The sequence below is a fragment of the Rana temporaria genome, chromosome 5 (genome assembly GCF_905171775.1).
Source record: "Rana temporaria chromosome 5, aRanTem1.1, whole genome shotgun sequence".
NCBI lineage: Eukaryota > Metazoa > Chordata > Amphibia > Anura > Ranidae > Rana > Rana temporaria.
This window is the reverse complement of record NC_053493.1, coordinates 297,174,680-297,318,858: the sequence shown is the minus strand read 5'-3', so window position 1 is coordinate 297,318,858 and position 144,179 is coordinate 297,174,680. Positions and strand designations below refer to the sequence as shown.

At 42.5% G+C, this 144,179-nt stretch overlaps 1 protein-coding gene across 1 annotated transcript; it reads left to right on the top strand.

The window, feature by feature from the left end:
* The first annotated feature begins 54,238 nt into the window (after positions 1-54,238).
* EMILIN2 (elastin microfibril interfacer 2) lies at positions 54,239-143,576 on the top strand. The gene is made up of 9 exons (XM_040354030.1): positions 54,239-54,693; positions 65,354-65,476; positions 109,637-109,809; positions 112,852-114,732; positions 116,304-116,690; positions 121,778-121,807; positions 124,895-124,930; positions 126,501-126,626; positions 142,923-143,576. Exons 1-9 carry the CDS (start codon positions 54,560-54,562, stop codon positions 143,258-143,260), a joined length of 3,228 nt encoding a protein of 1,075 aa, XP_040209964.1. The 5' UTR covers positions 54,239-54,559; the 3' UTR covers positions 143,261-143,576.
* The last annotated feature ends 603 nt before the right edge of the window (positions 143,577-144,179 follow it).

Here is a 144,179-nt window from a genome sequence, read left to right as displayed (position 1 = left end):
GCTGATGGGGACATTGGTGTGCTGATGGGGACATTGGTGTGCTGATGGGGACATTGGTGGCTGATGGGGACATTGGTGTGCTGATGGGGACATTGGTGTGCTGATGGGGACATTGGTGTGCTGATGGGGACATTGGTGTGCTGATGGGGACATTGGTGGCTGATGGGGACATTGAAGGCTGATGGGGACATTGATGTGCTGATGGGGACATTGATGTGCTGATGAGAGGAGGTAAATGTGCTGCACAATGCTGATGGGGACATTGGTGTGCTGATGGGGACATTGGTGTGCTGATGGGGACATTGATGGCTGATGGGGACATTGCTATACTGATGGGGACATTGATGGCTGATGGGGACATTGATGGCTGATGGGGACATTGCTATGCTGATGGGGACATTGCTATGCTGATGGGGACATTGATGGCTGATGGGGACAATGATGGCTGATGGGGACATTGGTGTGCTGATGGGGACATTGGTGTGCTGATGGGGACATTGGTGTGCTGATGGGGACATTGATGGCTGATGGGGACATTGCTATGCTGATGGGGACATTGCCTCAATCCTGTGAGATGTCAACGGTTAGGATTGTAATATACATGGCATGGACTCACCTGTGTATTACACCAGAAGGATGGAGAGGTGATGGGGAATGACATCTCACAGGATTGTAATATACATGGCATGGACTCACCTGTGTATTACACCAGAAGGTTGAAGAGGTGATGGGGAATGACATCTCACAGCGTCTCCTCCTATAGAGATTAGGAACTCTGCAATTTATCATTGCTCGTTTCAGACAGCCATGCAGACTTGCCCTGTTATTTTTCTTTTATGTTTATTTTCTCGGTTTTGTCTTGAAAAGTAGGAAGATGTTCATTGTATGATTATTGTTGCAAGCTTGCACATGGACTGCTCAGACTGATGAATAACATCCATTATTCTATCTATTTTCTGTGGTGTCTGTCCCTTGTCATGCTTTGTGCCCATTTTATCTTCTCTTTTTTTAGTTTCTGACATCATCAGCTGGTTTATGTAATTTTAGCAGCAAAATCAAATATTAGGTTTCGTCTAAGAGAGGGTTTGTAAAATATATATATTTTCATGTTCAGTATTGGGGGGGGGGGAGCACCGGCGCCTAATAGAGTACCGGCACCTCTTTTGGCCCACTTAAAGCACTGTATATATATATATATATATATATATATATATATATATATATAAAAAACAGTATACACTTAACACTATATTTTATTACAATGCAATTAAAATATCAGCCTGCTCAGTTCCGGTTTGTGGCGTGGTGTCAGCGGCTTCTTGCTACGCGTTATGTCACAATCACATGGCTTAATCTGGAGATGAAGTAGGGAGAAGTGCAGGCCACTATGTAAGAGTGACCATACACATTGACTTAAAGAAACACAACCTGTAATTTTAAAGTGTTATGTGAGTGATATTTTAATTGATTTTCAATAAAATACAGTGGGTAACGGAAAGCCATATGATTATGTAAATTATTTTACAGAGTAACGACTGGTGGCTCATGGCAAGTGCCTCACGATGTTGACCAGGCTGCGGAAGCTGTGTGACAAATGGAATGGTGTAGTGTCATACCGAGGACTCGTCGCCAACACCACTAGATCCGAATCGGGCAGTAGGATGTGTGAATGAGCTGACAGAGTACATGAAGTAGGGTATTGGCTGAGTTATGGGTATGTACGAGTGAATTAGTAGCTTATGGCAGATGCCTCTGGATAGAGACCGAACTGTAGTAAGCTGTGTAATAGAACCGAGACGACGAACCGTTGTGCCGCTTGCGCAACTGGATTAGACTGCAGGGATGCCTACTAGGTGTCGGGCTCCACTGCCGCTGGAGGTGGGGAGAGCATCCTGAAGAGCTTGGCTTTCTTGGCTGTGGCGGGGTGGAGAAAGCCCCTACGCCACGGCTCTGCTGTGAGCTTGGGGATGGTCCAGCCCCTGAGGGACTGCACGCTGTCACCCACAAAGGGTGACAGAGGGGCAGAAGTGCGGTCTTCGCTGTCGACCTGCGTCATGGCTCCAGCTATAAGATAAGGTGAAGGGGAAAGAGCTGATGAACCACTATAGAACCCCAAGATACCTGCCAAATGCAACTAGAAGGAAATGACCAATTGCAATCTCCCTTTAGCAGCCATGAGGCAAGGAGAGGGGGATGTGTGTGTAAGAGGAGTTGTAAAAGGTAGGGTAGTAAGCAGAGTTGTATACAGAAAAAAAAAAAAGATAAGAAGGAAAAAGAGGACAGAAAAAGGGAACAACAGGTGTACCGTGTTTCCCCGAAAATAAGACCGGGTCTTATATTAATTTTAGTCTCAAAAAACACACTAGGGCTTATTTTCAGGGTAGGGCTTATTTATTTACGGTATGTACACTAAACAACATTTACCTGTATTCAAATACAGTCATCTCCATTTCCCTTTGAACCATTGGTCCTAATCTCTCATTTACAGCAATTTATTCATTTATCCCTCTCTATTTTCTAAAAAACCTGTTAAAATCTAAAAATTCTGTGTCCTCTGTCTTCCCCTCAGGTCACCCCCCATTGTCATGTCAGGAGTCAGTTTTTAAAATCATTATTACTGGTACTGTATGTAGTTTTATACTGGTATACTGTTAAAAGTACCTGTTTAACACCGGTACCGTATTCTTCCCTGAGATCTCTGATCTCTGAGGTGATGGAGAAGTTCGGCTGTGGTGACGTCAGCCCGCTCCGTGCACTAAAGAGGGAGGGGGCGCAGACGTCAGCGGGAGGAGAGGAGGAAAAAGAAGAGCCGTGATTGCCGCCTGTGCGCTGAAGACATCTGGTCGGAGGAGGTGGGAGGAGAGGAGGAAAGAGAATAGCCGAGATCCCCGGCTGACGCTCGCACAAGAGGAAGCAGCAGCAGACATCAGCCGGGAGGAGAGAAGAGGACCTCCGGCGGGGCAGCGGTGGGTGCAAACATGTTTGTTTTAAACATAGCAGCAAACTGAGACAATAGCCAGCATTTAAAACATTTTTTTTACGGAGATTTACTAGGTCTTATTTTCGGGGTAGGGCTTATATTGCAGCCCCCCCGATAGTCCAGATAGGGCTTATTTTCGGGGTAGGGCGTACTTTCAGGGGAAACACGGTAGTGAAGAAGCCAGTTTGCGTATGAACACTGTTGAGTGGAAATTTTGAAAACTCAGAGTGCTTGGCAACCGAGGTGAGCCAGGAGGTGACTAGCCAGGTCACCGATAGCTCGGGTGCCCGTCTGTGCTGAGCACAGACCTGTGAAACCAGAGCTCCGGGGGGGTACTGGGGCGAGAAGCTGAAGTCTGGTATGGCCTAAGTAGGAATGTTGCATTCTGTAGTTCGGGACGTGTGCTCGGCTTGCCAATGCTTGCACTTTCAGCAAACTCAACGTTTGGCAGCCTTGTCCGCATAAGGGAAGGGTCACCCTTTCAAAAAAACAGTTTAATGCAAAGAAACATGTTGCAGTAACTAACGCCCAATGAGCAGCCAAAATGAACGTTTAGTGAAAAAAGTGCTGCAGGGTTATGTGCAGTGTTGCCAACCTCCAGTATTTTTCCTGGCAGCCAGTAAAAAATGGGCACTTTTCTCCTGCCAGTAAATGCCAGTAAGAGGAAAAAGGTTGCCAGTAAAAAATATGGCTGTGATGCTCGGCTCGGAACTGTGCATTGGAGGCGGTGTCTGAGCGTGTCGTGTGATGTCATGGTGCAAGGGAGCCGAGCGGAGTGGCCAGAGCCTCGTGTGGGGGTCTGCAGGATGGAAGTAAGGCAAGAGACCATCTGGCACGGAGAGAGACTGTCACTGTGACTCAGGAGGGGATGTGTCATGTAGGTGAGGTGTCGGCATCAACTGTGCTGTTGCACACTGCTGTCAGTATCACTGTGAGAGTCAATTTCATGAGTGCTTCGCCCATTCTAATGTATTGCCCTCCTAAGTCCTGTCCCTTAGCTACTTACTATATCGGAAAAAAAATAAGAAATATGCTCTTTGCCTTAATATCTACCTTAAATCATATTGCTAATTGCATATTGTACTTATTTGTAGCATAAATACTGGAATTTGCACTTAAAACTAATTTTGTAACTTTTGGAACTGACAGGCACCCTAGGTTGATAACTTAGTTGACCGGATTGAGTGCCACTGAAGACATGCTTGCAACGATTCTTGCAAGAAAGTAGCTTTATCTGTATGAATGAAGCTGATATGAAACGGTGTGCCGCAGATGCGACTCGATTCAAATTGGACTGTTAAGTGTGTGATATGAATGTATGCAATAACCGATACGCATCATTGTGCTGCCGACGCGACCGGACTTGAAACGGGCTGTGGTAGAGTGAAAGCTGAATACACACTATACAATCTCCTGTCGACCACCTCCCCCAGATTCACCAAACTATGTCTCACAAGGACAACCTCAAGGCTTAAATTTGTATGCAATCCAGGCAGCCCCTGCACTACATGGCTCCAGTGAACCTAAAGGAAATCGGACAACAAAGTTGCAGTGTGTATGGGGTCTTGCGGTTGCTACATCACGCCTCCAAACCAAACACATACCCATCACCCAGCCCCCAAGACTAAATAAATGCATACAAGGCACTAGGTGGGCTAATTACCACCTCAATGAGCCACAGAACCTGTGAAATCAATACCTGGTCAGCTCCAACCCCATGCAATGTGAAACCTGCAACCAGGGACGCTTGTGCCGAGTGATGTCGGACAATGAGGAAACACAGACCAGAATACCCATAATCATATCTCTTTATTCCTGATGGCAATAAAACCACATCGGGGGCGATTTTAGAGACATTTGTGCGGGTTTCAATTAAAATCGCACCCCGAAATCACCAAAAGTAGTACAGAAACTACTTTTGGGAATCGGATGCTGCCATTTCCGGCAATTGCCGCCGATTTAGCATGCGATTTGACATGTGAAATCGCACGCCAAATCGCTCCAATGTGAACTAGGGTTCTCCAATATGCTAGAACCAGTAGGAGGCAACAGAGAGCTGCCAGAATGAATGAGTCATCCAGCCCTAAACTCTAGTAATCCTGAGCCGGATTCCATGGCTCAGGTTTAGCCCTTGGCCAGACTAGAATTTACCTTCACTACCGCTAGTAGCACACTAGAGGGTGCTAGAAGTTATTCCTGCAATTTTATCTGGATATAGGCCTTATGGTGACAGAACATGATCAAAAAACCTGTCTTCATATGCTCACCATATGTGGTTTTCTGCATAGATTTTAACGCTGAATCTTTTTGGCTCTAAAGTTAAAACTTTTTTTACAGTGCAGCCAAACACTGTTGTCAAAACAAAAAAATAAAAGTGAATCTCCCCAGCTGAGTTACATACAGTAGTAAAAACCTGACACGTGTTCTAACCATTGCCCACTATATCCTATTTTAATATTGGCAAGAACCCTGCCACACTCACCTTTACGAATTACTGGCAGATAAAGCACTAACTGAGAAATAGTTTGTTACTATTAGCATTGGGCTGCAGTGGCGTCTCCTGGGTTTTCTTAAGATTTCACAGCAAGGGCTTACCACAAGAAAACCCCACATGAAAGCAGCTATGTAATTCCAGAGTCAGACACTTGTAGTGTTTCTATTGGTAATTGCTTGCCACAAACCATAGTAGTGATCTGGTGGTATTGGGCTTCGCAATGACTCACCATCTTGTATGCGTAAGCGGATGGCCTGAAACTAATAGATGCCCTACAAGAGGACTTCTGACGGTGTTTTATCCTGTATGTAAAAAGCCCAGCTGCAAATTGTCCACATATCTTACTTTATATTCATGAACTGCTCAGATCTTTCGCCATATTTTGTCTATGTAGTCCCACACTTTTATCCTATAGAAAAACATCTTTAGCATTTGACAGAATGAAGTGCTCCAGGATGCTAGCAATAAACTGACATAACAGCTGCTCACCATCCAAGCCAACTACTTGTGCATATACTAACAATGTAAATATTATTTTTCTGGTCAAGATCTGTTAGTTCATTTAATCATCTACTTTATATACTTAGCCAACTTAATAGTATTAATTCCTACTAGTACATTTTAAAAATGGTATTTCTTTGTATGACATTTTCATATTCAAATTATTTTGTACTAATATAAAACTACAGGTTAGCTGTCTCCAGTCAACACCTTGATATTTTGCCATTTTCCCTACACATCAACACTGCAACCAGTCTCTGGAAAAACAGCTTAAGGGCCCTTTCACACGGGACGGATCCGTGATGATCCGCCCCGTGAACCTCCGCTTGCTCAGCGGGAATCGCTCCGCTCTGCTGATTTTCCTCTTCAGATTTACCAAAACCATGTAATATGAGGTCAAACCTTAAGAGTTTCAGGTCCAGATTCTCTGAAAAATGCCTATCTTTAGGCAGGCGTAGCGTATCTGAGATACACTACACCGCCGTAACTTAGAGCGGCAGGTCCCGTATTCTGAAACATCTTCCGCTCTAAGTTACGGCGGCGTAGTGTATCTGAAACGGCGTAAGCCCGCCTAATTCAAAATAGGCTGGTAGGGGGCGTGTTGTATGTAAATGTTTTGTGACCCCACGTAAATGACACTTTTATCGAACGGCGCATGCTGAGTATCACGTTGATTTTTCAAATTAAATTGCGCCCGCTCAATGCCTAGACTACGTGAACGTAACTTACGTCCAGCCCCATTCACGGACGACTTACGCAAACGATGTAAAACGTGAAAAATTTCACGCTGTTCCGACGTCCATACCTAACATTCATAGGCGTGCGCACAGGGTGTGCCAGGTGTGCCCAGGCACACCCTAATCACTCTGTGCAGCACAGATTCCCCCTACTGCCTAGGTCCCCCCTCCTTCCCCTTGCAGCACTTCCGGCTTCCCTACTCTCCTCTCCCTCTGGCTGTTGCTGCAGGAATGTTTTAGGATGTGTGGGGAAGGGGCCAATAAATATGTAACTTACCGGCCCCTTCCCTTTCATCGTGAGTGATCAGTAGTACGTGTTTTAGCTTTGGGGTGCACACCCTAATGCAATAGGCTGCGCACACCTATGCTAACATTGGTACGCCTCATGTACGCCTCATAGAGCAGGGGTAACTTTACGGCCAAAAAAGCCTTTACGGAAACGACGTAAAAAAATGCGCCAGGCGCACATACGTTTGAGAATCGGCGTAACTAGCTCATTCGACGCGTAAATCAACGGAAGCGCCACCTAGCGGCCAGCGTAAATATGCAACTTAGATACGACAGCGTAAGAGACTTACGCCAGTCGGATCTAAGACAAATCTATGCGTAACTGATTCTAAGAATCAGGCGCATAGATACGACTCCTCACACTCAGAGTTACGACAGCGTATCTGGAGATACGCCGGTGTAACTCCTACGAGAATCTGGCCCTCAATTTGTATGCAATCAGGCAGGCCCTGGCACTTCATGGTTTTGGTAAATCTGAAGACAAAAATCTGCAGAAGATCTAATCGTGTATATAGGACCTTAGGAAACTAGCAACATTTTACAAAAAAATACTAATGCTAAAAGAATATTACTTTCAAATTATTATATGTTAATGAAAAAGATATAGCTATGTTAGCAAAGTAAAGTAACTGTGTTTTAGGGTCATTTGCTTATTAGGGTCCAAGACTATACAACAAAAATGCACAGGACTTAGCAAGAGGAGGTGTGATTTTGCACTAATTTATATCAAGTACATTAACCATTTAAAGTGGTTGTAAACCCTATTTAAAAAAAAAAAAACCTGCAAGACAAATGCATAATGAGCTAGTATGCATAGCATACTAGCTCCTTATTAATTACTTACCTTACATTGTACACCCCTTTGGCCAGCGACATCTCTCCCAGGGGTTACTTCCGGGTATCGTGGCTCTGGCACTGTGACGATGACGTAACTCCTGCGCACGCCGGTAACAGCACAATGACTGAAGCAACGGCATATACACATGACGGCACGATGACATCAGCACATGCAGGGCACAGGGGATATCTGCAAAACTGTGCAGGTTTAGGAGATATCCTAGGTAGCTACAGGTAAGGCTTATTATAGGCATACCTGTAGCATAAAGTGGTTGTTAAGGGTTTACAACCACTTTAAGGACTGTCAGAGCTGTTAAAAAAAAAAAGGCAGATGGCAAAGTTTAGCACAACATTGCTCAGCTCTGAGATTCAGCCTAGGTTCACACGAAGTGCTGGAATGAAATCGTGCGAGATCGGCTGAACTCGCACAATTTCATTCTCGCATGTCAGTCTCGACTTTGGGGGCAATTTCAGCAATATTTGTGCAGGTTTCTGCACCGATGTCAATGGAAATCGCACCCCCAAATTGCCAAAAGTAGTACAGAAAGTACTTTTGGGAATCAGTGCGGAGTCGCAATTTCCGCCGATTTGGATGCGATTTGACATGTCAAATTGCATGCCAAATCGCATCAATGTGAACCAGGGCAAAAAGAAACAATCTATCATGTGGTTCTTTTAGATCAAATGGATGAAATTTGGTCTGCAAATTAAGTCAGTTTAACAACTTAACCATTTCCCGCCCGGTCAATAGTCAGATGACGTCCGGGAAGTGGTTGTGAAATCCTGACTGGACGTCTATTGACTTCCTGCAGGATTTCATGCCGTCGCGCGCCCATCGGTGATGCGGGGTGTCAGTCTGACACCCTGCATCTCCGATCTCGGTAAAGAGCCTCCGGAGGAGGCTCTTTACCACGTGATCAGCCGTGTCCAACCACGGCTGATCACAATGTAAACAGGAAGAGTCGTTGATATATATATATATATATATATATATATATATATATATACTATTTTAGAATTATATATATATTTTTTTTTTGGCAGAAACACTAGAGAATAAATGGCGATTGTTGCATTTTTTTATGTCACATTGTATTTGCACAGCGTTTTTTCATACACAATGTTTTTTGGAAAAAAATACACTTTAATGAATTTTAATGCAAATAACCCAATTCTTTGGTAAAATATAAAGGATGGTGTTATGCCGAGTAAATAGATACCTAACATGTCAACTTTAAAATTGCATGTGCACATGGAATGGCGTCAAACTACGATACTTAAGACTCTTTTTAGGCGACACTTTCAATTTTTTTATTTTACTCTGTTAAGAGTTACAGAGGAGGTCTAGCACTAGAATTATTGCTCTCACTCTAACATTGGTGGCGATACCTCACATGTGTGGTGCGAGCACCATTTTACATATGTGTGCGCATGAGCATGAAGGGATGGGGGCGCTTTACTTTTTATTTTTTACACTGTCCCTTTAATTTTTTTATATTAGATCACTTTTGTTCCTATTACAAGTAATGTAAACATCCCTTATAATAGAAATAAGGGATGACAGGTTCTCTTTATGGAGAGATCTGGTGTCTATAAGACCCCAAATCTCTCCTCTACCTTTAAAAGCAAAAGATCAGAATTTATTTTTAAATCTTTTGCGTTAAAAAAAAATAGGTTTACTTCTGGAAGTGATGTCATGAGGTCACTCCAGTCCTCCTAAATCATAGAGGTGATCAGAGCTGATCTGGTCTCTGTTCACCTCTATGGACTGCCACATGAACCGTTTGATCGTTTCCCGGGTTCACCGATAAGATCGGTAAGCCAGATAAACACTGGCAAATGGTGGGGGGCTGCTTCTAATGGTGGGGGGCTGCATCTTTTCTGAGGGCAAAAGTACAGTAGGGAAAGGATACTAAGCACCCAGAGGCGATTCAGTTTGCATGTGTTGCGTTATATAAGTTTCTCACTCACTCAGCAATTGGAAGAGTCACCACTATTATATATGTTGGACTGCAAACATGTACTCATGTGGGTGGACAGCTCAGTGCAGTGAACAAGGTGTGTGCCTGCCAGTATGGTAGCAGGATACAAAGCAGGTGCCGCCAGGTGTCCAGCTAAAAATGGAGAGTGAGTGAAACACTGGCTGCAAGTGTTCTCTGTAGCTGCTGCCCTGCAATGCTAAGCTGGTTAACAGCTATATCAGCAAGAGGAAGGAGCTGCAGTTCAGGCAAGCAACACTGCACTTTGGGAACCATAGTCCACAGGAAAGAGACTCTACTGTAATTAAGCTTTTGAACTGCATTTTCCAATGGGAGATTGCCAGGAGGAGGACACACAACATTACTCTTACAGAAGGACTCCCTACTTGTATTGCTGCACACTGTGTACAGCTCATCTCTAAGCAACGGAACCACCATAATGTTTGATTTTCACTTGAATGCTGTTCCTGCCTGGTCCCTGGTAGTGATGAGCATGCCCATGAGTAAGGTACCCCCATTTGCAGGGCAAATATGGGGATTTACTATCTGCTGATACAAAGACCAAACCCTTTAGGAATTGACCATATAACCATCTAGCAGCCTTGCAGGCTTGACTGGGACTCATCGCATGTACACTAACGGTACAACTGGGGCCCCAACACCAGCTGGCTGAAGAGTTAGGACTAAAAACTGTCCCCTTACACTTGCTACAGAGAGACCTTCACCTATTGCTTATGCTAAGAGGTACCTCTCAAGGGACATTGCACCCTATCCTAGCCATTCTCCTAGAGTGCACCCTAGACTAGTTATAGTCTTATTATTCACATTGCAGTTAATGCTTATATGCACTGTTTATTGCTGACTTCGCTGATTTATGAGTTGATCCCAGTCTAGTGGTACAGGACTCTGTTCTACGTTACCTTGACATAGTGATTATACTGTCTAGTGGACCCTGTCTGAACCTGCTTCTGTGTGTTCATAAAGGTTTAGTTCATTCTGCACTGCCACTGCTGCCTATTAAATTAAGCATTAGAGTCATTTAGAGCTAGGGGATATGTAAACATAAACAAAGTAATAGGCAGCAGTAGTGGCACAGAGTGACATTGGCCTTCATTTTGAATGAATGACTCTGTTTTCGTATGCATTTCAACTTTATATGGACAGCGCATCGAGGCACGTGTGTAAGACTGCGCTGTGTTTTATAAGCATTTTAATAAATAAATAAATAAATATGCATGTATGTCCATATGAGTTGAGTTGCACTACAAACCATTTTTTATGCCAGTAACATTCTGCGTAAATATCAATGCCTGCATTCATAAGTCCTTAGGAAGCCACACACATCACAATCTGACTTTGCAATTTCCTTTGATTTGCCAACATCTATGTAGTGTGAAGGTCTACCCAAACATTCCTGTTTTATTACCAATAAGGTCGAGGGATATGCAAATAGCGGACCTCCAGCTGTTGCAGAACTACAAGTCCCATGAGGCATAGCAAGACTCTGACAGCCACAAGCATGACACCCAGGGGCAGAGGCATGATGGGACTTGTAGTGGAGGTCCGCTTATTGCATATCTCTGATTAGACTATCACACCTCATAGCTGTTGGTAAATCTAAAGGAAGGTATAATTAGTGTATAATGTGCGTAGCAAGCTTTAAAATCTGGTAAGGTCTAATAAAACATGTTTTGCAAGACTATGGGTTTTCTTTAATGGACAATGTTCTGGGGTTTGACCACAATAAAGTAGTCTTGGTTAGTAACAGATGGATAATAAACATCTTGAAAATCGACTTGGTTTGTGGTATCTGAGATTTCAGCTTTGGGCCACCCAGATAGGACCATTAGGTCATATGCAATAGTATGCATTTTTAGAAGAAACATTATATTAAATGTTTCTCAATTATGATATATGCTCAGCTAGTACAGTATGGTACTTACAGAGATTCTTTCACTATAAGGAAACCTAATGCTCCTGACAAGTAGGGATGAACTTAAAAGAGAAGTGTGGGATATGATATTAAAGCAGAGTTCCACCCAAACGTGGAGCTTCCGCTTTAAGGACTCCTAACCCATCTGTAATTTTTTTGGGGGGAGTGGGTACCTTGTTTTGACAGGTACCCAGCTCCCACTTCCGCTCTTCCGCCTAGGAGACTCCTCCTCTCCCCCTCCCTCCCTACAAGCTTCTGGGACATGTCACAGGTCCCAGAAGATTTCTCCGCCATTCAGGGACGCGCAACCGGCGGTGTAGAGAACCGAGGCTTCGGGGGACCACATCGCTGGACTGTGGAACAGGTGAGTGTGTGTTTATTAAAAGTGTGCAACTACACTTTTTGTAGCTGCTGACTTTTAATAAACAGAAAAAAGAGTGGAACTCTGCTTTAAACAAACATTTATACTAACCTAGGTGGATGCAGCATTTGTCCGATGCTGCAGCTGTCTCATGCTGCCTCTACACTAAGAACTAAGCAAAGACCACTGATTGCTCAGTCCTCTGTCTTCAGTAAGCAGAGAGCCAGTGACTGTCAGTCACCGGTTCTCTGCTCTGCCCCTCTAGTGCTCACAGGAGCACTGGGCAATGGAGGGGGCAGCAGCGGCTGGCTCTGGCTCTCAGTGGCACATTGAGAGGCTAGACCAGCTGCCGGACCAGGCATTTGGGTGAATCCTGACAATAAAGTCAGAATCTCTCCAGAGTCTGGACTGCAGTGTTGCCAACCATCAGTATTTTTACTGGCAGCCAGTAAAAAAATTGCATTTTTCTACTGCCAGTAATTGCCAGTGACAGGAAAAGGTTGCCAGTACAAAATATGGCTGTGACACTAACTGTGAATGCGCAGATTTGGTTCAGAGCCGGCCAAGACCATTCGAGTGCCTGCTACAGTGCATACGGTTGGCACCAGTGGGGAGTGGGTCAGGCAGAGGTGGTGCCTGAGTGTGTTGTGTGATGTAATGGTGCAGTGCAAGGTAGCCAAGTGGTGCCTGCCCATTCTCATTGCACGTTGTACTTGTTTGTAACCTAAATACTGAAATTTGCACTTAAAACTGTAATTTTGTAACTTTTGGAATAGGCTAGTAAAAACTTGACTGTGCCAGTAAACTTTGGGTGTTGTGTCAGTAAATTTCAATCTGGTAGGTTGGCAACACTGCTGGATGAGCTGAGTGATGAAAGCGGACTCTGATCCCCAGAAGTAGAGTCAAAAAAGCTTTGGCCCTACATTTCTTCTTTTAAGGTTCGGGAAGGGCTCCTCCTCTTCATCGGGTGCTCCCACGTAGAGCTGCTAGCCTATCAAACACAAGCCAACGGAATATGGGCTGAGCTGGGCGGGCCTCTCCGTGTATGTGGCTCCACCCCCTTTGCATCAGCTATCAAACACCAGCCAATGATTGGAATGCTTAAAAAAGAGTTCAACGCCACATACACGGAGTGGCCGCCCAGCCCCTATTCCATTGGCTGGTGTTTGATAGCTGGTAGAAAGGGGCGAAACCACATACACGGAGCGTCTCGCCCAGCCCCTGTCCCGTTGGCTTGTGTTCGATAGGCTAACTGTTCGGTCGCGCACATCCCCGACATCAGCGCCAAGTTTTGACAGCTGGTCTCTGCAAGCAGTGACATTACATGACAGTTTCATGCACTGAGCGGCTCTTACATGCCTTGCTGACTGCTCAATGTGAAACTCCCCCTCTCCTAGATCTGTGCCACCTGTCAGTGCCAATCAATACCCACCAGTGTCACCTGTCAATGCCCACCAGTGCCACCTGTCAGTGCCAACCAATGCCACCTATCAGTGCCAACCTATGCCACCTATCAGTGACCACCAGTGCTGCCAATGAATGCCAATGAGTACCCATCAGTGCTGCCTATCAGTGCCAACCGATGCAGTGCCAACCGATGCCATCAATCGGTGCTGTCTATCATTCAACATCAGTGCCTGACCTCACAAATGCTCTTCTTGAAGAATGGTCAATCGTTCCCATAGACACTCTCCTAAATCCTGTGGACAGCCTTCACAGAAGAGTTGAAGCTGTTATAGCTGCAAAGGGTGGGCCAACTCAATATTTAACCCTATGGACAAAGGCTGGGATGCCATTAAAGTTCATGTGCATGTAAAGGCGGGTGTCCAAATACTTCTGGTAATTTAGTGTAAAAATATATATATATATATATATATATATATATATATATACATACATACACGTGTTGGAGCTTTGGGGTGCACATCCTAATGCAATAGGCTGGGCACGCCTATGAATTATTTTCAATGAGGACCCAAGACAGCGGCTGGAGTCGCTGGGCTTGTGTATATCCCTGTTACGATAATTTTCAGGTAAGAAAAAGGGGGCTCTGGGGGCAGTTGCAACACACTTGAGCTAGTGCATAATATAAGTGAAGCTACAAGAAAATTTCATAATAAATAATTATTACCATTACATTTCTATTATGCAATCATGATTATATATAAAATGTAAACGAAGTATGACAGCATGCAGATTTAGAGCATTATGTCATATCCTATTACAATAAAACAAGTTAAAACAGCACGTTATGTTTTCTCCTGAAACGGTCATGGAAGGTTTTTAGAAATAATCAGTTATCAAGAAGCATGTTTAAGTAATTATTACATCCATCAATGCTGTTAATTGTTAAATATGTGAATTTCTGAATACATAGAAATCATATGTAGCCAGTGTTGCCAACTGTCAGTATTTTTACTGGCAGCCAGTAAAAAACAGGCAATTTTCTCCTGCCAGTAAATGCCAATAAATGTAAAAGGTTGCCAGTAAAATATATGGCTTTGACGCTAGGCTTGGTCCAGAGCCGGCTGAGATCATGCGGGTGCCTGCTACAGTGTGACTGGGCAGCTCCGGCGGAGGTGGTGCCTAAGCATGTCGTGTGATGTCATGGTGCAATGGAGCCAAGCAGAGTGGCCAGAGCCTTGTGTGTGGGTCTGTGGTATGGGAAAAAGGCAGGCTGGGACCGGGACCGTCAGTGCTATTTAGAATGGAGTGGACTGGAGGGACCGCTTGGCTTGGATAGAAACTGTCACTGCGACTCAGGAGGGGACGTGTTGTGTCAGTGAGGTCTCATCATCATCTGTGCTGCTGCACACTGCTGTCATTGTCACGGTGAGAGTCAATTTTATGTGTGTGTGCCGCCCATTCAAATTTCTTGCCCACCTGAGTTGTGTCCCTGAGCTACTTACTATATTAAAAAAAATATATATAAGAAATATGTTTTTTGCCTTATCTACCCACATAGGTGTGCGCACAGGGTGTGCTGGGTGTGCCTGGGCACACCCTAATCACCCTATGTACATTAACATTATCCAGGAGTGGGACCAGGTGGGTGGTTTTGGGTGCCAGTGGCCAGTGTAAATGTCCCATTATATTAAAGGCTAGGTTCAACCATAGGAACACACTACACTCGTATTTAGAGTGTAGCATAATATGCTCTCAATCATCTGTCTCCCACCACCAGAGCCTCCTCCATGTGGCAGCAGGTGGTGTTCATGTGTGTTTGAGCTTTGGGGTGCACACCCAAATGCAATAGGCTGCGCACACCTATGTATCTACCTTAAATCATATTGCTAATTGCATATTGTATTTGTAGCCTAAATACTCTAATTTGCACATAAAACTGTAATTTTGTAACTTTTGGAAATGCCAGTAAAAACTTGGCTGTGCCAGTAAATTTTGGGTGTTGTGTCTGTACATTTGAATCTGGTAGGTTGGCAACACTGTGGGCCAGATTCTTGTAGATCCTGCGGCGGCGGCGCGTAAGCCATTTACACTACGCCGCCACAACTTACAGGAGCAAGTGCCGTATTCCCCAAACACTTGCTCCGTAATTTGCGGCGGCGTAGTGTAATTGGCCCGGCGTATCCCCGCGTAATTCAAAGGGGGCGGCTTGTATTTAAATTAAGCGCGCCCCCGAGCCGATCGAACTGCGCATGCGCCGGGCTTAAAATAGCCCAGTGCGCATGCTCCAGTTCTCGACGGAAAACGTCAATGACGCCGACGTGGGCGTCATTGACGTAAAGTTGTATTCGCGGACGACTTAGGAAAACGACGTAACCGACGGAACAAGCAGACGCGGACCCGACGCCATACTTAACATGGCATACGGCGGACTGGCGTAAGGTTACCCCTCATATAGCAGGGGTAACCTTACGGAAACGACGGCTACGTGCCGCTTATTCGTTCGGGAATCGGCGTATCAGGCTCATTTGCATAAACAAATGAGACCTAAACGCCACCTAGCGGTCGGCGTTGTATTGCATTTAGGATCCGACGGTGTAAGTGATTTACACCAGTCGGATCCTAGCCTAATTCCGGCGTATCTTGTTTTGTGAATACAAAATAATGATACGCCGGCAGGAAATTCGAATTACGCCGGTGTATCAGTACATACACCGGCGTAACTCTTCTGAGAATCTGGCCCTGTATGTGGCTGACTGACCCAGTTATTAATTAGAACAGAAAATGTGAATAAAAACATCACTTCTATATTGCCTGACATATCAGTATGAAATATTGCGCAAATTAATGTTTAAAATCAGAGCTCCATGGTAGGAGAGATGGTAAGCTAGGGTTACATGGGTGGGTTTTGGTTGTTAGGTTGCATCATTTATCACTATGATGCCCAACATGTGTCACACCCTTTTTTGCATGTGGTCAAATACACTTGGTGTACAGAACTTCCCCAGAAAAGGTGAACAATTCCCAGAGGAAAGGTTACTCGCAAATATGTCCCTTATTCCAAAACCGAACAAAGACCACACACTGCCCCAAAATTATAGACCAATTTCAGTCATTAACAATGATCTTAACATTTTTAGTAGACTCCTAGCAAACAGACTAACCACAATTATCCCCTCTCTAATTTCCCCATATCAATCCGGATTTATCCACAGCAGACAAATCACTGATAACATTAGATTAGTCACAAACATTATCCAAGATGCAAATATACACTCCCAACCACTCTTAATGCTAAGCCTTGATATCAACAAGGCGTTTGATTGTGTTTCCTGGAATTTCTTAGACATAGTCTTGAATAAATATGGTTTCCAGGGTAAATGTATACATGCCTTCCATGCTCTATATCACAACCCAGTTACCAGAATAAGATTACCGGGCTGCAACTCTGAATTCTTCAAAGTTGGTAGGGGTACATGGCAGGGATGCCCTATGTCCCCATTTTTATTCGCACTGGCGATAGAACCATTAGCAACAGCAATTCTTGGACACACAGACATCAAGGGCTATACTACTAAAAATAGCACATATAAATTAAGCAGGTATGCAGACGACATGCTATTATTCCTCACTCAACTGAATATAGCTCTTCCCAACCTCTTGCAAACCCTCAATATGTTCACATCTCTATCAGGTTTGTCAGTTAATGTATCCAAATCAATAGGTATGCCAATAAACATTCCTCCTGCCCAATTGGACTCCCTATGTTTGACTTTCAATCTCACTTGGTCACTGGAATCTCTCCCATACTTTATTCTTCTTACCCCCAACATCAAAGATCTAGTTTCCAAAAATGATATCCCGTTAATGCAGAAACTGAGATCAACACTTAAAATGTGGAAGCCCTTCAACATTTCATTCCTGGGTAGAATGACAGCAATAAAAATGACAATATTACCAAAAATTCTTTACCTATTTAGGATACTCCCAATCAGAATCAATAAAATAATTACAAAATATAAATATTACAAAATTTCAGTCAGATGTTCATAAATGTATTTGGTCAGACTCGCACCCACGCCTCTTGAGGTCTGTATTATTTAAATCACATAGTTACGGTGGTTTAGGCCTCCCAGATTTTTGGCTATACTATCTAGCCGCCAGATGGTTCCAAATGGCACAATGGCACACCCCCAACCCCAATCTCCCATGGGTGGTATTTGAGAGAGACTCCATGCTACCATACTCCTATTTCAGGTATCTAAATTCCTAATCAATCTATAGAATCCCTCAACCATATAGTGTCGCAATCATACCAATTATGGAAATTACACAATAAAAAACACTTCTTTAACACATACTTTTAAACCACAAACACGAATCCGCCTTCCTTTTTTGAGAACCTCTGTTTGAAATCTCCTAGAAAACACGAGTTCATATCAGAAGTATACACCAACCTTATCAATAATACAGACTCTCTCAAGCTCCCTTACATGCAGAAATGGGAACAAGAAGTAACCTTTTCTTATGACTCTGATAACTGGGACGAATGCATCAATAACCTGCACAAATGCACTAGATCAATCACAATTAAGGAGACTGCACTGAAACTATTCACAAGATGGTACTACACCCCAGCTAAACTCCATGTAATCTTCCCCACTACTTCCCAACTATGCTTTAGAAATTGCAACTCCATCGGTTCATTCTCACACATTTTCTGGAACTGTAATAAGATCGCATATATATGGAATCAATTAGAGAAATTCGCCTCTAAAATCTCAAACTACAATATTAAGCTAACTATTCAAAATTGCCATTTGTTCTCCCCTATTATAGGCCTTCCCATACAGAACATGAGATTGATACACACAATTTGATTTCTGTCGCAGTCCATTGGCTGATTGCCTTCCACTGGAAATCCCCCACAGTTCCAATAGAACACTTGAAAACAAGAATTAGTAATATAAACCATATGGAAAAAATCTACCACACAGTACAAAATTCGATCCTTTTTTTACAATAAAAAATGGGACCCATGGTTTGAGCATTCTACATCATTTTTCAACCCTGACTAAAATACTTTACACCACATGTTTGTTTATTTTTATAGTATGTATTGTTTAATAACTACTTTTTGATTCTGTACTGGAATATCTATAGTCTACATCTTTGTAATTTTAGTTTAACGCAAAGATTGTATAGACAGCACATATCTGTAAATTGACTTACTAGACATTTTTTGTGCTTTTATAAGTATGTCAATTTGTTTTTGTACCCAATAAAAAAGTTTGTAAACAAAAAAAAGAAGTCTTCACTAAGATACAAGTAACATTTTAGGCATCCCATGCAACACGAATGTATGTTTTAGTGAGATACTCCCAAAGGATTAATTCTAAAGGGATGCTGACCCTGTGACTTTCCTCAGAACACTCCAAAAGCTGATTAATAATGAAAAAGTCACTCTGCACATTGACATATTCAAACAGATTTTTCTTTAGAGCAGAAACAGATAGGAATCTGCAAAAAAAAATTGTTAAAATCCTTGCATTCTACATTGATCACCCAGAGGGGAATTGCTTTTTTTGTCAAAAAAAGTGAAGTTACTTTCCTGATGCCAACATGGCAGCATACTAGTGATAGAGCTCCACCTCTTGTCCACTCCCTTAAGATCAGTGAATAGCATAAAAAAAGGTGTGGTTAGCTGCCCTTCCCCATTCTTTTTTTCCCTCCCACCTCTACGCATGATGAAGTAAGCCGTGTTATGTCCCCACCTCTGCCTCCGTGCAGCATACGGCTGGGTTCAGCCTCTCCCAGTTTAAAGTCCCAGTGCTCAGGCTAGTAAATGTGCTGAATAGCCTGTGTGCCCTGCAGTGTTTTCTCACTAGGAACGACATCTGCCAATTACTAAGTGACTGTGGGCAGAGGTGTGGAGGGGGGAGCCAGCTATTGCCTTTATTTTGTTTGTTTTGGCCACTTGCGCTATGCAGGGTTGTTTTCCCTTTTGTTTCCATTTGTCTTACCCTTTAATCTTGTCTTCCTTTTTCTTTTTTTTCTCAGATCCTGGGCAGTGGCTCAGTGTTCGCGCCATCCTGGAATGTAGAGCACGTTTGTTTGGCTGGTCCATCAGCCCTATAGGGCCAGCACAGCCGCCCTGTGCTCATTTTCTTACTAGGGAACCCTGTGATGACATCATCAGACCAGGCCGAGCATGCTCGATGATCATCAACTTCAAGAACTACTAACTAGATGTCTACCATTGCCTGCATCTGTCTGACCCTTTTGACAATAAAGATGACATCAAGATAAGTTGGAGTTCCAGTGTGCGACCAATTTCTTGTTTTATTCATCTTCCATGGTGGTGAGCCGGGGTCTGTACCTGTGATCTACCTTGCACTTGATTTTGCCTGGAACGTTGTGCTTCTCCTTGTTCTTTGTTACAATGGATGCCAGCAAGACAGGCTGGGGGGGCACCCTGCAAAGGACAGTTAGTCCAGGGCAGAGGGAGATTCCCGGGAAAGGCATAATGTCAAATGTGCTAGAGATTTGAGCAGCTTTTCTGTCTCGCAAGGCTTTGCAGCACAAGATCCAGGAAAAAACGGTCACTATGAAGATGGACAACAAGGCAGCAGTCGCTTATAAATGACGCCAGGCAGGATCCCGCAGAGCATCCTACTGAAGGAAGTGGAGCCAATGTCCTGGGCAAAAAATCACATTCAGGCCCAAAGGGCAGTCTATCTCCCAGGGGCTCTATACCCCCAATTGGTTCACATGTGGGATGCACCCGAAATGGATCTCTTTGCTTCTCCCAGCAAATTAAAAACTCCCAAGATTCCTGTCCAGGTTTCTGCATTCATATGCCCTAGACTAATAATGAGGTTCATTTAGAGGCTGTTGAAGGAGAACATGAGGGTCATGCCGGTTCTTCCATTCTGGCCATGGAGGCCCTGGTTTCTACTGGTAATCCACCTCTGCATACAGCAACCAGTTCCCCTCCCAGTATTCCCATACCTTCTAGTTCAGGAAGATTTCCTACATTCAAGCATATGCAAACTGGAGCTACGAGCATGGCTGTTGGGAGGGGGAAGCTGGAGGACCTAGGGTGCTCTTTTAGGGTAATCTCTTCTCTTTTAAGATCCAGAAAACCTTCCACAATCCAAGCGTGCGCAAAAGTTTAGGACAAGTTTTCAAATTTCCTGCCTGGTAAGGGGATGGATCTTTCTGCGCCTCCACTTTCAGCTGTCCTGGATTTTCTGCAAGCAGGCCTTAACCTGAGTTTCCTGAAAGTACAAGTTTCCCCCGTCTCAGCAGTAACAAAAATTAAAGGGGAAGGAAGGACCCGGAAGGTCCATTGGTAGTACGGTTGTCTTTTCACTGCGATAACTTCAGGCAGAAGAGTTTCTGAACTTCAGGCCCAGGGGGCCTCAGAGAGGCATATTACCTTTTTCCAGATCAAGTGGAACTATGACCAGTAGTACATTTACTTCCAAATGTAGCCACTTAATTTCACCAGACACCTGGGGCTTTACCTAACTTCCCAAAAGAGGACTCGGGCAGACTTCATGAGCTGGATGTTTCCAGAACATTAAGGTAATACCAGTCAGCCACCGCTCCCTTCAGACACTCAGATAAGCACTTTCCAGCAGGGAAACATAAAGGAAAGGAGGCTACCTCAAGGATCTTGGTCAAGCTGGATCGCCAAGCTTTTTTGCAGAGCGTACGGAGCAAGAGGGTGTGAGCTTTCCTCAACGGTGACTGCACACTCTACCAGGGCTGTAGAAGCCTTGTGGGAATTGATGGAGACCATCTGCAGAGGGGCATCATGGTCTTCCCAAGATGCTTTCCTAAGACATTATAGTGTCGATCCGATTGCCGTATCATCTGTAGACTTTGAGAGGAGGACAATCCAATCTTCTCTTGCATTGTAAATACAACTGATATTGTTTAAGTCAGTACCCACCCTGTCGGCTAGTTATTTATCACTAGTATGCTGCCATGTTGGCATCAGGAAAACTGAAAATTGTATCAAATATTTACCGTAATTTTCCTTTGCTGATGCCAAACCATGGCAGCATACGGACCCTTGTATGTTTTGGTATGTGGCTTGTTACAAAGAATGGGGGGCGGCTAGCCATGTCTTTTTTTTTATGCTATTCATTGGTCCTGAGGGAGTGGACAAGAGGTGGAGCTCTATCACTAGAATGCTGCCATGGTTTGGTGTCAGAAAAAAAAAAGGATGGTAAGTATTTGATACATTTTTCTGTTTTTTTAATCCATTTATTAGGATTGTCAGAGCCCACTAATGGCAATAATGCAGTATTTTCACCGACTGAGGTGTTTCAAGAAATAATCTACATTGTTGCCATTAGATGGCTTCAATCCTAGAAAAAAACATATTAACCACTTCAATACAGGGCATTTTCACCCCCTTCCTGCCCAGGCCAATTTTCAGCGCTGTAACATTTTGAATGCGCAGTCATGCAACAATGTACCCAAATTAAATTTAATATAATTTTTTTCCCCACAAATAGAGCTTTATTTTGGTGGTATTTGATTACCTCTGCGGTTTTTATTTTTTGCACTATAAACAAAAAAAGAGCAAAAAGTTTGAAAAAAACCCCACAAAGGGCCAGATTCAGATAGCCCGGCGTAATTTTGTGTGGGCGTAGCGTATCTCAGATACGCTACGCCGCCGTAACCTGAGGCAGGTTCTGTATTCAGAAAAAACTTGCAGCTAAAGTTACGGCGGCGTAGCGTATGTGGTCCGACGTAAGCCCGCGTTGTTCAAATTATTCAGGCAGTGGGCGTGTTGTATGTTGATGAACGGTGACCCCACGTAAATGAAGTTTTTTACTAACGACGCATGCGCCGTCCATGGACGTATCCCAGTGCGCATGCTCCAAATTACGCCGCAAAGCCTCATTGGTTTCGACGTGAACGTAACTTACGCGAACGACTTGCGCAAACAACGTAAACGACGCAAAATTCGACGTCCATACTTAACATTGGCTACGTATCATATAGCAGGGGTAACCTTACGCCGGAAAAAGCCTTAGGTAAACGATGTTAAAAAATGCGCCAGGCGGACGTACGTTTCTGAATTCGGCGTAACTACCTAATTTGCATATTCAACGCGGAAATCTACGGAAGCGCCACCTAGCGTCCAGCGTAAATATGCAGCCTAAGATACGACGGTGTAAGAGACTTACGCCGGCCGTATCTTAGTAAAATTCTGGCGTATCTTGCTTTCTGAATACAGAAACATAGAACTTACGTGGCGTATCAATAGATATGCCAACGTAAAGGCTATCTGAATCTGGCCCAATATTTTTTACTTTTTGCTATATTATTATATCCAAATTTTTGAAAAAAACAAACACATTCTTCCTCAGTTTAGGCTGATATATATCCTTCTACATATTTTTGGTAAAAAAAATTGCACTAAGCGTATATTGATTGGTTTGAGCCAAAGTTATAGCGCTTACAAAATAGGGGATAGATTTATGGTATTTTATAATTATTTTTATTTTTTTACTAGTAATGGTTGCGATCTGCGATTTTTATCGGGACTGTGACATTGTGGTGGACAGATCGGCCACTTTTGACACTATTTTGGGACCATTAACATTTATACAGCGATCAGTACTATAAATATGCACTGATTACTGTATAAATGTCACTGGCAGGGAACACTAGGGGCAATCAAGGGATTAACTGTGTTACCTAGGGAGTTATTCTAACTGTGGAGGGATGAGCCTGACTAGGGGAGGATACCGACCGGTGTTCCTATATACTAGGAACACACAATCTTTCTCCTCTCCCCTGACAGGACGTGGATCTGTGTGTTTATACACACAGATCCACGTTCCTGCTCTGTCACGAGCGATCGCGGGTGCCCGGCGCACGCCCCCTATACTGCTGCAAAGCCGAGGACGTCATATGTCGCCCCCCAGGATGGGAGATCCCATCTGCAGACGTCATATGACAATGGGCGGTATTGAAGTGGTTAAGCAAATTACGGTGAAGATTCATTGTTTCTGTGCAAATGAGACAGTCACACAGATTATTTTTTTTTACATAAACCCCTGTCTTCGTCCAACACACTTACTGCACAGCAATTCATTAGGTTAATGTACTGTAAGACAATTCATTGTGAATGCCATCACACCCCAACCAGGCCCGGATTTACACCCTTTGTCGCCCCAAGGCCGGGTTTATCAATGCCGCCCCTGCCTGCGCAGCACAGGGGGGGCATTATCCGCCGGGGGACTTTTTCGGCAGGACACTGGGAAGCAGGGGGATGCTGCTGCCAAAAATGACATTGATCATTGGGGGGGTGCTGCTGCCGAAAATTACATTGAAAACCATCTCACCTCCTCTTCTCTCTGTTTTCTCTCCTCTCACCATCCGTGACATGACAGGGGGGAAATGAAAGTGTCCTCTCAGCTGCAGTGCCGCCCCTGCACCCACTGCCGCCCCGAGGCCTGGAATTGTTGGCCTTGTCTGGAATCCGGCCCTGACCCCAACGCTATTAATTATTATTATAAATATTTTATTTAAAAAAAAATTAATGTTGCATACCACAATGCACAAATGGCTGCGCTGCCTAGATGTGTTGGGCCCCGTACACACGATAGAATCCATCCGCTGAAAAATCTCAGCGGATCGGTTTCAGCGGATGGATTCTATGGTGTGTACATTCCTGCGGATATTTATCCGCGTAAATTTCCCAATTCCAGCAGATAAAAATTTGTAGACATGTCTACAAATCTATCCGCTTGAATTGGCTCCTGCGGATCGATCCGGTGGTCTGTACAGACTCACCGGATCGATCCGTCCGAAGGGATCCCCCGCATGCGTCGTAATGATTCGACGCATGCGTGGAATTCCTTTTATGACAGCGTCGCGCACGTCGCCGCGTCATCATCGCGGCGACGGCGCGACACATCATCGCGAGGGGATTTCGGCGCGGATTTCGATCCGATGGTGAGTACACTCCATCGGATCCAAATCCGTGGAAATCCTCGAGAGGATTTATCCGCGGATACGGTCCGGTGGACCGTATCTGTGGATAAATCCTCTCGTGTGTACTAGGCCTTGGAGTGGCATTCAAAATGAATAGCGCCACAATCCACTGTGTGTAACTCATTGCAGTAATGTATGTAAAACACAGGTTCTACTGTGCTTTATAGCAACATAATTGTGTGAAAGGGCACTCCTCATCCTAATCATGTATAAATTCTAATAATACCAATTATAATATTAATAATAATAGTCAGGGCCATAACTATGTATTAGAGGGCCCATATTCTCAATTTCAGGAAATGTCTCTAGAGAAAACTAACTATTTTCATTGTCATTGTACAGAGTAGTGGTTGTGAACTTACAAGGTATTGGGGGTCTAAACTGTGGCTGCACAAAATATTTAGTATATGTAATACTACAGAACAGTGTTAATTTCGTTAATGAAAATATTTTTGTTATAATTTTCATCAGCGGCATGTTTCTAGTGACAAAAACTAAACAAAAATTACCCCAAATTTTTATCAATTGATGAAACTATGATGAAAATCAATTCCAATTTTCGTCAACAAACTAAAATGGAACAAAAATGTGAATGAAGGACATTTACCCACGTGAACTTCCGGTTTTCTTTGGCCTGTAAAGCCTGTGAGTGTTTCCCCTCCTAACAAGCAAGGTAGCGATCGTAGCATGCTTAGTGGTGTGCCGTGCTTAGCACTATGCAGCATTACAGGCCTCCTCTGACCACCGTCCAGAGCACTGTGCAGCATTTACAGGCCTCCTGACCATCAAAACCATGTTTTGGTTCTTTGGTGCACTAGTATTTTGGAGACACCTCCCCAGTAGTGTATTTAGGTTTTGTACTGCCCTAGGCCTGACTAAACTCATGCGCACCCCCCCCAATTTAAATATGATCCACCCCTTCCTGTCAAGGCCACACCCATTTGTGTTTGAAAATTTCAAGTGGAAACACTAGTTCTATGGGCCAGTCTGCCCCATAAGACTGGTGCTACACTTATGCCCTGAACGCACGATCGGTTCGTCTGATGAAAACAGGCCCGACGGACCGTTTTCATCAGACGAACCGATCATGTGTGGGCCCCATCAGTTTTTTCCCATCTGTGAAAAAAAATAGAACCTGTTTTCAATTTTTCGTATGGTTAAAAAAAATGATAGAAAAAAATGATCGTCTGTGGGGAAATGCATCAGTCAAAAATCCACGCATGCTCAGAATCAAGTCGACGCATGCTCGGAAGCATTGAACTTCATTTGTCTCTGCACGTCGTTGTGTTTTACGTCACCGCGTTGGACACGATCGTTTTTTTACGTGGGGTCATGCCTTATTGGCATAAAACCAATTTGAATTAGGCGTGCTTATGCCGGCACCTTTACGCTACGCCTGCCTAATGAGATACGCTACGCCTGCCTAACGTTAGGCACGTCTACGTGAATCTGGCTAATTATAATTATTGATAAAAGTTTTTTAATCTGCAGTGGTTTTAGTTTTTTGCTAGTAGGAGAAATAGTTTTGTCATAGCGTATACATGAACCAGTATGCATTACCTGAGAAGCATGACATTGTGATAAGTCAAACTGAATTTCCTTTATATTCCTCTGAAGTATTAAAAGTGAATCCTGCTTCCTTTAGTTACACAAACATCCCAGAATTAGACATAAAAAGAAGACGTGCGATAGGGGTTGTTGTGAGAGCAGAAATAGGGGAGATCAGATCATGTTAATAAGAGTAATGAAACTACTACTTAAGTGGCAGGCCGTCATCTTCTGCCAAAGGAATCATAGACAAGTGTTAGCTTTGAAATTTAGGTTCAAAGAACCATTGCCTTTGATTGTAACTGTTTACTAAACCTTGTTTAAACATAACAGCAGATGCAGATTTATACTTCCAGCACTTAAATATTATGCCACGGGAATAGCTGAAAAGCAACCCATCATAGGGGAACTATCTAGGCTGCCACTGAAAATGCTAGTCGTCAGGCTATCAAGCTAATCTAGTGGTTTAAATACTTTCTGTATCACCAAGATCGAATAACATTTGCAGGTCAGAGTTTCTGGGCCATATTCTGAGTAAGGATACGATAGAGTATCTCAGAATACTCCATTGTATCTCTCTTTTTTGGCCCGTGTATCTATGCGACTGATTCTTAGAATCATTTTCGCATAGATACACTTAAGATCCGCCATGTGTAAGTCACTTACACTGGCGGATCTTAAATGTAATTACTCCGCCCGCCGCTAGATGGCGTTTACGTTCAGGTCTCATTTGTTTATGCAAATGAGCCTGATACGCCGATTCCCGAACGAATTTGTGTCGCGTAACCGTCGCTAACGTCGTTTGCGTAAGCGTAAACTTACCCCTGCTATATGAGGGGTAAGTTTAAGCAAGTCCCACGTAGGCCATGTTAAGTATGGCGTCGGGTCCGTCAATGATGCACACGTCGGCGTCATTGACGTTTTACGCCGAGAACTGGAGCATGCGCACTGGGCTATTTTAAGCCCGGCGCATGCGCAGTTCGTTTGAATCGGGGGTGCGCTTAATTTAAATAGAAGCCGCCCCCTTGGAGATACGCGTGGCTACGCCGGGCCATTTACACTCCGCCGCCCCAAACTACGGAGCAAGTGTTTGGGGAATACAGCACTTGCTCCTGTAGGTTGGGGCGGCGGAGTGTAAATGGCTTACGCGCCGCCCGCGGGAAATCTAGGAGAACATGGCTCTATGTCCTTTCTTTGTCTTAAAATGTATTTAAAGCTAAAAGTTTTCTTTGTCCCATTGATGAGATTTTTCTTCACTTCCTGCCCTGGAGGCTCAACAAGAAGTGATTGGAAATCCTCTCCTAAACAGCTGTCACCACGACAAGTGTCCCCATCGGGAAATTTCCCTCACCTCTTGTTCCAATGACAACTGTCACATTTTGTACTGCTTTTGTGTTATGACAATGGTGAGTCTTCCAAATGAAACAAATGATCAGTGACGTGTCCCGGAAAGCCACGCCCCCTAACAGTCAGAATCACTCCCTAGGTCACACTTAAAGCGGGGTTCCAACCACAATTAGCATTTTTTAAATGTATGTCCTTTTATCATGCGTTTTTATAATATAAATCTGGTCACTTACTATTTTACAATCCGCCGCCGCTCCACATAGTTATTCAAAAAAGATAGTTTATAAACTATGTCCACACCGTTGTCATTTTGCTTGTGGGCATTGTGAAGCCCACAAGCACTTACATCCTGAAAGTCTTGTATGGGGAGTGATAATTGGGTAGCGCACTGCATCCTGGGAAATGATGACACACATTTCCCAGGCGTATTAGAGGGAGATGATGTCAGAATCCTAGGTGATTCCAAAGGCAGATTTCGTGGAACTGCATAGCAACAGGCATTTCCAGATGAGTAAAAAAAAAAAAAATTATAATTTTTTTTTTTTTTTAGGTCTAATTAGCACAATAATGAAACAAAACATTTGGGATGGAAACTCCACTTTAACCCCTTCAGCACCCCCTACAGGTTAACCCCTTCACTGCCAGTGTAATTTTTACAGTTATCAGTGCATTTTTATAGCACTGATTACTGTAAAAATGACAATGGTCCGATATGTCCGCCATAATGTCGCAGTCATGATAAAAATTTCTGATCGCCGCCATTACTAGTAAAAAAAAATATATTAATAAAAATGCCATAAAACTTTTTTGCGCAAACCAATCAATAAACGCTTATTGCGTTTTTTTTTACCAAAAATATGTAGAAGAATACGTATCGGCCTAAACTGAGGGAAAAAAATTATATATTTTTGGGGATATTTATTATAGTCACTCTATTTTTGTTAATAGCGCAAAAAAATCAAACCGCAGAGGTGATCAAATACCACCAAAAGACAGCTTTATATATGGGGGAAAAAAATTTGTTTGGGAGCCACATCGCACGACCACGCAATTGTCAGTTAAAGCGACACAGTGCCCAATCGCAAAAAGTAGCCTGGTCTTTGGCCAGCCAAATGGTCCGAGGGTGAGGTGGTTAATGTTCTTTTTTTTTTAATTATTATTATTTATTTGAGAATTTTTTTTCTCAGGTGGTATGGGCAGCTAAATATACATTTCCTGTTAAAGATTCATCTTTAGCCCTGGTTCACACTGGGTACGATTTGGAACGATTTGAGATGCGATTTGACATGTCAAATCGCATCTCAAATCGGCGGCAATTGTCGGCAATGGCACTGTCCTAATCAGTGCGACGCCGCATCTGCGATTTCAAAAAGTAGTTCCTGTACTACTTTTTGCGATTTCGGGCCGCGATTTACATTAAATTGCGGCAAAATCGCGGCAAATCGCGGTAAAATCGCGCATTTTACCGCGATTTTTAATTCGCAGCAGTGTGAACCTAGGCTGATAGCCAATTAAGCAAGAGATTTTGGGGTAATAAATTACCAAATACACATGCAATGTAATAATTCTGTACTGGAATGTACAGATATTTTTTATTTTTTTTTGCATAATCCATTAATCTATTTTAAATCCTTTTGAAGACAGTTTTGAGAAAATTAACACTGTTTGAGAAATATTTGTTACAAGTACTGTAATGACTTATGTTTTTACTCTAAAAAATAATGTTTAATCTGTTAGTCATATATAATTAGTGATAGTAATTAAGTGATTAAATTGTTATGATCATTACATCAGTCGTTCTTGCCTGGGGACAGAATGTTCCGGTCTTAACTGGACAAGGACGTTTCCTGAACAAACGAAAACTTAGACATTTCCTTGATAGCAGAAGTGATTTTGTAATGGAGGTGGTCTCCAGAAGAATTCTGGGAAATAGAGACTGCATTGTCAACCAGCACAACTGGGAATACACTAAAAATTTCATATTCTAACAGCTGGGGATTTACAAGGACGTGAGTAAGCTACTGTGAAATCCAAGATGGTTAAATATGGTCATTATAACAAGGCTCTTCATAGTCCTTGCTTTTACTGGTTAGATTGTAATTTTTTCTCACAGTTATTAAATAAAAAACCTGATAAGGCTAGTGTTGACAAAACTACTGTATTTATCGGCGTATAACGCTCACTTTTTTCCCCTTAAAATCAGGGGGAAATCGTGGGTGCGCGTTTTACGCCGATCCCCGCTGTCTCTGAGCGCCGCCGACAAAGACCGAGCCGAGTGTACTGCGCACTCGGCTAGGCACGGCCACGCTTGGCTCCGCCCGCAGCCACGCGAGAGGAGCCGAACACCCCTGAAATCCGACTCTGCACAGCTCGACCGAGGCGCCAAACTCAAACACACAACGCTGCAACCCCCGGCAGACGGACGCGACGGACACCAACAAGGCTGGACGGACCGGCAGATGGATGCGACGGACACTGACAAGGCTGGACGGACCCCGCGCAAGGCCGCAGACGGACGCCGGACAAGACCGCCGATGGACGCCGGGCAAGACAGCAGACGGACACCGAAAAGGCTGGATGGACCCCGCGCAAGGCCGCAGACGGACGACGGACATGGACGCCGACAGCAGACGGACACCGACAAGGCTGTGCATCCAAAATGTAAGTTTTTTCCTAAACTTCCCTTCTAAGCTTGGGGTGCGCGTTATACCCCGATAAATACGGTATTTATTTATTACCTTTAAAACCTAACAATTAATATTTCTTATTTTCTCCCATTTAATCTGTAAAACATACACTGATCAGCCATAAAGTTATCACCACCCACCATAGCCTGTCGAGATAAAGACTCCATTAGCCCTCTGAAGGTATGTTGTAGTATCTGGCGTACAACGCTGCAACCCCCGGCAGACGGACGCGACGGACACCGACAATGCTGGACGGACCGGCAGATGGATGCGACGGACACTGACAAGGCTGGACGGACCCCGCGCAAGGCCACAGACGGACGCCGGACAAGACCACCGATGGACGCCGGGCAAGACAGCAGACCGACAAAGCTTGGGGTGCGCGTTATACCCTGATAAATACGGTATTTATTTATTACCTTTAAAACCTAACAATTAATATTTCTTATTTTCTCCCATTTAATCTGTAAAACATACACTGATCAGCCATAAAGTTATCACCACCCACCATAGCCTGTCGAGATAAGGACTCCATTAGCCCTCTGAAGGTACGTTGTAGTATCTGGCACCAAGCCATCAGTAGCAGACCCAAATCCATCAGACTTGTTTCTCCAGCACATCTCACAGATGTTCAAATGGATTGAAAATTTTGAGGCAAAGTAAACACCTCAAACTCTTTGTGTTGCTCAAACTATTCTTGTATTCATCAGACGAGGTCAACTTCTTCCATTGCTTCATGGTCAACTTCTGATGCTAACGTGCCCATTGTAGGCACTTTTGGCTGAGGAAACGGGTCAACATGGGCACCCTGACCCATACACAACAAACTGTGCTGCATTGTGTGTTCTGACACCTTTCTATCAGAACTTTAACTTTTTCAGCAATTTGAGCTACAGTAGCTTTTCTATTGGATCCGACTTCAATGGCCAGCCTTCGCTCCTATGTGCATCAATGGACCTTGGCTGCCCATGACCCGTTCAATGGTTTTCCTTCCTCAGACCACTTCATAGGTCCTGACGACTGCAGACCAGAAACATTCCACAAGAGCTGCAGTTTTGGAGGTACTCTGTCTAGTCATCTAGCCATTACAATGTGGCCTGTGACAAAGTCTCTTGTAGGCAGGTGTAGTCTACTTTCTTCACTGCAGGTGGTACTGTCCACAGCCAGACTGTAATTTGGGAGGAAGTCAGGAGAAACATGGTTCCTGTATAGTTTCCTGGGTCGGGGAATCAAACCCTCTGGATGCTGCTGCCTCATGTGACCCTCGTGACCATCTTGCTTCTGGCAATGCCTTTTTAAGGCCCTGGCTTTCAGGTTTATCACACATTTTGCGAGGTGGTAGAGTAGGGACAGGTACCCCGCCTGTGAGGGACACACACCTGGTCTGTGAGGGAGGTGTAGTTCCTGAAGAGGAGGGAAAGCTTAGGGTCACATCTCTTCTGGACACCTTCCCGATTGGGTGTGAGACGGCCAGACCACATTCTGCTCCCTCTATACAAATGCTGTCAGTACAGCTGGAATCTGCCTCCTCACATTGTTGGAAACTGTGAGTGCACTCGGCTGGGTAACCTGCCCACCGGGTTTGTTGTGAACTGTTGCTGCATTGTTTAGTTTTAATTTGCACCGAACTGTGTGATTCACTGCCTCTGCACACATTGCACCTCCATGCTCAAATCCTTATGCTTGTCCATTTTTTTTCCTCTTTGAACACATTAACTTCAGGGACAACATGTTCACTTGCTGCCTAATATACCTCACCCGCTTTCAGATACCATTGTAATGAGATAATAAATGTTATTCACTTTACCTGTCAGTGGTCATAATATTACGGCTGATCGGTATACAATGGGCTAGATTCAGCAAGGATTTACGCCGGCGTATCTATAGATACGCCACGTAAATTCAAAGCTGTGCCGGCGTACCTTCTTTCTGTATTCAGAAAGCAAGATACGCCGAAATTAGGCTAAGATCCGACTGGCGTAAGTCTCTTACGCCATCGTATCTTAGGGTGCATATTTACGCTGGCCGCTAGGTGGCGCTTCCGTCGTTTTCGGCGTAGAATATGCAAATGACCTAGATACGCCGATTCACAAACGTACGTGCGCCCGGCGGAATTTTTTACGTCGTTTACATTAGGCTTTTTTGGCGTAAGGTTGCTCCTGCTATTATGAGGCGTACGCAATGTTAAGTATGGACGTCGTTCCCGCGTCAAATTTTTAAATTTTTACGTCGTTTGCGTAAGTCGTTCGCGAATAGGGCTGTACGTAAGTTATGTTCACGTCTAAAGCAATGACGATTTGCGGCGGAATTTCGAGCATGCGCACATGCGCCGTTCGTAAAAAACGTAAAATACGCGGGGTCAACAATAATTTAAATAAAACACGCCCACATCATCCCCATTTGAATTAGGCGGGCTTGCGCCGGCCCACATACGTTACGCCGCCGTAACTTAGGGCGCAAGTTCTTTATGAATACGGAACCCTAATTTACGGCAGCGTAACGTATCGGAGATACGTTACGCCAGCACTAAATTACGCAGGGCTATCTGAATCTAGGCCAATGTGTATAATTCAAAGATGTTTGTTATATCTGTTTAATTGGTGCAAAAAACACTTGTTACGGAAAGAATAACCAAGTAAAATGTAATGAAAAAAACACTTTGAAAGAGGAAACTAATGCAGCCATCACTTCTAAGGACTAGTAAACTGAAATGTATAAAGTTTTTGTTATTGTGTTTAGATTTAGCTGGCAGCCTCCACATTTCCTACATGACAGGTTTCCCTTATGGCCCTTGAACACCTAAACATGCTTTTATAATGGGAATCTGTACTGTAGAAATCTATAGGCCGCCATTGACGTCCTCTCTATATGAAAACGCTAGTTTTGTTGCCATTTGCTTTATGTTTTTCATTAATCTGAAACTGCGAAATGTTTGTTTGTATCATTTGTTGAATATTGCATTCAACATTTTGTTTCCCTATTGAAAAATGGTGAGGAAGAAATAAAGCAAACCAAGTAAGCTAAATAACTCCGTCATTATCCTGCTAAATTGTCCTTTTCAGGTTTAGGTTGGGTTCTAAATCATTGTATGGCTTACTGACAGGGAAATAAACATGTCTGTAGATTCCATAGTATGAACAGACAGATATTATAGGAAAAAGACCTCCACCAGAGAAGAAGAGCCAGACCTACACCAGAGAAGCAGCTTATAAGAAATGTCCGAGTCAATGTCACCCCTTGTGTGAGTGAAATAACTCTCAATCCTTGCATTCCCACGCCTCTTTCAATGCATACCATGATGTTCAACAACAGCTGTCTTAAAGTAAAAGGAATAGTGTACACTGACAGTTCCCACATCAAACCTGACATACGACAATGTGCAGCCTGTCTTCAATATGTCAAACCAGTACTGTGTGGGTGTATATACAGTATATATAGATAGATCTATCTATATATACAGTGCCTTTAAAAAGTATTCATACCCCCTGAAATTTTCCATTTTGTCAGGTTACAACCAAAAACTTAAATGTATTTTATTGGAATATTATGTGATAGACCAACACAAAGTGGTGCATAATTGTGAAGTGGAAGGAAAATGATAAATGTTTTTTAATTTTTCGTATGAATAAATATCTGAAAAGTGTGGTGTGCATTTGTATTCAGCCCCCTTGACTCTGATACCCCCAACTAAAATCTAGTGTAACCAATTGCCTTCAGAAGTCCCCTAATTAGTAAATAGAGTCCACCTGTATGTAATTTAATCTCAGTATAAACACAGCTGTTCTGTGAAGCCCTCTGAGGTTTGTTAGAGAACGTTAGTGAACAAACAGCATCATGAAGGCTAAGGAACACACCAATCAGGTCAGAAATAACATTTTAGGGAAGTTTAAAGCAGGGTTAGGTTATAAAAAAATATTCCACGCTTTGAACATCTCACAGAGCACTGTTCAACCCATCATCCAAAAGTGGAAAGAGTATGGCACAACTGCAAACCTACCAAGACATCGCCATTCACCTAAACTGAAAGGGCAGGCAAGGAGAGCATTAATTAGAGAAGCAGCCAAGAGGCCCATGGTAACTCTGGAGGAGCTGCAGAGATCCACAGCTTAGGTGGGAGAATCTATCCACATGACAATTATTAGTCGTGCACTCCACAAATCTGACCTTTATGGAAGAGTGGCAAAAAGAAAGCCATTGTTGAAAGAAAGCCACAAGAGGTCCTGTTTGCAAGAAGTCATGTGGGAGACACAGCAAACACATGGGAGAAGGTGCTCTGGTCAGATGAGACCAAAATGTAACTTTTTGGCCTAAAAGCAAAACACTATGGGGCAGATCCACAGACAGAGTACGCCGGCGTACTTTCAAATTAACCGCGTCGTATCTTTAGTTTGAATCCTCAAACCAAGATACGACGGCATCTGGGTTAGATCCGACAGGTGTACGTCCTCGTACGCCTTCGGATCTAAGATGCAATACTTTGGCGTCCGCTGGGTGGCGTTCACGTCGTTTTCCGCTTTGGGTATGCAAATTAGCTATTTCCGACGATCCACGAATGTACAATCGGCCGGCTCATTTTTTTACGGCGTCTCTAGTCGGCTTATTCCGGCGTATAGTTAAAGCTGGTATTTTGCGGCGTATAGTTAGACTTGCCATGTTAAGTATGGCCGTCGTTCCCGCGTCAACATTTTTTTTTTCATAAGTCGTCCGTGAATAAGGATGGACGTAATTCAAGTCTAAGTTAAAAAAAATTACGTCGTTGCGACGTCATTTAGCGCAATGCATGGCGGGAAATTTAGAAACGGAGCATGCGCAGTTCATTTGGCGAGGGGACGCGCTTCATTTAAATGAAACACGCCCCCTAATCGCCGATTTGAATTCTACCGCCAGAGATACACTACGCCGCCGTAACTTACGGCGCAAAATCTTTAAGGATTCGAAATTACGCCAGGTAAGGTACGGAGGCGTAGCGTATCTCTGATCTATTTCTATGTGGATCTGGCCCTATGTGTGGGGGGAAAACTAACAGTGCACATCACCCTGAACACACCATCCTCACCGTGAAACATGGTGGTGGCAGCATCATGTTGTGGGGATGCTTTTCTTCAGCAGGGACAGGGAAGCTGGTCAGAGTTGATGGGAAGATGGATGGTGCCAAATACAGGGCAATTTTGGAAGAAAACCTGTTAAGAGTCTGCAAAAGACTTGAGACTGGGGCGTAGGTTCATCTTCCAGCAGGACAGTGACCGTAAACATACAGCCAGAGCTACAATGGAATTGTTTAGATCAAAGTATATTCATGTGTTAGAATGGCTCAATCAAAGTCCAGACCTAAATTCAATTGAAAATCTGTGGCAAGACTTGAAAAGTGCTGTTCATAGATGCTCTCCATACAATATGACAGAACTATTTTGCAAATAAGAATGGGAAAAAATTTCACTCTCCAGATGTGAAAAGCTGGTAGAGACATCCCCAAAAAGACTTGCCGCTATAATTGCAGCGAAAGGTGGTTCTACAAAGTATTGACTCAGGGGGGCTGAATACAAATGCACACCACACTTTTCACATATTTATTTGTAAAAAAAAATTAAAACCATTTACCATTTTCCTTCCACTTCACCATTATGTGCCACTTTGTGTTGGTCTATCACATAAAATCCCAATAAAATACATTTACGTTTTTGAATGTAACATAACAAAATGTGGAAAATTTCAAGGGGTAAGAATACCCTTTCAAGGCACTGTATGTAGCTAGTCTCTATCAGCATCTCAGCAATCTTTCTTTCACAGTGACAATGGTCACCAGTACAAATATGCAGGTGACAAAGTATGCCCCCCTCCCCCTCATTTCCAACTTGACAATATCCATTATTTTCAATGAAAGGAATTTTTCTTTTTTCTTTTTTTTACCTTTTGTTTATTTTAGCAATCTGGCTTTTTACTATTTTTTTTATTTAATTTAATTTTTCCTTTTTTTTTTAAGCAATCTGGTTTTTCTCCATTTGTACAGTTTACATTGATATTGGAACTTGCCATGGCAAACCATTAAAAAGAAGAAAAAAGAACAAACGGAGTCTTACAAAATCAAATTTCGCACATAACCCTCTTGCCTACGATTGCTTTCCCTCATGTCTATAAACAGGGTCTCTCTCAATGGGACGTGGTCAGCAGGGGCGGACTGACCATTAGGGCACTCGGGCATGGACCGAGGGCCCCATGCCACTAGGGGGCCCCATAAGGATGTACAGCCTCCGTAAAACCAGGGAAAGTATGTAAAAATATGCATATTTTTACATCTATCCCTGATATGTCCCTTGCCGACATAATTTTTGTGTGAAAATCGTGAGGCTATAGCTGCCCCGCCTCTGTACTGTCTCCTCAGCCAATGGGAACATAGTGTACACGCCCCTTCCCCTCCTGCGGCTTATTTGATTTTAGAGCAGGAAATTGCCGACAGCTGGAGGAGATGAAGGAAGAGACACAGCCTGCAGTGTGGGAAGGGCTGCAGTCTGCCTGAGGCTGGGCTCACACTAGTGCGGTGCGAATTTCAGCTCTCTTATCTCTGCAGAGAGATAAGAGAAGTGTTCAGCAGATCCATTGCGTTTTAGCTGCAGATTAGCTGTGAATTTGGAGACCTGGGAGAGGGGAGGGGGAGGGGGGAAGTGTATTGAGCTGAATGAGAGAAATCCTGAAGAGAAATGAACACATCTGCGAATCAGCTGCGTACCCATAGAAGATAATGGGCCTGAATTCGCACCTGAGCCGCACCGCAATGCCTAAAAAACGCACACGGTTTGGCGGCAATGTGCAGTGCGAATGCATCGCACATATGTGAACCAGCCTTCATTGAAAACAATGTATTTTGAAATGTTCTGCGAATTGGATGCGGTTTAATCCGCACTCAATTCGCATAGGTGTGAATCCGGCCTGAAGGTAAGCTTGCTGAGCAGAACTGAGTTTATTTTTGTCAGTGGCTTACCCTGGTGAGCAGGGGGGAGGGGAGGATGCGTTTTTCCTCTAGCATGGCTCCTCCTGTCTATGAAGCTGATAGATCAATTTTGTGTGTGAGAAGTGCCATGCTCATGGAGGAAGGATGTTGTGAATTTCTCCCCCAATCTCTGCTACCCTGCCTACTCAGCTGCCCACCAATACACAGGCATAGTGCCCTCCTCGCCTGCATTACCACCTAATGTGTCTGTGAGCTGCTGGGGCACTACAAGTCCCAGCATGCCAGGAGATGGGGGCAGCACTGTGTTCAATCAGGCAGATTTTTGGGGGGAAAGTACTACTGTGTGTCTAGGTCTATGTGTAAACTGTGTGTATGTGTATGTATGTATGTATGCATATATATATATATATATATATATATATATATATATATATATACTGTGTGTCTATGTGTGTATATATGTATAATGTGTGTCTATGTGTATACTGTGGCCCGGATTCACGTAGAGCGGCGCATAGTTATGCCGGTGTCGTGTATCGAATATACGCTACGCCGACTTATCGCAGAGTGGCGAGCACAGTATTCTCAAAGCAAATGCTGGCGTAACGTAAATTCGTAAGGCGTAAGCCGGCCTAATTCAAAGTAAAAAACGACAAGGATATGGACAGCCGCACTCCAGTAACGTGCCCTTTATTGGGTACAGGAAAAAATACACTACAGGTATCAGCACACAGTGGGATAAACAGCTGACGCGTTTCGCATTGAGTGTCAATGCTTAATCATAGCATCAGCTGTTTATCCCACTGTGTGCTGATACCTGTAGTGTATTTTTTCCTGTACCCAATAAAGGGCGCGTCTTTTTCAAGTTACTGGAGTGCGGCTGTCCATATCCTTGTAGTTTTTTTGCACATCCAGTGCATTGCCAGCACCCATCTGCTTCTGAGTGGACATCAATTACCCTAGTGAGCTCACCTGGAGCAGCAGCTTTCTTACCTAATTCAAAGTAGGTGGAAGTGGGCGTGATCCATTTAAATGAAGCGTGACCCCATGCAAATGATGGGCCAAACGAACGGCGCATGCGCCGTCCCGTGGACGCATCCCAGTGCGCATGCTCAGAATCACGTCGGAAATACTCCCTACGATACGTCGAATCACTGCCTACGACGTGAACGTAACCTACGCCCAGCCCTATTCACGTACTACTACGTAAACAACGTAAAATACGACGGCTGTTCCCTGGTCCATACCTTAACATGACTTACACCTGCTTTATGAGGCTTAACTTTACGCCGGACGTACGACTTATGTAAACCGTGTATATTAATGCGCTGGGCGCAAGTACGTTCGTGAATAGGCGTATCTCACTCATTTTCATATTCGAATCGTAAATCAATGGGAGCGCCCCTTGCGGCCAGCGTAAATATGCGCCCACGATATGACGGCGTAAGAAACTTACATCGGTCGTAGGAAGCCTATTTTCAGGCATATTTAGTTCTGTGGGCACGGCGCACAGATACGACGGCGCACATTGACACTTACGCGGCCTGTGTGTCTATCAGTGGCAATGAGTCTATAACGGGCACCATTTCCTCTCTCCTCCACCTGTCTATGCATAGAATGAATCTATCTATGGTCACCACTGACACCCCCTATTCAGGTGTCCAGCCCCTTTTTGGGTGCCAGGCACCTGAATTACAGTGGCGGGGGTGTTTTTGGGAAGCACCTGATTAGAGCCACAGGCTCTAATAGGCGCCCAAAAAGGTGAACAGCGGGCGCCAAGCTGTGCGTTCGCTGTTTATTCAGCTGTGTGTTAGGAAAGTGAAGGAATTCGCTTTGCTAACACTAAACCGCCTCTCAGCCAATCAGGTGCTCGGGTCTGTTACAGAGAGGACGGAAGAAGACATCACGGACGTGCAGGACACCGCCGCTGACCCGCTGCGAAACAGGTAAGTGCCGGGCGATGTACACTGGCTGCATTTGATTGGGCACAGTATCGGCAATTGATGTGCACACTGGAAGCATTTGATGGGGCACAGCAGCAATTGATAGGCACAGTGGTGGCAATTGATGGTCACAGTGGCTGTGTTTGATGGGCACAGTGGCTGCAATTAATGTTTTTTTTTTTTTTTTTTTAGTTTGTTTGCGCCCCCATAAATTTTGAGCACCAACCGCCACTGGTGTCTGTGTATATATAACTTTTACCCTTTAAAATCTCCATAGGCGATGTTTAAAAAATTCTACAGGTTGAATGTTTTGAGTTACAGAGGAGGTCTGGGGCTAGAATTATTGGTCTCGCTCTACCAATCGTTTGGTTTGAACACCACTTTCATATGCAGGCGCTACTCACGTATGCATTCGCTTCTGCACGCGAGCTCGGCTTATAACTTTTTTAGCTGGCTCCTAGATTCCAAGCAAATTTGTCAAGCCCTGGTATAATGTGTGTGTGTGTTTTCATTTGTACCTACTGCCGCTAAACAGAAGTCGATCTAACAATCCCGTGCCCGTGAAAGATCCACTTGTTGCCATTCGGAGGCAGCTGAATGGTGAACTGCTAGCTCGGCCTTAGATCAGGCAGTAGGGCAGGTCTGGGTACACACCTGTGCGGTGATATTATGGCACACATCAAGCACGCCCCGCTGCCCTATCTGAGGCCAACTACAGCAGTTCACTATTCCGCTGGCTCTAAGGCCTCGTACACACGACCAGACATGTCCGATGAAAACAGTCCGCGGACCGTTTTCATCGGACATGTCTGCTGGGTGATTTTGGTCTGATGTGTGTACACACCATCAGACCAAATTCCCCGCAGACAGAATACGCGGCGGCGACAATGACGCAGCGACGTGCGCACACCAGGAAGTTCAATGCTTCCACACATGCGTCGAATCACTTCGAAGTATGCGTGGGATTTCGGGCCAGCGGACATGTACGATGAGTCGTACTGACCATCGGACGTGTCCGACGGACAAGTTTTCACCGGACAAGTTTCTTAGCATGCTAAGAAACTTTTGTCCGCTGGAAACCTGTCCGCTAGGCTGGAAAACTGTTCGGTAGGCCCTACACACGGTCGGACATGTCCGCGGAAACTTGTCCAACGGACCAGTTTCAGCGGACATGTTCGGTCGTGTGTACAAGGCCTGAGACTCACTTGCGTAGTTCAGAGGCTGCAACAAGTGGATTTTTTTTTTCTAATTTAAAGGCCATTTCCTGCCAGCTGCCTGCCACACCAAGCACAAAGGTGTGTGTGTGTGCAAGGGGACACTGATAGAAGGTGATACACTGGGGGGGCTCTGCCATAAGGTAGGACTCTGCGGACTGTGATGTATAGGGAGAATGTTGGGACTTTGATGTAAGGGAGGACTCTGATGTGAGTGTGGCGCTCATCCCGACTGCTTTACTCTATATGTTATTTTGTTTGTTACTTTCTCATAATCCCCATAATCTTCTTTTGCCCGGGGGCCCTATGAGTTGTCAGTCCGCCCCTGGTGGTCAGCTACAGCTCCTCTCTAACATCTACCCCTCTGCAAAAATTAGATCAATATCTGTCTCTTTTCTCTACCCTGAACATATGCAGCTCCTATTTTACCTCACTCTCACCATCACAATCTTCCTTTTTGTCCCTCGACCGACTAAACCTGTTCTCGAAATGGTCCATGATGTATGTCACTCAGCCCTCTGCCCCCTATCCACAAAGGAGAACCTTCTCTCTGCTGCATATCTTTCACTTCCTCCATCCTTGACCAACTTATGCTCTGCCCACAATATTAAAATTCCTCCATGTTGTCTTCTCTGACCATATTTTATTTATTATTATACTACAAAATGTATTCATAAATATCTCTACGCTACATGGTCAGCTGTATATTAACAAATGTTTTCTCAAAATGTATATAAATATAATGCTAAGTAACAAAGCTACAGTTACAATTTTAATTATTTATTGTAAAACACACTGTAAGGAAAATACATGACATAAGGATTACCAATCCAAGCAAGCATGAAACTCTGCCTTTTGAAATAAAGCAGTCCCAAACACATGTTGCAGGCAATGGCACACATCTGGGCCCTCTTTTCCTTGATGCAAAAACATAGTGAAAGAGAACAGAGGTTTTAAAATCTACATAACCTTGTAACTGAATTGCACTGGGACCCCAAGCTAGTTACATGGCTGGGTGTGAGCCATTCCAGAACTGGGCCACCTGCCATTACATGTGATATAGTCTGGGTGTTGTTAACATTAGAGGCTGTCTGCCGTCATATCATATTGGAAGACAGTATGGTAGCTGAATGCATGAGTTAGCATGTGGAATAGAATCCTGCTGTATTAACATTACCCATGACTTTACAGAGCATAGTGAACACACATTAGACACACATGGGCTAATTTAATGTGCTTATTGCAGTAAACCATGGCAAACCACCAGAAGTAATCTTTCATTGTTCAGACTGCTCTTAACCCCTTTGCGCCGAGCGTATGCATATATGCGGCCTCAGCTTAAGGGGGTTATACCGGCATGATGCCCGCAGCTGCAGGCATCATCTCTGTATTTTAGAGTGGGCAGTCGGCTTTCCATGGATAACAACCGATGCGGCTAAAAGCCGCTCGGCTGTTATCCCAGAGGAGCGGGAGGGGACATCCCCCCTCCCGCCGCCTTCCGCCGATCTTACCGTGCCTCCCATCCCACCGGGAGACCAGCTCCTTGATCCGGCAGGTAGAGACAGACTGGCAGGAAGGCAGAAATGGCTTTGTTCCAGTCTTCTTTCTGTAAACACGGAAGCAAAGTCACAACGTCACTTCCAGTTTACTCGGCTGCCAATGGCGCAGGTTTTGAAAAAAAAATACAATATTCAGAATCGCCGTTTTTGCCGATCTGAATACTTTGAAGTGCAGAGGAGGAATTGGGGGTCTTCTAGACCAGTGTTTCTCAACTCCAGTCCTCAAGGCGCCCCAACAGGTCATGTTTTCAGGATTTTCCTCCGATGAATTGGCTGTGGTAATTACTAAGGCAGTGAAACTGATCAAATCTGGACCAATCGGGGAGAGAAGACTCAACGAGTGACGGCTCACTTGGACAGTCTTCCACCCATCACGTCCGGCGTCTCGCAGCTCTTCCCGCATCCGCGCCAGACCAGGCCTCATTCGCGGCCGCCGCAATTAGGAAAGACTGACGACAATGTGACTGGCGACAATGGCTAATCTGCGATACTCTGCGGACTCTATTCGGGGTCTGAGACAATTCGCAACAGCATTACCAGCCGTCACCAAAAAGGCCTTAAAAATAGAGCAACTTTTGAGATTCGATCGACGATCGACCATCAAAAATGTAAACTATTTAACCCAGCTCAAGCACATATCATGTGCCTTGATCAACACAAGATCGGCAGTAAAACACCGATTAGAAATCCACGATTTCTTACTACAAAACGATCTAGACTGCCTCTTTATTACAGAAAGCTGGCTCTCAGACGACTGCAACACCATTCTCGGAGAATTGGTGCCAGAAAACTATCGCATTATAACGGAAAATAGAATAGGGCAAAGAGGAGGAGGCCTGGCGGTGATCCACAAGAATCACATTACAATCACTAAGCCGGTCCTTCAAAATCCTCTTCCATTCATGGAAACCCTAACTCTTCAACTTCAAACTTCCCCCCAGGAGACTGTTCACATTCTCCTCTGCTATAGGCCACCTGGGCCAAAATCGCAGCTTCTGCCATCATTAATGGAGTTTATCTCCACTTATACCCTTAACAGCAAACACCTTTTGCTGCTCGGGGACTTTAATCTGTGGGCCAACTCCGCACAGGATCCCATTGCGGACGCCTGCATCGATCACCTGGAGGGATTAGGGCTACAGCAACTTATTTGCGGGCCAACACATGCTTCAGGTCACACACTCGACCTAATTTTTAGACAAAATCTGAAAATAAGCATTTTAGAAAATGAACCATTGCCATGGACAGACCACCATGCAATCAATTTCATAATCTCCAAAATTCCCCCAGTGATAAAAGCACCCAAGCCGGTGACAATACACTGGGCTAGATCTCAGAAGAAGCTCCATTCGGAACTCTTCAAATCCACCTTGGAAAACAGAATCAGAACAATCCATCCACATCAAACAGCCGCAGATACACTGGATGCCATAAACGCAGCCCTGCTACAGTCAGCCGATTTAGTAGCACCGAAACGCAAAGCCTGCATCCGAAAAAGAAAGTCTGGCTGGTTCAACAACCAGCTGTCGCTTCTGAAGCAAGAGCGCAGAAGGGCGGAAGCCGCCTGGAAAAGAAGCCCTGCAGAGGATAACCTCATCATCTACAAGGCAATAACAACACGATATCATAAAGAAATCTTCAAAGCCAAGAAACATCATTTTTCTGTGGCGATTAACAGCGCCCTAAACCGCCCCCGCGAACTCTTCAAGATGGTCACCCAGACCATGAATCCAGGATGTCTTGAAGTCCCCAACTCAGACACCCAAGAGTTCTGTAATGAACTATCGGATTTCTTCATCAACAAAATTGAAAGAATCCGGGAAAGCATCTTGCAAAACAATACCCCCCTCAACCCCACTGTCAATCAACCACAAAACACCCACAGAAACGCTCTACAATCAACGAAGTTCACTCTGGAACCGATCTCCATCGATACCACAAAAAATATCATTGGTGCTTTGCGGAACAGCACATCGCCCAATGATATCATCCCCACCAAACTGCTGAAGGAATGTGCCGACATCCTGGCACCACCCATCACACAGCTTATAAACCAGTCATTTAAGGAAGGCACAGTGCCATCCCTGTTGAAAGAGGGCACAATCCAGCCCATCTTGAAAAAACCTAACCTGGATCCCAAGGACCCAACTCACCGCCGTCCCATAACAGGCCTAAATGTTCTCTCCAAGATAATGGAGAAAGTAGTGGTACAACAGCTGCAACAGCATCTAGATACCCACAATCTACTGGATCCATTACAATCAGGCTTCCGTCCCGGACACGGGACAGAAACGGCCTTACTCAAAATATGGGACGATGCCCTCGAGGCCGCAGACGAAGGAGAATCTTGTCTCCTGGTTCTGCTGGACCTAAGCGCAGCCTTTGACACGGTAGACCACAAACTGTTACTGATGCGACTAGCCAAGGTAGCAGAAGTCCTAGAAGGTGATTTACCATGGTTTTCTTCCTTTCTTGAAAACCGATCACAAACAGTTAAATTGGGTTCTTTCACGTCGGAAAAGCGCACGGTGTCATGAGTCCCCCAAGGATCCCCCCTGTCACCGGTGCTTTTCAACATCTATCTTCGCCCTCTCTTTGATATTATCAGTAGCCAAGAACTACTCTATCACTCTTATGCAGACGATACGCAACTGTATTTTCGCATCTGCAACAAAAAGGATCATCATCCCAGTTTAGAGAAATGTCTCTCTTTGATAGAAAACTGGATGACAAAGAGTTATCTTAAACTCAACAGTTCCAAAACAGAACTCCTTATGTTTCACGCCAGCCGAAAGAGTCAACTGGCAACAACCTGGACACCCCCGCCCATTCTGGGCCAAATCATCACCCCTAGCTCCAAAGTCAAAAGTCTCGGGGTCATCTTCGACACCTTCATGACAATGGACGCACAAATAGGGTCAGTAGTCAGCGGAGCACACCATCTGTTGCGCCTACTACGCAGACTTATTCCATTTATCCCCAAAGAAGACGTAGCAGTCGTGGTGGGAACAATCGTGAATTCCAGACTGGACTATGCCAACGCCCTGTACCTCGGACTCCCAAAGTACCAAATCTCCCGTCTGCAAGTCGTTCAGAATACGGCCGCCAGACTGGTGACTGGGAAAAAAAAATGGGAATCAATCTCACCTTCGTTGAGAACCCTTCACTGGCTGCCAGTAAAAGACAGAATTGCATTTAAAGCACTCTGCCTGACACATAAGTGCATCCATGGGAAGGCTCCGCAATATCTTTGCGACAAGATAGAACCTCACAATTCGAATCGCGTTCTGCGATCCACCGACCAAAATCTGGTCAGGGTACCAAAAACCAAATACAAGTCCAAAGGAGAAAGAAGGTTTGCTTTTCAGGGTCCTAGACTATGGAACGCTTTACCAACCAGCATTCGGTTGGAGGAAAACCACCTGACTTTCAGAAGACAGATCAAAACTCTGCTCTTTTGATGTCATGAGACACGAACAACTAGCGCCCAGAAGCGATTCATTTCGCATGCGCCGCGCTTTATAAGTTTTTCATTCATTCATTCAAATCACCTGTGCAAAATAATGGAAAGCCTGAAAACATGACCTGTTGGGGCGCCTCGAGGACTGGAGTTGAGAAACCCTGTTCTAGACCCCCGGTCCCTCCATAAAGAGTACCTGTCACTACCTATTACTGTCACAAGGGATGTTTACATTTTTTTTTTTAATACAATGTAAAAAAAATATATCAAATTAAAAAATAAATAAGAAAAAAATTATGTTTTAAAGAGCCCCTGCCCCCGGGAGCTTGCACAGCAATGAAAACGAATACGTAAGTCGTGACCGCATATGTAAATGGTATTTAAATCACACATGTGAGGTATTGCTGCGATTGTCAGAGTGAGAGCAATAATTCTCACACTAGACCTCCTCTGTAACTCTAACCTGGTAACCGTTATTTTTTTTTTTTAAACATCACCTATGGAGATTTTTAGGGACTGTAGTTTGTCCACGAATGTGCACAATTTTAAAGCATGACGTGTTTGGTATCTATTTACTCGATGTAACATCATATTTCAAATTATACAAAAAAATCGGGTTAACTTTACTGTATAGTTTTTTTTGAAATTCATGAAAGTGTCCTTTTCCCCAAAAAGTTGCGCTTATAAGACCGCTGCACAAATAACGTGTGGCATACAATATTGCAACAATCGGCATTTTATTCTCTAGATTATCTGCTAATATATATATATATATATATATATATATATATATATATATATATATATATATATATATATATATATATATATATATATATATATAATGTTTGGGGGTTCTAAGTAATTTTCTAGCAAAAAATACAGATTTTAACTTGTAAACACCAAATGTCAGAAATAGGGTTATGCCGTGTACACACGGTCGGAAATTCCAATGGAAAAAGTCAGATGGGAGCTTTCCATCGGATATTCCGACCGTGTGTATGCCCTATCTGACTTTTTCCATCAGACTTTAGCTAGAGAGCAGGTGCTCTATTTTTCCATCGGAAATTCAGACAGAGTTTTGCCCGGTCAAAAGTCTGATCATGTGTACGCGGCATTAATCATGAAAGGGATTTTATAGTAGGCCTTGCACCTAAATGACAAGGTTAGCTTATTAGACGAGGGTTCTCCCTCATTTTAGTTTGCCGCACTAAACTGTCAGAAAACACGTAAGTTGAAAAAAAGTATTTAGATATACTGTACTTACTTTGTCCCTGCTTCCACCCCACTCCCACTTTAAGACAGTTATTTGTACACGTAATAAAAGATCAAATCTAGCTGCAACGAATCAGCTTTTGCAGAGTATACAACTAATATTCTATTGGTATCTTTGAGGACATGCACACCATAGTGTATGCTTAGTTAAATTCAAGTCATAGTAATAATAATAATAATAATGGTATTGGCTTAGTGCCACTATATTAAGAAGAGAACCAGTACGATAAATGTCCCATGTGTAGGAATGGCTTCTAGAGTATTTGAGGTTTTCCTGGAATGGGAGGTGATTCATGTAGGTGGATGTGTCTGCTTTGTTGAAGCCTGTTTGTAAATATTTTTAGAAATCAAGGTTATGTTTCCTTTTACAGTTTATGACACATATTTATGCTGTTACATTGTTTTTGTCTTTCAGATATAAAGTTTATGTTAAACAGGAGTTTTTTTCTTTTTTTTTTTTAAATATACTTTTAGAAAATTTTCAAGAAAAGATACATCAAGGTTCAGAATTGATACATCACCAGGAGAAGGTACCACATAAATGTGGTACATACTGTATAAAGGGTCTGATGTGATGCAGCCAAAAAGAGATTAAAGTGGCAGTAAACTTCTATCTCTGACTTTTACTTATAGGAAAGCCAATGATAAGGCTTACCTATAAGTACTGTAAATATCTTATAAACTAGCACAGTTTAGGAGATATTTACTGAAGTGCATGCTGGTGATGTCACTGGCGCATGTGATCTGAAGGAATTGCATATGGCAGCTCTGGCCACTCCCACCGCGTCTCCGGGTGTTCTCTAAATTTAACCCTTACAACAAACTGCAGAGATGACCTATTCTAGGACAGATTCCCAATTCATATAATGTGTATGATATATAACGAAAACTAAGCACAATAAAAATTAAACAGGGGCTTTTAATGTTGATAGCAGTGTATTGTGAGTGTAAGCTGCATGGTTGTGAACATCAGACAGATAGGAGTATTTCCTAACTAAGAAGAACCCTGAGCATTTCAGCAATGGAGGCCAGTAAACTCCAGATGTACTGTGTGTATGTTTGTGGGGATTTTTTCCTGAAGAAGCATCATGACCCAACCATGGTCAGTGAGTCACAATATATCAATAATACATATCCCTATGCACTGTCACATATTACTTGGTGGAGTTGACCTTTACTAGTAAATCAGTATTAAAGTGGAGTTCCACCCATAAATATAACATTACATCAGTAGTTTTAAAAAAATGTCATTAGTCCTTTAAGAATTTTTTTTTTTTTTAAGATGCCTTCAAAGTGTTGTTGCTAGGCAGAATAGTTAATCTTCCCTCTTCCTGCACCTATGTGCTTAAGCTTCCTAACCTACACTGCACGGACTCTTGGGAATGTAGTGGGTGTAACTTTCCAGGAGTCTGTGCACTCCCCAGTCTCGAAGAATCATGTGACTTGGACAGTACAGGTGTTGAAACCTGATCTGAAACCTATTACACTGCTTGTGCAGCACTGAGCATGTGCGAGATCTGCAAGGCTGAAATCCAGGAAGTCATACTGTCTGGCTTCATGATGCCCACACTTAAGATGGCCCCGGTCAATTTCTATTTTATAAAGTGTCTAAATGCTGTAACAACCTAACAAAACGGACCTTAGTTTACAGACTAACTTTACTAGAATACATTAAGCTTGTGTATTACAGGGGTATTTATATTTAAAAAGTGAAATTGTGGCCGGAACTCCGCTTTAAACTCAAAAACAAAAATGTAATATATTGCAACTTACTATTTCTTAAATTGGTAACTGCCTGAGTTTTCTTCTCCCCCCTTTGTCATCCCCTGGTGATCAGGCCAGTAACACATGTCCTAGGGTGTCTCCATTCGATTGCAGAAGCAACAGAGACACTGTTCGACAGCAGCATTGTTAATCTATGTAGACGGTAGTGTTAGATGCACTAGCAGAATTACATGGGCTAACAAATTGAAGCTGAACTCCAGCTAACACTCTTTTTTTAAAGATTTTTATTTAGCATAAAAAATTATTCACATACAAAATGGCAGGTAAGGGGGGCGTGGTTTCTGCATGGAGCTGTGATAATGTTTCTTTAGTGAGCTCCAACACTGGTACTTTCTCTAACTTGTTATAGCGGCATGCCGAAAACACACACTATGGCCAAGAGAACGGGAAAGACCCTGTCTATGAAAAGTAGCTCTTTGAGCTCTATTAAAACATCCTTGTGCACGGAACCAGATGATTCCCATAAGACAGACAGACCAGGCTGCTCTCTTCATGGTGATGGCACTGGCTCTGTCTCCAAACTCAGGCCTGCACCCAGACACCCGTCTCCGGCTTCATCCATCGACTCCGACAGGGACGAGGCTTCTTCTCACTGCTCTGAAGTTGCAGCCTTAATAAGTGGTCTCCCTACTAAATCTATGCTTCTCAGTTTGGAAAGGGCGGTCAAAAAAAAAAAGTGTCAGCAGGGTGAGCGGACCTCTCACAGATTTTGGTCTGAGTGGAAGGGTCAGAACACCGTCTGGATCGCCACGCGGCAGCCATTTGAGATCTCCAGCAAAGCACACGCAGCCTTATTATCGCTCATCAAATGGCCCTCTATAAGATAAAGGATCAGGAGAATGGCAATCGGAGGAACAACACCCGAATTCGGGTCCACTATTTTGAGGCGAAAAAACTTTAATGAGAGAGGCCACCACTTTGGAATTCAACGGTGTTCACTTATCTTTCTTCCCTGACCTTGTCAGGGAGATGCTGGGGTGTCGCAGGGCCCTGAAACCCCTTATGGAAAAGCTGCGCAATACCGCCATTAATTTCGATGGGGATTTACAGCTTGTCTTAAAGCTAACAGGGATGGCAAGTCGGACATTCTCTGCTTCCTGGAGGATCTGTAGAAGTTCTGCCTGGATCTCAACATCAATCCACTAGAACTCCCGAGCTGGCAGGAAGATATTCCAGCTCTTTCCCCTTCTGCCATGAGGGGACACGGCAAAGGTCTCAAGGAAGCACCGCTTTACCACGCTAAACTCAACTCCACAACTGGAGTAATATCCTTCTTACTTATTGAATAACTGCTGGATTTGCACCTTTACAGTATGGCCTTTTATCTTCTTTAACCAAATGTTTGGTATCTTGGAGCCTGCATATTAATTTCCTTTCCATACCGTTTGGGCTGATGACTTTATATTTGTTTCCCCATGTTTTTTCTACCCCAGGCTTTGTCCTATAGGCCCTACCTTATATGACTGGTCATTTGTCTCGTTTACTGCCCCCATTGTTCATGGGATGTTATTTAATGTTATGCTGTTATGTTACTATCTGCACTTATATTTGATGGCATTTAAGTCTGCACTGTATCCAACTGGGAGCACCTAGATAGTGTCCATCTTTACCATTGATGCATTATCTGGTTCTCGGAGCTACCCCCTCTCCCTTACAGGGTTCCACATGGCTCCAGCCCTCCTTTTAACTGCTCTTAATTGGGTGTCGCGCTTGGGGGGGTGGGTGTCCATGTTGGTGTCCTGTATACGCACTGCAAGGCTTTGCGTGCACGTTTAGGTTGTTTATATACAATCTGTCTTGTTTTCTATAAATTCTTTTGCTTTTTCTCCTTCCCCTTTTCTTAAATTTTTTTTTCAATTTTCACTTTCTCTGTTTCTACTCCCCCCTCTTTTGGCCTGCCTCAATACTAATAGTAGAAGATTTTTGCTATGAGAGAGGTCCCTCTGTGGTCCCAATGGCATTGATTAATTTGATATCCCTTAATGTTAGGGGTCTACACACCCCTGGGAAAAGACACAATCTGTTTAGAGAACTCAAATGATTACAGGGAGACATGGTCTTCTTACAGAAGACCACCTAACTCACACTACTGCAGTAAAACTATTTTCTCCAAATTATCCACTCTGGTACTACAGTCTCTCGAACATAAGTAAAGAGAAAGGTGTAGCCATTGGATTCCGCAGGGGAACTTCTTTCACATATGAATCTGCACAAATTTACTGTATGTCTATGGCAGATATATTTTTCTGAAAAGCAGCCTGGCTAATTTGCCATGCACATTGGCGAATATTTAGCAACCAACCATGTTCATAGGTTGTTTATAGCATCCACTCTTACTAAACTAAAAAAAGTCCATTCATTCCAAAATCAAATGTTGAAAGCAAACAAAATCTTTTGAACAACAAACAAACATGAGAATTTTCCTAAGGCCAGCCATATCTGCAATATTGCTAATAAGTGATTTATATCGGCCTGCTCCAAACATTAGCCACTCCCCTTCCTCCAAAAACGTATTAGCAATATTGCAGATACCAAAGGCGCCGCATCAGAAGTTCATATGAACATTTATCACCTGATTTTAAGCTCTGTCTTTGGGACTTCTAAATTATACAGCAAAGCAACACATTTATTTGATTATTTTAATTATTGATTCCCACTGATTGATGGACCAATATCACTAATGTGGTTTCACACGTGTATCAATAGATTTACATCACTAATACTGTATGTGGTTTAGGTTTGCGCAACTCCTATATATATATATATATATATATATATATATATATATATATATATATATATATATATATATATATATATATATATAATGTGTGTGTGTGTGTGTGTGTGTGTGAATTGAGTATTTAATTCTTGCACATTTTCCATCATCATATATGTATATATGTTTGTGATAAAGTATTTTTCACATACATTTTTTTTACATTATATATTGCAGATATGGCTGGCCTTATATATTATATATAGGGGACAATGATGAAGCCATGTGTTGTGACGTAACGCATGGCCGGAGACTGACGTCGACACACACCGAAAGTGAAGTCAGAAGGCGCACAAACTCTGTTTTTTATCTTTACGCAAATGTTAGGATTGTTTGATGTAAGAGTCCATTCATTTTCAATAAATACTCTAGTTTTTTAATTTACTACGGTATGGGAGGCATCTTTTTCCCCTCAATCTCTGTTTGTACTGGAGCCTTTAGACACTTGATAGCTGGCTGTTATTTGGAATCCAAACGCTTGGTGACCTGGTATGTCAGAGCAAGACGTGAATACCCTAACAAAGATCGTGAGGTGGAATCTTACGAGTGTTGAAGGACCTTATATCGTTTGCTCGATATTTTTACGTTTTGGAGGCGAGAGTTCTGTGAGCACATACTAAGCCGGATGAAAAGAATATATATTTGAAAAAAAAATGTAATATCAAGAACTACATGGATTAGAAATCTATTGGGATTATATTTTATTTTATCACTTTTGTCACGTACAGGGCTGCCATTGGGAATTTTGGGGCCCCTTACACAGCTTCAGGCATGGGCCCCCTGGAGAAGAGAACCTGGGGGAAGGGGGGGTGCTGCCGCCGCAAACTGAGAAGCGAGGGGGTGACGCAAGTTGAGAAGCAGGGGGGAGTGTCGCAAGTTGAAAAGCGGGGGGAGCTGCCGCCGCAAATTAGGGTTGGCTGCTGACGATTTTTTTTTAAAAAAAAAGGGGGATGCTCTCTCGGCCCCTTAGAGGTCAGGGGGCTTTGGGTGCTGATGAAAAAAAATGGGGATGCCGTCCAGGGCCCTGGGGACCAACGGGCCCCATAGAAGTCGGGGGGGGGGGCTTTGGGTGCTAACGAAAAAAAAAATCTTAAAAAAATTATAATCACGTTCACATCACTACTTTGGTAAGTGCAAAATATTTAAATTATATATCCAGTAAAACTATTTGCTATGCCTTAGTTTATGAATGAACAGGAATCTCTGATTCCTGTTCATTATTCTGTGCAGCTGAGACTGCAAAGAAAGGGCTGATGAATCTGCCTTCAGTCCCTTTCTCTGTCTCAAAAGTGAGACATCGGGGGTCTGCTTAGACCCCTGATATTTCACCTAAGCTCCCCAACGGAAGTCCTAAAAAATAAAAAAATAAATAAAAATTATCTGGAATCATTTCTTGTATATGTGATACTTCAATAAAAAATTGAAAGTTGAAAAAAAAAAATATGTAAAAAAATAATTAAATAAATGGTAAAAAATTATAATACAAAAAAATAACACAAAAATAAAAAAAACTACTGACACCAGTGGCAGAACTACCAGGGTCGCACTCATAGGTGTGTGCAGCCTTATGCATTAGGGTGTGCACCCCAAAGCTCAAAAACACGTGTGTGTGTGTGTGTGTGTGTGTGTGCCTGCATGTGTATGTATACACATATATACACAAACAGACACACTCTTATAAATAAATGTAAACAAACATTTAATAATTTATAAAAACATGGATAGTGTCAATATAGCAGTGGATGGTGTCAGTTGGGCTTGGGCAACAGGGGGAATCTGTGCTGCCCTGGCTACTAGGGTTGCCACCTTTTCTTCAAGCCAAACCCGAACACTTGCGGCGCATTATTATTATTTTTTGCAGTAAATGTTGCATATATGCTGAAAGTATGGTCAATAATTCCAATGTGCGAAGGGAGCGGGCCGGGTGAAACCAGAAGTGTTTTCATTAAAAAGTTTCTGCAATGACACAAACACGTGACCTTCAGAATAATAGACTGGGCAGCAACTGCCTCTGTGTTCCACCAGAAACAAAGGTCAATCTTTTGGTTCCCCCTGCTATTAGCAATGGTTCCTTTAGAATGTGCTATCTGTCATTCAGGCTTTTTACTCTATGCTGCCATCTACTGGTGATTTAATAGAAATGCCATGAGTTTTACTTTCCCCATTAGCAGAACTATAATCCTTTTTTATGGGTTACCTGATTTTGACATTCCTTTTATCAGGGATCATCAAACTACGGCCCTCCAGCTGTTGCGGAACTACACATCCCATGAGGCATTGTAAAACTCTGACATTCACAGACATGACTAGGCATGATGGGAATTGTAGTTCTTGAACAACTGGAGGGCCATCGTTTGAAGACCCCTGAACACTATAGGATTATAAAAGACCTGGGAGACATTTAGGTGCCCCAAGGAAAGTAGTAACATAGTGCACAGAGCTCGCCAGTGGGCGTGGCCAAATTGCTCTTGCTGGCTGACATCACCACCCCACCCTTCAGTGATGCCAAACCTGCCCCCAAACAGCCGCCTGCAGCGGCAACAGTTTTGTGTATGACTATCTTGGTTACTTGGGGAGCCACAGCCTGGTCTAAATAATGTGTCCGGGTTTCATGTAGACTAAAACCCGGACACCTGATTCAAAACCCGAACTGTCCGGGTGAATCCTGGACAGGTGGCAACCCTAGTGATTAGGGTGTGCCCAGGCACACCTAGCATACCCCATGCGCACACCTATGGTCGCACTTGCGACTGGGCTCTGGCGTTTCACCGCCGTGAAGGGCGGGAGGTGGCCCACTGCAGGACCGTAATAAAGGGTCCCATGATGGGATCAGTGGGAAGACCTTCATGATTCTTGCTCCGGGGCCCTGAAGGTTCTAGTTATGCCTCTGCCTTGAATTACAGACACAGCCCCACACCAGAGGAAGGATTTTGGCTTTCCCAGAGTTCAGTAATATTTTCTAGTACAAGTAAGAAAAGATTTCCATGACATGTACACTTCTCATTTGGACTTTTCTAGCAACAGGCTCTGGGCCATCAATGACTTTGGCTGCAAAGCGAACCATTAGAGCTGGAACATCGGCCAAAGCCGCTCTAGTCATCTTGTAAACTAACAGAAGCCTCCAGACAAGGTAGGCTGGGATCGTCCTGAGCACATCCCTACATGGACAGACCTGCTCTCATCATAGGGTGACGGCTCAGCACGAAGTCCCAGCAGTCCGGACTAGGACTTTCATCTATGACGTCATGAGGAGCGGAGTGGGAGGAGGAGGTGTGGAAGGGAAGGATGAAGCATTGCTCGGGTCTACAGAGAAAGAAAGGATCTCCGCTAACAGGGAGGATCACATCCATTCCCCATCCATCCCATCACTAGAGAGGAATCTGGCCGGGATCGGAGCTTTCCTCCTCTACACTCATCGTCTTCTGCCCAGGATCGCTGATCGCAGCTTCTGGGGACAAGTTGTGTGCGGAGTGTGAGATGATGGGGCGGTCAGGGGAGCCTGCTGGAGTCAGTCTATGGACGGGGCTCCTTCTTCTTCTCATCACTGGAGGACTGCTTATTGAGGGAACCCCACCACAGCTCACCTACCACCGCCCGGCACAGAGGGGCAAGTAAGTGCACTTAGGTCACCAACCTTTACCCCACACCATTGTTACCAACTCCGTCCACATGGAGCTTTGGAGGGAGAGTCCTATGATCCAAGCCTTCAGCTGCTTCTCATTTTACTATTAGTGATAATAACTTCTCTGTATGAGGGATCCTTCATTGTACCAGCCCAGAGTTTTCATATTCTTACCATCAACTACTATTTACTATTACTATTACTATTACTATTACTATTAGTGATAATAGCTTCTCTGTATGAGGGATCCTTCAGAGTTTTCTTATTCCTACTACTATTTACTATTAGTGATAATAACTTCTCTGTATTAGGGATCCTTCAGAGTTTTCTTATTCTTACCATCAACTACTATTTACTATTACTATTTACTGTTACTATTAGTGATAATAACTTCTCTGTATTAGGGATCCTTCAGAGTTTTCTTATTCTTACCATCAACTACTATTTACTATTACTATTTACTGTTACTATTAGTGATAATAACTTCTCTGTATTAGGGATCCTTCATTGTACCAGCCCAGAGTTTTCCTATTCTTACCATCAACTACTATTTATTATTATTATTATTATTATTATTATTATTATTATTATTATTTACTATTGTTATCAGCTTATTTCCTCTTCTTATGATCGTGTTTCCTATTTCTTTCCTACTGCGATCAACTTATTTACTGTTTTCTTATAGTTTATTTTTTATTTTTATCATCTTATTTCCTATTGTTATCATCTTTTTCCTCTTGTGATCATCTTATTTACTAATGTTTTCTTATTGTTATCATTTCTTTCTTCTTGTGATCATTGGGCCAGATCCACAGCCAGCGGGCGCAACTTAAATATTCCGATTTAAGTTACACCGCAGCAAAATTTCTACCTAAGTGCCCGATCCACAAAGCACTTACCTAGAAATTTGCAGCGGTGTAACTTAAATCCGTCCGGCGCAAGGCGTGCCCAATCTAATGGGGCGAGTCCCATTTAAATTAGGCGCGCTCCCGCGCCAGATGTACTGCGCATGCTCCCGACGCTATTTTCCCGACGTGCTTGGCGTTACGTTACGTTGCGCCGAGTTTTGTGAATCGCGACGGGTAAAAAAGAGATGCGGCGGGAAAAAAAAAATGTAAAAAGAAATTTGACAGCGATGCGGGAAAGACAAGTATACTTTTACATGGTGTACTAACTTTACACTTTGTAAAAGCAGCCCTATCTTTGCGACGGCAAACTAACACTTACGGAGACTTAACGAAGGGAAAAACCTTTGTGGATCTCCGTAAGTGCTAATTTGCATACCCGACGCGGAATTTCGACGAGAAATGCCCCCAGCGGCGGCCGAGGTACTGCATCCTAAGATCCGACAGTGTAAAACTATTACACCTGCCGGATCTTAGGAATATCTATGCGTAACTGATTCTATGAATCAGCCGCATAGATAGAAACAGGGATACGACGGCGTATCAGCAGATACGCCTGCGTATCCCTTTTGTGGATCTGGCCCATTGTCTCCATTGTGATTACTTAAGTTTCCAAAATATTTTACATCTCAGATAAGTTTTATGAAGTCTAATGCCGCGTACACACGATCATTTTTTCGGCATGAAAACGTCTTTTAAAATGATCGTGTGTGGGCTTCACATCGTTTTTCGGCTTCTGAAAAACGTCAAAAATAAAATTCGAACATGCTGCATTTTTTAACGTCGTTTTAAAAAATGTTGTTTTTCGGGTTGTAAAAAATGATCGTGTGTGGGCTAAAACGACGTTTTAAACCCACGCATGCTCAGAAGCAAGTTATGAGACGGGAACGCTCGTTCTGGTAAAACTACCATTCATAATGGAGTAAGCACATTCATCACGCTGTAACAGACAGAAAAGCGTGAATCGTCTTTTACTAACACGGAATCAGCTAAAGCAGCCCAAAGGCGAATAGAACTTCCCTTTTAGAGTGCCGTGGTACGTGTTGTACGTCACTGCACTTTTTTCATCATTTTTAAAAAACGATGGTGTGTGGGCAACGTCGTTTTTTAATGATGAAATGCTGAAAAACTATGTTTTTTTTCATGCCGAAAAATGATCGTGTGTACGCGGCATAAGGATTGGTAAACCTCATGATGGTCATACACGCCTTGATTTTATTATCCAGTCGATGCGTGATGCAATCATATCAATCAAAAATCAAATAGGCATAACTTCCCTTCCGATCGATTTAGACTTGATTTAAAAATTTCGGGCTGAAATCGGACCTAAAACGGTCATCGGGGACGCACCGAACCCCTGCTATGAGCCGCATGTGGCTTAGAGGTGAACCCAGCAGAGAAAACAGATTCGATTTGAGGATGGGAAAATGATCAATCGTTTTGCATTGAGTGGCAGCACTTGGTTACGAATACAATGGTATTTCGATCAATAAGAAAGCGAAAACAGAGATGCTATCAATAACTTACGATTGTACCTTCCAACTATCGATCGAAATCCACTACCCCAAGTGTGGCATATTGATCCAATGGGTTGTTGACTATAGATAATTTATTAGAGACGGGAGAGATTGATTGGAAAGGGAGATCAACCATTTATTGAAACGTGTATGGCCACCATAATCCAGATAATACACTGTACGTAGTGTATTTTTATATATTTTTTTATTAAAAGTGACATTTAGCCCCCTTTCACACCGCTGCAATTTGTCATGCGATAATTTTTTTTCACGTGATTGTCCATTTGTATGTAGTGATTTGACAGTTTCAAATTGCATGACAAGTCGCACCCCACTGTCCGCATTTAAACTGCTCGAATTGCTGCGACTCCGAAAAAGGTTCCTGCACTACTTTTTGCCGATTTTTATTGCGACTCGCATACACTTCTGTTGTATGAAGTTGAAAGCCTCGATGTGGCAGAAGTAGCGTGATTTCAAAGCCGCCCCGGCGTGAACGAGGGCTTACTGGTATTATAATTCATATAATATCTAGTCTAAAATTGTAAGGGCCCGTTTACACCACACGCAGTGCTATTTTTTCCTGCTTCAAAAACGCATGGAAAGTAGGTTATATGGGTTCGAATGGCCTCGTTCACACCGGTTCAGTACGTTTCAGTTACAGGGGGGAAAAAGTACAACATGCTGCTTTTTTCCTGCACAGATCTATACTGGAATGTGGTAAAATGCAGTGGAAAAAAATAAGGGGGGTAAAAAAGAGCATCTGAAAACGCATAAAAAAAATTCACGAGAACGCGTTAAAACTGTGCATACAGAAACGCATCCAGAACGGATTTGGAGGACATGTTTGAGGTGTGAACGGCACTGAATGCTAGTGGAAAGTCAGTTTCCTGCACTCCCCTGAAATTCCGATCCAGTAATGTCAATGAAGGCTGTAGGGAGCCTCTGCCCATCCTGATAGCAAATAGACTGCACTCATCCACACAGCTAATGCAACACATGAATATGTTCCCTTCTAACATGTATAGCGAGAAGTATGTCACCAGCACACCAAGGATCTCCAAAAAAGGGTCCAAACCTTCAAGCGGAGGTTCACCCTAAAACCCAATTTCTAACATTACAACCGGCATACTAAGGACATTTACTGTATGCAGGTCTTCTTTTTTTTTTTTTTTATCCGTACATACCGTTATATTCTGATTTTGTCCAGGGCTTCCGCATTCTGATGACTGCGGGACTGGGCGTTCCTATCCTTGGGGTAAATGATTGACGGCTTGTGAAACAGTTCCCCTGTCGCACAACGCGCGTCACCAGATTTCCGGAAATAGCCGAGCTGCGAGTCGGCACTATACGGTGCCTGCGCCCGCTGTGTAAAGCTGATTGCGCAGGCGCCGTATAGTGCCGACTCGCAGCTCGGCTATTTCAAGAAATCTGGTGACTCGCGTTGTGCGACAGTGGAACTGTTTCACAAGCCGTCAATCATCTAACCGAAGGATAGGAACGCCCAGTCCCGCAGTCATCAGAACCCGGAAGCCCTGGACAAAATGACAATATAACGGTATGTACGGATAAAAAAAAAATGACCTGCATACAGTAAATGTCCTTAGTATGCTTAATATGCTGGATGTAATTATTAGAATTTTTTTTTTTTAGGATGAACCCCCGCTTTCAGCAACATTTGGTCACGTGCCTGATGAAGGGGTCCTGTGAGGCTCAGACATGTCGCTTTTGTGACTACGATGTGATCACCAGATAAAGCTTTAGACCTTTTCTGGAGATCCTTGGTGTGCTGGTAACCTACCTCTTGCTTTGATTGTCTTGGGTCTCCAGCCAATGGTCGCGGCAACACCCACTTTCTGGAACATGTGCGTTGGGAATATTGAGCTTTGACTTGTGACATGTATGGATATTTTTCTATATGTATCTGATGGTATTAATGATTTCATTATTAGATTGGGTTTTGTGGATTTCTGTTTGGCCATTGAGTACAGCTGTTTATTTTATTTGCCACTTTACATTCTTGTGCTGCCTTTGGCAAAGGCTACAGCTCTGTCACTGCTGTCATCCAGATAACTAGGAATTTGGCATGTATTGCCCTTTATAGGCTACAATCTGAGTGCCATACACTGGCTGCTAACATGGCATATTATTGGAGCCGATGTGAATCAATGTTGGTGTGTAAAGGAAACCAGTACTAAGAAAATACTTAGCTGCCGGGCTGTCATGCTGATCCAAAGGCTTCAGTACATTCATTGAGGATGTTCTGTACATTTTTGCCAGCAGCTTTCAGATTCTGGATCAGTGATTTAGACATTACCGAGGCAAGGCAGCCAGGTAACCAGAATGTTTAAAAGGAGAGAATGATTGGCAGTCTAGATATTTTCCCCAGAATTTAAAGCGATATTAAGCACGTTATATTGCAGATCACCAATTCTTCAATGTGGCGGCAGCATCAGTTTCCTTTTCTTATGCCGCGTACACACCATCGGAAATTCCTACAAGAAAACCGTGGATTTTTTTCCGACTAAATTTTGGCTCAAACTTGGGTTGCATACACGCTGTCACACAAAATTATGACCGTCAAGAATGCAGTGACGTACAACGAGCCGAGAAAAATGAAGTTAGATGATTCCGAGCATGTGTCGAATTGATTCTGAGCATGCATGTTTTTTTGCGTGACGGAATTGCATACAAGCGATCTGAATTTCCGACAAGAACTTTTCCTGCCGGAAAATTTGAGAACCAGCTCTCAAATTTTTGCTGTCGGAAGTTCCGACAGAAAAATTCAGATGGGGCCTACTCACGGTCGGAACCAAAAGCTCACATCAAGTTTTTTCTGTCGGAAATTCCGACCGTGCGTACGCGGCATTAGGCTTTTTCCCTTTTTCTACCTAGTGATCTGGGTGGTAAGTCTGTTATTTTTCATCTTCTTTAATATACTAAATTGCCAGTTGGAGGGTTGAGAGACAAACCATTTAATAATGACGGGGTACTTACAATGATCAGCTTTTACTCATTTACGTACAACCTTTATCCCAAAAGAAAAAAAAAGCTGTTGCTGTAAATGCTTAAAAAGTGTCAGCTGGAGTTTGGCTTCACATTGTTAGTTAAGTCCATTTAATTCTGCCAGTACATCCATCATTACCTTCTATTCAGATTGACCATTCGTCTGTCCAAAGGTGTTTCCATTGTTCCTCCATCCAAAGTGGAGACACCCTTTGTGTTACTGGCCAGATTACCAGGTGAGAATTTGGGGAAAAAACCCTAGAAAAAAAAGAAAACTAATGCAGCCGCCACATTTAGATGAAACTCCTTCCACTAGCTGCTCCTTTCCCTCCCTCTCCCTAAACATTAAAGGGGTTGTAAAGGTAATTTTTGTTTTCCCTAAAAAGGTTCCTTTACCTTAGTGCAGTCCTCCTTCACTTACCTCATCCTTCCATTTTGCTTTTAAATGTCCTTTTTTCTTCTGAGAAATACTCACTTCCTGTTCTTCTGTCTGTAACTCAACACAGTAATGCAAAACTTTCTCCCTGGTGTGGAGAAAGCCTCTTGAGGTGGGAGGGGGTGAGCAGGAGTGTGAGGACACTCTCTACCCTGCAGATAGAGAAAAGACCTCTGTGTTAGTAGGCGTCCTGACACTCCTGCTCGCCCCCTCCCCCCTCAAGAGACTTTCTCCACACCAGGGAGAAAGTCTCCCATTACTGTGTTTAGTTACAGACAGAAGAACAGGAAGTGAGGATTTCTAAGAAGAAATAAGGACATTTAAAAGCAAAATTGAAGGATGAGGTAAGTGAAGGAGGACTGCACTAAGGTACAGGAAGCTATTTAGGGTATTTTTTTTTTACCTTTTACAACTCTTAACTTTTAACTCATCACCGCTCTCGATCCAGCACTGTGCCTGTGTGCCGCAATGCTAGTCTCTCTGCCTGGTCTCACAGGAGATTCCAAGAGCAGCGGGAGCCACTGGTTCCTGCTGCTTTTGGTCAGATCCTATTAGAAGGGGTGTGTGGCCAAGCCACGCTGTGTGTGTCCTATGGATGCACATTGTTCAGTTCCAGATTATCTGTCAGCCAATGACCACTGTTCATTGAAGCAAACGGAAGCTGGTTATTTTTTATTTTTTTCCCCCTCATGCTGTCAGCGTGAAGAAAAGGAGAAAGCCATTAACCGGCTTCTGTTAGAGGGACATTAGTACACATCAGTGCTCTCCAGTGCTGCTTATCAGTGCCCATCAGTGTTGCCAATCAATGCATCATTATCAGTGCAACCTCATTAGTGCCTCCTGATCAGTGCCCACCAGTATCTCCTCATCGTGACCTGGGGAAAAGTGTGTGGTCCATTCAGGCTCGATAGGGAGGGGGTATGTGGACAGGGTATCCCCAGCTGCTGCTAGAGCGCTGACAGGGGATAGAGCCCATCTTGGCTTCTGCAAAGGTTTAAGCAAGGAAGGGTAACCCCTGGAAGGTGCACATTTATGGTGTCCTACTGCAATGAATGGAGTGACAACCTCAGCCTGGACTCCAATAAGGCCACACCCCCAGCACATTTTACTCCACCCCCGAGAGCTTAGCCATGCTGAAAGTGCTGCCCATTAGTGGCGCCTCATCAGCGCACATCAGTAAAAGAGAAAAATTACCTGTTTGCAAAATTTTCGGCCTTTTCTTGTTTGTTTAGCCAAAAATAAAAAAAAACAGTGGTGATTAAATACCACCAAAAGAAAGCTCTATTTGTGTGAAAATGTCATATGGGTACAGTGTTGCATGACCGCGCAATTATCATTCAATGTTTGACAGCTCTGATAATTGGCCTGGGCTGGAAGGGGGGTTTAAGTGCCCAGTAAGCAAGTGGTTGAGTAAAAAAATTAAAAATATGAGCCTTTTAATATGGAGGATTGGTAAACTACAATATGTTACATTTTTGTTTCTGGGTTTATTACGGCTTTAAGACATTTTGCATAGCAAGGGGAGATTAATGAATGGGAACCCGTGATCAGTTCGATTATTATTAGGAACTTAAAGTGGAGTTCCAGTCTATTGTTTGTAAAAGCTCAAGGTTTTTTATTTTCAAGCATTCTATGCATGAAGGTAAAAAACCTTCTCTGTGCAGCAGCCCCTCCCACAGCTCCCCCAATACTTCCAACGATGTGCATGAGTGCATCGGCTTCCCGGGACTCTGCCTTCTTATTGGCTGAGGCAGCAGCAGGGTAGATTTGATTTAAATTATAATTTTTAAAGAGCAACTGTCATCTCTGTCCTGCAGTAGCTCCTCCTCTGACCCGCTGTTGACTTCCCGACAGTCCCATTTACTTTAATGGGACGGCTGGTGATGCGGCAGTGACACAACAAAGCTAGGGACGTGGCGGAAGCAGGTGAGTGGATGCCCGCTAACAGGCACTGCCATGATGGCTCTGAAAGTACAGGGGCTCTTTAAATGTAAGGACTTATTATTGCTGGTAGTTAGAATCTTTAATATCTGCAAACAAAATGAAGGTTTCCTGTTTGGAAGAATAAGCTGTCAGGTTAGTAAAACAGCGATATCATCAATCGTACAGTTGGCAATGTACATAGATTTGCAAAACAATGGGATAAAGGAATATTCCTGAACTTTGTTTTATCTCATGGCTATTGTGAGATTGTGAATGTAGTGCATGTTATCTCAGCTTGCATAGTTTGGATTTATTAAATGCGTTTACCAAAATTGTAACTATTGCAGAATATACAGCCTCATGCTCCATAACTAAGCTTAATTTCATGCTGAATAAACAAAATTATTATTGCATCTTTTACTCCAAATGCATTTTGTTAAAATAAATTTGCTAAAAATAAATTGATTAAAATAAAATCAGATTTAAATAAAAAAAATGGATTTCCCCCTTTTTTTTTCACCCTGGGCAGCAGTGGAAACCATTGGCTACTGCTGCTGTCAATCACAGACAGTGAGGAGAGATGGGGGCAGAGCCAAGCCACTTCTCTGTGTCTTGAATGGACACTCAGAGCAGCGGCTCGGGAGAGAGCCTGCTTGAGTGCCACCATAGCAAGCTGCTTGCTCTGGGGGCACTCAGCAGGAGGGAGGGGCCAGGAGAAGAGGAGGATCGGGGACTGTTCTGTGCAAAATCTCTGCACAGAGCAGATGAGTATAACTTGTTTGTTATTTAAAAAAGAAAAAAAATTGCCTCTAACTATAAAAAAAGAAATAAAAAAAAAATCACTCTGGCCCATATTCTCGAAAAATATCCGCCTGCTGCGCTTAGGGCACTTACACTCCGCTGTCCCAACTTACTGGAGCAGGTGTTGTATTCCCCAAACACTTGCTCCATAAGTTGGGACAGCGGAGTGTAAGTGTCCCGGTGTAGCCTGGCGGATCTCCAAGGGGGCGTCTTCTATTCAAATGAAGCGCGCCCCTGATGCGAAAGAACTGGGCATGCGCCGGGCTGCAAAAAGCCCAGTGCGCATGCTCCAGTTCTCGGCGGAAAACGTCAATGACGCCGACGTGTGCGTCATTGACGTAAAGTCGTATTCAAGAACGACTTACGTAAACGACGTACTCGACGAAAAAACACGACGGGGACCCGACGCCATCCGTAACATGGCCTACGCGAGACTTGCGGAAATGTAATCCTCCATATAGCAGGACTAAATTTCCGCTTGCGCAAACGACGTTAGCGACGGTTACGCGACGCGAACTCGTTCGGGAATCGGCGTAGAAGGATCATTTGCATATGCAAATGACTCCTTCACGTAAATGCCATCTAGCGGCGGCCGGCGTCATTGCATTTAAGATCCGCCAGTGTAAGTGACTTACAGATGGCGGATCTTAAGTGTATCTATGCAAAAATGATTCTGAGAATCAGGAGCATAGATACACTGGCCAAAAAAGGGAGTTACGATGGAGTATCTGACTTACTCCATCGTAACTTCACTGAGAATATGGCCCTCTATGTTTAAACCTACTCCTTCACCCCCCTAAATCCTATTCTAACTACCCTGTACCCAGGGGCGGACTTACAACTCATTGGGGCCCCCAGGCAATAGGAGATTATGGGGCCCCTGGGCAATAGGAGATTATGCCCCCCCCCCCTGGGCAATATGAGATTATGGGGCCCCCAGGCAATAGATTATGGGGCCACACAGTGTATATACACACACACACACACACACACACACACACACATACAGTATACACACACAGTATACACACACAGACACACAATATACACACACAGTATACATACTGAAGAGGTAGGGCAGCTATAATCTTGGAATCTTTAAAAGAACACAGATTTTTACATACTGTCCCTGGTTGTACTGAGGCTGGCAACCCTGATGGGCCCCCCTTGTGGCATGGGGCCCTCGGGCAGTGCCCGAGGGCCCCATGCAGTGCCCGAATGGTCAGTCCCCTGCCTGTACCTATTCTGAGAGCGCTCCGGTGTGGTCATGTGTCCAGCTCTCAGTGGCAGCTTCGGGGGGAAGAGGAGAACTTGACAAAGAATGCCGCATAGCAAGCCTATGGGTGACATCACCACCCAGGCATTTTTATCCGTTATCGGAAATCTCTCTTCTACACTGAAGCCGGCTGCTGGGGAGATTATGTGACTGGCCAGAGCACCCTCAGAATAGGTAGGTATAAGCATTTTTCTTTCACAGGGTAGATAGAATAGGATTTAGAAATGGGATGGGGGAACGGGGAGCAGGTTTAGACATGGTTAGCAATAGCCTGGAATTCCACTTTATAGGAAAGATCCAGGCATCATAAAACACACAAATCTTAAGGTGTCTGTTTTGTAATAGATGTGATCTTTCTGATTTCATTTATGAATTGTCAGTATATTCCTCCTAATGATGTATGTATAGGTTTACTACTTACCATCCCAGCTGAGTAACTCTATCATGTATCAATCGTCCTCTCCAACTTTTGTTTTAGCATTTGCTACTTGAACCAACTCCATAATCACTGTACAAGTTGCGGAATCTCTGGGATTTTCTAGCTGTTTGCCTATTGTGTTCTTTTGTTTTACGGTGAAGTTAGAAGTTCTTTTAGTATATTAAGTAAAAGGGAAACAAAAGATGTGCTGTCATTTTACTGTAAATTCTAACCATTGTGTTAGAGAGTAAAGCGGATTAATGGACAATGCCAGCTCATCTTACCTATCACATTGAGTGCTAATGAATAGTCCTGTGTATTGTCCTGTATAGTGATTGATCTGTCACTTATTGTGATTCTCTTCCTTTAGGAACTGGTGTGCGTACATCGTCAACAAGAATGTCAGCTGCACGGTCATGGAAGGGACCGAGAGTTTTATCCAGCCTCAGTACAAATGTGCCTGGAATCAGGTTCACTGTCAGCCAACATTAACGTAAGTCATCTGGAAGTCGCTGTATAGAGAATATAAGGCATTTTGATCACTGATAGTTTGGAAAATAGTGCTATAGTATAATTATTATGTCGCAGGAGATGCCACATAGTGCTGAAGTGAAGTGTGTGGTTTGAATATTGTCATAATTATGTAATGTACTGTACCAGAGAAAGTTATTTACTTTAATTCAACTTTATTCTAGTTTTTAATGCACAGAACGGTACAGCGTACACAATCCTATGCAATCACTTTCCACAGACTCGTTGCCAATGCAAAGAGCCAGCCATTGAGATGAAGTAAAAGGTGCGCCTGTACCCGGTTATGTGCATAAAGCATGTGAACAGACGTATGATTGGAAGGCAGCTAGTGTGTGTTTGGAGCATATATCCAAGTGGGTGCTTTGCACAACCCAAACTGCTTAAAACCACATCATCTTATTCATCAAAATGAGTAGCCATACACGGCCACTTTGGGTCTTGGAAAAGTGATGGTTCAGACTCTGCATGCTGTATGGATCCTGTACAGTCATGTGCACAGGCGGACACAAATCTACTTTAAAGGGGTTGTAAATGTTCGTATTTTCTTTTCTTAATAGGTTTCTTTAAGCTAGTGCATTGTTGGTTCACTTACCTTTTTCTTCGATTTCCCTTCTAAATGTTTTTTTCCTTTGTCTGAATTTCTCACTTCCTGTACCTCCTCAGTAAGCTTGCCCCCATCATCCGAGCTGTTCTGGCTGGGGGTTAGTCAGCGTGCTCGCCCCCTCTCTTGGGACTACATCACAGCGTCCCCCCGCAGGGATGTAGTCCCAAGAGAGGGGGCGAGCACGCTGACTAACCCCCAGCCAGAATAAATAATCAAGCCTATTTTAAAGGGATACTTCCAACGAGTTGGAATATTACCTTGTGCTGTACTGAAACCCCTGGAGGTGCTTATTATCACCCCATAGGAGATCAGATATAGCCTGATTATTACACGGGGTGCTCAATATTGGGGGGACATCACTTGATCAGTTATCTATTCAAGAGAAACTGGTATCAAAATATATTCTCCATCTAGAAAATATTAATTTCAGGTACTTACCATAATGCTTGTCGACGGAGACAGCAGTGAAGGTGTGGTATAAATCAGTGTCGTCTTGTGTATTAGGGATGAACTCAGTGTTTGGTCCAAATGTAAGTTCTGACTGAACACAGGCTGTTTAGAAATAGGTCTGAGTGGAGCGAGTTATGCCACATCTTCATATTTGGCAATGAGGTCACCATTATCCCAGCAGTTAATAGCTGGTAAGGAAGTAGCGGCTATTCGGACCTGTTGTGTCCTTACCAACCATTCGACCCATTCACTTACATGGCTGGGAATCCCCAGACAAGTAACAAATGGGCAGAGAATGGAGGGTTGGATCATTGTCAATATGGCCATTCTTTAAAAAAAAAAAAAAAGAAGAAAACGCACAGACTACTCCCTTAGGAAGTTTTCGGGGGACCTTTTGGGGTTCATGTACGAATTTTTCTTTTTAATAAAGCTGCAAGAGCAAGGTGTCATTTGCCGGTCATTGAAAACTCTTTTCTTCCTTTTGTATATGTCATTGCCAAGAAAACGTTTGAATTTGTACATTTTCACCAGGGAAGTCTCTCCCCCCCCCCCCATGCTATTTTTTTTTTTTACACCTCCCTGCCTATTAGGCAAGAAAATAGTATTTTTTAATTTGACAGATTCTGCTCCCATGGGTTTCAGTAGGGTTTGGGTTCAGCATCCAAACATCTTTACCAAACCCTACTGGAACCGAACCCAGGGCAGTTTAGCTTATCACTCTTGTGGACCAATGAGCTGACCATACACTCAGGATGAACAAAATCAGATTCCTCTGACACAGATGGTATTCTGACAGTGGTGTCAGCTGTCAGAATACCCAAATAGGGCCTGCATCTGATTGGATGTGAGCGATTCGGCCAACCATTCTCCACCCAACATCTTTGACTAAAATTGATTTAAAAGCCCCATACACACTAGGAGAACGTCGGGAGACATTTGTCGGTACAAAAAATACCGGCCGACATTCTACCTGTGTGTATGTCGGTCTGTCCAACAGAAGCTGGCCGACTTCTGTCAGACGTGCATGCTGGAAAACCAGCAGCCAACCAACTCGACCAAGCCAACTGACTCCCGATCAGTGCTCTCATCCAATGGCAGAGAGCGCTGATCGAAATGTTCTGGTGGGGTCGCCCCCATCAGAACACAACAGCTCAGCAGGGGAGAGCGCTGGACTAACCTTGTATGATTAGTACAGCGGCTCTAGACCGGAGCTGGCTTTAGCCAAAATTTGATCCGTATTTGGCCAGTTGACTTGTACATGCACTCATTATCACTCCAAGCTGGCCATGCCTGTTGCAATCTAATGTACAGTATCCTTTATAATCTATAAAGGCTCCTTCAGGTCAACCAAAACCATATAGTTGGAAGCCTGCCTAAACAAACCAATATATTTTATCCAGTCATTTACACTATTGTACTACATAGTTGTTGGATGCTCTAAGGCTGGCCATAGATTGTTCAACTCTCGGCCCGTTCAGCAGGAACCAGCCGAGACTTGAACCATGTATGGGCAGACTGAATGTGCCAAGTTGATCAATTTACTTGGGTACAACCAGTCTACCAGATTTATATGCGATAATCACGGTATTCTTCTGGCAGGGACAGCCCCCCGCCGGGAGAATTCAATAGCTCGGTGGAAGGTATTCCCCCTATCAACACTGTCTATGGTTGCAGGAAAGAAATTCACTATGGCCGACCTAATTTAGTTTGTACAATCAGATCAGTGTATGGCTTTAAGAAGAAAAGAAAATGTATAATCATCACAATTCTCAGAGTCTCTGCTGATTATATCGGCCTAATTATAATCGGCCTTATTTTGGCAGTAGACGGTTTGAGATCCCTCATCTGTGGGAACAATCATGGTCTCCTCCCTAGGTGTGACTGATCTATGTGCAGATGCAGAGAACTCGAAATAAGAAATTTGTTACCCCCTCTCCATAAAAAAAGAGGACATTTTTTGATGGGTATTGCAGACATTTTCTACAATGTTGGTAAATCGCTATGTGAGATAATGAATGCTGCTGACACTTCAAAGACTCATTATTGGCTGTTGTCCTCTCATACATGATCATTTATAACAAGTGATGTTTTAGTTTGGAGTACAGCCTGGGGCTGTGTATGACTGAACTCTAGTGATGACACATCTCCACATGTGGAGATCACTGAAAAGATGTACTTTGAATAAATTAACAGTTCTCTGGGGACTTCTGTCAGACGTGCATGCTGGAAAACCAGCAGCCAACCAACTCGACCAAGCCAACTGACTCCCGATCAGTGCTCTCATCCAATGGCAGAGAGCGCTGATCGAAATGTTCTGGTGGGGTCGCCCCCATCAGAACACAACAGCTCAGCAGGGGAGAGCGCTGGACTAACCTTGTATGATTAGTACAGCGGCTCTAGACCGGAGCTGGCTTTAGCCAAAATTTGATCCGTATTTGGCCAGTTGACTTGTACATGCACTCATTATCACTCCAAGCTGGCCATGCCTGTTGCAATCTAATGTACAGTATCCTTTATAATCTATAAAGGCTCCTTCAGGTCAACCAAAACCATATAGTTGGAAGCCTGCCTAAACAAACCAATATATTTTATCCAGTCATTTACACTATTGTACTACATAGTTGTTGGATGCTCTAAGGCTGGCCATAGATTGTTCAACTCTCGGCCCGTTCAGCAGGAACCAGCCGAGACTTGAACCATGTATGGGCAGACTGAATGTGCCAAGTTGATCAATTTACTTGGGTACAACCAGTCTACCAGATTTATATGCGATAATCACGGTATTCTTCTGGCAGGGACAGCCCCCCGCCGGGAGAATTCAATAGCTCGGTGGAAGGTATTCCCCCTATCAACACTGTCTATGGTTGCAGGAAAGAAATTCACTATGGCCGACCTAATTTAGTTTGTACAATCAGATCAGTGTATGGCTTTAAGAAGAAAAGAAAATGTATAATCATCACAATTCTCAGAGTCTCTGCTGATTATATCGGCCTAATTATAATCGGCCTTATTTTGGCAGTAGACGGTTTGAGATCCCTCATCTGTGGGAACAATCATGGTCTCCTCCCTAGGTGTGACTGATCTATGTGCAGATGCAGAGAACTCGAAATAAGAAATTTGTTACCCCCTCTCCATAAAAAAAGAGGACATTTTTTGATGGGTATTGCAGACATTTTCTACAATGTTGGTAAATCGCTATGTGAGATAATGAATGCTGCTGACACTTCAAAGACTCATTATTGGCTGTTGTCCTCTCATACATGATCATTTATAACAAGTGATGTTTTAGTTTGGAGTACAGCCTGGGGCTGTGTATGACTGAACTCTAGTGATGACACATCTCCACATGTGGAGATCACTGAAAAGATGTACTTTGAATAAATTAACAGTTCTCTGGGGACTTTTGTCATTTTCACATAATAGTTGATTCCAATGCAAACCAATTGCTGACTAAAAAGAGTAGAGGGGTTAAAAAGTGAATTGAAATCTGCTGTGAACATTGGCATGGACAGCCAACATGAGGCTGATCTGGGCCAACAAAAAATGTTTGAAAGTTGACTCTAGCGTACATGTAAAAGGGTTCTGTTTTTCAGTCCACTCCAGTCACTGTCACGTACTGCCTGGGAACTGCCAACAAGTATCTCATCTTTAGCCTTAAGGGGACTTGATTGCAGGTTAGTCAGACGACCTTTTTGTCCCTGGTGTGATAAACGTTGTATGTCTCGTGACATTCTAATGTGGAGGAAAGTTTCAGGAGGTCAAAAGTAACCAGTAACTGTTGAGTTACATCCAAACAGGTACTTCTAAATGCCGTCTTGCCTGTTAAAATGTATCTTCTCAAACCATTATGGTGAAATGCTAGCAGGGTCAGAGAAGGTTCTTTAGGAAACTCAATGGCCCCAATTAAACACACAAATACATTTCTTCAGAAGTTGTGGATCTTTTATAGATCGGGTTGGTTGTTGTCATGACGGCAAGTGGTAGAGGCAAGTCGGTAAGCTTCTGTGCTCTGATTTATGAAATATGTTTAGTCAGGCAATTTTAGTCAGAAATGGTGTTCAGAAAGCGCTCAGTATTGTGTTTTGACCAGCATTGTAACTATTTGCAGATGACATTGTTCTAAATCTACTGGTAAATAAAATGGTATTTAAATTGCATGCTTATATGAATATGGAGACCACATGGCACATGCTAAAATCCTCCAAGATGTCTTTTTTAAAAGATCATGTTACATAGTAGGTGAGGTTGAAAAAAGACTATCAAGTCCAACCTATGTGTGTGATTATATGTCAGTATTACATTGTATTTCCCTGTATGTTGTGGTCTTATAGGTGCTTATCTAAACGTTTTTTTTAAACTATCGATAAACTAGACCACTGCCTGTGGCATGGACTTCCACATCCTTGCCACTCTTATGCTGGGTACTGACTAGCAAACATGTACGATGAAACTGGTCCGTCGGACCGTTTTCACCGTACATGTCTGCCCGGGGATTTCTGTATGGTGGCTGTACTCACCATCATACAGAAATCCGAGCGTAAACAATACGCGGGGCGTGTCCGCACCGTCGCCGCGACGATGACGCGGCGATGTGGGCGGGCCTGCCAGTTAAATGCTTCCACGCATGCGTCAAAGTCATTCGACGCATGCGAGGGATGGCGGGTGCTCGGACATGTACGGTAGGTCTGTACAGACGACCGAACATGTCCGAGGGGACAGGATTCCAGCGGGCTCTTTTAAAACAAGCCCGGAAATATTTGCCCGCTGGGAAAAGGCCCGGCGGGCAAATGTTTGCTGGAATCCTGCCCGCTCGGGCCTACACACGACCGAACATGTCTGCTGAAACTGGTCCGCGGACCAGTTTCAGCAGACATGTTCGGTCGTCTGTATGGGGCCTTACAGTAAAAAAACCTCTACGTAGTTTAAGGTTAAACTTATTTTCTTCTCATTTTAATGAGTGGCCACGTGTCTTGTTAAACTCCCTTCTGCAAATTTTTTTTATCTCTATTGTGGGGTCATCAGTACGGTACTTGTAAATTGAAATCGTATCCCCTCTCAACCGTCAGTCCTTCAGAGGGAATACACTTAGTGCTCGCAACCTTTCCTCATAACTAATATCCCCCAGACCCTTTATCAGCTTTGTTGCCCCTTCTTTGGACTCGCTCCATTTCCAGTACATCCTTCCTGAGGACTGTGCCCAGAACTGGACAACATACTTTAGGTGCAGCCGGACCAGAGTCTTGTAGAGCAGGAGAATTTTTATTTTTATCTATGGAGTTAATCCCCTTTTAAATGCATGCCAATATTCTGTTGGCTTTGTTAGCAGCAGCTTGGCATTGCATGACATTGCTGAGCCTATTATCTACTAGGACCCCCAGGTCCTTTTCTATTCTAGATTCTCCCAGAGGTTCTCCCCCCCCCCCCCCACCAGTGTGTAGATTGCATTCATATTTGTGCCACTCATATGCATTATTTAAAAAATGTTCTACATTAAACCTCATTTGCCATGTAGTTGTCCACCCCATTAATTTGTTCAGATCTTTTTGGAAGGTTTCCACATCCTGCGGAGAAATTATTGCCCTGCTTAACTTGGTATCGTCTGCAGATACAGAGATTGCACTGTTTACCCCATCCTCCAGGTTGTTTATTAACAAATTAAATAGGATTGGTCCCAGCACAGAACCCCACTACCCACCCCTGACATTCCGAGTACTCCCCATTTATCACCACCCTCTGAACTCGCCCTTGTAGCCAGTTTTCAATCCATGTCCACACCTTAAGGTCCATGCCAATGGACCTTATTTTGTACAGTAAACGTTTATGGGGAACTGTGTCGATTGCTTTTTGCAAATTCCAGATACACCACGTCTACGGGCCTTCCTTTGTCTAGATGGCAACTTACCTCCCCATGTAAAAGCAAGCTTATGCGTTTCAGCCCAAAAGGACCTTCATAATGGCATAAATGCGTACGTGATGCTTGCCTTATTTATCGTTTGATCTTTCAATAAAGAACATTGGAGTATTTTGATCTTGTGCTGGAACTTTTTCATGACTATTTTGGACTTTAATTCTAAAGAAGAGAGGAGTCGCCACAAAAGTAAAAATTGCTGCTGTAAGTTAAACCCATGCAAATGAGGGCCCGAGCGCCAGACAGGTACGTATCACGAACTGCGCATGCGCCGTGACGTGGACGCATGCACAGCACACCCCCTTGCGCCTGCTCACAACCACGCCGGCACAACTGCCTAAGCTACGCCGGATCACTGCGTACGCCGTGAACATAACGTACGCCCAGCCAGACACACGTCCAACGCACAATACGCCGGCTTGTGTTCCCTGGTGCAGACCTGGGCATTTCTGTTACTGGGTTGCACCTCCTTTATGGGGAATATCTTTACGACGGACGTACAACTTGCGCGCATCTCGCGTAGCATGCGCCGGGCATGCGCACGTTCGTAAATCGCCGTATTTCCCTCATTTGCATGTTTGAATGGCTATGCATGTTCGAATGGCTAATCAATGGGAGCGGCACCATGCACCCAGCCTAAATGTGCGCCCACCCTATGCCGGCGTAAGCAAGTTACGTCGGCGGGGTGTAGCCTGTTTTTAGGCGCATGTCTGTTCGTGGGTCTGGCGCACAGATACGACGGCGCACACTTGCACTTACATCGGCGGAACTTGTTATACGTCGGCGTAAGTGCTTTGTAAATCTGGGCCAATGTGTTCTCCTGGCGGGGAATGGGCTCCACAGGAGGTATTTCCACATCAACCCATGGTTGCAGGAAAAAAAATAGTTCTGTCTGTTTTGCATCCAGTGTACAGGCAATTGGCCTGACCCTCTGCTCTCTAACGTGCTTTGCTCAAACAATTACCTAATTTTGTAGTGTTGACTGTACAAATAGGTTACTTTCAGTGAAACATATTAGAGGGAGGCTTCCTCTCTCCTCTACATGGTTTGTTTCAAGCGAATGATGGACTGATGGGTGAGCCAGCACCTGCGGTTGGGAGTGAGTGGGCAGATGGTTGTTGGATTTTGAACATTACTTGCAGACAGAGGCTCTGTGACTATACAAAGCATGTTAATATCCAATTGTATCTACTTTCAAGGATGTCATGCTTAAGATTTAGACCTAGAGAATATATCCTAAACACTGTCCTTATTTCATTGCCTTTGTTCCCAAAAAGCATAAGAAAAATGTGGGAGAGATGGGGCAGTCTGGCAAAGGCTAATTGCAACTTCTGTTTAAACCGAAGCAGTTTGAGGGTAGCCAGCCAACGATGCATTAACCTACATTCATGCACATTAACTTCATGTTAATTAGAGGAAATTGTTACTATTCAATAGGATTAGCGAGCAATTCAACTACCAAAATCCAAATTTCTTATTAGAAATGAACTTGATGGAATGACTACATTTTAATGAACAGCAGCTAAGCCATGTGTTCAATGCATGGCAGAATTACAGTCTGACTATTTTTGTCCATTCTAATGCTTTTTGTTACAATGGTTTACATAATCATTTCCAGCTGCTGAAAATTAAAGCCATGCAACATTGCTAGATATGATGTTATACATTGTAAGCTTTCCATGAATTTTATGATGATCACCAGGAAATGACACAATGGATTTAGGATTGACAATGTTTGTTTTTATGAACCGATTTTTGGAATGTATTAATTTGTCTAACAAGCTGTCTGCACTAAAAGATGCCAACTTTAAAACGTTAAATATATAATGTCTTTTAAAAGACTAGATTAGAATCTGATTGGGTGATGTAGGGTTTCGCAGAGAGTTCTGATGTGACAAACATTGACTAATAAGGACAGTTTCTGATTACTGCACTTATGTACAGTATAGGGTATAAGGATTTTTATGATGGACCTAATAAACTCAATAAAGGTAAAAGTAATCTCTCTTGTTGCTGATGGTCACATGAATACTTGCTAAACAAAATAGGTAGAGTCTAATTTTATATTTTTGTTTACAGATTTGGATGGTTTAATTTGCTTTCTGTCTCCCAATGTAAATATATCACTTTAGTTCTTGCCTGGTAGGCACAGCAGGAAGTTGGAGAAAATTAGCCAGATTCAGAGAGACTTAGGCCCCATTCACACCTCCGCGACAAAACGCCCGACGCCGGACGCTCGTGCCGCTGGAGGGGAGAATTCCCATTGCTGTCTATGAGATGGTTCACATATCATAGACGCCGTACGCCTGCCGCCTGAAAAAAAGTCCCGGGCCCTTTTTTTCAGGCGGCATTGGCGTTCGGCCATACAAAGCAATGGGAAGGATTTGTAAAAAAAAAAAAAGTTACACTATTCGCGGCAAAATACGCCGCGTACGCGGCGCTACTTGTCGAGGAGGTGTGAATGCAGCCTTACTCCGTCGTATCTATGCGCTCATTCTTAAAATGAGATACGCCTGAATTTTGCCAAGATACGACCGACGTAAGTCTCCTACGCCGTCGTATCTTGTGTGCATATTTACGCTGGCCGCAAGGGGCGCTTCCGTTGATTTACGCGTCGAATATGTAAATGAGCTAGATACGCCGATTCACGAACGATCTTGCGCCCGTCGCTGTAATCTACGTCGTTTACGTAAGGTGTTTTTCCGGCGTAAAAGTTAAACCACCAAAAAGCTGGTCTAAGTCGTTTAGGGTATGGACGTCGGAAGTGCCGTCGGATTTTACGTTGTTTACGTAAGCCGTACGTGAATGGGGCTGGGCGTAAGTGAGGTTTCACATCGTATGCATTGTGACGTAGTATCGTAGGGAGTATTTGCGAGGTGATTCTGAGCATTACGTTACGCCGGCGTACATATGGGAGCAAGTGCTTTGTGAATACAGTAGTTGCCTCTCAATGTTACGTCGGCATAGCACATATGAGATGCGCTACGCCTAACTAAAGATGCGCCCGTCTCTCTGAATCTGGCTAAATATCTCTAAAGTGAAGAAAATCCTCTATTAAGCCCCGTACACACGTCCAAGAAACTCGACGGGCAAAACACATCATTTTGCTCGTCGAGTTCCTTGTGAAGCCGCCGAGGATCTCGGCGAGCCAAGTTCCCTCATTGTTCTCTATTTGGCCCGACGAGATCCTCGTCGGTTTCCTCGGCCAAAAGTGTACACACGACCGGGTTTCTCGGCAGAATACGGCTCTGATCGAGTTTCTGGCTGAATTCTGCCGAGAAACTCGGTCGTGTGTACGGGGCCTCAGTTGTCACAACAAGTGCTCCTAAGAGAAGACTTTCCTCTGTTTTGGTAACAAATTTTGGAATTTTCCCTTACATTAACCACTTCCATACATGGCATTTTCACCGCCTTCCTGCCCAGACCAATTTTTAGTTTTCAGCACTGTCGCAATTTGAATGACAATTGCGCGGTCGCACGACGTGGCTCCCAAACAAAATTGATGCCCTTTTTGTCCCACAAATCTTTTTTGGTGGTATTTGATCACCTCTGCGTTTTTTATTATTTGCGCTATAAACCAAAGAGCGACAATTTAAAAAAAAAAACACTATCTTTTACTTTTTGATTTAATAAATATCATAATTTTTTTTTTTTTTCCTTTATTTCCCCTCAGTTTAAACCGATATGTATTCTTCTACATATTTTTGGCAAAAAAAAAAATCGCAATAAGCGTATTGGATCGGTTTGCGCAAAAGTTCTAGCATCTACAAAATAGGGAATAGAATTATGGCATTTTTATTTATTAAATTTTTTTTACTAGTAATGGCGGCGATCTGCCCCCTATCCGCCTGAGAAGGCTATGACGTCCAGTCTGAGAGACTGAGGGATCCCGCCGATGTCATTTTACAATGACTCGGTAGGGAACAGGTTAAGTCTTGTTGAAAATGCTTGCTAAGGAAAGCATGGTCACCTAGTGCATACATGTAAGGTGGGGGTCCTTAAATTGTATGTTCCTTGGGGCCTGATGTAAAACACTATGAGAACTGTTAGTACTATATAAAATATATATATATCTCACAGTATCTCACAAAAGTGAGTACACCCCTCACATTTTTGTAAATATTTTATTATATCTTTTCATGTGACAACACTGAAGAAATTACACTTTGCTACAATGTAAAGTAGTGAGTGTGCAGCTTATATAACAGTGTAAAAATGTACTGTCCCCTCAAAATAACTCGACACAGTGAAAATGTCCAAATTGGGCCCAAAGTGTCAATATTTTGTGTGGTCACCATTATTTTCCATTACTGCCTTAACCCTCTTGGGCATTGTGTTCACCAGAGCTTCACAGGTTGCCACCTGGAGTCCTCTTCCCCTCCTGACGACATCACAGAGCTGATGGATGTTGGAGACCTTACGCTCTTCCATCTTCCATTTTGAGGATGCCCCAAAGATGCTCAATAGGGTTTAGGTCTGAAGACATGCTTAGCCAGTCCATCATCTTTAACCTCAGCTTCTTTAGCAAGGCAGTGGTCTTCTTGGAGGTGTGTTTGGGGTCGTTATGTTGGAATACTGCCCTGTGGCCCAGTCTCCGAAGGGAGGGGATCATGCTCTGCTTAAGCATGTCACAGTACATGTTGGCATTCATGTTTTCCTCAATGAACTGTAGCTCCCCAAATTCTGGCAGCACTCATGCAGCCCCAGACCATGACACTCCCACCACCATGCTTCATTGTAGGCAAGACACGCTTGACTTTGTACGCCTCACCTGGTTGCTGTCACATGTGCTTGACACCATCTGAACTAAATAAGTTTATCTTGGTCTTCTCAGACCACAGGATATGGTTCCAGTAATCCATGTCCTTAGTCTGCTTGTCTTCAGCGAACTGTCTTTCTTGTGCATCATCTTCAGAAGAGGCTTCTGTCTGGGACAACAGCCATGCAAACCAATTTGATGCAGTGTGCAGTGGTTGGTCTGAGCACTGACAGGCTGACTCCCACCCTTTCAACCTCGGCAGCAATGCTGGCAGCACTCCAATGTCTATTTCCCAAAGACAACCTCTGGATATGACGCTGAGTACGTGCACTCAACTTCTTTGGTTGACCATGGCGAGGCCTTTTCTAAGTGGAACCTGCCCTGTTAAACCGCTGTATGATCTTGGCCACTGTGCTGCAGTTCAGTTTCAGGGTCTTGGCAATGTTCTTATAGCCTAGACCATCTATATGTAGAGCAACAATTATTATTTTTTCTCAGATCCTCAGTTATTTGCCACGAGGTGCCGTGTTGAACTTTCAGTAATCAGTAAGAGAGTGAGAGCGATAACACCAAATTTAACACACCTGTTCCCCATTCACACTTGAGACCTTGTAACACTAATGAGTCGCATGACACCGGGGAGGGAAAATGGCTAATTGGGCCCAACTTGGGCATTTTCACTTGGGGGTGTACTCACTTTTGTTGCCAGTGGTTTATACATTAATGGCTGTGTTGAGTTATTCTAAGAGGACAGCCAACTGTACACTCACTACTTTACATTGTAGCAAAGTGTAATTTGTTCAGTGTTGTCACATGAAAAGATATAATAAAATATTTACAAAAATGTGAGGGGTGCACTCACTTTTGTGGGATACTGTGTAAATTATATATATATATATATATATATATATATATATATATTATTTACATTTTGTTAACGTTTGATAACAACATATGAACATTGGTTTCTCTGGCTGCAATTTGCACATTTCTCTAATTGTATTTTGTGTCTGTGAATCTTGGACTTCTGTTTTTTTTCTGATACTTATTCTTTTATATATCTGGTCACATTGTGTACATTAGTGTATAACACATGGCTGAATGCTGAAAGCAGAATTCTTTATTGCATAAAGGAGAGCACAGTATTATCCCACGCCCTTACATGTATACTCCATTGCCTATTTAAAATGTAAATCAGCATCCATTGTCCCAGATAGCAGATGGACAATGCCTACTAGGGCACTGTTGATGGAAATAATATGGGCGCAATGCTTAATCTCCCATTTATTGCTGTCTATACACATATGGATGAGAAGTATGGGGGGATTTGGATGTTAGCTGAACTATAGAACAAATGAGGAACGATCAAATATTTTCCAATACCCTATATTGTAAATGTTGGCGCTATATAAATCCTGTGTTATTGTTATTGTTGTTATTATTATTATTATTATTATTATTATTATAATAGCGGAGTTCCACTCATATTGTTTTTTTTTTTTACCAAAAAAAATTTTTTTTTTTTTTTTTTATACTCGCCAGAAAGCACTGTTGCTATGCGGAAGTATCTCTTCTGCCTCTTCCTCCACCCCGGCCCTCTTCTTCTTTGTCCTGCGTTGCAGTGTCTTGTGGTGAATGGGGTGCGCTGCCTTCTGGGAACTGTGTGTAACCCAGGAGGCAGCCGCCCATTCACAAAGCGCCGTGCGAGTCGTGCATGCGCAGTAGGAAATGGGCAGTGAAGCCGTAAGGACTGAGCGATCGCCGTCGGGGGCCCATCATTGCTGGCACCTAGGACAGGTAAGTGTCCTTATTAAAAGTCAGCAGCTACACTGTTAGTAGCTGCTGACTTTAAAAAAAAAAAAATTGCGGGTGGAATCCAGTAGTAGTAGTACATTTTAAATTTGGCATGTTTAAAAAAAATTGTGTAAATAAACACAAACACACACTCTTCAATTAAACTCTTTAAAGAGGAGCTCCAGCCCCCCCCCCCAAAAAAAATACTGTAGCTGCTGACTTTTTTACTAAAAAACGTGCATGCTCAGAAGCAAGTTATGAGACGGGAGCACTCGTTCTGGTAAAACTAGCATTTGTAATGGAGATAGCACATTCGTCACGCTGTAACAGACTGTAAAGCGCAAATCGTCTCTCACCAAACTTTTACTAACACAAAATCAGCAAAAGCAGCCCAAAGGGTGGCACCATCCCCTTTATAGTGCCGTCGTACGTGCTGTACTTCACCTTGCTTTGTTTGAGCATTTTTTTTTCACGATCGTGTGTATGCAAGGCAGGCTTGACAAGAATTACGCAGAGAGAAACGTGTGTATGCAAGGCAGGCTTGACAAGAATTACGCAGAGAGAAACAACGTTTTTTCCATGACTTTAAAAACAGTCGTGTGTACGCGGCATCAGACGTGGAAAGAAAGGGCCCCAATTGCAAATTTTCCACAATAAAGCTTTGAATCTTGTCGATTTAGATAGCTTTAGATAGCTGCCTCTTTCATGTGGTTAGAAAGGAAATCCATGCGGATTGAAGTTTTGGTGGTGCCATTGCTGAAATCTTTTTAAAAATGGCAATTTCCTGACTATCATTTTGATCCTTTGGCTTCGGCTCCTAGAGTTACTGACCCACAACAAATGTGCAGCTCTGGAATCCTGACTTTACTTGAAGCATGCTTCTTTAAGGCCATTGAGTCAGCAAAACAATTAAATTAGTTCAGCCAGGCAGTTGGCATTCTTAGGCCAGTAACCTATGTATTTCTCAACTTGACATTCCTCAAAGGTGCATTAAAGCAGCATGTATGTGCCTAAACTGAATGTATGTACTTTACTTTGTTTTATTTCCTGACAGTTGTACTTTAAGATAAACTAAATGGCCTTTGTAACTTTGACATCTTTGCCATTTCTCACAAAAGCTTTACTCGCAAAAGCTGATTTTGAGACCTCTGCCATCCTCTGGTTCAGCTTGTTTATGCTTTCTCCTTGGGTTTGTTTCCCCCACACAATTCAAGTTATAAAGGTGCACTCCACTTCCATAAAATCAAATGTATTGTTGAGCACAGGAACAGACACTTCACCAAAGATCTGCCCTCTAATATGCTTTGCGCCCTACCGGGCTTATGCCCTGTACACACGATCGGTCAATCCGATGAGAACGGTCTGATGGATTTTTCCATCAGTTAACCGATGAAGCGGACTGATGGTCAGTCGTAAAGGAAAATATTTGGAAACAACTGCGCTGAGGTGAGAGATTGGGATTAATAAGCAGCAATTAGGTTGTGTATAAACAAAGAAATAACAAATGAAAAAGAATAATTGCGCTAATTATTCTTTTTCATTTGATGGTCAGTCGTGCCTACACACAATCCGTTAATAAAACGATTGTGTCAGAATGCGGTCACGTAACCCACGTACGACGGCACTATAAAGGGGAAGTTCAAATCCAATGGCGCCATCCTTGGGGCTGCTTTAGCTGATTTTGTGTTAGTAAAAGACGTTTCACACTTTTTTGTCTGTTACAGCGTGATGAATGTGCTATCTCCATAACGACCGCTAGTTTTACCAGAACGAGCGATCTCGTCCCCTAATTTAGTCTGAGCATGCATGGATTTATAACCGATGGACGTGCCTACAAACGATCATTTTTTTTCTATCGGTTAGGTATCCAAGATTGAATTTTTTTAACCGATGGATAAATAACCGATGGGGCCTACACACGATCGGTTTGGTCTGATGAAAATGGTCCATCAGACCGTTCTCATCGGTTTGACCGATCGTGTGTACGCGGCATTACTCATACAGCTGGGTGCAGTGTCTGTGCTTGTGCTGAACAATAAAGTTGATTTTACTTGGAAGCGGTGTGCGCAGCTCCAGAGCTTTGCTGAACCTTTACCCTGTTTCTTGGATATTGAATTGGCACATAGGTTAACCAGTCACTTGTTGCATGGATTTTCTGTGTAAGACCTGTATAATCTTATTAAAATAATACATGAATGTTTTAATCCGTAAAAAAAACAAAGCTTGGTTTCATATTAAAATATAGGTTTGTTAACTTAACACTTGTATTTTAAACTGGTTTTAGATTATACAAATGATTTGTTTAATACATTTCTATTTAAGGAGATTGTGTCTTCAGCCAATTTCCTCTCTTCTGTAATAAAAATAAGAACACAGGGTGTTGTTGATGATCCGGGAGTTGTCCTGGTAACTCAACATCTGTCCAGGCTGAAATGAGGCGGCTGAGATAAAGTTGCTTATCCTAATCTTGCACTTTTTTCCCTGTTAGACAGATGTAGCATTGTTTTAAAAAACTAAAAATAACACACAAATCTTCCATATGCATCTGTTTGCTAAGCATTGTAAAAAAGTTATTAGCTGATGTAAATTTAAAGTACATGTTATATTGTGCGGCAGAGGCACAGCTTCCACCAGAGTGGCACATATGATAACCAGGAGCCTATAAGAGAAACGCCTAGTTATGCCAGTCTCTGAATTAATACAAAGGGCAAAGCCCACAGACCCAGGGCTTTTGTTTATCATCTAGGCCAGTGGTTCTCAACCTTTCTAGTGCCGTGACCCCTTGATAACATTTCCCAAGTTGTGGGGACCCCTAACAACAGTAACATTATTTTCGTAGCATAGGTTGTACAAGTAATTAGCGCTCCCTGAGTTCCTTCCACTCGTACAGTATTAAAACCCCTTATAGTACATTTTAGGATGTACCACTCTTTCTCTTTGTTCTCTTTTCTTTCCCTTTTATCCCTCTTTATCCTAATTTCTTGTTTTTTCCCTTATTCTTTCTCTCCCTTTTTCTTTGTTCCTCCCCCTCTTTTCCTCTCCCTTCCATGCATTCTCTATTTTTATTCCTTCTCTTACTCCTTTGTGGGGGGGAATGGGATGAGTGGCAGTGTTGGCGAGGAGTTGGGATGACTGGAAAGAAATTAGCCTCACTGAATGGGAGCCTTGATGAAGATCCACCGTGCAGATATCCCAGGTGCAGGCAATGCATTTAGCAAGACATGAACAAAGGATGTTTCTGGACAACCGCACTCTGAACAATGGTAGCCTTTATTGAATTAGGAACAGCACTACAAGTCATAGCAAACAAAACAAAAACCTGGACAACTGACACGTTTCGCACTAGATATAGTGCTTAATCATAGCAATGATTAAACACTATAGTGTGAAATGCGTCAGCTGTCCAGGTTTTTGTTTTGGTGTCTGTGTTGTCTCGCAGCAGTGACGCCTATGCCGAAATGAGGGTCTCCTTCAGCCAGTCCGACTTCACATTCCTCACTAGTTAGCTGAACTCTAGTCTCTGCCCCCCATCCATGCTGTGAACTTAGTAGGTGGCTGCAGAATGGCTAAGTGGGCGGCCGTGGGCACCAGGAACAGCCCAGGTGGGTAGCCACAGGCTCCAGGGACAGCCCTGCTGGGCTGCCGCGAAAAGGCTGGAAGAGTGGTGTGGGCTTCAGGAACAGCTCAGGATTCAGTGACCCCCTGGCAAACTATCATTCTACCGCGAAGGGGGTCCTGACCCCCAGGTTGAGAACCACTGATCTAGGCATAGCTATAGTGCCATCATGCTGTAAGCTGTTTCATAGGTTGCACCAACAAGATTGTTGACAGGCTTGTCTGCTATCCATGTCTGCTTGAGGGAAGAATGTGCAGATCAAACATTTTAAAGGAGGTTTAGCCCAGGCAGTGAATACAGCTGGTCTTGGGACCCAAGAGTGGAAATTAGAAACAAATAAGAAGCAGCGGAGTAAGGATCATGTGCTATCTGGCCCAACCCTGTCCTATACTTGACTTAGATAAAAACCTTGATCCTTTTCAACCTTCAACAGGTCGAAGAGCAGTCACCACAGAATATCTGTTATTACTTTAGTTAAAGGAGAAGTCCAGCCTGGGCTCATTTGGCTGAGCTTCTCCTAAGTGTCACAGGAGTGTAATCTGTTTTGCACTCCTGTGACCCATTTTCAACAAAGAGCAGTCCGCTCTCTGCTGACATCACACAGATCAGTCCATGCACCGCGTCATCCCGACTACAGAAGTCTGAATCCGCCAGGTACCTGCTCCCCACCCCTCCACAGCTCAGCGCTCCAGAGAGCGTGGAGGAGCAGGAGAGCTGTGGATTGACAGTCATCAGCTCTCCTCTAGGGGAGCCAAGAGAACTGAGCCATCAGCGGTGTTCAATGGCTAGGTTCTCAGTGCAGAGATGTCGGGGGACAGATGCAGCATTGGACCGATGCTGCATCCACCTAGGTAAGTATGATTGGGTAAAAAAAGCCAAACCCATACTTCTCTTTTAACATGAAAATTCTCCACTGATCTAATTTTTCCTTAGTTACCTACTGTATTTTGTTTTTCTATTGGTTGAACTAGATGGACCTGTCTTTTTTTTTTTTCAAACCGACAAATTATGTTATTTTTGTACCTGACTTCTCTGATGCTTAAGGCAAACTCCAATCTAAACTTTATATAGATAAACTTGGAACAAGAAAATACTTATGTCAAACCATTATTGCGGTCTGTACCGTGCTGGGGATAGTTCTCCTAATTTCCTGTTCCTCTGACAGCCTGGAAAAGCACGACAAAGATGAGTGGTAAGATTGTCACCAGAAAAGTAAAACTCATACAGTTTAAATGCCTTAAAACGGAGCTCCAGTCGTTTTGTGCTTGTTAAAAGTCAGCAGCTACAAAAAGTGTAGCTGTTGACTTTTAATAAACACACGCTCACCTGTCCCAGTATCCAGTGATGTGGTCTACCATCGCTTCTCCCCCTCTCCTCTCTCCGGCGCCAGCCATTCAACTGCGGGAACCTGGCTGTGACAGCTTTGGCTTCACGACTGGGTGCGCACTGTGCATGTGCGAGTTGCGCTGTGCCTCCTGAATGGTGGGGCAGTCTTTTGGGACTTGAGACATATCTCAGAAGACTACTCTGAGGCAGGGTTAAGGAGAACTTCTGCTCGGATCGCCTAGGCGATTCAAGCAGAAGTGGGAGCGGGTACCTGTCAAAACTAGGTATTCACTAGCCCCCCCCCCCCCCAAAAAAATGTGTTTTGTTGCAGTCTGTGTCTTCATTAGAGATATTTACTATCACTCTCTGCCCCAACGGATATGTATTCTATGCATTTTGTATTAATGCTACTTGTCCTTTAGTTGATCTCGTAGGAGGGATTACATAGACCTAAGCATCCTCATGTTTATACACCCCCACTATAACTGTGTGTTTTTGTTTTCCTCCAAATTTAATATTTCCATTTTCCATGTACTTCCCCAACTGGAAACTGTGTACTCAGGACATCTGACTTAAGCATCTGCTTAAGAAATGACTTTGAAGGCAGTGTGTGTTGTTTACTGGCTCCATTTTCTTTAATATACTAGAGCAGAAATCTAAGTCTTCAATATACAAAGATCTATTGTCTGTATCACGTCGCTTTTTCCATTACTTGTCCTTTTTGCATATTCACTGGGTATTTTTGACCAGCATGTTCGTAGTGTTATATAACTCTTCTTTAGATCCTAGCCCAGAATGTTGTATGTGTTGGCATTTGAAGCACTTAGATTTGGAGTGTGTTGGGTAAGATTTGGCCACTGACACCTTGTTGGAAGGTTCAGAATTTCACACTGCTTCAGCAAGTTTTTGGAAGCTGCCATCTCAAACAGCTACTAGAATTGGATTTCCTAAAGGAATAATTAATCCACTCAACTGTGTTTTATGTAATGTGATTACTAAATTGTACATTTACAGTGACTTGAAAAAATATTCATTCCCCTGGAAATTTTCCACATTTTGTCATGTTAAAACCAACAATGTAAATGTATTTTATTGGGATTTTATGTGATAGACCAACACAAAGTGGCACATAATTGTGAATTGGAAGGAAAATTATTAAATGGTTTTCCAAATATTTTAAAAATACATATGTGAAAAGTGTGGCGTGCATTTGTATTCAGTCCCGAGTCAATACTTTGTAGAACCCTTTTTGCTGCAATTACAGCTGCAAGTCTTTTTTGGGGACGTCTCTACCAGCTTTGCACATCTAGACTGAAATGTTTGCCCATTCTTCTTTGCAAAATAGCTCAAGCTCTGTCAGATTGGATGGAGAGCATCTGTGAACAGCAATTTTTAAGTCTTGCCACAGATTCTGAATTGGATTTAGGTCTGGACTTTGATTGGGCCATTCTAACACATGAATATGCTTTAATCTAAACCATTCCATTGCAGCTCTGGCTGTATGTTTAGGGTCGTTGTCCTGCCACAGTCTCAAGTCTTTTGCAGACTCTTGACACTCTTATACTGAGATTAAATTACACACAGGTCGGTGGACTTTATTTACTATTTAGGTGACTTCTGAAGGCAATCGGTTCCACTAGATTTTAGTTAGGGGGGCTGAATACAAAGGCACGCCACACTTTTTACATATTTGTCAAAAAAACCCAGAAAAAAACGTTTATCATTTTTTTTCCACCTCACAATTATGTGCCACTTTGTGTTGGTTTATCACACAAAATCCCAATAAAATAAATTTTTTGTTTTTGGTTGTAACATGACAAAATGTGTAAAATTTCAATGGGTATGAATACTTTTTGAAGGCACTTTTAATGAAGGTACTATCCTTTTTGCCACCATCTTGGAATGTTTTTTTTTTTTTTTCCACCAATTTTATATTTTAGCAATAATTACTAAAGCTATTTCCATCAAAAACTTTCCATTTTGTACTTAGGCAAAATACATTTTAAGTGTCCTGTGAGACTTTTGGTATATGTTCTATTTTACGTTACTTGCTTTTTTTCCACCAAATTACTGGGAATATAATAGCATTTTTATGTTTTGCAGGTGCTGGCTTTAAATGCGGTCCCCTCAAATAGTATACCTCTTTTTAATTTTTTAGATGTACAGTACAGACAAAAAGTTTGGACACACCTTCTCATTCAAAGTTTTCTTTATTTTCATGACTATGAAAATTGTAGATTCACACTGAAGGCTTCAAAACTATGAATTAACACATGTGGAATTATACATAACAAAAAAGTGTGAAACAACTGAAAATATATTTCATATTCTAGGTTCTTCAAAGTAGCCACCTTTTGCTTTGATTACTGCTTTGCACACTCTTGGCATTCTCTTGATGAGCTTCAAGAGGTAGTCACCTGGCGCAGCACCCCACCACTCTCCTTCTTGGTCAAATAGCCCTTACACAGCCTGGGGTCATTGTCCTGTTGAAAAATAAATAATGGTCCAACTAAACGCAAACCGGATGGAATAGAATGCCGCTGCAAGATGCTGTGGTAGCCATGCTGGTTCAGTATGCCTTCAATTTTCAATAAATCCCCAACAGTGTCACCAGCAAAGCACCCCCACACCATCACACCTCCTCCTCCATGCTTCACGGTGGGAACCAGGCATGTAGAGTCCATCCGTTCACCTTTTCTGCGTCGCACAAAGACACGGGGGTTGGAACCAAAGATCTCAAGTTTGGACTCATCAGACCAAAGCACAGAGTTCCACTGGTCTAATGTCCATTCCTTGTGTTCTTTAGCCCAAACAAGTCTCTTCTGCTTGTTGCCTTTCTTTAGCAGTGGTTTCCTAGCAGATATTCTACCATGAAGGCCTGATTCACACAGTCTACTCTTAACAGTTCTAGAGATGTGTCTGCTGCAAAAGGTGGCTACTTTGAAGAACCTAGAATATGAAATATATTTTCAGTTGTTTCACACTTTTTTGTTATGTATAATTCCACATGTGTTAATTCATAGTTTTGATGCCTTCAGTGTGAATCTACAATTGTAATAGTCATGAAAATAAAGAAAACTCTTTGAATGAGAAGGTGTGTCCAAACTTTTGGTCTGTACTGTACGTGTTTCATAAAGTACTACTGTTTAAAGTGGAAACATGACTTGGTCGTTCGGTAACTTCAAAGCCTATTTAAGTATCTGTTTTTCTTACTGGCAATTACAAATTACTGTTGGTGTTCTTAGGTTTCTTGTCTATCTAATGCCCTGCTGTGTTTATAACATGTTTTCACAATCTAATGGCTAAGCTGTCACATTTATTGTTACTAAAATTCCTTTTATGTTGAGTGGATGTATGGCTTCTTGTGGAATATATTTACTGCTGTTTTTTTTTTACATCTTTTTTTAAAGTGTTAAATAGCATCTGGTACTCTTAGAAGATGGTGGCATACTGTAATTCTTGAATATTAATAAAAAAACTGTCAGGGGTGTGAAAAAAGTCCACTAAAGATGTTTCTGTGAGTAGGAAGTGGTGAGTTATGTACAACTACAACTGACCTTTGCGCCACAGTTCTATTGATCCTCCTTCCTAAAGCCCTATGCTCTTGTAGGTTCCATTATTCTCCACCTGTCTCAAGAAGTAAACTATGAATGAATTATTCCTATGTTGTGACTTTGCCCACAATCTTTTCTATATTAAAGGGAATGGTTCACAATTTTTAGACAAATATGTATATATCATTTTGTTGTAAATGCATTATTCATGAGGTAGTCCACCAAATGTAAAAAAAAAGAAAAAAGCCCTGGCAACCGTGCTTACTTCTAATTCGGTGCTGCTTCCTGTAGACTCACCTACTTCATGGTCCAGAGGGGGTCCTCTGTTGGGTTAAATGATGCCAACCCACTTCCTATGAGTGCAGAGCATTGTGAATCCACCCCCTGAAGAGTATCTCTATAGCACCCTGCGTTTAAATGTATACTAATTCAGGGAACATCTCTGATATCATCACATACAACACTCCCTGCGTCAATAAAGACCACCCTGCAACAGAGAAGAGGCAACGAGAACCCTACACGTTGCTTGAATTTTCTGAAGACTTCTGAAAAAATTGTGTGGCAGGGTTCACTAGGTGGTAGAGGTAGGACTAGGACTGTTGGTGATATTTATTTATTGCAGGTACTTGTACAGTGCCATCAATTTACACATACAATATATTAGACATTTACATCAATCCTTGCCCTCAAGGAGCTTACAATCTAAGTTTCCTAACTCACAATCCTACATATTAGTGCCAATAAAGAGTTAAAGTTGTGGGTTGTAATGTAATATTCAAAAGTTTTAAGGTCCACGAGTATTCTAATTTGTCAGTTTTCATTAAATCCCAAACACAGGAAAAAAACAATTATTTTAGTATATAAATTGATCTACAGCGTATTTTGTCTGAAATGGAAATTGTGATGCAGAAACTGTAATCTCAGTCATCTCTCACTCTCTATACTGTGCTCTTTTACATTGTCAGTGATGACTATGAATTCCTGTGGTGACAATCTCCCCGTAGACATTCTCACAATGACATAGTAGTGGTTTGTGAACCTGATACAGTGATATAGTATCGCAGCTTAGCAACCATTTAGTAACAGCTCATCAGTTCTAAATCTAGCTGTGTGATACATACTCATGCTGGCTTAGTTAAACTTTTTTTGTAACTTTAAGATATAAGTGTGCAGGAAAATACATGGGGTTCAGTTATAACGTTAGTTTGTACATCTGGCTGGTCTGTGTGGATCAGTGCCGCTATCTAGGGCACAATTTGTCAAGAGACACTGCAGGTCTGATTCGAGTTAAGTTGCTATTTCCAAAGTTTCTCCACTGTTATGCACACGAATGGAATTTCCGTTGGGATAAACTTCGACGGATTTTTCTGACAGAATTCCGTTCAAGCTGTCTTGCATACACGTCACACCAAATTCCGACCGTCCAAAATTCGGTGATGTACAACACTACGAAGAGCCGAGAAAAATTAAGTTCAATGCTTCTGAGCATGTGTCGACTTGATTCTGAGCATGCATGTTTTTTTCTCCATTGGAGTTCCATACAGACGAACAGAATTTCTGATTAGAATTTTTTTTCATCGGGGAAAAAAAGAGAACATGTTCTCTTTCTAAGGCCGTCAGAATTTCTGATGGAAAAACTCAGATGGGGCACACACACGGTCGGAATATCCGTCTAACTTTTTCCTTACAGAATTAGCTATTCACCATTGCAGCAGTTACTTTGCTGTTAAATCTACAGCACTACAATGCAAGCTTTTTATAGGGAAACTTTAAGAATTTATAGTTAGAATATTATTATTAACTGTAAAATTATTTCTTATGTGTCTTTTCAAATTGTTAATGACGGTTCAATATTTTGATTATTGTATTTCAGAAACAGATTTGAAAATGTCTGTCAATCTGTTAGGACTCTTTAAGACATGCAGTAGGCTTTTCAGAGGGCAGTATAGCAATGGCTGTCATGTGTTCAGGAGGCACTATCTGCCACCACCTAATGCCTGTGTTTTGCTTTTGGCAAATTACATTTTTACATTGCAGGACAGCACCACCACTGTAAGCCAAGTGTTTTTTTTTTTTTTTTATCTTACTGCATTCTGTGCATTAAATTGGTTGTAAAACCTAAACTTTTTTTACCCTAATGCATTCCTTGCATTAAAGTAGAACGAAGGTCAAAAACTAAAAATCAGTATGTGAAAAAACTAAGTAGGATGTAAATTGTTTTTCATGTAAATGTAGGTATATAGAGAAACTTACCTGCTCCCCCTCCAGCTTTTCAGCTTCCTTTGTTGTGTAGACACACTGTAGTATCCTCATTTTCAAAATGGTTCCGTTTTTCATTACGCCGTTATTTAAGAAACGACAGTGTGGCGGCGTGACGTCATTGGGGGCTGTTGCTTCCTTTCCTTAACCCGAGCATGGCGATCATCATAGAAGACATGCCAAGGCTCTGTTTACTTTTCCTCACATTCAGTCCTTCTATGCCCTGCCCATGATCTGCCTTTGCCACTATTCACTGCCTATTGAATCATGGGAACTGTAGTTCCCTGTGGGAGAACCAGAGCTAGCATAGTGTAAGACAATGACATGCTAGCTCTGCAAAACTCCTCCCATCATCACAATCAGAATCCAGCGGCACGGGTCCAGAACCAGCAATTGCAGGTGAATACTGAGGTAATCAAAATTTTAGTTATGGTATTTATGGTATTATTAGGTGCCATTTTCACAAGCTTTCTTTGAGGTTTCGCTGAAAATATGTAGGGTGCATTTAGTTGTATTTTAAGGTTTAAAATGTTTAGGTGAGCAACTTCAAAGACCAAAAGAGAGCGGTGGGCTGGCACTACCCAGCCCCTGACTATACTACCTGGCAGCCCAACTGTAACACATTGCAAGAGCTATACCCCAGAACAATAAGAAACTAGAAGCCACTGATTATATATTACATTATGTGACAGGGAGAAATAATGTTTCTATGGAAACTGGAAGCCCTTAAGTATAGGAAGTCTAATAAACTCTTTCCCACTTATGCCCTCATGCAGAAGGTCTGGAACAAGGTACGGCAGTTGCAGGATGTGACAGGGTTTACTAAATGTAAATATGGGGCAATAACTATGGGGCCAAATGGCAACAATACGGTATCCCACTGCTGTCTCGTATTTTTGAAAACAGTAAACTGTTACTTCCACACCCTGCAAACTAGATTTCAACTTCCACGCTCTATGCAATTTTACTATATGCAACTTCAACATGTAGTTAGGGCACAAACCGAGCATGAGGCCTAGGTGCAGTCCCCAACACTTATCTTTAATTATATGACTGAAGTGGAAATTTATAAAGGTTTCATATCTAGAAGTTACTACATGCTGCTGCTTATTTTCTGAAAGACTTTCCTTCGAGGGGTAAGGCTTGCTGGGAACAGGATGTTGAAGCATTTGAGGATGAACAATGGGAGGTGGCTCTACAGGCAGAACAGATGTGTTCCCTTAATGCTGCACAGACTATCGCATTTGTACATCATACTTGGGGCCCATCTCACACCAGCGAGGCTCTTCAACATGGTAATGAGAGAGGACCCTGAATGTTTTAGATGTTCCAGAAAACATGGTGATCCACCTACTGTGGAGATGCCCCAAGCTTCACCTTTACTGGGGGAAAGTTCTGGATACCCTAAATAGGGTGTTTAAGGTTGTTATTATACAGGATCCTAAATCTTGCCTTTTAGGTATTTTAGATGATATTCAAGTGGAAGAGGTCACCAAACAGGCCATAGCTCGGGCCTTGTTCCAGGCCAGAAAGATCATCCTCAGGCATTGGAAATCTATTGAACCTCCCTCTTGGAAAGAATGGGTTGTAACAATGGGAGACACACTGCGTTTAGAAAAATGTATGTTCCAACATAGAGGATGTCCAAATAAATATCAGGCAGTATGGTCACCTTGGCTTGATTCCCCAGGGTTATCTCCAGTGGACTTGATTCTGGATAGCATTCTGTAACTGTAATGGTTTACTGCTTTGATGGATTCAATGTGGTGCATTCATACTCATGTTAGAAATAAGATTGATGGGCTTACTATGTAATATCAAGACCATTTCGGTTTTGACACCAATGCTTTTGATATGTTTGTGGTAATTTCTCTGGATTGGTTAAATGACTTGCATAACCTGCACTTGTTATTTTTTTTCGATAAAGCATTTGTTGCGTTAAAAAAAAAGTTTAGCTGTCAGCTATTTCTTTGCATCACAAAATGGAACTAACTACATAGAACTGTATCTGGTGGGAATCCTACCTAAAGGTATTCTTGCTTGCTATAAACTCCACTATTAGATATGGTAATAAAAGCAAAGTATGTTATCCTTCTTTTGTGTAAAGCAATGAACTGGATGAATTCCTACTGAATGTGATGTAATGCAATCTGCAGCAGTTCCCCTGTGTGTGGGTATCATTGCTAGAAATATGTAAGCTGTTATATGTGAATTCCTTCCCAACACTGTAACAGGAGTGTCAAGCTGAGATTTTGGAGCGATGCTTATAAGAAAAACAAAGAACAATTGTGTTTTAGGTTTTCTATACAATTTAACTTTTTCTTTAATGACTTGTACTTCTTAAAGTGTTTCTAAAGGCAGAAGCTTTTTTTATCGTAATGCGTTTAGATAAAAAAATAACTTCTGTGTGCAGCAGCCCTCTCAGTCTTCCTAATACTTATCTGAGCCCATCCAGTGATATTGCACGAGAGACTCGGCTGTCCTCGACTCTCCTACCTGATTGGTTGAAGCACACAGCGGGCGCCATTGGCTACCACTGCTGTCAGTCAGTGAGCTAATGAGGAGAGAGAGGGGGTGGGGCCGGCCCGCGGCTCGGTGTCTGAACGGATACACAGAGCAGCGGCTCGGCTCGGGTGCCCCCATAGCAAGCTGCAGGAGGAAGGGGCTATGAGCGCTGGCAAGGGACCAGAGAAGAAGCAGATCTGGGCTGCTCTGTGCAAAACCACTACACAGAGCAGGTAAGTATAATATTTTTTTTTATTTTTAAATTTAAAGGGGTTGTAAAGGCAGAAGTTTTTTTATCTTAATGCATTCTTTGCATTAAGATAAAAAGTCTTCTGTGTGCTGCAGCCCTCCTAATGCTTACCTGAGGTCCCTCTCTATCCAGCGATGTCCACGAGTCCCTCAGCCATCCGAGATTTTCCTTCCTTATTGGCTGAGACACAGCAGCGGCACCATTGGCGCTCCTGCTGCTGTAAATCAAAGTCAGCTAGGCAATCAGGAGAGAGGGGTAAAGGCCGGGTCGGGGCTCCGTGTCTGGATGAACTCCGGGAGCTGTGACTCGGCTCGAGTGTCCCCATAGCAAGCTGCTGGCTGTGGAGGCACAAGAAGAGGAGGATAGGGGTTATTGACTGCAACAGAGCAGGCAAGAATAACATGTTTGTTCTTTTTATAGGTGAAAAATCAAGGCTTTAGTATCACTTTAATCATTCTGACTGGCCAGGAATCTAGCATTTTCAGAAGGAGGCTTGCAATTGTAGCCTTCATACTTGCAGTGCAACACTTTTAAAGTTCTAAAATAAACTCGTCACACTGTGTTGAAACTGAATCAATTTATACAAATGTATGATCTGAGATATCTTCAGTGAAATCCAATGGCAAAATGATCCTGAACCATAGGCCACTGAATTGTATGTAAATTCAGAATTTTAAGCTTGGTCCTGCCCTCTCCTACTTCCCAAGCATTCCTATTGGTCAGTACTGCCTTCCATTATTTTAAAGAACCAATAGGCAGGTTTAGAAGGCAGGATCTGGGGGAAACTCAACTTTTGCAGAAATTATTTAAAGACACACTTTAGTAAATTTATTATCTTTTAAATGACAAACTTTGTTTTGTTATACTTACCTCCAATGTGCGGCTCGTTTTGCACACAGTGGCCTCGATCCACATCTTCTGGGGTCCCTCGGCGGCTTTCTCGGGTCTTCCCCCCCCCCGCAAGAGCTTTCCACCTTCAAGCGAGCATCGTGGAAAGCTCTTGCTGGCGCACTCCCCTGATACAGCAGCCTACTTCTTTCTCTTCAACTATTTTTAGTTTGGTTTAGCCATCTGTCTTCTCACCTTCGGCGAGACATCGATTTCTTATGATGTTAAACTTAATACAAATTATTGATGCTAAAATATATAGTCATGTGAGGAGGTTTGTGTCTAAAAGCTGGAAATAGCGGTTTGTTCACTCCCCTTTTTTTTTTTTCTAAACTATTATATGTTATAGTGGTACTCAATAGGTATTTTAAGATGTAACTGGATATTGTGACTACAAATTGTATCTCTGTTATGTGTTTTAAAAACTATTAAAACTAAAAAGTATAAATTTATCAACTAAATATCAAAAAAGATATAAAAACACCAAAACATAAACAATAAATCACGATAAACAATTAACGTGACCAGCCATGCAGATCACTGAGATTGGGTTGTCCCCAAGAGGAGGATCACGGTGGAGATGGGGGTCACATAGGAGGGGGTCTCAACTAGTTTTGCAACTGAGTCCCTTCGTCAGGAGGGTTCTAAAAGCAACAGTCCTATCAGCTCAGGCGCCAAAGCCAACATAGTGGGGGGTCTCCCACGGGTGGCCGAGGGGGACAGATGTGGAGATGGACATGTTCAACTGTATAGGGTACAGTAACTGGGTAAGGGGCCCCAGGACCCAGAATCCAGTATACACTGGTATGCAGCACGTAGTTAGTGGGCTTTCAAAAACTTGTATAATGGTGGTAAGATTGAGGTCAATAGTGGAGACCATTAGAGCCTCACAGACAAAGGCAGCTTGTTGCTTGGTATAGCAGCATGTGTCCTGGGGCCCAACATCCAACACTGAAAGCCCTTAAGCCCTACTTCTATTCCAATTGATCTTCAGGATGACGGTACTATCAATTCTATATGTTGTTTATTAAGAGGTTAATATTTAAATAAAATATGACACACGTTTATTTAAGGTGAGGTAATAGTAAGACCTGATTTGATTTTGTATGATTTGTTGTATTTTCTAATTAACCTTCTGTCCTGGGTTTAATATCTGTTTTGTTAGAGCTTGATCACAACTGGTGTGTTGACATGCATTTGCTGCATTTTAAAATTATGTTAATTTATATAGTATTTATATAGTGCCAACAGTTTTAAAGAGATAGACAATACAGTTCTAAAACCATCCAAGCTCCAAGGGTTAGGCTGGGCACACACAAAGTTTTTTTTTTTCGTCAACCCAGTGGAATGAACGATAAAAAACTGAGAGGTCACCATACTAACTAAGCAATGTTAGTGTGGCAATCTCCCCCCGCTGTACCTTTGTGTTCTGACAGGGGGACTAGCCCTCCCTGCCAAAACACACTAATCTATTGGCTGCCAGCGCTGATTGGATGCTGTTTTCCAACATATCTCTTTGACAAAAGCAGGTCGTTGGCAGTGGTGGTCCGTCCGCTAGGGTTGCTGTCCCCCCAGTCCATCCCGTAATCTACATGCTGGATGCATGGATTTCAAATTTTTTTTTTTAAGTACATGCTTGGAGCCTAAGGCACTGTCCCGTGAGCCCACCCAGTTGTGTGACAGTAGCAAATTAATATTCACTATTATCTTCCTGATTCTCCTCCCGGCCAATCAGGAAGCGAGTCTTAAGACCCTATTGGCCGAGAGGAGAAGCGATCGTATTGGCCGCCGAGGGAAGGAGGAAGGAAGCCACTGAGGACGAAGCTGCCGACGTAAGGTAAAACAACCAAGGAGGAAGCGACCCCCATGGAGAAGGAGGAGACGCACGAAAAAGAAGGCAAAGCTGCTAGATGGGGTAAGTGGGGGGACAAGCGACTGATGACTGACCAACCGGGGGAAGGGTAGTGACGGGTATCTTGTTTGCTGCCTCCTCCCCCCCCAAAAATATTATACAGCACCAGCCGCCACTGGTTGTTAGACCGACTTCTGACAGAAGTATAGCTGCAAACACTGACCAAATGTCAGCTGATTCCTGTTGAACCAGCGGATACCTGCTGATATTCGGCCCGTGTGTACTTAGAGCTCTGCTTGTAAGAGTTTACAATTCAAGCACCAGAGAATGAACAGGAGAAAAATACTTTTGCCGCGTACACGATCATTTTTCAGCATGAAAGAAAACGTAGTTTTTCAGCATGTCTAAAAAACTACGTTTTCCCAACTTCATCATTAAAACGACGTTGCCTACACACCATCGTTTTAAAAAAATGATCTAGCAAAGCGCGGTGACGTACAACATGTACGACGGCACTTTAAAGGGGAAGTTCCATTCGCCTTTGGGCTGCTTTAGCTGATTCCGTGTTAGTAAAAGACGGTTCACGCTTTTTTGTCTGTTACAGCGTGATGAATGTGCTTACTCCATTATGAACGGTAGTTTAACCAGAACGGACGCTCCCGTCTCATAACTTGCCTCTGAGCATGCGCGGGTTTTTAACGTCGTTTTAGCCTACACACGATCATTTTTTACAACCCGAAAAACGACGTTAAATGCAGCATGTTCGAAAAAAATAATTGTCGTTTTTCAGAGCCCAAAGAATGATGTGCAGCCCACACACGATCATTTTAAATGACGTTTTATAAAAATAACGTTTTTTTTCATGCTGAAAAATGATCGTGTGTACGCGGCATTTGTCTTTAATAGGACCTATTTACACCACTGTCTGCATACACAATGCATTGGGGTTAATTTACTAGTAGAGTGGAGACTGCCTAAATAGGAACTTGGGGCCAGATTCTGAAAGAATTACGTTGCTCCACGGCAGCGTAACTTATCTGATTTACGTTAGACCGCCGCAGGTTTACAGCGTAAGTGCCTGATTCACAAAGCTCTTACCTGTAAACTTGCGGCGGTGTAACGTAAATCCGCTCGGCGCAAGGCCGCCTAATTCAAATGGGGCAGGCACCATTTAAATTTAGCGCGTTCCCGCGCCGAAACGTACTGCGCATGCTCCGTCGGGAAAATTACCCGACGTGCATTTCGCTAAATGACGGCGCACGGACCTCATTTGTTTAGACGTTAACGTAAATGGCATCCAGCGCCATTAACGGACGACTTACGCAAACAACGTGATTTTTTAAATTTCGACGCGGGAACGACGGCCATACTTAACATGGCTTAGAACAACTAGGGCTCAGCCCTAATTTTACACCGCGTATCTCAACGGAAACGACGGAAAGTTAGAGCGACGGGTAACGCTGACGTTTGTGGATCGCCGTAACTAGTCATTTGCATATTCTACGTTGACCGCAATGGCCTCGCCACCTAGCGGCCGGCATAGAATTGCATCCTTAAGATCCGACAGTGTAAGTCAATTACACCTGTCGGATCTTAGGGCTAGCTATGCGTAACTGATTCTATGAATCAGCCGCATAGTTAGGACGTGCGGATCACAGAGATACTAATAAGGGAAAAATTATTCAGCGCTGGAATGTAAATATAAACTAAAAAAAAATGCGAGCCAGCACTAAGGTAAATTCAAATAAAACACCTCACATTGACATAAGATAATAGTGCAGGATCAAGGCCTGGGCTGGGTAATAAGCCAAACAAGTGTTTTTACGCTTGCTATTTGGCCAGGAAACATCACCACCAGAGTGGGGCTAGTCAAGCCTGAAGTCAGCCACATAGAGCACTAGATTTCCTCTCCTTTGTTTTCTATTCTCTGATTGCCATGTCCTGTTCCTGAGTCTGACTGATATCGTGGTTCTACTGCTGCATTGCTTGCTGTCCTCTGAGAACAGGTGGTTCTCTGATTATGCTTTGTGACCTATTGTAGGTCAAAGTTGTAAGGTGAGAGGCCATTCCTGCTATTTGGTGGAGGTTCCTTCTGGATATCACCCTTTGGATTTTCGCACTATTTATTCCGATTTGGATCATCTTTTTGCACTTGAGCACTTTATATGGACTCTATTATATAAATATTCAATTATATATTATATGTTATAATTTTCTGTGTGTATAGTTAATATTAATATTTTTGTCTTGCGCTGCACTATTATTATCTTATGTCAATGTTGGATCACAGAGATACGACGGCGTATCAGGAGATACGCCTTTGTATCTCTTTTGTGAATCTGGCCCTTGAATTTTTACTTTGAAAAGTGATTGTAAATAAGGTTAACTTGTGTTTACTTTGAATGCTTCAACATACGCAAGAAATGTAAAATCATTTTTGATAGCACATGATTAGCTGATTAACGTGAACACAACTTTTTTTTTTAGTTAAAGCGGGGGTTCACCCTTAGAGGGCACTTTTCCCCCTTAGATTCCTGCTCGTTTTTACTAGGGGAATCGGCTATTTATTTTAAAATATGTGCAGTACTTACCCGTTTACGAGATGCATCCTCTCCGTCGCTTCCGGGTATGGGCTTCGGGAATGGGCGTTCCTTCTTGATTGACAGTCTTCCGAGAGGCTTCCGACGGTCGCATCCATCGCGTCACGATTTTCCGAAAGAAGCCGAACGTCGGTGCGCAGGCGCAGTATAGAGCCGCACCGACGTTTGGCTTCTTTCGGCTACGAGTGACGCGATGGATGCGACCGTCGGAAGCCTCTCGGAACGCTGTCAATCAAGAAGGAACGCCCGCTCCCGAAGACCCATACCCGGAAGCGACGGAAGAAGATGCAGCTCGAAAACGGGTAAGTACTGCTCATATTTTAATACAAATAGCCGATTCCCCTAGACCGAACGAGCAGGAAGCTAAGGGGAGAATTTTTTTTTTTTTTTATAAATGGTTGAACTCCCGCTTTAATCAACATGAAAAGTCCCACATTTGTCATTTTGAGTGCATTGACCTGCTTTTGCAATTAAATTCACTTTAATTTTGTTTCCATGTGCCAAAACAACACTTGTGAATGCATACATTTCTGATGTGAAGCCAGCCTTCTGAAAGGTTATACTAGTGGAGGTTAGCCAGCTACTGGAAACCTGTAACATGATCATCTGAATCCTTGTACCGTTTTCTCAATGTCCATAGTAGACGGAATGTTGGTGTTTAGCACTGGCATCGGACTTTGTGTCTAGGCTGTTTCAGGAAGTACAAAAAAAGAACAGTCCTAGTTGGACCCATAGTAACCTACGCATGAGATATTTCTGACACTAAGCAAGAGTGAGGATAGTGACACCAAGAAGACTGATCAGTGCAACCCCATCCATCTAACAGAATATAACAAAACTGATATATTAAAATATATTAGAAAAATAATTTAGAGGCGAGAAACTATGTACTATGCAATGAAAATTTTAAGATCACCTTTAAGTCTTGACATTTTCCAAAGGTCAAGAATCTTCACTCAAACATATTTGTAAGAGAAATAGTGAATTTATTGGTAAAATGTTTCTCCTTTATATCACATACAGCTGTATAAATAGACAACACTATTTACAGGCAAATGATCAAAGCTATATAAGCACGGAATCTTTCGTCTGATAATCAGTGGTGTGTAAAGCATATATAAACACAATCAAAATAAAATAACAGAAAATCTGCAATACTACTAGGAGCCCTGCCCTGTAAAGTATTTCACAATAATTCTTGGACATTACAGATTAGATAAAACAAATACTCTCATTCAAAACATTACATTTAACCTATAGCTGGCCTTTATATATGAAGATGTTTCTTTAAGCCTTTAACCACTTAAAGGGGTTGCAAAGGTTCGTTTTTTTTTTCTAAATGGGTTCGTTTAAGCTAGTGCATTGTTTGTTCCCTTACCCTTTCCTTCGATTTCCCTTCTAAATGTTTTTTTTCTTTGAATTTGTCACTTCCTGTTTCTCTTCAGTAAGCTTGCCCCCATCATTCGAGACGTTCTTGCTGGGGGTTAGTTTGCGTGCTAGTCCCCTCCGTTGGGACTATGAACACGTCTCCCCGCAGGGATGTAGTCCCAAGGGAGAGGGTGAGCATGCTGACTAACCCCCAGCCAGAACCGCTCAGATGATAGGGGCAAGTTTACTGAGGAGAACCAGGAAATGAGAAATTCAGACACAGAAAAAAACAGATGATGGAGATGAGAGCATAAAGTGGTCGGGGGGTGGCCTTTACACAGACACTGTTACTTTGCTCTGAATGGCAGCAGAAAATATTTGAAAAGCCTCTGTACGTGTCCCAAGAGATCGCCTAGAGCAGTGGTTCTCAACCTTTCTAGTGCCGTGACCCCTTGATAAAATTTCCCAAGTTGTGGGGACCCCTAACAGTAAAATTATTTTCGTATCGTGGGTTGTCAGCGCCCGGGGCAAGACAAGTAATTTGCACCCCTAACCCCCAGGCATTTAGCGCTCCCTGATTCCCTTCCACTTGTACAGTATTAAAACCCCTTATGGTACATTTTAGGATGTACCACTCTTTCTCTTTGTTCTCCTTTCTTTCCCTTTTATCACTCTATCCTAATTTATCTATCCTAGCCGTCTTTCTTGTTCTTTCTCTACCTTTTTATTTGTTCCACCCCTATTTTCCTCTTCCTTCCATGTATTCTCTATTTGTATTCCTTCTGGTGGGTGGGATGGTGGGATGAGTGGATTAGATGCTCTTGAACAAGGTCACCTGCTAATCTGAGAACTGTTGTGAGGACTTTTAATGGTAACTATAATCACAGGTAGCGTTACTCACTGTGCCTCCAACTTTGTAGCATCTCGTAGCAGTGGTACCTATGCTGGAATCAGGCATAGGTTATTCCTCACCAATCAGCTGACCTCTAGCCTCCCCCCCCATGCCGTGAACTGAATGAGTGGCTGCGATGAGGCTTAGTGGGCGGGTTCGAAGAACAGTCCAGCTGGGTGGCCACAAAATGGCAGGGAGCGCGTTGCAGGCTTCAAGAACAGCCCAGGATTCGGGGACCCCTGGCAAATCATCATTTGACCCCCGAGTGGGTCCCGACCCCCAGGTTGAGAACCACTGGCCTAGAGGGAGAGGCCGCTTAAGGCGAGAGGAGAAGTCGCAGAGGTGGTCCCTGGACAGGAGGAGGAAGTGGGACAGGAAGTCCCACTCCTACCGAAGCCCCCACTTCCCCCCCAAAAAAATTGCATGCCAAATGTGGCATGTAAGGGGGTGAGGAGTGCTTAAAACGGAAGTTCCACTTTTGGGTGGAACTCCACTCTAATAAGGTTAAAAGCACTTACATCAAATCGTAGATAAAACCGCAAAATAGTAACACGGTCGGCTGGCGAATGTCCGTCCGCTCTGACTTCAAACGCGATGATGTCAGCACGTCAACTCCTCCCACCCCTTCATACATGGTTACCTATCACAGAACATCTTTTGTTTATATGGGCATTCTGCATGCCTTCTTAAATACATGGTTACCTATCACAGAACATCTTTTTGTTTATATGGGCATTCTGCATGCCTTCTTATATCTATAACTATGTTCAGAATTACACAATCATAATCACATATACAGAACATGCAGAGGTCAGATTAGAACCAAGTTGGTAGAACCATACTCCGTTATATTGCTATTTCTGTACTGATGCAACCAGAATCATAAACATATTAATTGAGGCAGAATCGGAACTATGCTGGCACAGAGACAAAAACCAGTTGCACAAGTCATAATTGGTAATGAAACCTCCATGAACATCTAACTGTAAATCAACCAATGTGCCACTAAAGCAACTGCACAGGGAATGCAGGGACTGTAGCAGTGAAGGGGATTGGATTGCTTTGGTTGGCATGGAGGCAACGTTAAAACTTTTAGAATACATAAGGATGTATTGATGGCTTTCAGCAGTGGGGTTGCTGGGTGCCACCACTGCTAGGTCTGCCAACCTAGACCGTGACTTATGTCTGCTATGGCGAAATCCAGCCCCAAGGACAGCTCAGGCTTCAGGAATGCCTGTCAAGACTGTGGCTGCAATGGAGGAAGGAGTAGGGAAAGCCTTTACACAGGCACAGTGTCTTTTTTGCTCTGAATGGACAAGTTGACAGTGTCTCTTTAAAGGGATTGTAAACCTTTGTGTTGTTTTACCTTAATGCATCCTATGCTTTAAGTGGAGAATAAAAACCTTGCCGTGTCCGGCCCCCCCAGCCCCACCGTTTTACTTACCTGAGCTCTGAAATTCTGTGGGCACGTTCCTGCTTCGCTTTCTCCACGGTTTCTTGTGTCTCTTCATTGGATAGATTGATAGCAGCACAGCCATTGGCTCCTGCTGCTGTCAATCAAATCCAATGACGCAGCCGCCAGTGGGGGTGGGGCCGAGTCATACACTCAATGTCTATGAACGTAGAGTGTATGACACAGGAGCGCTCCCACGAGGAAACCCCCTCAGGAGAGAGCTTCCCAGAGGGGGTTATCTAATGCGGGGAGGAGCTGTGAGAGCCGCTGTGGGACCCCAGAAGAGGACTATCGGGGCCACTCTGCAAAAAATAATTGAACAGTGGAGGTAAGTATGATATGTTTGTTATTTAAAAAAAAATCAAAGCTTTAATATCACTTTAAGGCTAAACTGACAAGCTTCCAACCTGGTCCTGGGCTAGTCATAGGGTGCTTGGCATTTGGTTCCTGCTCAGTGATTGTCCAAAGCCATCTCCAGTTGTCAGTTCTAGCTGGTCCTTGTCTTTGGAATTATCACTAAGGCCCTGTACACACGACCGGATCTATCCGCTGGGATTTATCCGCGGATCAGTTCCAGCGGATAGATCCGGTCGTGTGTAGGCCCGAGCGGACAATTTTCGGCGGACATTTGTCCAGCCGACGGATTCCCAGCGGATAAAAATGTTGTAGCATGCTACAAAATCTATCCGCTGGGATCCTGTCCGTCGGACTTATCCGGTCGTCTGTACAGACTCACCGGAAAAGTCCATCCGATCCCCATCCCTCGCATGCGTCGAAATGATTCGACGCATGCGTGGAAGTATTTATCTTCCAGTGTCGCGCACGTCGCCACGTCATCGTCGCGGCGACGGCGCGGATTCGTCACCGCGGATATTTTCCGCCCGGATTTTGATCCGATGGTGTGAACAGCCATCGGATCTAAATCCGGAGGAGAAATGTCCGATGGAAACGGTCCGGCGGACCGTTTCCATCGGATATCTCCTCGTCTGTACGGGGCCTAACGTTTAAGAGGTTGTGGTTTATCTACTGACAAACAGCATCTTTACCCAGACCTGTAATAAATAAATACATGTTCACCTTTGTGATCATTGGAATGGTGCAGTTTGGTGCAGCAGAACATTTTTGAAAAGCCTCTGTACATTTTAATCAGTAATCCTTTGTTGAAAATGTGGCCCGCCTAGCAGTCATATCCACAAATTCCCAGTGCACTACAAGTCAACGTAATATGAACTGACTACCACCATGATGCAGGTCAGATGTCATATACAAAGGCTTTCTTATGAGAACAAAAAATGTGCTTCATGATCACACAAGGTTATTTCCAGCACACGCAAAGTTAGATAATTGTCTATATAAAGACTAGGTTAATTCACTTCAGACTTATGTGTAAAAATAATAAAGGTGGAGGATGAACTGTTAGCCCACACTTCTAGCATTAAGTTTCTAGCCTGTCCGTAATGTACACTACCTAAAGCTAAATGAATTATATTACTGCTTTGGTCATGCAGTGACATGACCTGGAATAATTTACAGAATTCTCTTTCCAAGTCTCATTTCCTTTTCTAGACATTGGGGTCATCTTACACGGTGTTTCCAAATGATCTTAGATGGCCATCATCACTGAATCGGCCAAGTAGAACAAGGAATCCTGTGCGCAATGAATGTGATCTCTGATTAATTGGATATACTTTTTTTCCAAACACTACAGACTTAACCTATAAGAAGGAAAATATATTCCATATGTTAAACATTACCTAGGAATCATGGTATGACACAGCTACATTTCCCTGACAACACAATTTACATTCTCCTCAGGTCCATGAAACAGTTTTTTCTTAACCTTGTATCAAATTCTTAAAAACAAGTATAACAAAGTGTGTTAAATTATATATATAAAAAAAATAAGTGGTCATAGATAAAATTACATTTTATTAAATCGATATTTAAATTTTAGGAAAGTCACATTTGAAACTTAAAGGAGAAGTGCAGCCAAAGCTTGTTCAGTTGTACTACTCCTATGGATCACAGGAGCCAAGCTCATTCTGCACTTCTGCAATTTGTTTTCAGCAGACAGCGGGCTGTCAATGAAGTCTAGATCCGCTCACATGCCTGGACCGGCACCCGACTCGGCCTCTCTGCAAGCCACTGAGAGCCTGAGCTGCCCACTCCCACCCCCTCCATAGCCCAAAGCTCTAGTGAGCGGGGGGTGGAGGGGCAGAGCAGACAGTGGTGACTGACTGTTACCAGCTCTTTGCTCAGGGAGCTCTGAGAACCGAGCGATCAGCGGTTCTTGGCCTTAGAGCTGCCAGGGGACAAATGCCGACCAATGCTGGATCCACTTAGGTAGGTATAAGCATGTACCGTAGGAAACCATGTTGAATGAACTGTATTGCATTTCTGCAAACGCACCAAAAATGCATAGGTGTTATGTCTTGTTGATCTGAGCTGTACCACCTGTACTGTATAAGCCTGTAACCGCATGATTATATCAATAAATATTCCTTCTGTTAAAAAAAAAATGCATAGGTGTGAACCTAGCCTCACTGGACTGTGGCTGAGGCAAAGATATAGGCTCATTCACCTAAGCGCTGTGTAAGAAAATAAGACTTCTAACACAGTTAAGAAAAAGGGAATAACAGGCACCTTACTAAGCTTGCCCTGCTGCATAATAGCCTAGTGAAGAGTAACATATACATTACTGAGCAATATAGATAGCACTAGGTCAAACAGGTGGTCTGGGACCACCATGTAAAAGAGGACAACATGACCTCCCTAGGCTATTACAACTGGGAACTAATTCATTCAGGGAAAACTGACTAAATCCTGGGTGTCCTGAGATGGAAAGAGGAAGTGTAATGCCGCGTACACACGGTCGTTTTTCGTGATGAAATAAAACAACGTTTTAAAAAACGTAATTTAAAATGATCGTGTGTGGGCTTTATGTCGTTTTTTGTCTTCTAAAAAACGACCAAAAAAAAATTTGAACATGCTTCATTTTTTTATGTCGTTTTTCAAAATGTCGTTTTTTGTGTCATAAAAAATGATTGTGTGTGGGCTAAAACAACATTTTTAAACCCGCGCATGCTCAGAAGCAAGTTATGACGCAAGCTTGAATGGAACAGAGTGCCGTCTTACGTGTTGTACATAACCACGTTTTGCTAGAGCATTTTGAAAAAACGATGGTGTGTAGGCAACGTCGTTTTTTAAAATGAAGTTTTTTTACAAGACAAAAAACGACCGTGTGTACGCGGCATAAATGTAACCGGTCTGTGTCCAATATTTTATGGCAATGAACACTGTACACCAGCCTGCCCCTGGGAATACGTACCTGTAGTACTGAGCCCATGTGTCTATTGTGGTTCATATACACTCACTGGCCACGGTATTAGGTACACCTTTCAAGTACCGGGTTGGACCCTCTATTGGCTTCAGAACTGACATCATTTTTCTTGGCATAGATTCAACAAGGTGTTGGAAACATTCCTCATAGATTTTGGTCCATATTGACATGATAGCATTACGCATTTGCTGTAGATTAGTCGGCTGCACATCCATGTTGCGAATCTCCTGTTCTACCACATCCCAAAGGTGCTCTATTGGATTGAGATCTAGTGACTGTGGAGGCCATTGGAGTACAGTGACTTCATTGTCATGGTCAAGAAACCAGTTTGCGAGGATTTGAGCTTTGTTACATGGTGAATTATCCTGCTGGAAGTAGCCATCAGAAGGATGGGTGCACTGTAGTCATAGAGGCAGGGCTGGACTGGGACAGAAATTTGGCCCTGGACTTCATCCAGACTGGCCCACTTTGACAGGTCTCGCACCCCCCCCCCCCCCCAGGCCACCCGTACCCCCTCTCCTCCTTCACTAGCCACTAGCCGTTTAACTTTATTACAGTAGGATGGCTGGTACTGGTACTCTTATAGGCAGTACCAGTGGGGAAGCTAGACATTATTTCACCCGGGGCAAAGAATCAGTTCCGTGCCCTCTTATGGGACAAGATTAGGCAGAAGTGAGAAACTCCCAGGCCATAGCTGTTGAGTCAGCTGTCTGTCCCCTCCTCCCATGCTCCTCTGTAGTCCCCCCTGCTCCTCTGGTCCTCCCCCTGCTTCTTTGTTCCCCCCTAGGTGAGCGCTGCAGGGAGGGAGAGACAGATGAGCGCGGCAGTCCGCTGTCACTGAAGCTGGCCCACTGAGCCATCGGCCCACTGGGAAACTCCCTGTAGTCCCAATGACCAGTCCATCCCTGCATAGAGGGATGGACATGGTCAGCAACAATGCTTAGGTAGGCCGTGGCATTTAAACAATGTTCACTTGGTACTAAGGAGGCCCAAAGTGTGCCAAGGAAAAATTTCCCACACCATTACACCACCAGCTTAAACTGTTGATACAAGGCAGGATGGATCAATGCTTTTATGCTTTTTACGCCAAATTCTGACCCTACCATCTGAATGTTGCAGCTGAAATCAACAGACCAGGCAACATTTTCCACGCATTGAGTTGCTGCCATATGATTGGCTGATTAGCAATTTGTACTACCAAGCAATTGAACAGGTGTACCTAATAAAATGACCAGTGTGTGTATATATAATAATAATACATCTATAGAGCGGATTTTATGCAAAATTAGGAAACTAAGGGTGTGGAGAAGGATGTCATACAGGTTTTTTACTGCTTAACATGCTGACAGGCTAAATGTGAATGTCAACTTATACCTGTCAATTATATTCTCAATGTGCAAAGCATTTTGGAATCGGGTCAGGCTGCCCCCCTGGTTTAGGCCTCGACATATAACAAGCTCTAATTAGTAAATAATTAGAATACACTAAAACAACTGCATTTCAGGCTGGAGTTGGGAACTTACAGGTACAAGAAATTTACCTCATTATGGAATTCCTCAAGAGTTCATTTGTTTTTAGTGCAGGCGTGTTAACTGTGATGATTTGTGTTTGCGTTTTTTTTTTTTCAGTTTATTAGTTAGGGCTGAAGCCAACCCTTTTTATTTTTGGATAGAGTTTCTTGTTGTCTGTGTCTCTGCTGGGGACCGTCACCCTCTCTATTTGTCCTAGTGACCATGACCAATTATAGAAAGACAGACTGATAGAAAGTGATCTCTATCCCATTTTTTTTTTTTTTTTTAAGGACATTTTTTACAGATAAAAAAGAAAAAAGGTTGCTATGGACAGGAAATCATTTAAGCGACTGCTGATGTCAAATCATCAACAAAATTAAATGAAAGATAAAAGCCCCCAATGAGGAAAAATGGCAGCAAAGAGGGGTTAATTGGTCAAGAGCTAGCAATCAGAATTAAAGTACAGTTTCCTAACTGACCCTAATATCTCCCTATCAGCTTTCCTTACAACAGATTTAAAGTAATTGATACTCTGGTTGCTATATGCCATTCCTCTTATGTTGAGGGACTGGTTTACTCAAAAATCCCCTTATTGGCCCTTCCAAGCCTCTTAGTTAATGATCAAAGGCCATGCAGTGCATCATGACTTTAAAGACAAAATACAGATATGGATATTTCCATTCATATACCATACCTGTGGGATCCCTCTAGAACAGCCATTCTCAACCAGGGTTCCTTGGAACCCTAGGGTTCCTCCAGAGGTGGCTAGGGGTTCCTTGAGCTGTGGCTGATTTACCTCCTGTTTGATTGGAGGAGCCAGTGGTATTACACCATCTTCATAGTTCTCTGTAAGGGGGGCATTCTTACCACTACTTTAAAAAAGGGCATTCTTCTTACTGACCACCAAAGTAAGGGGCATTGTTCCCACTAACCCCCAATGAATGGGTTTTATCAGGGGTTCCCCGAGACCTGAAAATTATTTTTAGGATTCCCCAGCGGTAAAAAGGTTGAGAAAGGCTGCTCTAGAAGCTCAAAATCACTGTAGTAGACATCCCTACTACAGTGATCTTTACTGGTTCCCATGCTGAGTGACTGTCCTGCTGCATCCTGAACACAGGATGTTGGCCACTGGGCATGAGTGCCATTCAGAGAATACTTTGCTTTTCTTCAATGAATGCAAAGCATTCTTTAATGCAGAGTAACATGTAGCAGGGCTTTAAACATTTAGGTCGGATTCACACCTACGCAAATTGAATGTGCGTTTCCCCGCATTTAATTTGGATAGCTGGAGAATTTGAATGGCTCTCTATGGAGTCGGTTCACATATCTCCGCAGCGGTTCCGGTGCGGTGTGCCGGGGAAAAAAACGTGCCGTTTTTGGTGCGTTTCAGGTTCTATTTCAGCCCAAAATTCGGGCAGAAATCGGACCTGAACCGGTAATTTAGCACGCACCGGACCCCTGCTGTGAGTCGCATGCGGGAACGGCGTGAACCCAGCCTAAAAAAGGATTTCAGACTTTTTTTTAAATATAACACATAAACAATATACTTGGAAAAAGATACAGTGGATATTAGGAATAATGTATGATATAGAAACTAGGGGAAGAAAGAGCGGAGGGGTTGTCCACACCAATCAAATGTGTTTCAGCTATCCAATTTTCTAATGTCTTTCAGGCAGCTGTTTAATTGCTACTGCATTACATGCTTATTTTTCTTTTACTTTTTTACTACTTTACTACTTACCACTATTTCACGTTTGTAGTATACTTTATCTGTGTTCGCTTTTTTTCTTGTTATCTGTGTGGAGAACCAGCTGACTTTTTGCATACTTGTTTGCTCAGTCTTTTTGGTTGGACTCATGAGACCTTTCATACTTTTGGTTCCCGTGATAAGATTTCCATGTTTTCATTTCCTGTTTGCTTTGGTTTTCGATGCACACAGTGATGCATGTTATTTATGTTGTATTACAATGGCATAATTTACATTACAACCTATATATGACAGGATGTCATATATAGGGTGCAGGACTCTGGAGGTCATTATATGCAGGGTGCAGGGTTCTGGAGGTCATTATGCACAGGGTGCATAGTTCTGGAGAGCGCTAGGGCTCCGGAGTGTAATAAGAGCAGGTTGCATGGTTCTGAAGTTCATTACGTACAGAGTGCATGGTTGTGGAGTGCGTTATGTGCAGTGTTTTGGAATGTGTTACGTGCAGTGTAGGGTTCAGGAGAGCGCTAGGTACAGAGTGCAGGGTTAAAGAGTGATAGGTACAGAGTTCATCCATCCACATCTCACTACCGCACCCCTCCTCCACTATAACCTCTGCCCCCCCTTCCACCAACACCATCCCCTCTCCACTGTCCTCATCTTTTACCACCCCCCTTGCCCAAAGCTACAACATCTTTCACATGGTTGCCTTTCCAAAATAACTTTTCTGCAGCTTGCTCTACTACCTACTGCGTACACGGCTTACTTTTCAGTGCACACTCATTTTCAGCTCCCAAACTTCCTGACCAGGTAAGAGATGGGGATCATGGTGCAGCTCACCAAGTGCTGCTCTGGCCACCCTTGAACACGTGGTACTCTGCCACCTGCACTTGTCACGACTCAGAGGGCAGAGCAGGGAGGCTGTTGTAGGAGCCGTGGGAGAGCTGGTACTTTCACTTGCAAATACAGTAGCCGAGCTTCTGCATTTACAAGTGAAAGTGATGATCTGTGAGCATAGGGCTACCACCAGACAGAAAACAAACCCTGGGTATGTGAATGGACAGATGGAAATATAAGAATGTTAGCGATGAGGACAGGCTAGGGTGGACAAGACTGGTGGAGGCGGTGTAGGGCAAGTGAGAAAACAGATTTGAGTGCAATAGGGAGATATGGCAGATGCATGGAAGTTGGCATATAATGAACAGATGAGGTGGTGCAGGACAAAGCCCCTGTATTTGGGGCCGTGGGTCAAAGGTGAAAATTTGAAAAAATTTGAGAAAGTCCCCCCCAATCTGGGACTGTTGGGAGGTATGAAACTGGTGTCTGAAGCATAAAGAATTGAGACATTTTTGCAGTTTCAAATAAACTCAACCACGCATTGAAAATTTTCCATTTGAATATCTGTGACCAAACGTTGGATTTTGCTATGTATATGTGTGTGTGTGTAGCTCTTTGTAGCTAACCATGTTTATATGTTTCACTTTTTAGGTATAAGGTAAGCTTCAGGCCGAGGCACGTAACATCCTATAAAGTGGTTACAGAGCTAGAGTGGAGGTGTTGTCCAGGTTTTAAGGGTCACGACTGCAGTGATGCACCTGCAGACAAGATAAAGCTGACTCCTATACAGACACCTCGACCGAGTGGGGGAAAGAAGGAAAAAGGTGAGATTGTAGTTTTTTTGGACTGCTATTTTCTTTTTTATAAATTCTTTATTTTATCAAAAATACAAGAATGCTAAATATACTGCTATTTCTAACCAGATTTAAAGAAAAACTGTCAGGACAACACCTTTTTGATGTACCGGATGCCCCCATAAATCTTATTCCCTGCTCTAGTAGTTGGCTGACTACACATATTAGCCATTTCCTACAAGAAAAAGACCATTCATTTGTAAATGAATGTTGATGCAGTAGCTTTTTTTATTATAACACTGATATTTGTTCAGGTGATATAATAAAGGCTGATCCTCCCTTTACAAACCAGTTAGAGATAATGCTTTGAAGCATGTATCCGTTTCTTCACAACAAAGAAGTCTACAAAAATGTCAACTAAATTCTTGCTATGTATGTAGTGCCCCAGGATGTTTTTTTTTCCCTCAACAAGTTAGGCGCCCATAGCCGGAACTTTCAAATGCTCAGCCAGCAACGGCAATTGCCATATTTCTATGTTTCATCACAGGTTCCCTTCAGTAGGAGGTACATGTAACTATTCATACTTCCACCCACTATCCCATCAGATAGCGTTTTCATAAAATAAATTGAAAAGCCTATACATTCCTTTTTTTTACTGCAGTCTTCAGACTGGTTTGGTGATGTCATAAGTCGTTGGACGTCTTCCTTGGTGGCAGAGGTGGGCTGCCCTTCCTCTTGGACTAAGTGGCATTCACGTTATAACTTTGAAGCACCACCTGATTCAGGAATACTGCACTCTGCATGGTGATTCCCCATCTACTTGTTCCTTATCCTGGATCCAAAGGAAATTGGTCGAATTTTGCCAGACCTTATTCAACCAAGGAGTTAAGCAGCACTGGACCTCAAAAAAATTAGGACTACATGGGACTATGCTGGGGATATTGTGGTTATCTTAGTGAAAATGATGACAATTAGATTTTTTTAATATACAGTACTTAAATGCAAGGCATGGAATAATAAAAAAAATGGGGTTTAAAAGAAATCCTGTGCCAGTAACCCTGTTAAAACTGTGGAAGCACATAGCTGTTGTCTCTTGTAAAGCAGAATCATTGCTTGGCTGCTATATACAAAAAATATATTTTTAATAGCCCAAAATTTGATTTTAAAAATAAAATTTATTGAAAACCAATAAAATAAAGTCTTAATGTTAGAAATTCTTCAAAACAAGGATGTGGTCAATTGTGCTTCAGTTACTCGCCCTGCATTTTATCAAAACGTTTCTTGGGCCCCACCTATTCAATACAGCTGGATCATTGTGGAAAGTTCCATGACAGCTGATAGCTTTCAATTAAGGCACAGGAGATGGATCGCATATTCTTGTGAGACTTGTTAGAGGGACCTGCCAAGCTTACTGATAGCACATTATAATCATAATAAATGGGAAGATAAATCCCTATTACAAATGGCTTTTCCTTTGTCAGAAAAAATGAATTTTGACAGTCCATTTAATGGTGGAAAAATATTAGTAGGAAAGATTTCTACTATAAAAAGGTTACATATAATTTTTTGCACCACACAAAAAATATTTCACTTAACAATGTGGTGTAGTCATGTATGTAATTTGTTGTGTTTCCTGTGTAACTTCTTTTGTGTTTTAGTTATTGCATAGCTAGTGTTTTCCCTGGTGCCCTGTCTTGCTGCATTCTCACAACTGTAATCTTACTCAGGAAATAGTTCCTTCCAAAAGTTTTGAAGGGGCTAAGAAAAAAGGGACTAGTATTAAAGGAGTTGTAAAGGTTCTCGTTTTTTCACCTTAATGCATCCTATGTATTAAGGTGAAAAAACATCCAATGCTTAGTGCCCCCCCAGCCCTGTTTACTTACATGAGCCATCGAAAGTCCCGCGTCGAACGCGCTGGATTTCAGGCCGGTCTTCTTGGCTCTTCATTGGATAGATTGATAGCAGCCCAGCCATTGGCTTGCACTGCTGTAAATCAAATCCAATGACGCGGGCATCGGGGGGGCGGGGCCGAGTCCGGCATTCATGTCTATGGACGCAAATTCAGGACTCAGGAGCGCACCCGCAAGGTAACCCTGCTTCCCAGGGGGGGTTAGCTGATGCGAGGAGGAGCCAAGACAGCCCCAGAGGGACCCCAGAAGACGAGGATCAGGGCCACTCTGTGTTTGTTATTTTTTTTTAAATACATTTGAACCTTTAGTACCACTTTAATTAGACTTTTTAGACCCTTTTTACCTAAAATGTTTAGGAAATTCTCCCTGAAGTAACTTTTACTTACTTGAGGTGTTAGACGTAACCTGTATTGGTATTGAACTGATTATGATTTGTAGGATTTTGCGCATTAACACTTTTGGTAACACACAAAAAATGTAAGTCTTGTGGGGTACAGTATATACACTACCGGTCCAATTTTTTCAGTTTCTAGTGAAATTTTCACAGTTTAAAGTTTAAATATACTCTGAAAATAAAGCATAGAACAATTAGACATAAAAAATAAATCATGAAATAATTTTCTTGAACAAATTGGAACCTACATTTTTGACTCAATCAAAGTAACCACCTTTTGCAGATATAACAGACAAACACACTCGTGGCATTCTTTGTAAAATGGAAGTGTGAAGGAAAGGATACCTGCAAGTGCAACACATTTGTGGGAACTTCTGCAACAGTGCTGGGGAGATGGTTCCAAACAATATTTAATTTCCGTTTTAGAAAGGGCTGAATCATTGCGATTTCGCCCACGATTATGTGTGAATGGAGCTTGTCAGGCTGTATTAACACATTCAGTTTACCTTTGTACAATTTGACATTGTTCACTGTACTTGAACTGTTTACATTTCAATAAACTGGAAAAATTGTTCATTGTAAACAAAATAATTTCTTGTGCGCCACTGTGCTAGTGGGGAACAGAGATGCTTGTGGTACAGTGTCTTGCTTTTCCTCTATCAATGTTCAGCAGGTTTGTTCCAGTCTACCAGGTTTAGCTGATCAGATCCTTTTTGTTTGCATTTTTAATTAAGTTTATATTAATTGATTTATTTTTTCATGTTATAGATCCAAATGGACAACCACAAAAAGCTCAAGACTCCAAGCAAGAGTTTCAAGAATTGAATGAAGCACAAGAGAAAAAAATTCAGGGTCTTGAGGAAGAGGTACTTCGACTCACACAGACTATGATTGATCTACAAACGTCTGTGTCAGGAGTGAATGAAAACTTAAAGATAACTGTTCAGGAAGACGTCAGTACGTTTTTAAATGCATGGCTAAACAACTTGGCACCGACTGCTAGTGCCACCGGTGGCAAGACAGAATACTTTTTGCCTGGATTTTCTGCGAGTGCTGAGAGAGAGGATGGGACAAAAGATATTGTTTCTGAACTAACAACTGCCCGAAAAGAACTACAGACTAAGTCTGAGCAAATTGAAGACCTGAACAGAAAAATAAATTTGTATGAGGAACGATTAATTGAACTAGAGAAAGTATCCCATGGACCAATAGGAACAGCATCTAGTGTTAATGTGCATCAGGCAGACCTGGATGACAAACTAGAAGCCCTGAGAAATGAGATGATGGAGGGTATGGACCGGAAAATGGCTGATCTGAAGAACTCTTGCGAATATAAATTAATAAACATTCAACAGCAATGTGAAGAGAATGAGAATAGCTGTTCAGGAGTCAAAGAATTTGTTTTGGAACAAGACACAGAACTGCGGAATGAAATAAACAAGTTGAAATCTCAAATGGAGACTGCGCCAAATGGCAGTTCAGGTTGTTGTAAGAATGTTGCTTTTGATGCCACTCTTAAGGATCTGAATGAAAAAGTTGAGAGAATTGCTGATGCTCACCGAGCTCTTAATTTCCGAATAGATAATGAAGTGCAGCATCTTAATGTCCCTCACCCAGACCAGTCATGGAATGAAAGATTAAATGACTTAGAGTTTAAAGTAAATGTCACGGAAAAAAATGCAGAGGAACACTGCTTTTACATTGAGGACACACTGAGAGGTTTAATAAATAATAGCACAGAAGATATGAACAGTCTAATTGACCAAAAATTCCAACTGCTAGAGAATAGGCTGGATGAACTCAGCAAGAATCATGCTTCTACTGATTCCAGTCATTCATTTTCTGGTACTGTCCTAGAAGACCTTGACGACTTAAAAGATACTGTAAAAAAGCTTGACACTGAGCTGAAAACAGCACTATTTGGCAAGAATGGTCACCTAAATAACAAGGAGGGTGATGGTAGTTATCAAGTCTTAGTTCAGACCCAGTTGAGCAATTCTGTTTTCTTAAAGTCACTGATTGATACAATGAATGAAAAATTTGAACATCTCCAGAACAAGACATCAGATCTGGAAACCATACAAAGTGAACTCGGCCAAGTTAAATTTGACCTTTACAAAATTGAGGACAATGTTGATTTATTAAATGAAAGATTTAACTCAATGAAAGACCAGTTGAAGAATTTGGACTCTACTGTTAAGAACACTCAGCTTGGTCTATCTGCAAAAGTAGATAAAGTTACTAACCTTCTTAACAATACTTCAGACACTTTTGTGAATGGCAAATGTTGTGGTGACCTGCAAGACAAGTTTGAAGTATTAAAGCATAACCTAACTACTGACAAAGGCAAATGTACAGATAACACTCAGGGAGTCCGAACAGAGATTGCTAATGTTGATGCCAGAGTTTCTAAGCTGGAAAGTGTGTGTGGAAAGCTGGATACAATTTCTGGCAGCCTGCAACGAATTAAAGATGGGCTTAACAAACATGTTACCAGTTTATGGAACTGTATACACAACATCAATGGGACAATAAAGTCACATTCCAAGGACATTTATGGCCTTAAGAATTCAGTCCAGGTGTTCCAAACTCAGATCACCAATATTGCTACTGATCTGCAGGATCTTATTAAGCGTCAGCCTGGGGAAGGTAATGATTAGCATCACTAATTCATGAATGAACATATCCTTTTGTAAACATTGGCTTTGGCTTATAATAACTATCATTTTGACAGAATTGGCCTTAGTTTATAACATAGAAAGACATGTCCGGTTTGCCTGTTTTGTTAAACCTGTCTTTTACTGAAAGTTGCTGATGTTTGTACGAAATCCTTTTTTATTTACTGTGTGAAGGATTGTGATGCTCCTTCAGACCATTGTTTGTTTGAGTTGAATGATTATTAATCCCATCCTCAGTTATTGACATTTTTTTTTCTAGTTCTAATAGAATGTTAAGAAATGGTAAAGCTGGTCTATCATTTTTATCATAGGTGAATTTTAAATGATAGAGACAGAATATCAACCAAAAATCCAGAAGAAAACACATAAAACAAATGCTATAAATTAAGTTGCAGTTCAGTGAGTAAAATACATATTTGATCCCCAAGCAAAACATGACTTGACTGGGGGATGGTGTTGTTTGGGTCATAGTCAGCATTTTTCTTCCTCCAAACACAGTGAGTCGAGTTAATGCCAAAGACCTCAATTTTGGTCTCATTTGACCACAGCACTTTCTACCAGTCCTGAACTGCAACTCAATTTATAACATTTGTATCATGTTTTTTCTGGATTTTTGGTTGATAGTCTGTCTATCATTTAAAATACACCTATTATACAAATTGTAGACCCATCAGTTCTTTGTAAGTGAAAAAACGTACAAAATCTGCCAATATATGGTAGAAGGGAGATTATGGTTTGGGGTTGGCCCCTTCCTGTTAAAACATGACTGCGCACCTGTGCACAAACCAAGGTCCATAAAGAAATGGAAGAGCGAATTTGGGAACAGTGCAAGGGGACCAGGAGACAACAGTGCAGGGGGGCTGGGAAGGAACAGTATAGGAGAGCTGAGATGGAACCGTATAGGGGAGCCGAGAGAGAACAGTATAGTGGGGCCGGGAGGGAACTGTACAGGGGAGCCAGGAGACAACAGTAGTGGGGGGGGGGTGAACATTATGGGGGGGCCATGAGGGGAAAAAGTAGCCAGGAGATAAAAGTATAGGGGGGCAGGAGGGAACAGTATAGTACAGGTGGGGCATAAGGGACACTATGGGGGGGAGGGCAAGAGGGAACTGTATAGTACAGTGGGGCCAGGAGGGAACTGCATAGTACATTGGGGCCAGGAGGGTACACTACTGGAATCTGTAGGAGTTTACCTCATGCAGATTTGTTCAGGGAAGCTGCTAGATTATGATCATATCTTGCACACTGATTCCCGCCCTCCCTCCTCTTCATCACTCCCATGTGATGTCACACACAGGCTCCTGGGATGGATAGGAGGCGAGGGTCGGCTGGTATAGGTGCTGTCAGTTGTTTTCCTCTGCACTCTGCAAGCCTGTCAGCTCTTTGGGGATGTGATCTACTATTCACCTGCTTGTGATGAACAGTAGATCATGGCAGAACCCCTGTGGACCTTTTGCGGAACCCTAGGTTTCTGCGGAACCCCGGTTGAGAGACACTGCTGTAAGTATAGTAAAATAACAATATTTCTGTCCTTCCTCTTAGGTAAAGAACCAGAAAAAACGACACAAGTTAAAGCTACACAGCCACCACCAAGAGTAACAGAGAAACCCAGAGTTCCACAGCGTCCAGTAATCCCCCAGGTGCCTATCATACCTTCACTCCCTGAGCAACCCAAACAACCTAAAGAACCACAACTACCTCAAAAACCAACTGACAAAAAACCAGAGCAACCATCATCCGAACCAGAGCCACCAAGCCCAACTGGCTCTATTGTGATACCTCTTGTTCCTGGAAGAAATGGTGATATTATTATGGAACATGGCCAAGCTGGCCCTCCAGGAAGAATCATCCAGTCTGGATCGGGAAGACCTCAAGGTGCCGATGGACAGAAAGAAATGGAGATGTCTAAAGGCTTTGCTGGAGCACCCGGTAAATTCAGTGTAAAATACAGTCTTATGTTGTCAAAATACTTGGGACTGGTAATCATTTAAAGCAGATAAAGTAGTACATGAAAATGTGACAGCTGCATTTTATTATCAGACCATACAGGTAAATAGAGTTTTAGCTTTTGAGTATGAAAACCTGCATCTGGAATTTGGTTCTGGCCAAAATAAAATCCAATGGGATATTAGGGGGAGAGCTTAGGGTTTGTACACCACCTTGATACTACATCAGCTGTTTTCCAACTGTAGCTTTGCCAGCACATGATAATGTGTCAGTTGATTATCTTTTTTGCTGGTTGCTAAATAAAAGAATATCAAAATGCAAGAACTAAATTTACAGCTTACCAGTCTTTAGATGTGGTGGCTGCAATAGATTTTATTTTTATTTTTTTATGGCAAAGCACATTTCCTGGAAGTACAGAAACATGTTGGTTGATTCTTTCAGAGTTCCAGTGCCCTTGTAAATATTTGTGCACTGAACAGAAATCTCAAACAATGCTGTCAGCTTTTCCAGCTATCTTCTGTGAACCGCAACCCCTCCTCATCATTAAATAGAAATTAGGAGAATTGAAGGTGTTCTTTAGTTCTGTCCTAGGGTGACAATGCTTCTTAATAGGTACAGCAAAGGTTGTCACCCCCAGGACATAAAGTGTGTTACTGGCAAGATCACAAGATATAAAGCTAAGTTATCCTTCACCCATTTTACAAATCAGTATTATGACAAAAGTAAATACACTTAAAGACACTGAGAATATAAGCACATTAAATGGCATGTAGCACTACCCCCGTAGGAGCTGCTGGATTAGATTTGGGCCTTGCACGTTGCCTCAACATTCGTTGTCTAGGGGAAGAAAGTCTGTAAAGAACCCCAATGTCCACATAAGTTGTAACCTTTAGCTGTTAGGTTTTATTTTTCTCATAACTTACAAGAAAGTAGAAGGATGGAGGAGCAGGGGAAGGTTCAGGCACATAGTACAGATCACTGGGGAAAACTTCTAAGTCCCAAAAAGGTCACTCACCACTTCCTCTCGAGTTAGTATTGCTCACCCGGATAGGCCCCTCTCACTTGGCCTAGCAGCCGGAATGATGCACGAACAATGATCAGTAAAAGTCTCTGCAAGTTTAGCGCCTGGCTACTTTTCATAGCAGGTGCTGCGGTAAATTTAGGGGGGGTCAGAGAGTTAGTTGCCTCTGACCATGTTTATTTGGCTAAATTTAAGGCCTCTGTTCCAGCTCTGGCTGTACTGTGTGCCTATCCTGCTGTCTGGGGACTTCAGGCCCCCCAGGCGGTAGGTGGCAGCAGTAGAATCAGGGTCATGTGGATACTTTTCCTCGGCAGCTAATCAGGAGGGTTGATCGCCTCGCTGTGCATACTGGGGAGGGGTATTTAGGGGGCAGACGCCGTTGGTTAAGGGTCGTCGCCTTGCCCCCATCCACCTGGGCAGTCGTCCAACCACCCCCATGTGTGGCCCTCCTGGCCGGGGTGTGTGTGTTGCAGTGTTCCTGGCTCCGGGACCACGTTGGTCCGGAGCATTAATCTACCTTGTAGACTCAGTAGGTAGACTGAGTCTGCAACTTGCAAGTGGTCCTGGGCTGTCTGTCCCATGGGAGGAAGCTGATCGATGGAGAACCTGTCTGGGGGATACCGAGCACGAGGCTGGTGTCACAGGAGAGGCCTATTTGCTCATCGAAGGACACTTCATATCTGAGAGGCTGGACGGTGGTCGCCTATCAGTTCCTGACATAATCAAGGCTGTGTGAAGGAGATCCGGGTGCTGAATACAGTTGAGAAGGATTTTGGACCAAAACTATCTCCACCTTTTAGGAGGGTCTGTGGCAGAGACTTCGCCCTAAAGTTCCAAGTGACACTCTGGCTGCTAGACTGGTGAGAGAGGCCTATACAGATGCGCTACACCCACTCTGGCTAGAGTGGCGAAGAAAGTTGTTGTTGGAAGCAGGACTGTTTCCAAGAATCAGTTACACCTGAATTTGTCACCTTCCATTCCTTCTATCACTTCACCTTTCTACTATTTACCATTTTTACCCCATTGGGTAGTAAAAGCACAGAAAAGACACCTGTCAAGTGGACATTGACTTTATTACAGCTCTTATCCAGTACCCTAGATGGCGGGAAGATAGAGGTAACGTGCCACCCAAAACAAACCAGCAGCTCCTTTGGGGGTAGTACTACACAAGCAAAAGTGAACAGTCCGGAATCCTCTGCCATAGAATTTGGTACTCGAATTTCCAGCCATACAGTTCTAGAGCCTTTAAGCCGACCCGGCGAAACTGTAGATCATCCCTTAACCTCCCTGGCAGTATGATTATTTCAGATTTTAGGTGCTGAAAGCGGTACCATTATTTTGCAAGGAAATTTGGCGTTTTATACTGTAGACCTGTAATTCTTAGGAATAATTCACTTAAATCTGACCAAGCAAGAGTCTAGTAGGCATCCCAGGTATGAAAAAGATTGAAAAACAAAAGATAAATTATAATATAATAAATAATTATAACAAATAATAATATAATTATAATAAAAATTATTCAATAATGTAATCAACTCAAAATCACTGAAATTTACTCCGTTGCAGAATTGTCGCTGTCATTACTTTTATTTTTTTTATGACGAATTTCCCCACAAAACGCTATCGCTCATTTCTGCAAGTGATTATAATTTATTATCGCTGTTTTCTAGCTGCTCTAAAACCACTTTTGACATTTAGGGACACTTTTGGTTGCAGGCAGAAAGAACAGTTTTTAAAGAACAGTTTTTATTGTACAAAAGTACATGCAGAACACTGGGCAGATCACTAGGGACAAAGGGGGTGTGTATTTTTTACACACAGTACTGTAATCTATAAGATTACAGTATACTGTATGTAATGTTTTTGTTTACTTTTTTGAATTTGGCGCCGTTCTCCACCCCCGTGCATCGTAACATCGCAGGGAACGGAGATCGGCGGCACAGAGGGACACTGTGTGAATCGAGCGAGGACCCGCTCGCTCACACAGCGCGGCGGCATCGCTCGATCCAGGGACAAGGTAAGTAACTTTGTCTCTGGCTGCAGCGCGGCTAATCCGAGTCTGGCTCGGGGATACCGCTTTTGGTATAAAAATCTTACCCCGAGCCAGACTCGGGAATACCGCCAGGAGGGTTAATAGAGTCACCAGGCCTATCCCGAGACATCAGCCTTCCACTTGGTCCCAGCCTGGGCAGGTCCTCCCCTGGTTTTCTCCATTAAGTAGTTTCCTCTCGTGAGACAGACAGCTCAGGATCACTTGAAATCATAGGCCCCAGTCAGGATGGCTGTGCCTACTTGGTAGAAGTACAGCCTCGGGCCAACTAGACCCCGAGGCTAAACGACCATCAAGGACCACGAGCCAGGAGGGCCTTGAGGCGGAGCCCCTCACAACATGACATCTGTCCCTTAAGTATCCTTCCCCAGCATGCCCAGTGGGAAGACCACTCCCACTGGGCTGCTCCCGGGAAAAGACACCCAATTCACCGTAGCCTGTCTGCCTGAATTCCAACATTGGCCGATGGTGGTATCGCCACCTACAGGCAACAGTGGAAAAATCCCTCCAAGCACAGCCACTGCCAGAACAGAGGCTGATTTGGTATCAATCATCAGCTCAGACACCCACTAAATTTAACATAGCGCCTGGTCATCAGGAGCAGGGCGCTACATACAGATACTTTTTGTTTTTTTTAATGTGGGGGAGTTAAAGTGCAACCAATGATTATAGGATCATTGTTTTAAAGGGTTAGTTCATATTTAAAAAAAAACTGCCTATGCAGCTAAAGCCTAGTACACGCTGCTATTTCTTTATTTTTTGATCAACCCAGCGGGAATGAAAAGAAACTGACAGCTCAGCTCAGAGCCGCTGTACTAACAATCTTCCCTGCTTTTATATTGTGTTCTGACAGGGGGATCCCCCCCCCCCCAGCCAGGACACTCCATTCAGAGCTCTCAGCCATTGACTGAGAGTGCTGATCGGAAGGTAGTTGGCAGATCTTTTTTGGCCATGCCCCTTCAACAGAAGTCAGCCGAATGGCCAGATTCTGTCTGACTGGCTGCAGTACACACTGGCTGAATGTCGTCCAGTTTCTGTTAAACCGGCCAATACCGCCCAACATCTGGCCCGTGTGTACGGTGCTTAAGGGATGTTTACAGATAAAAACAAACTGTGTCGCTCTGACTATATTTGAATGAAGCCCTTGCTATAGGTGTCGGGTAGGTCATTTACATGCCCCCTATACAAGCCTGAATAGAATGCCACGGTGACGTTACTAAGTGAGGCCTAGTTGTTGCTGCTCACCTCCACCATCACAGTGAGCTTTTCTCTGATATAAACCTGCTCTCCCTCTCTCCTATGATGTAGCTATGAGCTGAGGGTTTCAAAACTCAATTCTGTGATGAAGTAGATGAGAAGTAATGACTAGGCCTCATCTAGCAACATTCTTGGAGTATTCCATTTGGGCTGCAAGATGTGCATAAATGTGGTATTGATCATTACATACTTTTTATTTCTGCTTATTTTTGTAAAGAAAAGAGAGAAAATTTAACATCAGCTTTGTACTGATTTAATTTGTTTTTCTCAAGCAGAACAATCCCAACATAAGTTATAATGGGTTAATACAAGAAGCTTCATAGCAAATCATTAAATCCCTTTTTTGTCATGGAATAGTGCTATGTGTGAGTAATCGGAACCAAGTGTATTGAACCTATTTATCTACACATGAAGTTAAAGAACATTGTGAAAGCCACATGTTTCTAAGTCCTGACATTCTTTATTAAGCAGCCTCTAAATGGTTGCATTCATCCAAGTAGCACAACAAACTTGAGCTTGAGAAAATGATGTGCATGGATAACTTTAGTTTAAGTTATACAATATGCTATAACCCCATTGTTAGAGACGGATTTAGATTCATAGTTCAGATTCTGTTCTGTGCGTGCTGCATACTAAGGCTTTTGTCCATGGTACATAATGATTTTTCCTTTTTTTTCATACATGATCTGGTACAGTTGCTAGTAGTTTCCTTTAGTTCTAACAAATGTCTTTGTTTTGCAGGATACCCCAAGCCATCAAAAGAACCTAAAGGTAATTTCACTCTTTGAGTGAAGAGATGTACACTACAATAGCTTTATATTTAAATTGTCAGTCACCAGCATTAAGCGGGCCGTACATAGGAAACAATCTCCAAATGATATTAAAGTTGATGTAAACCCTCACATATACCCAGTGAAGTGAACAGTCTCAGATGATACACAGAGATGAAAACCCTACATATTTTTTACATATCTTTGTCTATAGCTTGCTATATTCTTTAGAAAGTTCAGATGGTGTTAGAATTTTCTCTTCCTGTTCATCACTGGGAGTTAAGTCTTGGCATACACTGTGTGACAGCTGATTGGAGGAAAGGCAGAGGAAGAAAGGAATGTGCTGTGAATAGACTAGCTCTCTGCTAATCTATTTATAGCACCCACTCAGAAACAAAATGCGCTTTTTTTCATCGGAAATTCCGATCGTGTGTGGGCCCCATTGGACTTTTTTCAATTGGTGTTTAGAAATAGAACATGTTTTATTTTTTTTCCGATGGGAAAAAAAACTATAGGAAATTCCTATCGTCTGTGTGCAACTCCGACGGAGAAAAAACCCATGCATGCTCAGAATCCAATCGAAGCATGCTCGGAAGCATTGAACTTCATTTTTCTCGGCTCGTCGTAGTGTCGGAATTTTGGTCTGACAGTGTATATCCAAGACAGCTTAAATGGAATTCCGACTAAAAATTCAATCGGATTTTAGGCCATCGGAAATTCCGAATGTTGTGTACGGGGCATAACACAATGACCGGTATTCATGTCCTGCAAAAAAACAACGTTTTTCTAAACGTGATTTGTCGTGATTCCTCTCAAGCCTGCCTTGCATACAGATGTTCGTGAAAAAAAATGCTCAAGCAAAGTGCGGTGACGTACAACAACATGTACGACGGCACTGTAAAGGGGAAGTTCCATTAGAATGGCGCCACCTTTTGGGCTGCTTTTGCTTATTTCGTGTTGCCGCATGTTAGTAAAAGTTTGGTGAGAGACAATTCACGCTTTTCAGACTTCGTGCTTTTCAGTCTGTTACAGCGTGACGAATGTACTATCTCCATTACAAACGCTAGTTTTACCAGAACAAGCGCTCCCATCACATAACTTGCTTCTGAGCATGCATGTTTTTTCCCCCTTGTAAAAGCGTACACACGACGTGAAAAACGACGATAAAAAATAGAGCAGGTTCTAAAAAAAAATCGGCCATTTTTCTCGTCGAGAAATACATTTACACGACCGTTTTTCATGACCAATTAAAAAAATTGCATTTTTCTCATCATGTGTACGTGGCATTAGAATAGTTTTTACATTTTAGAATGGGATGCCTTGAGATTGTCCATTTTTAAGGGTGCCTCTGAGTGAGTGAGTGAAAAACGTATATAGCGCAACACATGCGAACTGAATCGCCTCTGAGCGCTGAATCCATTCTGTGAGTGCAACCCCTTGACCTTAGAAGAGATGAGTTTTAATCTTTCTCCTGAAGGTCAAGAGGTCAAGTGGTTTTCAATCGAGTGGTGGTAGGCATTCCACAGTCGAGGTCCCTGGACTGCAAACCTTCGATCTCCTTTGGACTTGTATCTGGCTTTGGGTATCTGGACAAGGTTTTGATTGGTGGATCGTAGAATACGATTGGGGTTATGAGCTTTTATTTTTTCGCATAGATATTGGGGGGCGTTTCCATGAATGCACTTATGCATTAGACAGAGTGTCTTGAAAGTGATTCTGTCTTTTACTGGCAGCCAATGAAGGGATCTCAGTGAAGGTGAGATTGATTCCCATGTTTTTTTGCCAGTCACAAGTCGAGCGGCCGTATTTTGAACGACTTGCAGACGAGCGATTTGGTATTTGGGGAGTCCGAGATAGAGGGCATTTGCATAGTCCAGTCTGGAATTGATAATTGTTCCCACCACGACTGCAACGTCTTCTTTCGGAATAAAGGGGGTGAATCTGCGTAGTAGGCGCAGCAGATGGTGCGATCCGCTGACCACTGACCCTATTTGTGCATCCATTGTCATGTAGGTGTCAAAAATGACTCAGAGACTTTTGACTTTGGCGCTAGGTGTGATGGATTGACCCAGAATGGGCGGGGGCGTCCATGTTGTTGCGGGTTGATTTTTCTGGTTGGCGTGAAACAGAAGAAGTTCTGCTGAAAAAAGGTCGAGAAACACTGGTTTAAAGCATTAAACGGATACAGTTCTGTTCCTATCTAATTTTCCAACTTGCAATAGCACGCCTACCAATCAGAATGCCCAAATCTGACCAATTTTCATATGTCTATGTAAGCTACACTCACTATTAGGTTACAGCAGTGTTTCTCAATTCCAGTCCTCAGGCCCCCCCAACAGGTCAGGTTTTCAGGATTTCCCTGAGATGAAAAGGCTGTGGTGATTACTAAGGCAGTGAAACTGATAAAATCACCTGTGCAAAATAATGGAAATCCTGAAAACCTGACCTGTTGGGGGGGCCTGAGGACTGGAATTGAGAAACACTGGGTTACAGCAAAGGGGCCATATTCTTACAGATAATAAAATATCCTTGGTATCCTAAATACTTCAAGGTGATATAATATCTGTTTGATGTGCTTGTTTATTGTGAGTGCATATCAATAACAGTTTCATACATTTAGAAGATAGATAAAGATTAAGCTAACTAATCTTGTTCAATAAAGAATTCTTACACAGATCAACCAATCAGAATTCACTCTTCTTAAAATTCAACTTCAGGGTCAAAGTAATCCTGGGAGGGAAGGATGGGGAAATGTTTTCATTATACTTAAATTATTTAATTACAATTTTTACAGAAATTCATATTATTGGTCTTAATTGCTCTTTATCACTTATATGATGTATTGTTTATTGACTATGTAATAAAGTATCACTGCACTGTATATCATTAGGATGTGAGTGAGTATGTACAGTAAATGGGATCAGTTAATTGGAAATCCATTACTTTATTTCATGGGTACAATATACTGTAATTAGATTTAAATTACAAATAAATGTTAAAAACAGTCAATTGCTAAAATGAATGCAGATATTGGGTAACTTCTCATAATACCAAATAAAATATAATGACTTTTCTATTTCTTTTTCAGCTCCTACAACAGTAGAAATCTTTCCAGAATCTATAGGTAATTAATATTCATATATATAATATATAATTTTATCGAGAAAACAGTTTTGGAAACATTGGTATTATCGAATAGATAAGCCCATCCTATTGTAAATAGATATAATAAAAGATACATGAGCTGTCAATATTTTAAAAAATTGGGTTTAGCCATATATTCTTGCCAGAATTTAGCAGAGACTCCTTCCATCCTTCCTTCCGTCTGCACCAGAAGAAGACCTGATAGTATGCAAGTCAAAGCTCACCTCTTGGTGACCTTAGCAAATATCCTTTTTTTTCAAAATGGAAATAATAAAGGGACAATAAAACTTGTCTCCTTTAGTATACTAAAGCAAAGCAATAAAGTTTGCAAATATAACCTTTGCCCCTTTCTGCTTGATGTTAATAAAGCCATTTTCAGGTTCCTGTGAAGTCCTATAAAAACCATGCCTGGGGTTTCCCTTGGCTTTCCTTGTCCCGCAAGACTTACAGGTGTCCAAAGTGATGCCATTATGAGAAAATGATATACATTTTGTTTTAATACAAAGATGCCATTATTCTGTTAAAGGGTTTGTTAACTCACATGATTTACTGTGTGTGTGCTGTATATAAAAAAAAAAAAGCCGTATACACCTTATCTGTGAGCGCTGATCAGCAGTCACGTGACACGCCACATTTCTCCTCACTCCATCTCTCGGATTCAGCAGGAGGGGCTGAGACTCCCCCGCTGATGTCAGTCTGGAGGAGGAGAGGAGACGGCGAGTGCCGGAGAGATGCGGCGCGTCACATGACCACTGATCAGCACTCACAAATAAGTTATATACAGCTTTTTTTTATACAGCACACACACACAGGGGGATATATCCTTATAAGAAATGATAGATTATATACAATAAATCATGTTATTACAGCAGCAGCAGGGGGCGCGGGGTAAGACCCGACACAGGAGCCGACAGGCAGGGAGGGGGAGGAGGACACGAGAGACAGTAGGGCTGCGGCTGCCGGAGGCACGCAAACTGACCACGGTGTCAGGGCTCAGCAGCCATGATTACCGTGGTCAGTTTACATTGGGGTGGAGAGAAACTCACAGGATCAGCCAAGTTTTTTTAGGTGTTACAGGGGTCCAAATGACACAGGATAAGCACTGGGGGTGATTTACTAATTGCAAATAGACTGTGCAATTTGCAAAGTGCATTTGCACCAGAGCTTGGTAAATGAGGTAAAGCTTCACTTTGCAAAGAATATCCAATCGCATAAATGAAAAAAAAAAAAAATTTCTTCTTGCAATGATTGGATGATGGAAGTCAGCAGAGCTTCTGCTCATTTACTAAGCTCCGGAGCAACTGATCTTGCAGAGTGCACAGTCTATTTTCCTTTAGTAAATCAACCCCACAGTGTCATATAACATGCTTTAAAGGAGCAGGATCCTTTTTTCTTTTCTTTTTTGGGTTACCATATGCTTTACATAATCTAGTCAATGAACAGTAGGGACCTATGGTATCATATAAATAATCTATTTTGAAGTAAAATGTACAGTAATGAGAATACGTTTGCGATCTTTGTTCTGATTTTACGTGTTTTATTTCTTCTAGGAGTTACTGCTATGGCAGCTCTAATATCATTTTCTGCTGGACTAACTAGGCACTCTTTTGATGTTGGAATCATTCCCTTTAACCATGTGTTGGTTAATGATGTAGATCATTATAACCCTACTACAGGTAACGTGTCTTAACTTGTGTTCCTACTGTATTAGACATTTAGACAGTAATTACACATTTACTGTATAAGTATAGCAGATACAAACTTTTTACTACTATTGTCATTTTACTAAATAATAAAATTAAAAGATAAGTTTGGGATTAAAAAGAAACAAACATTTGTACTCACCATGGTGGATGCCGCACTGATCCGATTTTGCATCTGTCCCTCGCCGTCTCTACACCATGAACTAAGTGATCAAATACTGCTCAGTTCCAACTTCTCAGTCATCAGTAAGCACTGCCCCTCCAGCGCTCAATGAAGCACCAGGCTGTGGAAGGGGCAGTAATGGCTGTCTCAGGCTCTCAGTGCTGGTCCAAGCATCTGGGTGGATCCCAACATTTTAAAGTAGAGATCTCTCCAGGGCCTGGACTAGGTGAGTGACATCAGCCGGCAGTGAGCTGTTTTAAATAGTATCTAAAGTAAAATGATTCGTTGCTGTTCATTTGCCAGTTGAAGTTTGGAAGCGATTTTAATGATCTGTTCATATTTTGTGTCCCGTCATCATACAACTACTTTTGCTTCCATTTTTATGATCTGGGCTCTTGAGCATGAAGCCATGACATCAAATGGCTCGATTGCTCAAGATTATGTCCATTTAAAAATCTGGATCAGCAAGTGAAATGTTATTACATTCTTATGTAGTAGTTTCGAAAAAATTAGTAAGTTGTCATTGTATGTAGCTTGCTGGTTTATAATTTAAAGTGTATCTATAGCCAAAAAAAAATTCTTGGTTTGGATAGAATATGGTAGGTTAGAGGGTGTGTCAGATTTACTGCTATCCAAGGCTTTATCTCTCTTTTCTGGGATCGCCTTTTTTCCTCAGACAGGAAGTGAGGGAACATCTGCAACAGGGAAATAAACAATACAAAGTTGATAGGATTTCTAGCCATTCCTTCCTAATTTAAAAAAATAAATAAAAATATACTTAAAAATATACTTCTGTCTGTGCTGTTGCAAAATTTTTCACTTCCTTTATGCTAAAAAGGTTGTCCCCCGAACGCATGTAAGAAGTCTCTCTAACGGAGCCCCAGACAGCAGTAAAAACGGATATGGGTTCTAGGGGTTCTAATTCTTCCCTACCATATCCAAAACGTAAAAAAAAACAAAAAACTTTAGTTATAGATACCCCTTAAATCTTACATTTGTTTGTAAAATTATCTGAGTTTGTACGAGTATGGTTGAGCTGTTATTTTACTTGTATGCTTTTTATTTTCAAGAAAGCTATATAGTTTTCAGGTGAAACCTATGAAATGGTTAAAGTTATTTCTTATTGTGGTATATTTTATTGACTCTAAGGCTCGTTAACCATTACAAGTCCCCCCCCCCTCTCGGTGTGGTTCAACATCAATCCTAACTAGCATTGGAGTTCTAGTAGCCAGAGAAAACATGTTGCCTTTAATGTCACATTTATGGAACACATTAAGTATATGGTTTCTGCCACATGTCTTTAATGACAACAACATGCAGCATGTGAGTGGTTTGAGGCTGCAGATAATCCTAACCATAAATCACCCTTTGGCTGCATTTTTTGGGGTCGGCATGCATTCATGTGTGTTTTAGAGGTGACCTGTATTAAATGGTCTGTGTACATATGAAAGTGTCCAATGGCAAAAGCATTTTAACAGGGAAAAGTCTTGCATGCACATCCTGCAGTGTGAAGGGAATGTAAAATCTATTATGGATCATGGAAGTTGTAACTTCACTAGGAGAACAAATAACTAACCCTTGCCTGTGGTTCTAAGTGTTACCATAGGGGCCTATCAGTGGGAGTATTTTCCTATACAGTCTATAAGAAACTAAGAAGTAAAAAAAAATAAAAAAGTATAAGTCATTCTTACCTCATCTGGTGATAGTGGGAGTTTACCATGCTGGAACACTTAAGACATTTGAGCATGAGTCATTGATTATGCCACTGCATTCCATCTGACTCTGCCGATATACAGTATGTATAACTTGTGCCTTTTTATTAATTTAGAATACTGAATAAATATGAATGACTCTTCTGTGGAGGAAAAATCGGCACTGGCAGTTGGATGATATGATGAAGATATGATGTACAAAGGCCTTTATCCCATAGCAACAAATTTAGAAATGATCTCCTAAACTAGATTTGTACACTCTAGAATTTATTAGCTTAATCTTACATCCCATGTGATAACGCTTTGGCTTGGCAGATTATGGGAGACAGGGGAGGGTTTCTCTTGTACCCCATACACCAAAGTACTTATTTTTGGATTGGAACAGCGGCTTAACATGGTAAAGGTAGACATATGCACCTTGGGGTGCTTGCTAACACGTTTCAGGGTGCTGTAATGGTTATAAATGGAGTACAGGTTTACCTGGTTTACATAGTTGATTTGACTACAGCAAACTGAAATATGGTTACTGTAACTGACCACACTTTACATGGCATCAGTGTTTTTTGCACATGTAAACTTGGAGCGCTGTTCAAAGCTGGAGGATAACAGGTGTCTCTACCGGTATTTAGAAAGCGGGAATGGACTTCAGATACTAATTCAAAAGTGTGGGCATACGTGGGATAAGACGCTGCTCAAAACCTCTGTTACCAAGCCCCAGTAGACAGGGCAAAACATGTCAGGTGGAATGGCCGGAGCAGCACTGGCTGAGGCCATACACACCCATCTCCACATCTGAAGCACTGGGTCGGTTTGAGCTGTGTTTTTTGCACCACTTTATTTAATAAACCTAACATATTGGTCAAGTTACTAATATTGCAAGATTCGGAAACCTTTACGGAATTTTATTATTTTTTGAGGCACGGACCTAGAAAATGCATGCATATCAGGAGTTCTGATTCTGGATATCTTATACTTGTATGTTTTTACACTGTGACAGTTTTAATTTAAAGGAAAAGTATGGCTAAAGCTCTTTTGACCATACTTCTCCTGTAGGTCAAAGGAGTTCACTTAGTTCTGGCTCCTGGTTAAAGGGTCACTAAAGGAAAAACATGTTTTTGCTGAAATGACTGTTTACAGGGTATAGAGACATAAAAGTTAACTGAATCCTTTTAAAAATGATTAAAAATAGATTAAATTCAATCATATAATGTGCCTCTAGTTTCACTTTCGGTTTTAAACTGGTTTCATGTTTATGTGAAGTAAAGAGACCCACAGAACAAAAACAAACAAATCCAGGGCAGTGTTTTGTTTTTAAAATGAATCGGATTGGTTCTGAGGAGTTTTAGACACACCGTGAAAAGCTCCCAGTACAATGGTTATAAGGAGCCAGACAACCAGGAAGTGTGAAGATCACAGCAGAATTACAGCTACTTCAAAGCAAAAACGAACAATAAGGACATGAAACCAGTACTGCAGTAAGGTAAAGGAAGCTATTTAGCTAAAAAAATAAATTCCTTTAGTGATCCTTTAAAGCCTGTTGTTGGCTAATGTCACAGAGCCAGTCCAGGCTCTGCAGGGATCCTGGCAGTAATGGTCCGTAATGGTTGGGATCCGCCCAGATGGCTGACTGGCAGCTGGCTCAGCCTCTCAGCGTGCTTCTGAGAGCCTGAGTAAGCCACCACCTCCACAGTCTGAGGGTGCCAGTGAGTCCTGGAGGGGAAGATTGAATTATCTGTGTCTAGGTCAGAAACATATACACATAGGTCAGAAACATGGCGCAGTAATAGTCGCTAGTTCCCCATTTGAAGCGAACACTACGTTTGTAAAAATATATTCATGTGAAAAAAACACCTCATTGATCCGTGTGTACTGTGCCTTTGGTTGACAGTTTTTGGTGTTTACATTTGTTTTGCAGCCAGGTGCTAGTAACGTGATTGCTGTTCAGAGACGTTGGCTGGCTATTGCACCTCTTTCACCACCACTGCCTCCCAGTAGCAGTAGCAAGTTATTAATGCTGATGTTTGTATTTGTTTAGTAGATAAAGGTTAAAGCAGCAACACATATTTTTAAGAGCTGCGTCATATCACCAGATGCTGCAGCTGTCCCACAGTTATAGTGGGACTATAACTGTGGCTGGATTGGAAGAGAGAGGTCCGCCTAATAAAGGAGGTGGAAAGATGGGTGCATGCAGTTAAAGATAAACAGGATAAATTCAGGGGAATATGGGCAGGATGGGAACATTACTCCATAGAGATTGGATAGAGTAAATAATATATAGAGCCGTGTGCTATCCGGGTTTGAATACATAAGTACCCCTGGGAGGGGGACATTTCAATTTTTTCCCCTCCCTTTCTCCTCATCTGCACATGTGTAGGGGTGTATTGTGTAAAAAAAAAAAAAAGTTCAATTTGTAAAAAGAAATAAGTACTCCACCGCTGTGTGTGAATCCTTCACCACTCTCACCAAAATGAACTCACTAGATCGGAGAGCCAGAGACAGCTGTTAGTCAGACAGCCTGGTGGATCCCGGCAATATTGTCAGAATCCATTGAGAGCCTGGAGCTTCTCTGCTATGTCAACTGATAGCTGACAATAGCCCACTATTGGCTGACCTGGGTCACAGGAGAACAAAAGTAAGTGTACTACTGTCATCCTCAAGAGGTTTTGGCAGTAGTAAATCCTGAAAAAAAATCTGGGCCCCCTGCAGGGTAATGTCATAGGGTGCTAGCAGTGGCGGCTGGTGCTCAAAATTTTTGGGGGGGCGCAAAGGAAAAAAAAAATTGCAGTCTCACTGTGCCCAAACGCAGCCACTGTTACATGCCATCAAACGCAGCCACTGTTACATGCCATCAAACGCAGCCACTGTGCCATCAATTTGCACCACTGTGCCATGCCATCAAATGCAGCCACTGTGCCATCAATTCGCACCACTGTGCCATGCCATTAAACGCAGTCACTGTGCCATGCCGTCAAATGCAGTCACTGTGCCATCAATTCGCACCACTGTGCCATGCCATTAAACGCAGCCACTGTGCCATACATTGTCACCACTGTGCCATGCCATTAAACGCAGTCACTGTGCCATCCATTGTCACCACTGTGCCATGCCATTAAACGCAGCTACTGTGCCATCCATTGTCACCACTGTGCCATGCATTGTCACCACTGTGCCATGCCATTAAACGCAGCCACTGTGCCATACATTGTCACCACTGTGCCATGCCATTAAACGCAGTCACTGTGCCATCCATTGTCACCACTGTGCCATGCCATTAAACGCAGTCACTGTGCCATCCATTGTCACCACTGTGCCATGCCATTAAACGCAGCTTCTGTGCCATCCATTGTCACCACTGTGCCATGCATTGTCACCACTGTGCCATGCCATTAAACGCAGCCACTGTGCCATACATTGTCACCACTGTGCCATGCCATTAAACGCAGTCACTGTGCCATCCATTGTCACCACTGTGCCATGCCATTAAACGCAGCTACTGTGCCATGCATTGTCACCACTGTGCCATGCCATTAAACGCAGCCACTGTGCCATCCATTGTCACCACTGTGCCATGCCATTAAACGCAGCCACTGTGCCATACATTGTCACCACTGTGCCCTTTAATGGTCACCACTGTGCCAATTGTCCCCACTATGCCCTGTAAATTGCTTTCTTCCCCCTCCGCCCGGCACTTACCTTACTGGTTTTAGGCATCCACGTCCCACGATGTCTTCTCCCGCCCTCGATGACTGACAGGCGTCTCAGCCAATCAGGTTACTGGTAGCCAGAACCGGCCAACCTGATTGGCTGAGACGCCTGTCATCTTATTCAAGGGGCGTACAGTCTGTGCGCTCCGAGAATAAGCTTCCGGGCTGTATTGGGAAAGCCTATCAGAGCCGCTGGCTTTGATAGACATTTCCCTACAGCCAACCAGCTGGCGTTATTCAGATGGCCGGAAATTGAGCGCCGACCATCTGAATAACAGCTGCAGCGGCGAAAATAACATAGATTCGTGCAATGCATGAATCTATGTTATTTGACTCAGTGGCGGTGAGAGCCAGAGGGGGCGGCGCTCCAGCGCCCTCTATGGACGAACCGCCACTGGGTGCTAGTATGCTTCCCATACTAGCATGTTATGAAAGAATTACCTATATAATGAAGCCCTCCAGTGGTGCACTGTCACTGTTGACAGGGTTTCTATCTTCCCCCAGTCTTCCTTCTGGGTTCTGGCTGTTTGAATTCTCGAAGCTACAATAATGTCACTCCTGGGCATGCGCATGGGAGCCACAATTGCTGCACAGCAATCTGAAGAGATGGCATACTTGGCATAATTGATTAGGATGGTGGAACAGTGAGAGAAACTTATGGTGCCAGGAAAATCAATAGTTTCTAACCAGCTTGATTATTTTGTTTTGCGAAAATGCATGTTCAGGCTCTGTGTGCTGCCCCATAGACATGATTGGCCAAACAAAGCAAGTTTGAGAGACTGTCATCTAATATCTTTGGGCATCTTAAATTTATGAGCACGCAGATGTCTTTTAGATTCTCCGTCGTGACTTTTTGCAAAGCAAGAATGTAAAGTGAGTTCAAATGCATAAGATAGAGAAAGACGGCATAAAAAAAAGGCCCAGCGAAAACGAGGAAAACATCAGATAAAAGCTGTGTCCTTTTCTCAGTCATTCCTCTGTTCATTTAATATAGCTGTGGTCACAGCTGTCAAAAGAACATTCTCAACACATTTCTACTAATCTACTATTCATAAGTTCTAACACGCAGGCAAACCATGTGAGGTTCTGCCATCTTTAAAACACAGTATTGAAAGAGTAGTCACAAGATAAGACTCTAGACTCTGTTTTCTAATCAATTAAATCTTTGTATTATAGAAGTGATGAAACCTCTAACAGTTACATGGGTTGCAAAGATATGTGTGTTACTCATCTAGGGAGATACTCTCAAAACAGCAACCAGTACATTTCTGTTTGTCTACATTTTTTTTTAGGTGAATCTGTGCTTTTCCCATGCTCTTTATAGATACATACAGTTGTTCCATTATTTTGCTGGAAGCAAAAGAAAAGAACTATGTAAGGTATGAGTTGCCAGAGTTGTAGCTTACACAATGCTATGACCTCTGTGTGACAGCATTGTTTGGCTCAACACACAAAGTGAGTCACATGCTCCTCCATAATGTACTGGGCATTTCATTTGTCTCTTGTCACTGAATGTAGCAGTAGAGAAGGAAAGATAAGTACATGTCGCTTGGGAATGAACAAGTCTAGGGAAGCTTTTGAGTAACCGCAGGCCTGCAACAATGGGGCTTATTGCCTAAGTAGCAATTTTTGACTAATTTCTTATTTTTCCCTGTGATAATGGTGGGTTCTGCTGTCACAGAGATGAGATGCTTTTGTAAAGGCCAGATTTCTGGTATGATATCATTCATCCATTGTTTAGATGTTGCAGCTCTTGTGTTGCCTCTATGACAGGCCATGGATGGTGAGATTTTCTTTCTGCAACCACGAGTTTAGATTTCCCCCATCAACACAGACAGTGTTAATGGGGAATCCCCGCATTTATTGAATGCAGCCAAATTACTAATACCCAGGTCATGGAAACAGACCAGATGCCCAACTTTGCTGGATTGGAAGAGAGAGGCAGAAAGATGGGTGCATGCAGTTAAATATAAACAGGACAAATTTAGGGGAATATGGGCAGGATGGGAACACTGCTCCATAGAGATTGGATAGAGTAAATAATATATAGAGCCGTGTGCTATCCGGGTTCGGATACATATGTACCCCTGGGAGGGGGACATTTCTATTTTTCTCCCCTCCCTTTCTCCTCATCTGTGTAGGGGTGTAGAATGATACACAGGATTGCTGAATGATGGAATCTAACACTGTCCCCCAAGGGGAGCTATATCAATAGGATATAGGGGTTTGGGAATAAGAGAGGTGGTAGAACACATAGGGGGGAGGGGTTGGAAAGTGTGGACACTGAGGAGGTGGGGTAGCTGGATTAGTTATGATTAATGAAATGTGGTGTAGGAGACAGGGAGTGACCCAAGGGAGATATATTCACCTTAGGTAGAGAAGATGGCATTATGGCTCACAGAAGCCTTGTACATTTTTATATATTTGTTTTTCTGTTTTTTAGAGTGGTGGTGATGTGGCTCATAAAAGCCTCCCTAATTTTTCACTTTTTACCTTTGGGGGGGGGGGGGGGGTGTAATTATGGATTTTTGAAGGATATTTAAATTTTAATAAATAGGGTTCATTGCTAAAAGGTGTGGTGTCAGAGGAGGTTTAATTGCACAATGAACACAATGAATGCCGAAAATACAATATGCTGGTTGTACCCAAGTCAATCGATGGATTGACTTGGGTACATTTAGCCTGCCAATAGATGGTTTGAATCTCTGCCAGTCCCTGCGGAACCAGCCAAGATTTGAACGATCTATGGCCAGCGTACATACAGTATATCTGACGACCACCTATAAGTAAAGAAAGTACAGATTACCATAGAAGTCTACCTTGTTTTGTATTGCCAGTTATATGGCCTTCCCTTTATACCTGGTGCTGGTACAGCATTCAAATATATACATAAAAAATATCTCCTTCGTCAACAATCTATCTACCTGTAGCGTTTTTCACTATACTAGACAATGATTTCAGGCGTATTATTGAGCCAAGACTACAAGTAACTCCAATAGCTAGTACTGTCATCCTATATACAGTACATTTTCTCTTGCATCCATAAAATATTATGCAGGGATTTTCCACACATGAATAAAGCATCCATAATGAAGAAAACAGATCTTGCCGTGCTTAAATGTTTTCCAAATGTATAGTTTGAGTGAGAATTTGGGAACACTAAAATGTTGTTTAGAGCTCTTATATTAATAAAGTATTATAGGTTCTGGCATTATCCAATAGAAAATGCAGAACACAAAAGTCTTTAAGTGAATTTTTTTGTGCATCTGGTTTGGTATTTTTTTATTTTTTTTATCATAGATTGTTTAACCTGAAAGTCCTGCTCTTGTATTAAAAGGGGAACAATAGACTGTATAATGTTTTTTAGATATACATTCGAAAGTCATCAATTTAAAGTGGAACTTTTGTCAGAAAATTAAGTCCTGCTAGATCACTTCAGGCTGGCCCCTTATGTAGGTATAACAACAGTATGTAAAACATAAAAAAAAAAAGTCCCTATACTGTTTAAAATCCAGTAATACACTGTCTCACCCTGTTCTGCACATGCTGAGTTGCTCTCCATTTTTAGGCACTGCTGAGTTTGTAAAGGCCGATCTGCTGATAGCCTTAAAGCGGAGTTCCACCCAAAAGTGGAAGCTTCACTTATCTGCTTCCTCCCTCCCCCTCTGGTACCACATTTGGCACCTTTGGATGGGGAGGGGGAGCGGATACCTGTCAAAAACAGGTACTCACTCCCACTTCCATGTAAGAGTGCTGTGGCGACCTACATCATTTATGGTCCCTCCTCCTGCCCCACAGCCTTCTGGGAGACGCACACAGGTCCCGGGAGACGCACACAGGTCCCAGAAGACAGCAGAACCATTCAGAAAGCGCAGCATTATCCACGCATGCAAAGTAAGAAACAGGCTGTGAAGGTTTTCATACCTTTTTTGTACTTCATTCAGGACTTCTGTCCCACAGTGCTGCGGCGAGGTACGTCACTTCGGCGGTTCACTCCTCCTTCCCCTTGTCGCCTTCTGGGACCTGTGTGTGTCCCAGAAGGTGACGAGACCATTCAGAAAGCACTGCGTGACTCGCAAATGTGCAGTAGGAAAAGGGCAGTGAAGCTGCAAGGCTTCACTTCCTGTTTACCTTAGTAAGGATGGCAGCGCCTGCACCCGAATGGACGGGTCGACTTTGGGTGCTAACTTCGCAGGCTCCCTGACAAGGTAAGTGTCCTTCTATTAACAGTCAGTAGCTACAGTATTTGTAGTTGCTGACTTTTCATTTTTTAAATACAGGCTGAACTCCTCTTTAAAGAGGAATTGAACCCTCCTATCCTTTACAACCAAGAAAGCTGCTTCTGTTTGAACTGCAACTGCCATAGTGCTGTACATGTCTCCACTGGTAAGATTTTTCTCTCTTTCTGTTCAATTTGAACAAGGAGACAGAAGTGAGGGGAAAAGCAGGAATATATCAGTGGGGGAAAAAAACCTGCAAAAAAAAACTGATGGTAGCTAGTAAAAAAGCCAGCATGACCATCCGTGGAGATGTCCTTTTAACTTTTTATTCAAGTGACCACGGTCAGACTCCTTATCTTTATCCCAGAGTCAGTTGAAAATGGGTTGTTGACAGCTAACTTGGCAGAGCCTTGATCAAGATGAGAAAGAATCCTGACAATATCTTCGGGATCCACCTATATGCTTGATTGACAATGGGTTTAACCTTTCAGTGTAAACCGATTCCAGCCATGCCCACCCCCTTTTCAACTAGTGAACACTGCAGGGGCAAAGCAGCATACAGAGACTTCCAGTCCCTACTCTCCACTGCAAGTAGATTGAGAGCTGACTGATCAGTGGTCAGGTGATAGCTCAGCTCTCAGTCTTAGAGCCGGTTTGGGACAGCTGCAGTGTCCCATGAATACAGCGGAGTATGTAAGTTTTTTTATTTTTTATATCCAATAATTTTCCTTTTAAGCTAGCTATATATGGCTCAAATTTCAACTGAATCCTGCAATTCTGTCAAAAATTGAGCTGTAAATAGTGTTGTCAGCATCATTTAGGTGAAAAAAAAATCTACAAATTGACTGTTCCAGGTGACTGCTGATAGAAAATGGTAAACTCTATAATAATCAGGGGGAACTTTTTTTCAGTCCCTCCATTATGCACAGGAATGAATGTGGGTAGGAAGGACCAGACAAGCTGTGACATGAACAGAAACCATTGGAGCTTTGCCTAAACATTTGGGCAGGATGGGAGGTGCTGAAAACTTCTGTGTTTTTTTTTTGGGGGGGTGGCAAACATTCCCGACACCCACCCCGGTCGATTTTTGGAGCATCTACCCCATTTATGGTGGGCAGCACTTCTCTCAGGCTTTGTCGACGGCTTCCCCTGCTCGGTGGCACAGCAGCTTCCCCTTCCCCTGCTCTCACGGTAATGCGGAGGCTTCTGTTTCCTCCCTCCTCCTCAACTGCCAATTGGGACTTTTTGGCCAATCAGAAAACGGGTCTCAGACTTCTGATTGGACAGATTGAGCATCAGTGTTTCAATAGCGATTATTTATTCACTTTTATAACACCTGGGGGGGCTTATGGTGCAATGCTCTGCGCCACGAGCCCACCCTACTCTGAAGCCTAATAGAGGCTCTGGCTCTAATCAGGTGCTTCAAAAAAACACCCCACCGCTGTAATTCATGCGCCTGGTGTCCTAAAAGGGCCGGAGACATGAGTAGGGGGTGGCGGCGCCCCTATTTGACAGGCCGCCTTTGGTTAAAGTGATAGATTTCAAGATATGTGTTTGAAGAGATTCCAAAGGTTGTACACCTACCTGCTCTGTGCAATAGTTTTGCACAGAGCAGCCCCAATTCTCTTCTTTTTGCGTCCCACTCTGGCAGTCTTGACTCTGCCCCCCCCCGAGCCTCTTGTTTTGGGGTCACTCGAATAGGCTCGCTCTCAAGCTGCACTCCCATGAATGGACATTGTCCATTCACACACAGGGCACGACTCAGGCCCCGCCCTCTCTTCACTGGCCCACTGCTTGTGATTGACAGCAAAAGTAGCCAATGGCTTCTGCTGCTCTGTGAGCCAATAGGAGAGAGATCCGGGAGAGCTGCTGCTCTCGTGCACATTGCTGGATTGAGATGGGGCTTATGTAAGTATAAATGGGGGAGCTGCACCCAGAATGTTTTTTACCTTCATGCAGAGAATTAATTTAAGGTTAAAAACCTTCTGCATTTAGAACCACTTTACTTGTGTTTTGTTCTATGAGCGTTCTTTAGACTGTACTACTGTAAACCACTCCACCTTAAAATTGTATGCAAAAATGTTGGCCATATTCTGTTATATGGGTCCCCTAAAGAGCACCCCCACACAATACAGTTTGGAAACATTCCTGCTGTCTCCCATGATCACATATGGACTTTATAAAGTATATTTGGCAGAGATAACATCTGTAAACTATTTTGAAACCCTCCTAAGACACAGTTATTTGATGATTCATCATTTAATGTATTTGGAAACTTCAATTAAAATCATGATTTAATATAAATATGTAGGCCTTACCTGACCTGGATTTTACAAAATAGTAACCCCTTCTAGCTCTTGGGAGTATCTCCACTTTTGAAGCTTTTCCTGATTTTTATTAACAGTTTTGTTGAACTAGCTTTATGTAAAAAAAAAAAAAAAATGGTGTATGGTGCCAATAGTATACTGTATATTTATAAAGTCTCTGACTTTTTTGGCATTTTTTTTCTGGTTCTGTGTTTATTACCCATTTAGGTTCATATAAGTATAATAATATCAGACAGAAGTTTTCTCATGAATTTAGTGAATAGGCGTTTATGGGATATAACAGAATGCAGCACCATACCTTCCTAGAATACCATCTTTATCTCCCATATCTCCACTTTTGGGAATCCTTATAAAACGTTTTTGTATTTTTGAATGATATAGCAGATTTTATATACGGTAAACTGTAAATGTACAAAAAATATATTAATCTAGCCTTTTTTTTTATAATTTTGAGTGCTGAAAATTATATAGGTAAATATACTGTGTATATATATGTATGTGTGTATATATATATATATATATATATATATATATATATATATATGGTCATATATTTTAAATTTAAGTTCTTTGTAATATCACAAAATAGCTGACCTAACAACTGCTAAAACATTTTTGTTGCAGTTTTTTCCAAAATCTATGGCCTTCTTGGTATCCATGATGTTTTTTCTTTAAGTTTACTTTACTATTTCTGACTTTCCCTGTTGCACACAATGTACAGTTAAAGTACTCCAGTTTTCCATGGAAAACTAACGAAAATTTTTGTCCTTCTTCTAAAATTACCTGATAAAATTATGTGTAGTTAAATTCTTTAATTTAATATTGTAAAATGTAGTGTTTTATTACTTTACCGCAGAACAGCTTTTATTCAGGAAACCTGATTCTTGGTATTTAGCAGTCTTTTAAACTGTATATACCATAAGACATGAAATTGGTACCATGCAGTTATGTACTGAGAAAGTAAGTGGAACAGTTTTCTTCCATCTAGATTTCAAACAGATCTCTAGGAAAGAGTTAAATATTGTTCTCTCACTAATGAATTGGCTAGTATGTATTTTACTTTCCTCAGCTTATTAAAGCCCAGTTGAACTCAACCTAAAAATAGGCAGAAGCTTTTAACATTGTTCAAAAAGCTTCAATTGCCAAATTCCCAGCAACCCATAAGAACCAGCTGCGTTGAAGTATGCTTCTTCTTTTTTTTTTTTATACCAAAAACAAATCTATTTAATTTAAATATTATAGTGTTGGGTGAACTGAAGAACTTGTAGTATTGTTTTCCCTTAGAGATGGGTGGGTTTGTTATGACCATTACTACTTTAAAGCGGTATTAAACCCAAAGGCAAATATTTATTTTATTGCAGCTTTAGCTGGAGTTTGACTTCAATTTGTTAGTGTATTTAAATTTTTTAGTACATTTTAATGCTCCCCTCCTCTCAGACTGACAGTACTAGTGTCTGCTGTGCCTCCTGTGCTCATTCATATGATTCAATATGCAGTATTTCTCTTTGTCAATGTTAATATTTTTCTAGACAATATTGGAAAAGTGCTTGGAGTATGCAAATGCATTGTGTATGATTGTTTGATCATCATTAAAGAACCAAAATCAAAATTGAAAGCAATACAAAGGCCGCCATGACTGAACACCTGCAAAAAAGTCAAAAACTCAAATTGACTCACTATAAATTAGAGATGCACGATTAATCGTAAGAAAATCGCAATCTCTTCCCCCCCCTTGCGATCTCCAGGCTGGATGACCCGCGATTTTCGTGTGCGGCCATAGGGAAGTCTCCGGCTTTGGCCTAGCACCGGAGCGCGGCCATCTTGGTACACCCGGCGGCGGCTGTCTCGTCAGGAAGTGACATTTCGTCGCCGCCATCTTGCTCCACCCCACACTCCTGCACAGTAATGATAGTGAGAAGGGGGCAAGCGGACATCTTGTTACACCCAACGGAGTTTTAGATTTTACAGGTATTTTCAACACAAAACGGAGCTTATGTGCTTAAATACAGTATATGTAAATCTGACAGACTGTTTACATGTTACATTTTTTTTTTGGTGCCCCGTGTGAGGAACAAACTCTACATGTTACATTTTAAAAGCAGCAGCAAACCTTACATGCTTGTTAATGTGACAGAACTTTCACATTAGCAAGCATGTAAGGTCAGCAGGTTTGCTGCGGCTTTTAAAATTTAACATGTAAACAGTCCGTCAGATTTACATATACTGTATTTAAGCACATAAGCTCAGTTTTCTGTTGAAAATAACTTTAAATAAATAAATTTGAGAATCGTGATCTTCATTTTATACAAAAGAATCGCAATTCTCATTTTTCCCAGAATCGTGTAGCTGTACTATAAATACTACTGAAGTGAAGAACTTCTTATTTTATTATCATCCCAATGGTCCTTGTAGGAGTCTGAGGCCCTGAGTAACCGCCCATTCTTCTTATTTTTTTTTTTATACTTTATCACTGACTATAAGTTTTCCATGCTTTGTGTTTTCTAGAGCAGTATACACTGAAAATACAGCCCCACGTGCTACATAGTGTAGTTTCAAGTGTAGCTAATTTTATGGGGTTATTTTCTGTTTAGGTTATTGAATTTAAGACCAAACATGGGGTACCTTTGTAATTAATGATGTTGTTTACCATCTGTAACGGAACCCCAAATGGGACAGGGGTTAAATCCATTAGAGATATTCCATTCCAAACCCAAGACAGCTATCGACACTCCACAGTCAGGCAAACGAACCCCAAAAACGAGACACCGCTCTGTTTGAGGTTCAAAACAAATAGACTTTTTAATGAGAAAATCAGGCTCTTATATACAGTTAGAGGAGGTAACCAGAACATAAATTAACATGAGCTAATTAACTAATCCTTTACCCAGAAGGTGACTCCGAGACATGACCCCTCAAGGTAGAAATCCTGGCTCCTCTCACCTGCTATACAATACACATTATTTTAGTAGACATAATTTACATGAGCTAATTAACTACAGCTGATAAGTCAGACATCTGACCTTTAGACTGACTGTTAACTTGCAATACACATTTATCATCAATAGCCCTTCACACAATACAGGGTCAATTAGCACCACACAATGAAAGATACTTCAGAAGCCATACTATATTTATTTACATCACAACAGACGACATTAACACCTAACAGTCTGTGTTCCCACATTGAATGAGTCACTCTTTCAATTAACCTGTTGAGTTCAGAATCAACAACCTGTAAATAGTTCTTCCAGATCTCCTAGAATATATTGTGAATTACAGACCCATGTTAAAGCAATCCAAGATGTGTCCATTATTTCCTGGCTCATACTTTGTGAGAGCTTCTGGATTCAATGGGCCCTCCCGTTACACCATCCTCTTTACTTTATTTTCCCCAAGACTAAGTCCAGTGGGTGGGACGAAATGCGTTGGGGTATGGTCTGAACGGAGTCTAGGCTGAGGCTGCTTCTACTCCTTTCATGAGGGCTTTGTATAATGTGCGGATCTCTGGACTTTTTTCCTTCCTCATTGACTTTCTTTTATTCTGACCACTGTCTGCATGAAGTTTTTCTGTTCTTCCTTAAGCCCCATACACACGTTTAGAATATTGTACAAAAATGACCACTTTCGAAGCGATGGTAGGATAATCTGATCGTTCGTATACAGCTTATGTCAGAAATTTTCTGAAGGGACAAACACGAAATTTTTTCTAGTACGATACCAGATGGTACGATTTTTAATCTGTACAGTTTTCGTCCAAAAATACAAAACAGATACATTACATCACTTCCCAATTTTTATTTGGTCGTATGAGAGTTTTCGTACTTTAACCTATTAGTTTTCGATATGGAGGCTAGTGTTCAAAAAAAATTAAATCATTCATCCGATTAATCTCATTGTGTGTACTAGGCTTTAGTCTGTTTCCTTCTGCTTCTATACTAATTATAAAATAAGTATAAGTGGTCTTGTAGTCCGTTATGTCACATGTCCCCATCTCCGTAGTTTTGAATAATTAGATTTAAATTCTTGTAAGGTTTACAAAATGAGTTCAGTGGTTCAATGCTTTTTATAAAGTCTAGTGGAATGTTCTGGTGCTATGTAAATGAAAGATGATTGTAATTTGGAATTACTGTGTTTTTACTGCAGGAATCTTCACAGCTCCCATTGAGGGTCGATACTTGATCACTGCGGTCCTCACTCCAGAGCAGGAAAATTACATAGAGGCTGTTCTGTCTGTGTCTAATGTCAGTGTGGCACAGTTGCATACATCTGGATACAGAAGAGAGCTTCTGGAATATAGCGACCTCAGACCGGGAAGACAAATTTGTGGTGGTGTGGGGACATTTAACCTCGTTCTGCACTTGAAGGCTGATGATGAAGTCGGCATTGTCTTAACAGGAGGCAAGCTTGCCAGTTCAGACTCTGATGATATGTATTCTACATTTAGTGGTATCTTTTTATACCCATCTTCCTTTCAGAGATAGCTCTCTCCTCTCCAATGAAGAGACATTCAGAAAAGACATTCAATACAAATGAATTTGAAGTGTTAATATATACTATTTGCAAATAAGTACTTATTTTGTGAGTGAATGTATAATATGTGCTCTACCGTTCGGTATTCATATATTTCTAAAAAATGCTTTTGCAATGCTTTCAACACCTTTTTATACAGCAAAATATTTTCTAAAAGTTTGTTAAGTCAACTTTGTGTACTGTTCTTAACTTTTCTATGTTTTGTTTTTACCACTGAAAATATTTTTGCATGTTTTTAGATTTTTTACTGTCCTTTTTTTTTTTTTTTTTTTTTACTGTCCTACTTTGTGCCAGGGTCCAGAAATATATAATATTTAATATGGCTTTGCATGTTTTAGTTTGTCTATTTAAATGTGCTGCTCTGGAAAACAGTTGTTTTTTTACAAAAATAAATCTTCACAAAGGCTACATACAAAACTATGCATACCTCTGTTAAGTGCCTTATGTCACTGCAGGGTGTCATTGGAAGCTGTAGAGAACCTACTGAGCACTAGAAGGTAAATTACCTGTGTGTAGGTCAGAAAATGCCAAGTTTATTTTATTTTTCATAATGGTTTGCACATGAAGCTGAAGTTCCATGAAATGGTGTTCTTGTTAAAGAGTGTAGAAATGTTTTTTTTTTTTTTATCGTAGTAACAGATATTTTGGTATGACCAAACATCATGTGCTTTCAAAAAAGGAAGTGTTATATAAAAAACGTGGGACTTCTATTAAATTCATGCATGGTGAAAGCCACAGAATGCCCATGATTAAGGATTTGTTTTTCTGAGGTACATGTAACTTTTTCCAAGTTTTTTTTCACTGTTTTCTGCTTTTGGAAGCAAGATGAGCTGCTTATTATATTTTAAACGAATGAATTGCCTCTTGAAG

Excerpts from the sequence above, each read along its gene's own strand:
- EMILIN2 (XM_040354030.1), top strand. The coding sequence starts at position 54,560 with ATGATGGGGCGGTCAGGGGAGCCTGCTGGAGTCAGTCTATGGACGGGG. Across the intron at positions 114,733-116,303 it reads TAAGCGTCAGCCTGGGGAAG|GTAAAGAACCAGAAAAAACG; the intron begins GTAATGATTAGC and ends CCTTCCTCTTAG. Across the intron at positions 116,691-121,777 it reads AGGCTTTGCTGGAGCACCCG|GATACCCCAAGCCATCAAAA; the intron begins GTAAATTCAGTG and ends TTTGTTTTGCAG.